The sequence below is a fragment of the Astatotilapia calliptera genome, chromosome 11 (genome assembly GCF_900246225.1).
Source record: "Astatotilapia calliptera chromosome 11, fAstCal1.2, whole genome shotgun sequence".
Classification (NCBI taxonomy): domain Eukaryota; kingdom Metazoa; phylum Chordata; class Actinopteri; order Cichliformes; family Cichlidae; genus Astatotilapia; species Astatotilapia calliptera.
Genome location: NC_039312.1, coordinates 16126981 through 16260863, shown reverse-complemented (window position 1 = coordinate 16260863; position 133883 = coordinate 16126981). Strand labels below are relative to the sequence as shown.

Here is a 133883-nt window from a genome sequence, read left to right as displayed (position 1 = left end):
AGTCTTATTTGATTTCCTTGTTTTAGGTCTCAAACATAGTCCAGCATCGACGAACCATCAGTTTGGAAGGGTTACCGATATTTGTTCGCGACGACGAGACCAAACTCTTCTTAACATGTCTGGTGAGTATGCAAATCTACTCAATCTTCAGTTTTGGTTTTCAGAGACTTATATGTACTGTTGTTTTTTATTTTGCATAGGATACAGATCCAGTTGAGAGGGCAACCCGAGGTGTTACGGTGGGCATCCTCACTGTTCTGGAGGACTATGTGGGACCCAACTTGCAGTCCACAGTGGTCAACACTGCCATTGTTTTGGAAGAGGACATTATTCTTGATGATCTGCCAGACCTTCCCACTGCCTTTGCCTACTTGTTTGGCCTACTTTATGGGCTCAACATGGAGTTTCCCAAAGAACTCAAGTACACATTTGAAGCTGTGCAACACATTTTTATGGAGTTGACATCTACCTGTTCCCAGAGGATAAGAAGCTTCAAAACCAAGCTCTTAACCAAAGTCTAACCTATTTGACAACATGTTCAACTCAAATGCAACTTGTGTAAAACAGAATGGCAATTTGTTTTGATTTACAGTTTTTGGGTTTCATGGCAAGTTGCTCTGAAAAAAGTTAATTTCTGTCTTTAAGAAAACGGTATGGTGCAGAAAGTTCTGAATCAATGTCTTCTGTTCTAACTTTACCTAATGTAGCTTGCATGGCTGATTGCAGATTTCATGTCTAACATGTTATTATAAGATGTTGAAAGGTTTTATTCTAACTTGAGCTGTTTTAAAAAATTTTATAATCTGGTTTTATGTACATTTGTACTAGTTTTATAACCAATGTGATACTGAACTTCACAGGAAATTGGAGTGTTGATACCATTACTATTAAAAGACAAGCGGTGGAAACATTTGTTTGAAAGTTGTTTGCTGTATGGAAACCAGATAGAAGTTGTTCACATCCTGCCATCTGATGTTTTGAATCTGTTTGTTAGTGACTATCTATCAAGATAGGTTTGATATTCTGTCTGACAACACCACCTTTAAAATTGGATGAGTAACATTTGTTACAAAAAATTTTTTGTGTTTTTGGAAGGACTTTATTTGTGGCTGAATGTTGTCAGTATGTTAAAAATGGCTGATCTCAAAAGTCAACATTGTCAGTGGTGCAGTTGTGTTTGAACACAAAGTTATTTGAAAATCAACTGTGTAAACATTCATTGGTACAACAGGGAGCACCTCATGAAAACTATGAAAGATACTTTTTCTAAACTTTAGGAAATTGATTGGCAAAACAAAAAAAATATGTTGTGTAAACTTTAGGAAATACGTTGCCGAAACTAAAACTAATACCTTGTGTAAACTTTAGGAAATACGTTGCCGAAACTAAAACTAATACCTTGTGTAAACTTTAGGAAATACGTTGCAAAAACAATAAAATATGAGTTGAGAAAAAGGACAATTATTAATTTTGTCAACACAAAAACATTAGCTAAAGCAACTTATCTCCTAAACTTGAAATTATAAGTTATCCATCAGAACCTAAAAACGTAAATGCAGTCGGTTGCCTTGAGTTTTTAAGTTTTAGCAACGTTTTTTTTTTTTTTTTTTTTTTTTTTTTTTTTACAGTGAACCTGAAGAGCCAGTTGGGAGCCGAAAGAGCCGGCTCTTTCCAGTGAGCGGAGCCGAAAGAGGTGGTTCTCTAAAAAGAGACGGAATTCCCATCACTATATCCAAGTGTCTTCATCAGTTCACAAAAAGAATGCGTTGAATAAAGTTTGACTTATCTGACTGTTTTGTTTTGCTTAATGCACCTTGTAATCCGTTGTGCCTTATGATATATTGTGGTAATGTGAAGTTCTAGTATTTTTATTAGTTTGTCGTAGTTGAGTGTGGTCTAGTTTATGTTATCATCCATGTCTTCTTGTTTATGAGTCTTTTCTTGTTTGTCATATGTTATGTTAACTCCGGGTCCAATAACAGGCACCACACCCGCAGTAGATGTGCTCGGTCTTGCAGCAAGCTATCAAATACGGTGCATTTCTCGGCTTTTAACAAAATGCTATACGTCGCTAGGTGTTTCATCAGATTCGAGGTGTTACCTCTTTTGCACAGTATCACCCTAAAGCACTTATTGCAGGCTGCTGAGTTCGCATTTTTTGCTGTGAAGTACAGCCAGACTTTTGACCGCTTTGCCTTGGGCATTTTTAATCTGTAGCTCTGCTCTAAAAGAACTACGTTCCTGGCCCCGCCTACTATCCTTGGAAAGGTAAAATGATTGGCTAGAATCCAAAGTGTATGACATCTCAGGAAAAAAAAGCACCGAAATAAAGCACTGAAATGTGCGCTGTTTTTCAGTCTGGTTACTACTGTTATGGATACCGGTACCCATCCCTACTCTGGACATCTTCTGCTTACACATTTTATATGCTAAGTTATCGCTAAGCTAAGCTAAGATTGGCGAGGCCAAGCTAAGTTTTGGCTAAGCCAGTGTGGGCATTCTCAGTCTACGTAGGGTTGCCAACCGTCCCTTAAAAAACGGAATCGTCCCGTATTTCGAAACAAAAGTACACGTCCCGTATTGAGCTAATAAGGGACGCACTTTGTCCCGTAATACAGTGAGAATCAAAAGTAGTCTATAACTTTTAATGGAATTAACGCTTTGTTTGAAAACATAATTCCCAGCCCCTCTCCTGCTTTGTGACCAATGAGCTGACAGCACACTTTGACAATTCGAGTATGACAATTCAGATTACCGCTCATCTCATTGGTCGAGGAAAGGTCGCTTACGGAGAAAATACCGGAAGACAACAGATGACCACAACAAGAAGCATGGCCAACAGGGAAACAAACGCCGACACTGCGGTGCAAGTCTCGGATGACAGTACACCTAAAGCTGGGCAGACACTGTGCGATTTTTTTCAGTCACGTTATTCAGCTCCTGCTCAAACTGCACGATTGACTCGCAGGGGTTAGAAGTTCGTAGGTCACGATGCAGGTCTCACACTATACCGCCCGATGCTCTGATGTGACCTGAGTGCTCACACTGTGCCTCCATAAAATGAAGGTTATTGTCATGTATTGATATGGCTATGTCTTAAGGTGATGACCTTTGAACCGGATGTTGTTGTCCGGAGGAAGCCCCATTAAGTGGCTAGTTGTAAGATGGACAGTGTTCAATAAAGCAACATAAAGACCGTGCTTTATGTCCTGATTCAATTCGGAGTGCTCTGCCTAATTTAGTAATAAGGTGGGCACACAACAATGGCGACGAGGACAACACGGACCTGGATTTGTTTTTGTGAGAAGTGTCAGTTCAACATGGACAGACTCGTGTTCATGGGAATACTGCTGACACAGAAAGGCATTGGCCCGACTGAAGAAAGAGTGAGAGCTGTGGTGGAAGCCCGAGAACCGAAGAATGCTACTGAGGTGAGAAGCTTTCTTGGACTGGTAGGCTTCAGTAGCAGGTTCATACCACAGTTTGCTACACTCTCTGAACCACTAAGATGTTTAACTCGAAAAGAAACTATGTTTACATTCGGGCCAGAACAAAAGCAAGCATTTGAAAGACTAAAGACTGAGTTAGCCAGAGCAGGTACCCTAGCCTATTTTGACAAAGAAGCCCCAACCAGAGTCATAGCAGATGCAAGCCCTGTAGGCTTGGGCGCAGTGCTAATTCAAATACAGAACGGAGAAGAGGTACCAGTGTGCTACGTAAGTCGGAGTTTAACAGACTGTGAGCGAAGATATTCTCAAACAGAAAGAGAAGCCCTAGCACTAGTATGGGCATGTGAGAAACTACATCCATATGTGTATGGCAGGAAGTTTGACCTCATCACAGACCACAAGCCATTGGAGGTCATATACAGCCAGAAATCTAAACCTTGTGCACGCATAGAAAGGTGGGTTCTCAGACTGCAACCATATGACTTTAAAGTAGTGCACATTGCGGGAAAACAGAACATTGCGGATTCACTGTCAAGACTGCTGTCTGACACAAAAGAGATACACAAGCATGAATCTGAAGAATATGTGAGATTTGTTGCAGTTAATGCTACTCCAAAAGCACTCACAACAAGAGAGGTTGAAGAAGCCTCTGCTACAGACTCAGAATTAACAGAAGTGCGAAGAGCTATTGAAAATGGACACTTTGAAAAATGCAAAACATATGCACCCATTGCAAATGAACTGTGTGTCATCGGCTACATAGTTTTGCGGGGAACTCGCATTGTATTGCCAGAAAACCTGAGAGCTCAAGCACTCTCAAAGCTCATGAAGGACATTTAGGAATTGTTGGAACCAAACAGCATCTCAGAACAAAAGTTTGGTGGCCAGGGATGGACAAAGCTGCAGAAAAGTTTTGTAAAGCTTGTCACGGATGTCAAATAGTAGCCAGACCAGATCCACCTGAACCACTGAGAAACACACTTTTACCATGGCGACCATGGACCATGGCGAGATGTGGCGGTAGACTTACTGGGACTGCTACCTTCGAACCACTCAATACTTGTACTGATAGATTACTACAGTCGGTACTATGAGTATGATGTAATGTCATCTACAACTGCTGAAAAAGTCATTGACTCTATTGACTGTATATTTAGCAGACATGGGCTACCAGTTACCATCAAATCTGATAACGGCCCACAGTTCAAATCTGAGCTGTTCAGAGAATATTGTGAAACTAATGGAATCAAACATATAAGAACTACACCAAAATGAGCTCAAGCAAATGGAGAAGTGGAACGTCAGAATGCATCTGTCACGGTCCTGAGTCTGTGGACTCAGTGTTTTTCTGTTTGTATTAGTTATCTTTGTTTTCATGATGTGTTTTGATTCTCTTGGGTTTGATTTCTGTCACTGTATCCCCTAGTTTAGTCCACGTCTGTTCAGTTTCCTGTTTTACTTTGAAAGTCTGTGTACTATGTCAATGTGTTGAGTTTTGCCTCCCCTTGTCTTGTCATGTCTGATGAGTCCCAGCTGTGCTCTCCTCCTGTTTCACATTCCCTAATCACCTCAGTATGTATTTAAGCCCTGTGTTTTTCCCTGCCAGTTGTTGCGTCCTCCACGTTTGTTGTGTGTGTATCCATGGTCGTCTTCCTTCAGCGTCTCCTGTCTAGTTAGTTTAAGTTGTTGTTTATGCATCGTCCAAAGGTGACTCTCCAGCAAATAAAGCCGTCGTTTAAGTTAATGTTTTGTCTCCGAGTCCTGCACGTGGGTCCAGCCACTGACAGCCACACAACTCATCGTGACAGAAGGACGCAACCATAACATGGACCCAGCGGACTCAGCTCACCTCGAGAGAGAGGTGGACCTTGCTCGCATCCTCGGACTGATGACTCGCATTAGCCACGCCTCAGATTTGCAGAAGTTCTCAGTCGGGCTGAATGCAATACAAACCATATTTGACAGAAATCCTCAACTGCGCAAGCTGTCTATTGCCTCGGAGTTCAGCCGTTCGCTGACCCAGGCTAAGGAGGCAGTCAAAGCCCGGGAGCTGGCCCAATTCACCCTCATCTCCTCATCCACACCGCCTCAGTCACAGCGAGCAAGCCTTCTCATGGCGCCGCAGCGGGCGGAGCATTCTAAAGCCCCTCTGCAGCAGCTGAAGTCGCAGCATCGGACTCCTTCCTCCCTCACGTCTGGTTCCGACCACCCCTCACCTGCCTCATGCCTGGCAGGAATGTGGTCGGAGGATGAGGGACCAGTCACTGTTGCTCCGACACTCTCCGTTTTTTCTGTCGCTCCGGTTTCTAAGAGAAAGCGGCGTTCTCGTCGTCGCCGTCCCTCACCGCAACCCGAGTCCAGTTCTGAACTGCTGGACGTGGTGAGTGAACAGAACAGTTGTCACCCGGCTTCTTCCACGCTGGGAATTTCCCGCTCTGAGCCGGCGAATTCGAAGTCGGTTAACTTTTTGACTGTTAACTCAGGGCCTGCAAAGACAGAAACTGATGATCCCAAGGTGGCTGACTCTGAGGCTGTCTTTCGGGACTCTGAGCATTCTAATCTTCCCTCTTTTGTGTCTTCAAAGTTTGAGAATATTCAGGAATCAGATGACCTTATTTCAGAGTCAAAAGAGGTTTTTTGTCCTGTAACTGAGAGTGGTGTTTCTGGGTTTCATTCTGAAAAGACTGGGGTTTCTGTTTTCGCTTCTCAGTCAGGTTATGTTGATTCCGAGCCATCTGTTTTTGGATCAGTTAATAGTGAGTTTCCAGATGTAGATTATATATGTGAATCTGTTATGAAATTTTCTGACTTGGACAATCATGATCTCACTCGGGACATTAAAGATGCAGCTCAAAAGACCATTTCTCTTACCGCTAAACTAAACAGGGACAGTTCAATTTCCCAGCCACATTCCATCTATGCTGTGCAGGCTAGACCTCATGAGGCTGTTGTTGGTGTTGCTTCACCCATGGTTTACGCGGCTCACCAGCCAGTTCATTCTGAGGCTTCCTATGATAAACCTCATGTTTCCATAACCTCCACCGAGTTAAATTTCACAAGCCTAGAGTCTGCTTATTCAAAGACTGTTTGTGTTGCTCATTGTGAACTCTTCCAGACTATACGTCCTGTGACTGTCCAGGTTAAGACCAACCAGGTGTCATCTGCTGTTACCAAGCTGGCAAAAATACTTGGTTTGAACACTGCAGAAGTGGTTGCTCAAGTTAAAGTTTCGGATCCACGATCATGTTTGTATGACTCTGTGCGCCGTGCTTTTCAGCCAGTAGCCCTGGACACTGTGTGTGCAACTTCCCACGCTGCGTTTTGTAAGACTGTGTTTTATGTTGCTTCACACCCAGTTTCTTCAGATACCGCTTGTATAATTCCTCCAGCACCTGTGACTGCCCCTGAACTCGTTTTTTCTAAGACTGCTAACGTCAACCTGGACAACTTAAGAATAGCGGTTTTACCAAGGTCAGCCTGCCGTAAGTCTCGGTTTTCTAGAACCATGTCTGGTGCCATAAACCTGGTTTTCCCAGTGACTGTTACAGCTCCTCTGCTCTGCTCTCCGCATCCGGTTCCAGTTCCCAGGCAGACTATGGCTCCGTTCATCCCTGCACCTGTATCTGCTCCACGGGCGGGGATGGTGGGAGCCCGGTCATTGCCTGTGCCTGTTCTGGTTCCCTGGGTGGGGGCAACTGAGACCCCGCTGACTCCTGCACCCGTTTCAGCTCCTCGGGTGGGAGCAGCGGCGGTCCAGCTAGCTGCTGCACCCACACCGGCCCCCAGGGGTACGGCTGCCAGAACACAGCTCTTCCCTGGCCCTGTATCTGTTCTTCAGGTGGCGGTGGCTGAGGTTCGACCAGGCCCAGTACCCGTCCCTGTTCCCCGGAGAGGAGTTGCTGAGAGTCTGTTACCCGCTCTGTTGCATGTTCAACAACCATCACTACACCCAGCACGACCTTCATTGCGACCACCACTACAACTTCTGTTTCAGTCGACCGTCCAGTCTCACGTCATGTTAGCTGGGGGTTCAGGTGAACCCAACCAGCGTCCTGCCTCGTCTGCTGGGGGTTTAGGAGAACCCAGCCAGCCTCATGCCACGTCTGCTGGAGGGCCCGAGGAGCCCGTCCGGCCTCATGCCACGTCTGCTGGAGGGCCCGAGGAGCCCGTCCGGCCTCATGCCACGTCTGCTGGAGGGTCCGAGGAGCCCACCCAGCCCCACGCCTCGTTAGCTGAGGGTCCTGGAGGACCCAGCCAGCACATCCTCACATCTGCTGGTGGTCCTGGAGGACCCAGCCAGCACATCTCCACATCACCTCCTGCAGCCGTCCCGCTGCCGTCAGGTTCCGCAGCCGTCCCGCTGCCGTCATCTTCGCCTGGTCCGGCCTCCGCACCCTCATCTTCGCCTGGTCCGGCCTCCGCACCCTCATCTTCGCCTGGTCCGGCCTCCGCACCCTCATCTTCGCCTGGTCCGGCCTCCGCATCCTCATCATCTTCAGCTCCGCCTTCGTCTGGTCCTGCCTCGTCTGGTCCTGCCTCGTCATCATCTTCAGCTCCGCCTGGTCCTGCCTCGTCTGGTCCTGCCTCGTCTGGTCCTGTGGTTGCCACGCCGCCGTCGGTGCCAGCTCGACCTGTTCCGCCTCGCCTCTGCCAGCCGTTTTCCAGGCCACTAAGTTGGCGTCATGGCCTTCGGGGACGGCCTCCGGAAGGAGTTCGTCGCCACCGCTGGCATCGCGGCCGCCCTCCGGACCTGCTCAGTGGCCACCACTGCCTTCCGAGTGGTCGGCCTCCAGAACTGTTTGCCCGTCGCCGCCGTTGCTGTGTGCATGGTTGGCCCCCTGAACTGTTTCGGCTCTTGTGTTGTCGACTCCCGGACTTTGCTATGGACTCGTGGATAGTCTTGTTTTGTGTTGACCTGTTTTTGGTTTGTTCTGGTCTCTTGTGCTCCTTGTTGTTTGGTCTCTGTCCCTCCTTCCTGGGCCCCCTCCGCCCACCCTGGCCTGGTGCTTTGTGCCTTTTTTGTTTGGGGCTGTCGGGAGCCAGCCCTTTGAGGGGGGGTACTGTCACGGTCCTGAGTCTGTGGACTCAGTGTTTTTCTGTTTGTATTAGTTATCTTTGTTTTCATGATGTGTTTTGATTCTCTTGGGTTTGATTTCTGTCACTGTATCCCCTAGTTTAGTCCACGTCTGTTCAGTTTCCTGTTTTACTTTGAAAGTCTGTGTACTATGTCAATGTGTTGAGTTTTGCCTCCCCTTGTCTTGTCATGTCTGATGAGTCCCAGCTGTGCTCTCCTCCTGTTTCACATTCTCTAATCACCTCAGTATGTATTTAAGCCCTGTTTTTTGTTTTTTTTTTGTTTTTTTATATCAAACCACTTCTTTAATATCGTTAATTCCTGTGTGATCATTTCCAAAACCTGTGGCAATTCCCCACCTGCACACAGTATATTTGTGTCATCTGCAAATATTACAAACTTTAAAATCTCCGATACTCTGCAGATATCATTTAAGTACATAATAAACATTTTTGGACCCAGTACTGAACCTTGAGGTACTCCACAAGCTATATCCATCAAATTAGATTTATATTCATTTATTTGTACATATTGTTGCCTATTCCCTACATAGCTTTTTAACCATTCCAAAACCACTCCCCTAAACCCGTACTTTTCCAGTTTTTTTAATAGAATTTCATGATTAACAGTATCAAACGCCTTCTTTAGATCTAAGAAAACTCCGAGCGCATACCTCTTATTATCCATACATTCCGTTATCTTTTCCATTAAATCTATCAGTGCCAAGTGCCAATATAATTTATTTTGTGTAATAAACAACTGCAAGGATAGATGATTACAACAAATAGACGACTAATACATAAAAGTAATACATAGATGAATAATGATGATGAGTTATGATGCGTAATCATGGGAACAAGCGGGTTTACAAACAGGAGCAGCTGATTAGCATTAGAAAAGCTGAAATAATATCTCAACTGAAGCCAATTGTACTAAATGCACTATATGTGCACTGTTACAAGAATATTTTTGTTCTATTGCTTTCTATTAATTTATATAATTTTAAGTTAAGCAGGACAGAGTTCTTTTAAAGAAAGATTTACTTATATTCTCGAAGTTAAGCATGACAGGCTTCTGTTTAAGAAAGAGACCTGTTTTACTGTGTTAATGTTGTCATTTTGAGCTAAAAATAAATGGCTAAATGATCATCACACCTGAATCACATGATTAGTTCATTACCAGGCCTCTGGAGAACTTCAGGACATGTTGAGGAGCTAATTTAGCCATTTAAATCAGCTGTGTTGGTTTGAGGACACATCTAAAACCTACAGGGACACCAGCCCTCATGGACTGAGATTGCCCACCCCTGGGCTAGACTAAGCTAAGTTTTAGTTTGAGTTGGTGATTTTTATCATGTTTATTTGCCTCATTTTACTTTATTTAACATCATAAGTAATGGAAAGATGATTACATCTTTCCATTTCCATCCTACTACGAGCAAAGGCCATCAGCGTAGTAATAAGGTCCATAATAGAAGTATGTGGCTGTAATATGTTATGTAGCCTACTAACGTGATTATTGGTGTTTACATTAGATTGTAATCTGTGTTGTTTTCTTCATTCTGTTTTGTAGAACCACACACACATACACTCACACACATTGTCGGCGTGCTGACGCCTCTCCCGATCCTTTGAATCTGACCTGGTGAAAGACCACAACGACTGACTCAACAAACGACTCGAGACAGACTCCTTCAATTCATCAACTTCTTTATTTCAACCCCTGCGCAGGAGGGAATCAGCTCAGCATGAAGCATCTTGCAGATTCGAAGGGCAGTTCTTCGAACCTTATTTACCTCCCACCTTTCCTGTTATTCTGTTATCACGTTCACCTATACGTCATGCACAGTTTCGATCAAAACAACTTCTTCCTCATCTCTCATCTTCTACCTTTTCTTTTAAGGTCTTGCCCTATCTTTAACCCCTTTCTTAATTGCATATCTTAATTGTGCATGTGTGTGTGTGATGTACATGTCTCTGCCTGCAATGTGTGTGTGTTCCTGTCTGTACTGTGGGAGTGTGTGTGGGTCATGTCAGTGTGCGATTCGTAGGTGTCAAGTGTGTGTTGCGCCAGGGGTTTATGCTCTCCTCCTTAGTTCTGCTTTTCTAGTCTATACTTATCCAAGGTGTTAAACTGTTCTTCACACTGCCCTTTTGCCCCCCTCTTGTCTACAACTTTTGTACTATAAGTATCCCGTCTGTGCATCTTGTTCCTGTAATGTTGCTTCAACTATTCTTGCTCCTAAGGTCACACAGAGGCCTGCTTAAACCTATAATGCTGAAAAGTATAATGCTAAAAAGCTATATAATGCTATATAATTCCACAACATACACACACATATGCCCACGTATGCAAGTGTTCCACTAAATCTGACAATTAAAGCAATGGAAGATCATCACCTGGCTTTGTCATTTGCTTTGAGGGTCATACTGGCATTTAACCAGTGTGATCACCACCACAGGAAACTGAGCTCTAGCATCAGAAATCAACATAACGGGATTATTTTCAAAATCAAGTACTTTCTTCTTAAAAATTTATTTTGGAATACTTTTTGAATTAGGGTTTGTAAAACAAATTGAATTAACCAGTATGTATTTTCTGTCTGAAAACTGAATTTTGACAGTGTAAGACTCAACAAATGAAGAAGACATTGAGAGACAGTACACATAGTCACAGAAAAATACCATTCGTGTTTTTTCAAAAAAAAAAGTTGAGAATACCGCCTGCAGAAAAAAACATTATATATCTACATCAGTAAATATCAAAACACTAATGCCATCATTCAAAGTACTATGCAGAGTTGCAGTGCAGCAAACCAAATGATACCAGACCAGCTCAAATGCCCCGCAGCTTTAGATATGATTTAGATAAGATGGGTGCTGCAAAAATGAAGGCTGTTGGTCTGTCTAATAACAGAGCTGCAAGGAAGTATAGAGGAAGTATAAGAGGGCAGAGAGTTGAGGGTTTGCCTCCCTTTTCCATATCCTATCTCTGTGACATACAATTTTGTGCTGTTTATGTCATTGAAGTCTATATCAGTAAAGATATAGACTGAACATTAAATATGATGTGAAAGTGCCAGTATAAAGCTGCAAGCTGTTTAGTTTGTCTCTGATTTTTGAAAGAGCGCTAATGAATCAATCAAGCATGTAAAATGTCAAAAAAAAAGTTTTGGGGAAGTCACAAGTGTTTATTTGGACAACAAAAAAGTTACTGAAAAAATTAATGTTAATCAGTTTGATGTTATTTTAGTGAAGTTAAACCTAGGCTATTTCTGATTCATTGGTGTAGAGGCAAAAGAGAAACTGACTCAGGACACAGCCCTAAAATCTAGTTATAAATAGTTCTAATAATAAGTAGCTATAAAAACTTTTACAAGAATTTTGCCCATGTGTTCGATTTATGTTACTAAGCAGGACATCACAACTGTGGTCTGAAACAGGAAATGGTTTTCAGTTTGCAAAGTAAACAGTACATTTGCATTATGACTGAAACTAGCACTGGCACAAAACAGACATCTCGACACAGTATAGACTCGATTATAAATACACTAAGAGTTTTCTGTGGAGAACAAGCACAACAAACAAAAGGTGAAAACATTGACACTGACAATAAAAAAATTAAAAATTAAAACAGAAAAAAAAAAGAGAGAAACCCAGGACGTCAGAGATATTGTAAACGACACTAAGATGTCAAGATGTTGATACAGAAATTAAACAAAAAGAGGCACAAACAGGAACACTTAGGTGACTATTGCTGGGAATAATAACACCTGACGTAAACCAAAGCAAGAAATATCATAAAAATTAAGATACAACACTAGAATAACGATAAAATAGACACACAGGAATCAAAGGTTACAATCAAAACAAGAATATTAACATTTCAAATGGAAAAACAAAACAACAAAACGCCAATTATGAGGTATAAGCTATCTAAATACAAGCTATATAACGAAGAAGTCAAGACAATCTGAATTGCCCATGGTATCGATTCAAATTGTCCTCTGGCACAGTTATAGGTATTAGTTGCTACTAAAAACAAACAAAGCAGTTGGAAGCAACGGGCTGAACCATTTTTAAATTAAGTGGGGGGGGGGGGGGGGGTATTATGCAATATATTAGAAAGATTATTTTATGACGACACATGCCACCACAGTAGATCCTCCCCTGATTAGTCTGAGTTATATTAACCAGTCAGTTTGATCAATCATTTTTCTGTATTCATCAACAGCCAAACAGGAGCACTTCACCAAAGGTATGCAATCTTGTTATTTTGTACAACCGTAAAATCCATGGTTATTTTCTATTCAGGAAAACACTAATCTTGTAAAATAAGCTAATTAACTAATATTAGGTAAATTAGCTAAACTGCTTGAGAGCACTGATGTGAGGACTTCACTGTTTTTTTCTGTCATAAATACAACTTGTCTAAAAAGCCTCAGACAGTGGCAGTGCGGTATGTACTTGCTGTAAAACTCCAGATATTATCTGTTATGGTGCATTTAAACCAAATTTAGAAAGTGGTTTTAGTTACATACTATGTCTACCTAATGAGGAGAATTTATGCAAAATCGTGGTGAGTGAAATAAATATAAGCGAATGTTTGTATTAAAATAGTTCAGCTTTTGTTAAAAAAAATTGTTTGGGCTGTAACATCAAAAATGTCTGTCTGTTTTTATGTGAATTAAGCGCATACAATGCAAAGGTCCAAAATGACCAAGGTATTGCGCTTCTTCAAAGACTACAATGTACCTCCTCTACCATTTAAGGTGTCTTTATATTTTGAGATTAGGATGTAGTTTTTTGTTTTGTTTTAATTTTTTTAAGTAGTCTGTCAGGCTTCGTTGAAACACAGGTGTGTCAAACGAACTGCAAGCCGGCTATATACAATTACATCTGTAATGATAACAGCAAAGTATCATGTTTTATGTTGTTAATACTCCTAGACTGTAGGGGGAGCTAGAGAGCTAGAGGGAGTTACCTCTGGGCAGAATGTGATGGCAAAGCGTTGTTTTACATTTACAAATACCTTCTCTTCAAGTAATGGTGTCATTCTTGAGAACCCCCAACAACATAAAGAAACAAGACAGCATCCAGCCCATGAGATTATTTCATGTCAATTATTAATGGCCAGTTTGTATGTGGGACTGCTGAAACCATGCAGGCAGGGACGGGTATTTATTTTGATAAGCAAATCATGCAACCATTCACATACAAAGACAGAACAGACTCATACCATTTTGTGAAAAAAGGCAGGAAGGCAGACATTCCAAAGACAAGTGTAGTGTCACAGGCCAGGTAAACAGAGAGAAGGGAATTTTTTTTAAATCCAAGCACATCTGGAAAAAGTGAATATGCAGGACTGTGTGCATGTAGCATAGAGCCATTGCTCAGTGTCTGGGTGTCTGGCTTCTAAAAGGCCTGAATGAGCACTTGAAGCCATTTATAGTATTGACTTGTTTGAATACAGTTTAAAAAAACCCAAAAACAACAACAACAACTGGACAGTATGGGTAATGAGCTACCAGAAAGGTCTGAGCAGCATTTCCTGCTTTTTAAAGTACTGATGATGTCATATTTGACATGAGCAGGTTAAACCAAGAGGAGGGGTTTCTTTTACCATAGGAATGCTTCCTTTTGTTTGTTTCATGATACAAAGGGATTTGTTGAATATTTTTTCTTAGATAGAGCCATTTAGTTTTAGTTTTAGATTCCTCAGCTCAAGCTAGTGGTAGTGGCTACTTGAAGGGAAATTGATAGCCCTATATATAGTCAGTCTCTGATTCAGAGGAGGAAGGAAAGGTAAGCTGTGTCACTGAATCCATGTGCGTTTGATTTTTGTTAATTGAGTTAATTATGAAGGGTTTTAGCAAGTTTCACATGTGATGGAGGTCACTGTAAATATATTGCTCATTCCACTTTCCTTATCACTCGAGTCAGACTATCTTACAGTGACATAGAATTGGGTACTAATAAAGTACTGCATTTCTTTCATAGTTATAACTTGTCTACAAACTCTCAGAGAGTGACAGTGTATGTTTTTCTGCCTAATAGTTGAAAAAATGCAGGTGTACCGTTTAAGGTGTATTCAAACCAAACACAAAGGTCATTACAGTTCATTACAAGAACAGATGGTGATTCATTTGTGTCATGCTGCTTCATGAAAATCCATCATCTATGGATTTTTGTTTATTTACACCACTGATTATTTTCCTGCACCTTTTATTGATAACTTGAGTTAAAAACAAGCATGTCCCAGTCATCCCCATTACTTTTTTTTTGTAAGCCCTGTATCATAATTATAATTTAGTTTGAGATATGCAATCTTATAACAAATTGCTAATAATAAATTAGTTGGTATACCTCTTTTTTTCATGACTGCTCTTAAATTTCTTCAATTACTTCTTGGCTCACCTGAAATCTAGACCTTAATCTGCCTTAACGTTTAAATCTGTAAGTGAATTCATTACTGTTCATGTTGATTTAACTCTAAGGTCTGATATGGACAGTCTTCATTTGTGTCACAACTTCAGCTGTACTAGACTCAAGCAGAAATTTAAAACACACTTGTTCACTTGTTTTGTTTTTGTTCTGTTGCTGCAGGTCTCAAAGCAATGATTGCAATGACCCCAGAAAATTTCAGTCCAAGCAATACAAGTGCCGCACCTGATGTAGATGAGTCTTTGGATAACTTGCGTCAGTCTTTCAACATCATATCTATCGCTGTTTTCTCCCTGGTCTCTCTCCTCGGTCTGCTCGGGAATGGACTGGTTATCTGGGTGACCGGGTTCAGGATGAAGAAAACTGTTAACACAGTTTGGTACCTCAACCTTGCTGTGGCTGACTTCATCTTTGCAGCATTTCTGCCCTTTAGTGTAACATTCCTGGCTTTGCGGTTTCACTGGCCTTTCGGTAATTTCATGTGCAAGCTGGACGCCACTACAATCTCTCTGAACATGTTTGCCAGTGTCTACATTCTGGTGGTGATCAGTGTGGACAGGTGCATGTCTGTGGTGTGTCCTGTCTGGACTCAGAACCACCGAAATGTACGCAACGCATTCTATGTGAGTCTGTGTGTTTGGGTGTTGGCTTTGATTGTCAACATTCAATTTTTTTTTTTCATGCACACAGAGGAAGTGTCTAAAAACACAACTTACTGCTTCAGCAGTGTTGAGGATTTTAAATATGCAACACCATCTGTCTTTCATACCATTTCAATCACCCACTTCCTTTTAGGATTTGCAGTCCCCTTCACTGTCATTGTCGCTTGTTATGCTGTCATCATCCATCGTCTCAGGACAAACCGCAACCTGGCCAGCCAATCAAGTCGCCCCTTTAAAGTTATTGCTTCCATTATCGTCACTTTTTTTCTGTGCTGGGGGCCCTATTACATCATTGATCTAATTCAGCTGGTGGTATTTATTCCACCAAATGAAACATTTCACTATGCCTTCCGAATTGTGTTATATGTCTCCGAGAATTTGGTCATTCTTCACTGCTGCTTGAATCCACTGCTGTATGTCTTCTTGAGACAAGATTTTAAGGCTGAAATACGAAAATCCATCCTGAATGTGCTGGAGAGTGCCTTCCAAGAAGAGGAGACACGCTCTCCCAGTGACATGAAGTCAGTGAACACCAGGCAGAGCAGAGAGAAGTCAGATTTGATTACTGAGGTATAAGGCTGTATATGATGTATTTTGGTTACTGTATTCTGTACTACTTATCCAGCCCTGGAAAAGTGGATGAAGATGGATGGATTATTTTACTTTAACTAACTCACAAAGTCTACCATTCATTTCTAGTTATTAATAATCATTTTGTTTTGTTAATATCTTATTATGAGCTCACCACTGAGTTCTTACCAATATTATGTAAACATTTACATTTTATATTAAATATTTGGCATTCCTACAGTTCACTCTATTCATTATTATTATATGTGAATATTATATAATTATCATGATGTTACTATGCTAAACAGTCTCTCTAATAGTTTCTTTCTGTCTTTCAACTTTTTTAGGAATGTCAATAAATAATGACAGTAGTGATCATTCTTGCTCATATAATCACTGTTCTTGTGTTGTGTTATAAATATACTTTGATATGTGTATCAGTAGTATTAAATGAACACACAAAGCATTGGATAATAATAACAATATTTAATCATATGCAAACAGCTAAAAGACATTACAATTATAATTTGTGATATATTGAGAATAGGAGACACATCAACAACACACCTCTTCCAATTAATGGCTAATTAATATTATGCTGAACACAGTCCAAAAGATTCAATAAGCCACATCTCAGTGGCTACTGTCAGTTTACTGTTTTACTATCATAGCCAAGTGGCTAAAGGTAAACAGAAATTTATCACTATCCCTACTAATGAATATTCTCTTGTTTCAGGATGCATAATAAGTGCCATTATCCAATGACACATCTGCTTAACTCTATCTTTTCCTCGTTTTTCCTCCTCTTCTTTTCTTTTTTTCTAAACTGAGGACCTGCTGGCTTTGACCTTTTCTTGTCCATCTTCCATTTGAATATTATGAATGAAATGTGCTCTATTTGGAAGCAGCCCGCCCCCTCCCCTTTTGGCAGGTTGTGTGTGAGACTTAAGCACAGCAGTAGCAAGAAGGCGCACCGAGGGATCTCACATTTACTTTTCGCGTATATGTGTGTGATAGAATTTAGAAAACACATCGGTGCCAATTATAAGTCTATATCATAATGTCTGTTATTTTTGTATTTGGTGGTTTGTTTTTATTTCCTTTTATTTTGCAAGCTGGTTTTTAGATGCCACTTCGGCCACCCAGAGAATCCCTGGCCGCTTCGCCCCTCTCCTCCCTGCACGGCAAGAGCTCCTCGCAAATGGAGGGAGCTCTTATTAGAAAACCGATCGGTGCCTATGCAATCCCCAAAATGCGCTGGCTTGATGTCAAGGCAGCATGGGTGCGAGCAACTTGTTTTGTTAATGCCCACCATGATGCCACCTTGATCAATAACCCATGTCGCCCATATCAAAAACTGCCACTGCATGAAGTAAGCCATAGTGAAGGGAGCAGTAAACAGTCTAGCGCAACCTAGAAGTGCAAGTGCCTGTTCGATTCTAATGAGAGGGCTAATCAGAAAAAGACCTGAGATGATACACAACAGCTAAAAGTAAGGCCTTTTAGACAAATAACTATAAGACGGTAATCATAGACTGCTAATCCAACTAAAATAAGAGCAGTGGATACACTTCGAAAGGGAAACAAAGACTTATGTTTGAATGAAGGTGTTGAATCTTTCCAGCCAATTGCTTCACCAAAGGGCAGATCACATGAAGCCCGGTTCAACAGCACAGTACTGACACCTGCTGCTCATTCGATTTACAGCAGCCCTGCTCTGATAATACATGTGGACTCGAGTGGATATGTAATGATGTATCACTTGTAGAATACCCATATGTGTATGTTTAATATAAATACACAAACAGACACACACACACACACACACACATCTACCCATCCTCTCTGAGAATGATTAATGTTATTAGTAGGCGATAGCATGTCAAAATGTTCCTTAACTGCTGACATTATCCACCTTTTTGGTTAGAAGTAGAAATAAAAGGAACTAAGCCATGCTAGACACACTAAAAGGATAAAGAGAAGCACTGTTAAAGGACTGAGTGGGCTTATACACACACACACACACACACACACACACTGAAGAATGGTGCACACAATTCAAATAGCAGGTGACAAAGTAAATACCAAACACAGGAGACAACTAACTAGCAAACTAAAACAGGAAATGAATGGCAATAATTAAACAGGGAACTTGGATAAAAAAGTAAACATAACATGAGGAAATGGCATTGAAAGAAACAACAAAACCTTAAAAGTGGGAAAATACAGGGGAGAAAGGATATCACAAAACTCGTGGAATTAGGTACAAAATGAAACTAGACAGCAAAAAGGGACAGAATTTAAAAGAAAACCCATCTATATAAACATGGTGAACCAAACAGGGAATATCAACTAGAAAACAAAACACCATAAACACCAAACAATCAGCAACAATTCAAAACTTAGGCATAAAACCTAGTGCCCATGACAGACTCACTCTCCACCTGCATTTCTGCATTTCAGTTTTCCCCTTTTAAACTGTTGTATAAATGGTGTATAAAAGCACTGCTATTTATACACTGTTAGATGTATAAATAGCTGGGGGGGAAATGGCAGATATGCGTTCAAACGTTCTGTTCAGGCCAAACAGAAGAAAGTTATGAACTGGGAGTCTACTCCAAAAAGGATATTAAGAAAGCAGCAGTAAACGAGCAGAGTAGGTACATTTTATGTTTACATCAGTCACAGAGACCAACTTCAGAAAGGACTATTAGACCTCAGATTCTACAGGGACACATGTGAACACGTGTGAACAGGTAATAACGGAGAGCAGACATTAGTTTATATTGCAGACCCTTTGCGATTACTCAAAATACCAAACAACTCACTGTGTTACAGGGGCCACAGTTCTTTAACTTGATGCCAGTCCACACTCAGGACTTTGAGAGAAAAAGAAAGCGAGAGAGAGAGAGAGAGAGAGAGAGAGAGAGAGAGAGAGAGAGAGAGAGAGAGAGAGATCATGTGACAAATGACTGAGCCTAGCTTGCTGAATTGCGATGTGAGACAAACCCACACACACCGAGCCGGGCTTAATCGCATAAACACACCGTATCTTATGACTGCTGGTAGCAAAGCCTGAACATCAGGCGGGCGGGGAAAGATCCAGATCCAGTGCTGTGCTGATTGACTGGCTGCTGCTGCTGCTGTTACCTGGGGAGACAAGAGGGAAGCATCGATGCCTCCGGGTCAGTACTCGCTCATGAGACTGGACCTGTTCTCGCCATCGGGCCTCCTGCACTGAGATAATGAAAGGATGGATGGACGACGATGCGGCGGGGACAACAGAGGGCTGAAGGATGCTGCTGCAGCGACTCGCCGGGATGAGGAGCAGCATCACAACACGATGAACTCGCCGGAAGAAGCGGGAGCGGATGATCTGTCTCTGGAGGAGATACTGAGGCTTTATAACCAGCCCATCAACGAGGAACAGGCATGGGCGGTGTGCTACCAGTGCTGCAGAACACTGGCGACGGAGCACCGGGGCGCTGCCGCCACCGGAGCATCATCAGCGGCTACACCGAGGAGGATATCCGGACCGGGGGGTGTTAGGATACAGAAGGACGGGTCTGTGAGGGTGGACCACCAGGGCTGTGAAGGTAAAATATTATTGTGCCTAGAGCTACTCAGATCTAGGCCAAACCATCACTGGTCTTTTAAATAATATACGTGTGTTGTTCCAACACGTTCTAGTATAATGTTAACAATAAACCTAAAAGAAAGGGCCCCAGTGAGACTATTATAGAGGTGCGATGCAAAAATATCCTGTAAATAGCTCCGCACATGTTTTTGAGCTCACACGTGAAAGATTCATAAGTGTGTGTGTGTGTGTGTGTGTGTGTGTGTGTGTGTGTGTGTGTGTGTGTGTGTGTGTGTGTGTGTGTGTGTGTGTGTTTCCTGACCAGGTGCTCAGTTTGCATGTCAGGATTAGTCCATAATCTGCATCATGTAGCACCAAAACAACCAGTACTTAAGGCTCCATGACCTGATCTCATCTGCACAAAGACATACCATCACAAACCCCCGCCGCTCTCTCCCTCACATGGCTTCATGCGTCTCCGCTCATTTTCACTGTTTCCTCCTCAGCAAACACACGTGTGTGGGCATCATGTGGTTTCATCTCTTTTATTTATTTATTTTTATGAAGAGCCCGTCAGCCTGTTTTGTCACCTCGTATCAGATCAGTCTGTTCATCCCGCTTCATCTGATTAAAGCATGTGATTACGAGCCGAAATGCGGGCACTGATCAGATCAAGGCGTGGACTGTTGCCCTGCTTGTGCCTGAACAGAACAGGGACCATTAGTGATGCATCACCCTTGTTTTTTTCATTTAGGTCTTGGTTATATTTAGTTGTTACTTCTACCTGTGGGAGCCACATTCATTGGCTACAATTAATGAGAGGCAATAAAACAAAAAGAGCTAGTTAGAGTTAAAGCAGTGTTAGTGCCATGCTGGAAATATAACAGAGTCAGAGAGAGAGTAGTAGCAATGTGCCAACTGAAAAACCGCTGTAATATTCTCAAGCTACCCCTACGGGCCTTTAAAGTGTGTCTATAGTGTTGTAATCCTGATGTTATTGTACTTTATGGTGGGTCATGTGTAACATGAGGCAGAGTTAGTGTTTGTGGATATTTTTTCTAGCACGGTCGAGCTTTTAAATTGAGGGATAAGCCTGGAATCCAACCAAAACAAAACAGGTGACACTGCATGCTATGTGATATTTGTATTGCCTTATTCTGTGGGTGCGTCTGTGAACATTTGCTTAAACTAAGCACCTGATGTTGTTAGACTAAGAGCTGGTGTGTTCATGCTCGTCTATATTTACATTTGCCCAAAGAGTGCAGAGCAGACTGACTTAATGCCTATCCATCTCTGTCTTTGTAATTGACTACCTGAGGGCCTGAGGGAAGTGCTCTCAACTCAGCTCCGACGTACACACACTGTTACACAACCCTGCTGAGTCAGTGTTATGGCCTTTGATTCAATACATTTCAAGTCCTGCTTTGTCTTTGAGCAAATCTGAGAGGCTCAGCTGTGATGCTCATGCTGGTTTTGGCCTGTATGTCTATATGGTTATAGAATGAATGGGTTATTTTTAGGAACATGGATGCAACCACTGGAGAGGGGAGTCATCCTAGCCTTTATTCCTCTGTTGCCTGTGTACTGTGACATCATGCTGCAAATAGTGGCTGCATATCAATATGTTTTTTGGATTTGTTTGTTCTTGTACTATTTTTTAAGTTTGTCAGAGAAAAGTAGAGGGTTATTTTTTTAAATATATACCCCTATGGTTCTTCAGATGATCCCCAGACTGCTTTATTGGCTCCGCCTACATACATAACACACCAAATGCTTTCATATGAACGGATTTTGAACTTATCGAGTGCAATCGCATAAATATTATTATGTAACAGTTGTTAAACGGTTTTAAATGGTTAATGTAGGCTATACAGTATTCAGCATTCTACTTCTACTCAGCTTCTACTGTTTGGAGTCATAGTTGGGATTTTCATTCAGTTATCCATTATATTCTGTAATTTTGAGAATGTGTTTGCATGTTTATTGATTAATAGAGCTAAACTGTTTTACTAAGTGCTGTGCTTTTGTCTTCCTAATGCACAAGCTTAATAATCAAAGCAATTCATGTAAATAATGAGATAAATGTGTGGTAAAGGTTTTAAAGGTTAAGGACTTTTGAAGCTATCATCTGCTAACATGGCTTCAAGTTAAATCCTAACACAGTTTGTTTTAGACTCTGTTGCCGTTTAACCCACATCATGTCTGCTATGTAATACAGCATTTAACCAGGCCACCTGACACTTTTTATTACATCTCAATGACTGTAAATGTTTTTGCTCATGCCTGTTAGAAATAGATGGAATTTCATGCCAGTACTCTCCTTGACTGATTCATCTTGAAGGCACATTTGATTGTCTGCTCATTTTAGATGCAGTTGACACATCTTCACCTCAGCAGCACGGCATTCAAATCTACTGATGCGAGTTAAAGTTGTGGGCTGATGTCAGTGGTGCCATGATGTTGCATTCCTGCGTATTACAATACAAAACAGGGGTTTGTTTAGAGGGTCATCTGTTTACAGGCTGTTTACTCATGATGTAAAAGCTCTGCTGATGTAGCCGGGAGAAATGTTACATTCTTCCTTTTGAAGGGAGCGCATTCATCCAACGCGGGTTCTCGACTGGAGAATTTTGTCGTCACTGGTCATGATACTCAAAGTGATAAATAAGTTACAGCTTAGAGATTTTGTTGAAATTGATTCCAGCTTGCATAATGATGGCAAGAACAAAGAGGGCCAAAATCAGTTTATTGATCAAAATCAAACTTGTTATCACTGATAAATAGGAGGTGCTTGACCACAGAGGAACTGCATATAAGTCCCAAGTGCTACATATTAAAAATCCTGTGATGATACTTTACTCTACTGTAAAATGTGACATCTGAAACAATAACACTGGTGATTATTATGCCCCAAATCTATACAACAAATAAGAGTAAGACAGATGAATTAATATTATTGTCAAGCAGACTAACATCTCATCTCACCTGATGCTTGGACAGTTTGCCAGTCCATCATAGGGATGGAGAAAACTGTAATGCACGTATCTAATCAGTCAATCACTGGTCAGCAATCTAAAGTATTTAGACATGTAGATATGGTCAAGACAGCCTGCTGAAGTTCAAACTAAGCATCAGAATGTGGAAGATCACGGATACAAGCGGCGGAAATGAGCTTCCTCCAAAGGGTGGATGGCCTCTCCCTTAGAGATAGGGTGAGAAGTTCTGCCATCCGGGAAGAGCTCAGAATAGAGCTGCTGCTCCTCCACATCGAAAGGAGCTAGCTGAGGTAGTTTGTGGCATCTGACAAGGATGCCTCCTGGGTGAGGTGTTCCGGACATGTCCCACCGGGAGGAGGCCCTGGGGCAAACCCAGGACACGCTGGAGAGATTATATCTCTCGGCTGGCCTGGGAATGCCTTGGTGTTCCCCCGGATAAGCTAGAGGAGGTAGCTGGGGAGAGGGAGGTCTGGGCTTCTCTGCTTAGGCTGCTGCCCCCGCGACCCGGCCCCGGATAAAGTGGAAGAAGATGGATGGATGGATGGATGGATGGATGGATGGATGGATGGATGGATGGATGATGGATGGATAGATGAATGGATGGATGATGGATGGATGGATGGATGGATGGATGGATGGATGGATGGATGGATAGATGGATGGATGAAGCACTGTGAGATAAGAGCACTAACAACTACACCACTGTACCAGTAATATTATGTTCTCTGAGAATTTCTCATCCTTGATATTAAAGACGTAAATCAGTTTTCGTAGTTGGTTGGAAGTCCTGTCAGTGCTGTTTTATTCCTAGAAAAAGAACTTTTGTAGCTGAACCGGGATTTGTAGCTGAATAATATGCTACCTTTCATTTATGCATCAAAGTTCGAGTACCTCATGCTTCTTTGCTGCTCATGATAACAGTGCTTTCTTTTTTTAATCTGCAGGTAAATACAGCCCTTGCACAACAACAGAGGTGAGTAACTGCACTCTAATACTGCTGTTGTTGTTTTTATTTCATCATCACACACTTGCACATGTTTTGTATGTGGATGTATTTACTTGTTTATAGAGTAGCAGGTGAATAGAATTTGGTATCTATTTTTTTATTTGGTATTTATATATGTTGTGGAATCCGCTTGTTGAGTGGAAATAAATGATAAATAAATTTAATTTCAAACGTGTTTTAAATGAGCGTACTCACACAAAGTGATTACTTTGGGTGGAGTTAGTTTGTGAATATTGTTTGCAGTTGATTAAATCTGAGACTTGAGCAAATGCAGATTTTCTGGAACACAACCAATCATTCAATTAGCGAGTTACTTATGAAGAGAAATATGTGGCTGTACGTACAAATAATGGCTTCTTGTCCACAATAATGACATGATAATCTTTTTAAATATTTACTCTTTGTGAATGGTTTCATTAGCTACTTACAGTAAGCTAGCAGTCAGTCACAACAACAGAGATATCATTCAGATTACAGTGCGGACACCCTGTAGGATTATTTCAAGTGTCAGATAGTGCTATGGTTGAAACTGTCGTAAGCCCTGGGTGTGTGTTAATCCTAATGTTTGCACTGCCACTGCTCTGGCTCCCCTGCCTCTAAAACTAATACCTTTAACAAATGAAACAAGTTCAAAATGTGCTTTCATTTTCTCAGTAAGGAATGGATTTCACTTTAGGCTTTACAAAGACCTGAACAGTCCAACAAAGCAAATACCAGACTGTCTCCAGTCTGAGGTATTTACACATTTTTTGCATGTTCAGCAGCGAAATTGTGGTTAGTGTCCTGATGTCATGACAACCGCTGACAGCTGGGCATTTTTTGATACAGGAATGAGATGTGCTTTTTAATACCTTGAAGTAATTTCAGATTTACAAAACTATTTAAATTTTGAGAAGAATTCATACGGAAAAAAACGCACTGCGAAAAAAATGGAGTCGACATCATGCTATGATGAGCCGGTCCTGATAGAAAAAGGATGAAACTAAGATTCTGGGTTTATCCACTTGTCACGAGCAGGGAGAGTTTCGTGGTTTGTTGTTAGTTTATGAGAAATTAAGGAGAAAACTTCTGTGTTTCATTTGCATTTAATATCTCTGCTTCTAGGTATGTGACTGCAGAATTATTAAGGGTGGTCAAATCATCTTTTTCATTGTTAAAAAATCTATATAAACTTGTGAGGCCCAGTAACGCCATAAGCCCTGAAGGACAACTAAAGACTAAAGTAGATAGAAGAGCAGTGCTCTGTCCTAGAGAGAGAAATCAGATCACCTACCTTAGGGTGCAAACCACAGGTAACACTGAAAAAATAGTAGCCAGGTGGTGAAAACATAAACTAGGGTGTTGATCTTGGCCAGTGATGTTCTCTCCAAGTGTCCTTGTAGCTGATGATGAGACCTCAGCTCGAGGTATCAGGATGAACTCTTAATCGTATAGGTCCTTACTTTCTGTTCTTACTTTCTGTCAGTTGTTGAAAAGGCGTGCTGGACATGACATCACAGTACAGATGGATAATGAGCCTTGATCGCTGGTATTAAGAGGCAAAGTAATGAATTATGAACCAAGCGAACAGTTATCATCAGCTCTGATGTGGAGGAAAAACTGAACATTCCTTTAAATTAACCTTCAAGCAAAAGGAAACTGTAGTATTTCTTTAAACTTTAAAGTAAACTTTGTAGTATTTCTGTAAGGTATTACTCGACAAATGTACCATTACATAAATCTAGGTTTATTACAATGAAATAAAGAAACAAAAGCTAAAATAGCTTGATTTTTAGTCGCTATAGGTAAAGCTTGTGTAGCCTCACTGCTGCCTCAAAAACTCCTGTAATTTTCCAAACTCTGGGGTCTGTGTACAGTTTTTTGTTCTAAATCTGCAGCCGTTAATCCAAAGCCAGGGGTTATTTTCTCAGGAACTGAAAATCTCCTGAAGATCGACAGGACATTTTACAGAACTGTTTTCACAGGCTGAGCAAGACTTACCGTGATGAGTCTTCCAAAGCTGATATGTAAACTGACCGTTTGAAACACAGAGCGGCTGTAGCAGTTATTCTGTTTTGGTTACTTTTACAGTTCATGCCAACAGCAGTTTGACTGTCAAATATGCACACATGATAAATACCTACAAACAAATGCATGTATATATATCATTCCCACTGCACTTAATGTACATGTAAAAAAAATATCTCTGTGACATGTCTTCCAGTGTATCATACTATGTGAAGTCAAATTTGTACACAGTAAAAATTACTATTATATAGTATTTTATTGATTCTGCATTTTTAGCAGTTTGGGGTTTTTATTACTTTATTTTTCTTACTTACTTTTTTATTTTATTATTTTCTAATATATCACTAATTCTCTTTTCCTTTCCTTTCCTTGTGCTGCTGTAATAAATTGAATATGGGATTAATAAAGTCTGTATCTACTGTATGTCTGTCTATTCTACCAACCTATTTCCTCTTTCGGCTGCAGAGTTCCCAGCTGGCTACTCTGATTGACTAGTTAAAATGTCACCCAGCAAGGCCTCCTCCTTTGATGAGCGCTCTGGGAGAATGTTCACCCTTAATTAAATGTCTTTGTAAAACTGACAGTGTGCACTCTCACTGCACTATTATCAGCTGCTCTTAATGATCGTGATAATAGCTTCTGGAAATGTCTTACAGTACGGAGGGGTTGGCGTCTCTGCTATTTAGTTTTAGGAACTGTTTTGTCACTGCAGTTACCACACTTTTTCGTCCCAGTTTATTAGAGATAGCGCGCAGTAGCTTTCAAGGCGTTGAGGACTTGGATTGCCGTGTAATAGAGCTGCAATAACAGATGGACTGTCAGGAAATAACCCGAGCACATACACATGCAGTCCGCTGTAGAAGCAGTGAATGGGAAACTGTATAGACAAATCCCCGCTAAGCAGCTTTGCACCACAAATGAGTTCTCACAATGCAGTGTGTGGCAGAATGGATCAGAAAGCTACTGCAAGTTGGTGGAGCTGCTTGATGCTTGACAGGACTGAAGGCGTTCTGCTATAGCATGCAGTGTGGAATTAGCCCAGAGCTGGCTGAACAAGAGCATATGTGTGATGGGCATTATCTGCACACGGCTTCAAACAGCAGGAACTCTTGCAAATGATCTGGCTGTGAATGTCAGATGATTTGCTTCTCTTCATAGCCAGTGAACTGGATTCACCGACACGGCATAAGGCAGCCTAACGCTGTTTGCCTGATAATCAGAATAGATGAGTTCACTAAAAATGGATCATTTTTTGTTTTGGAGTTGCAGATATTTTGACATAAATATGATGATTATGTGCGCCAGCTTTAGCAAAAAGGCTGTTGTTGACTCCTCAGTGGAGCATCCTAGTCCTGTGACTCTGTGTAACCTCAGGCATTTGTGGATTATGCTTCATCACATTCCCCTCTGCCAAAGTTTAACCGTGCATACCTTGTGCTCTTTCAAGTCCTGAGCTTTAACGCCATGAAAGGGATTAGAGTTTAACATCACATCCAGTGTTTAATGTAAACAGAAAATTCAGTCAGATGTTATGTGTCTTTTCTCTGCGAGTTTAATGTTCATTTGCATTTACTCTCCCATTAAGGCTTGTGCTGCCATGAAAGAAGAGAAACAGACAGCATAAAAGTAGAGGCAAACTACTAAGGGGGAAAGAATGTTGTGTGGTTCAAAGGTTTTCTCTGTTCTATATGTGAACTCACTGGGTTCTACATCTCCAAGAAAACCAAGGTAATTGTTCCCAGTCATATGATAGTCAGAGCCCAGAGCAGCGTGGCCAGGAAACTGGATAAAAATTATGCCTAAGAGGAAAAAGCCTATGCTTCGACATATGACGTTTTGTCATCTGCACTATTTCTTATTACTCAACTTTTATGTAATCATGTGAATTTCACTGAATTCACTTGTTTTAAAATAGGTTCGATGTAGAGAACTGCACTGACATATATTATTATTATTATGTTGGTCAGTATCAGAAGCAAAAAAAAGTTCAGATTTCTGTTGTCAGACTTTGCAGGTGTGGCAGACATGCTGCTGTGGTACAGCTTGGACATGCCACCTACAAACTAACAGTTTTAGTTTTCATCTGATTTCAGCCATGCCAATATATAATGTGTTTTACACATTATATATTTTGTGTTACTTTTTTGAAGTAATCTAGTTTGTTACTTAATTACTCACTGGAGAAAGTAATTTGTTACACTTTGCATCACGTTACTTTTGTGTTTGAATTACCTGAAACAAATTGTTAGTTAACAATATAAACCTTAGACTTCAGTTCCACATGCCAACACAAATCCTTATCCTGATGAGGACACATATATGATCTTTTGCTTTTAAATTTCTGTAATACGTAGATAAAGGTGAAAACAAGCCCAAGGAGACTGAAGTGATCGCCACTGCCACTGCTTTTGTTACCTGCTGAATTTGAGTGATGGCTGCTGCTTAAGTGTCTTACTCAGCTTAATAACAAGCTAGCTTTTTAAAAATCTATTTGCTAAGTGTGCAAATAACTGAAGAATGAATGTAGTACAGTAGTTACATTAGTCTGTTACTGAAAAATGTAAGGTGACCCAACACCGGTCTTGGAAGACCCGCAAGTGGTCTGAAAAGAAATAGAGGGATGTAACATCATTCAGTGAACCACTCATATTAAAACTGAAATACTCGATGACTATTGAAAAGGTTGCCATGGTCTGGCATGTTGATTTCCCTCGTATAATGAAGTATTACTATTTGGTTTCCCTCTGACCTTTTAAAACTAATATTAATAAAATAGATTAGACACATATTTTTCTTTCTGACAGCAGAAAGGATATTCCACTCAGCCCCGACTCTATATCACTAGCATGTCACTGGCATGTTGATGTTAGCAAGTTGCTCAAAATGTAGCCATTAAGAAAGGCGTTGTTGGCATCAAAATCATGATAAGTATATTTTTTCCAAAGAATGAGTAAAACATGTAAGCTTTAACATTTGATGTGCTATCTTAAGGCTTTTTAGGTGACACAGTTCCCTAACTTAGAAGGAAAACAGGACACTACAGCACAAAGCACCTGTTATCTTTGCATTTTGTGCTGTTCAGCAATTGTAATAATTCAGCAGCCAATAATAAAGGTAAACTCCTAAGAAAAAGACCCAAAATAAAGACACTCTCTTTTCCCCAACTTAAATATACAGTCTTCACTTGTGAAGTAGAAGTTGGTGCACATTGTGCATAGCATAACTTTATGAGGGAGTGATTAATGAGAGAAATGTTCGATTAGAAAATGAAATAGTGGACCCTATAGGAGATATGCCAGTAGGATGGGTAGAAGCCTCAGCTGAGGCTGTAGCTAATGTGAGCTAGCCCTGAGATCAGCTGGTGTGACTGTGACTTCCTGGCCTGGAACTAATGCTATACTTGATTTCAGTCATGACGATTATAACCAAAAGGAGACTGTTGTCTTTATTTGCAGTTATTTATTATTGAATGGTTTAGGTCTTTTTTGAAATGTTGTTGCTATTTCGCACTCATATGTGGGCCCTATGTTTGAAACCCTTGCCCTAAGAACACCATACCAGGCAAACCCACGATGGCTTTGTAAAATAAAATGACACCAGGTGGACTGTCACTGATCCTAAATTCCACCTGTCGTTGTCAAAAAGGTATATGAAATAAGCTTTTATGGTACAATTCCTAACACAATATTCTGAAAACACTGAAATCGACCGTAGTGCTAGTAATTAGTTTTTAAAAATAAAGGATTCCCAGTTTACTGCCACAGACATGACCTAATTTCTCTGCTCCCTCTAATTAAGACATGTAAGTATTTAAAATCCCCACATTGTTCCTACAATCCTCCAAATTTCAAAGGCTTTACTAGGTAATTAGACTATGGCCCTTTGCTGAGTGCTTTTGCATATTAGAGAGCAGAGCTCGCACATTTCAGCCGTTGTTCAATTTGTAAAGCTGGAACTGGTGTTTGGCCACCCAAAGCCAAATATCTCAAGCTAGTGTGAGTCACTGTCTCTTACAGCTGTTATTCATTGCCACATTCATAGGCATTGTTACCGCCAGCCTCCTCTCCATCTGTGGTCCTTCCTAGCCTTCCTCAGTCAGACACTGTTGTCTGGAGTTTGTTTTTACCTGAACTGGTTATTCACACATACATGTCTAACTAAATTTGCTACATATTAATAAAATGGATTGAATTGTGTGTATTGATATATGGTGCTGAAAATATTAATTGGCTAAGTGGACTGTTAGTTAACTTTATTTTATCTCCAGATAGGAGATGTATGTTAACAAAAAGGAGTCATATTTCTAACAGAGACACAGATCATAGAAATGTAAGCAACTTTAACAAGTTAAGCTGTGATATACTGGACTCCAGACTGCAGGAACCTTTATGTTAAAACAGTGAAGAAGTGGCAGCAGAAACCTGGTCATATTCACAGACATACATCAATAATGTACTTAATTAGGACAGAGGCTAAATGTTTCATGATCCATGTAAATATAAGGGTCTGTGCTCGCATCATATCCTGCTAGATGTTTGGTGCTTGTATCTGAGGTCAGGTTCTATACAAAGCTGTAGCATTACTCCCCCTGCTTCCTCCTTTCCATCTCATCATTCCGCTTGGTCGCCCGAAAGCCTGGGAACCATTCAGGGAGACTTTAAAGTAGAATGGAGACATGTTTGCTTTAGCCTCACAGTCACAGGGACAGCTCAGGTTTGTCCATTAGTCGCAATTTGTAGTTTATTATTTGTCAAGAACGTGTTAGTCTCCTTTACCTTAAATGATGAGCTCATTTTGAAAGTTTTGTTTTTCAAGTTGCAATTCAAGGAAAAGTTCGAGAGAAATTACATAAATTTATAAACATATTATTTTTAATAAAGAGACGCTAGGATTGTAAAATACTGGAATATCTGTTTGCTCTGTAATGCCAATTTTATGCCAAGGATTGTTTAGATTATTTGTCATAATTCTCTGTAACCAAACTTCATTGCCTGGTTTTCTTACAGCCTATAAAGATGAGCCTTTTGTTCTTTAAATGAGCACCATTCTGGTCCTGATGCTGGTTTAAACTAAACACCCACTCCAGCAAAATACAGAATAATATATCTCAATGTGAGTCCCTCGATGCTCTTAATCTTTGCTGTGAAGAAAAAAGTGTGATTGAATCCGCTGTAGTCCGTCTTGTTCCATTTAATCTCATTTTGCAGATCAAATGCTGTTTCAGACCTTGACTGAATACTTTAAGGCGTGGCTTTTTATGATGGAGGAGGAGGAGATAAGAAACAGGAGCCTAAAAATCCACAAACTGAACACGTACTGTTAAAACATTATTGAGTAAAACATACTATGCATTGATAATTGGTTAAATCGGGGTGTGGGGTGTGTTCATCCTGGGTTGAATATGTCTCATCTGTCAGTGGGTGTGGGCCCAGGTGGAGCTGAGACAAAGAGGTCGCATTCATTTCCCCCTGAGAAAACTCAGCCATTACCCACTGATGGGGGGGGATGTCTCATATGACTCCTCCTTCCATGAGCAATCATTGATTTGCCCTTGATCTTCATGTCTACACACACACACACTTGATCCTTGTGCCTGACCTTTCTACTGCCCCCTTTGACCTCTCAACATATCATTTTCTGTTTTTTTATCTGTTTTTTTCCTCTTTTCCTGTCTCCTGATATTTGACCTCCCCTTATTCCCTCTGATTTCATCCCATGTCTTTCTTGCTGTCTTTTCTCTCAGTGTTTTGCTTTGGTTTTTGCCCCTCTCAGTCTTGTCTAAGTGCTCAGGGCTGCAGAATAATCCTCCCTGTGATTTCTCACTCTTTTATCTTGGCTTTGGCAATGTCTGCTTTATCCACCATGACTCCCCAATTCCAGGAAAACTCAAGCGCACCATCTCCTGACCTACATGCATCAGCCTGAGAAAAAGAAAATAATATATGATTTTTTAAAGTAATTTTCTGTGATTTTTTAAGCTTTTGCTGCTGTTGCCACTGTTGGTCTGACAAAAGCTATTCACCTAGTAAGAATTTTTTGTTTAATTTTGTTTAAACACTCTAATGTTTATCCTTTTTGTCAAGTGTGTATTATTGTTGAATGAGGTAAGGTCACAACAGGCTGATTCTTGCTAAACCTGTTAAATATTAATGTGTGTTTATTGCTTGTGTTTACAACCCAAACATGTGATGAAGCCACAGAAAGTAGTATAGTGTCTTAAAAGTGTTTTGATTGGTTTGCATACAGCTGCATAAAGGTTATTGCTCTCTCATTCACAGAAACGTTCACGTAAATGACCAGCTGAAACTGCTCGAATCATTAATTTTACACTAATATACAATTATTGTACATAAAAGGTGTGACTCTTTATGAAAAAAGACAATTTATTGTTCTCGCTGACGTGGAGTATTTTACAGTCATTTCCAGCTAATAGAGATGGCTGTTTAAAGGAGATGAAGCCACTTTATGCTACACACACAAGACATGGTAAGAGGCAAGCAAGCAGCTAGTTACAGTCTTAGTGACTGATCATATATCATCTGCCTGACAAACATGAGGATACTGCAGGTTAAAATGGGAGGAGCTTAAAAAGTAGCCACACCCTAAATAAAGCCTGCTTTACTGTTCTTTTTCTTTACATGGGACCAGACTGGGACCTGACTGTATGCATATGATATTGATTGTGCATATGATCTTCATGAGGGAGTGTTTGTGTGGTGACAGAGGAAGCTGTCTCTGCAAAGAGCCGTGCAGTCAACACATCACACGTGTTCCGCTCAGGCCTGATACACTAGAGGGGATCATGTTGAATAACAAAGGGACAAATCTATATTTGTTTTTATTATGTGACAAATAGTTAACAGTTATAAAGAGTAAATGTATAATAAAGAGTATCATTTTTATTATGATCTTTATTATCAGATACAACATATTTATAGATGAATTTTATTTTAAATGATCGAGGCATGTTAGATGTACAAATGTTACATTTTATTTATTAATGAAAACAGATGATTCTAATAAACATATAGACATGAGTTAGTAATAGCATATAAACTAGTTGTTTTTGTCTTGCAGGTGATCGAGTCTCTGGGGATCATGATTTACAAGGCTCTGGACTACGGGCTGAAGGAGAATGAGGAAAGGGAGCTGAGTCCTCCTCTAGAGCAGCTCATTGATCTCATGACTAACATGGCTGAGGCTGAGAGGGAAGCATGCCTTGACGAAGGCTACGAGGCCACAGAGGAAGAGGACGAGGTGGAGGACTCTGATAACGTCTCTGGCATTCGTGGCTACAGAGATATTTTCAATGTAAGCAGCTGGTGGACGCTAATATGTATGTTCAGCCACTGATGGCTGGTGGTTAAAAAGGATACTGCCAAGAGATAAAGTAATTTTAGTTAATAAGTGTTAAGTATGTAAAAGTAATCCCCTCAAAAGCAGAGGCTTCCAGCTGCTCTGCATACTGATATACTAACAGTTTCTCTGAGCTGATATCTACTCCTCAAAGGTCATCTCTGCAAGGCACCAAACGGCTAAGAAACACAGGCACACAAGCACTATGTACAGACGTTGGCCAATTAAGAGAAAGCTGTCTTAAAGTGGGCTGATACTGTAAAAGACATGAGCTAAAACAGCTTTTTTAAATAGTGGACAAAGTGGTCACCCATGAAAACATTAATCCTATAGGGCAGAATGGAGGTGCAGTAGTTAGTGCTGGGTAAGAGCTAGAGGGTCCACCAATCAGCTATTATTGTTATTGTATCTTTATTTCACACATACACAGTACAAAACGACATATACAATTACACATACTTGCATTTACATCTACAAATATGAATATATATGTAAATACACACACGTATGTGCTCAGACAAAACAAAAAATGACTAAATGACTCGGGTAAAGTTTGTAGCATGCATGCTTGTTGTTTTTGTCTGCTTCCACTTGTCTTTGCACTAGAAGATGTCGGCGTAAATGTGCAGTCATATTCGTTGTGTTCCCACTAGTGTAAAATAGTAACGCGCATTTTCTTGTTAGTAACTGTAACGGCGTTGTAACGATAGGAATAGTAATTAATTAGATTACTCGTTACTGAAAAAAGTAACGCCGTTATTCCCATCACTGTCAGTCACATATAAAATATTTTTTGATCAAGGATTCCTGCAACAGCTGGGAGAAAACAGAACTTAATGATTCCAGTAATGGAAGACGTAGGCGATGTAATTCCCACTTAGAGCAGGTAATCACTCGTTTGCAAGTGAAAATCCATAATTCCAAATCTAAGGAAAGTGAAATAAAATAGTAATCTCTCCAAACAGACATGAGTGGTGTAAGTGTTTGGAACTATACACACTTATAAAACATTTTCTCTACTATGTGTGAAGCTAAAACAGTTCTCCAGTTCTTGAGGAAAACATCATCTACCAAGGTATTCCAGGAACAGATGCAAACAAAGAGGGCAAGTGTTTAGGAAAAATTAAACTATTAAATATTCAACATATTAAACTCAGCAGTGAAAGCAGAGCTCAGAACCACAGTGCACTCGGGCTGCCAGGCTCATCTTTGCTGGGAGGCATGCATCTCTGTTGTCCAATGGAGCAGAGTCACTGTGTCAGTCCTTGCATGCCTGTGCACTGTTTACGTAATAACTATGTACCCAGTCACACACACAAGTGCACACATGCACACCAACACTGCTCTCCAAGGAGATGCATGGGAGCGGTGTGGCAGTCTGGCCTGTGGCTTTCTAGCTGTCAGTTTGAATTGTTTTCCCCCTGAGACCATTCACCCCCTGTGCTCCTTGGTTTACCTTTTGTCCTACTGTACTAACCCCCGATGACACTATTTTAGATTAGAGCCATATTTATCCACTCAATGGAACTGTTTTGATTTTGTATTTAAAAAATATGAATTTTATGTACACTTAACTGAACCCATTATTTTCTGTTACTCCCACACTTATTGGCAGGTTAAAGTTTCTAAAATGAGACAGTTGTCTGGTGTTTTCCATGTTTAGTGAAATTTTTGCAGTCTGGACAAACGGATGCCAAGAGCATGCAGAGCGTTGGCCAAAGGTACCTTCTGTTCCTCTGAGAGAAACAAGGGCATATTTTGTCATCGCTGTGTGTGTGTTTGTGGAGCAGCAGTGTGGCTGACCTCAGGCAGAGCTGTCTTGTGAATTGTGTTCATCAGTCAATAACAGCTGTTTACAAGTGTCTTTTGGTTGGTATTTTGCTTTTATATAATGCCACTGAGCTCCATTAGCTAAGTGCTAGCTTGATACGACTATCTATACTTCATTTAAAGCCTAAACGCGTGCTGTTGTTGTAGCCGTGAAACCAGCAATCAAAATAGTCAGATTAATTATTGTCATTGTCATGCCAGCTTTTGTTAGATTGCTATACTTTAAATTATCTGATCTAATACAATGCTTTGCAAAATAATAGCTTGTTATTGTCTTAGCACAAAATCAATCAATTAATAAAGTCCTAAATGACCTGAAAACCTGATCAGGCTGTCAAATAAACAAACAAATCACAAAGAAAATCTTGAAACTTAATGAAGTGAATGTAACAGCGTGAAATTTAGAAATGAATTGTGTGTCACCGAAAATGTATTGTTGATTGTTGTTTTTGATTTTCTTTCAGTGCAGCTGTGTGAAGTGTGAACTGAAAATCCTTTTGCTTCCTCTGTTTTAGCTGTGCACAGCTCATCTACCCAGTGTGTCAGATGCGCCCAGTCATTACCAGGCAGTGTGCCGAGCCCTGTACACAGAAACCAGAGAGCTGCGCACTTTCTTGGAGAAGATCAAGAGTGCCAAAGAGGTAGGGTCCTATGATAAAACAGATCAGGCATAACATTATGGCTATCTGCCTAATATTGTGTGAGTCCTTTTGCTGTCAAAACAGCCCTGACCCATCGAGTCTTGCTGTGGTATCTTCACCAAGATGTTAGCAACAGATTCTTTAACTCCTGCAAGTTGCAAGGTGGGACTTGTTTGTCCAGCACATCCCACACATGCTCAATTGGATTGAGATTTTGGAATTTGGAGGCCAAGATTTCAAATATCTCAACATCTCAAACGTGTGGTTGTGTTCCTCAAACCATTTCTGAACCATTACTGCTTTGTGTTACACATTATCCTGCTGAGAGAGGCCACAGCCATAAGGGAGTATTGTTTCCATTAAACAGTGTACATGGTCTGTAACGATGCTTAGGTAGGTGATACGTGTAAAAGTACCATCCACATGGACCCAGAAGAAACACTGCCCAAAGCATCACACTGCCTCTGCCAGCTTCCTTTCTTCCCATTGGTGCCAGGTGTTCCTCAGGTTAGCCACAGCCATGCACCCGGCCAGCCATGTGATGCAAAGGAAAACGTGATTCTTCAGACCAAACCTGTTACGGCCGAGAGGGCCAGGCAGTGGGTGTGGACTCAAATGCAGACACAGAGGGAGGCAAAACGGGCGTGAGCACAGAGTTTATTTACAGAGCTGAGCGAAGTTACAAAACAGAAAACTAAGAATGCTATAACCTATGCATGCTATGAACTGTGAAAGCTATGAGCGGAAAACTGTGAGGCAAAACTGTGAACGAGAAACTCTGAGGGCTGGATTCCACAGAGGGATCCAGGGAATGGAGAAAGGGGGCAGCGGCTTGGAGGGAGGTGTGAAGTCACTATGATGAGAGGAGGAAAGTAGTCAGTGGTAGTCTCAATGAATCACAGCTGGAGGATTAGGCTATGGTGGTTTGGGCTTACGCGTCGCAGATTTGGAGTGTCAATCGAGGAGGGAGTGTCCAGGGGGTTCCGGGTGAGGAGTGTCCAAAGCAGATCCAGAATAGGCTTGGAGTGGGGAGCTGAGCAGGGAGGCAGGCAGATGGGTCCTATGGCGAAAAAGGAAAGAAAACACGGTGAGGAGAAAAAACAGTAATCCAGAGTTCTCGCAAGGGCTTGGCGGCCTAGCACTAACATGTGTTAGCAGAAGATCTGGCAGGGGTCTGTCGTGAACGCTGGTCTTATATGCAGGTGACTTGATTGGAACCAGGTGTGGAAGCTGATTGGAGTCTCCGTCTGAAGGTGGAGCCCAGCAGAGTGGAAACACCCCGTATTCACCCGGACCATGACAAAACCACCTTCTTTGATTGCTCCGTGGTCCAGTTCTGATGCTCTCGCGCCCATTGTTGATGCTTTTGCTGGTGTACAGGGGTCAGCATGGGCACCCTGGCTGTTCTGCAGCTATGTAGCCTCATCTGTTACAGCCTAATTTGATGATGGACTGGCTCACAGATTTCTTCATGCTCGGAAGCTAGCTGTCTGCCTAAGATGACTGATGTCATGACAAATTGTGCTGTGTCCAAATTAAACAAGAATTTCCGTCAGCCAAAAGTCAGAAAGGCAATAAAAGACAAAACGGAGGAAAATCTGCATAACTTAAATTTTTAATGATGGATAATAACGTTATGACTCACAGCTAATTATTTAGCTGACCACTTGGCTAGCCCTGAGAACAACTAACTAACTATTGACAGAGAAGACAATTTTTATGTAACAACCATAAATCTTATCTTAAGTATCAAAGATTCTTATAAACCACCTGAATGGTTTTTAGTTATATCACCATCACTAGGCTTGACTGTAGCTTACAATACACATGAATGTGACTCACAAAGACATGAAGACAGTATGTGTGTGAAAGCCCTGTTTACTGTGTGACAGCGCAGAAGGCAGTCAGCTGATGCAGAAAGGCATCTGTGGGAATGGCTGGGGAAAGAGCGAATGAATTAATATACATGCGTGCTCAACCTACATTACTCATACTGTGATATAACCACAAATGATTCTGACTCACAGCTTTAAAAATGAAGATTTTATTGTCTTCATTTTATGGGCCACTCATTAATTCTAATATACATGAATACATGGAATAGAATGAGAACAGAAATAAAACTACGGATTTCCTTATACAAGAACAAGCTATGAGGTTACAAAGTAGCAACACATTTATGGTGACAGTGATGATTAAGAGCAAAACACTTGCAGTAGCAATTTTGATATAAACTGGTAAGGCAAGGGTGCTGTGTGCGGGTGACATGCCATGTACTGACACCCTCCCAGCTGACAGGTTGAAGTGAGCCACCATGAAAAAAATAGTGACATGTTTGTCGTGCATGTCAGACATAGATGACTAAATCTGCAGACATGCTGACTCTCAGTCTTCCAAGAGCGCTGAGTTCAGGTTCTCATAGCTAGCCTTCAGCCTGGCATGATCATGAAAACAGTCCTATTGTAGTGGCTGGATGGTTTGCACCATAATATTTTAACAAGTTGTTCTCATACCACTGAAGATTAATTCTCTCCACAGCATTTTGTTGGTGTAATGCCTGTTGTAGGCAGGGATCCTGGCAGGTGATTTCTAATAATGTTCCCTAGAGATCGATGATTAGCAGGTTTGCACAGACACAATGCAGATCTTTCTAAATCTTTCTAAAGAAAAGTCTTTGAGAGCAAATGTAATGCCAGTTGACAACGTGATTCTTTTACCAAAGATGTCTTATTGACTCATTTTTTTATTTCAAGTCATGTCTCGTTGCTCTGTTTTTATTTTATTTTTCTACCCAACCATTAAGATCACAGGCAGGAGTCATTGTGGACTTTGTTTTCCTTGGGAGCATTTTGGAGCTCAGCTGTGGGTTGGAACAGTTTCCTTAAGGAGCTGTGTGCATGTGTTTGTACGTCTCACCTCAGGGTTCCTTCCTGCTATGCACTACTGCTGCTGCCCTTTCACTGCGTGTAATGCAGCTGAATGAATACAGGGGAGGATTAGGTCAGTTACGCAACTCTGAGGAAAGGAGAGTTTTATTGCAGAGTGGAACAGGCTAAGACAGTCATTGTCATTTGTTAAAACTCAATAGCATACAGACGTATTTCTTGTAGTCAGTTTTTTTTACGTGCCAAAAGAACTAGAGTCCATTGTATAGCTTTGCGATGGTTCTTGTACCACATAAAATGTTGTACCATTTATACAGAACTCATGTGTGGAACCTATAATGCTAATGCTAATGAATGAGCTTTCCATCAGCCTCAGCTCTACTTTTTGTTTTGTGCTAATTAACAAGTTTAGTAATGCTAACACATATTTAAAATAGTTAAAACTATGAATAATATACCTGTTAAACATCACCTTAGCATTGTCATTGTGACCACCTATGCCATTCTTCTCATGCAATGTCAAAAGACCTTAGCATGCTAAAGTGCTAAAGCAAGATGGTAAACATAACATGCTAAACATCAAAATGTCACCACAAATAAATTAAAAAAGTTAACATGGTAAACAGATTTTATTAACAGTTATTTACCATAAGTAAGATTAACAATTCCAGTAGCAGTTATATTTTCAAACCCCATATATATGTGAGAGGCACTAGCAAGTGAAAATCTGCGAGCCACTTCAAGGTACACTCCTGTCTAATACCCATTATACTGTTTTTTGCTAAGACATTCCTTACTAGCAGTGTTGCCAACTTAGTGACTTTGTCGCTATATTTAGCGAGTTTTCAGACCCCCTTGGGCGACTTTTTTTTCCTAAAAAGCGACTAGCGACAAATCTGGCGACTTCTTCTGGTGTTATTGGAGCCTTATTTATGACTTTTTGACGTGAAAACGCGTATCGCTCTTACTCTCAATAAGCAGCGGGTGCTGCCATGGGCACCTTGCCCATGCCAAAGCGCTCACAGGCGGAGGATAGTCCTCCCCCAGCTGCTATCAGGGCAGGAGACGTTCAAACCTATGCGTCCAAATTGCAAATGAATCGCGCAGGAACGAACAGTAAAAGAACTGACTGCAGTCAGTTCTTTTACTGTTCAGTTGTTTTGTGGACCACAAGGTTTTAAAATATTTATAAACACACACACACACACACACACACACACAAAGTAACTCCACCAGAGTGCCTATTTCGGGTCACTTTTGCCGGTCCAAGCCAGGATAAAGCAGCAGGGTTGGAATTGTGACATTAAAAAACAATAATTACTAAAAGATATAAATTATAAATGGATTTAAGACGTTTTTTACTGACTTTATCTCTCTTTCACGATGTTATTTCTCTCTCCAACAGCGTAGGTTGCAATTACATTAGCATGACCAATTATGCAAATTAGGCGATGATGTCATTTAGCGACTTCTAGCGACTGTTAGGACAGCCAATAGCGATTTTCCTTACTGAGGAGTTGGCAACACTGCTTACTAGTGTCCTTTGAGGCAAGAAAAATAGAATAGGATAGCCAACTGTGCAGGAATACAATCTAGGCTATTCAGCAAATGCAACAGAGGAAGTCAATAAGGGGCAGATTTAATAATGTGTTGCATTAAAAAAAAAAAATACTATCAGTACTTACAAAGAGAGCACAGTGACAAGTTTGCATGTAAAAGCTGGGAACTCACAGATTTTTGTGCTGAAGCTGTTGCAAATGTTTTTTCAGGATTTTCTTTCTTAAGGCAAAAATGATGGATACATTTGCAATATGCACTTTACTGTTTATTGCTCAAACTTTTAGCACCAAAACAAAAGCATGTCTTATTTTGTTTGTGCTTGATGGTGAAATTAACTGTGATTAAGTAAAAATGATGCTATTTTAGCTATTTTGGCCCGTTAAAGAAATTTGGCCCTAAGAATTAATAGTAAGCTGATATAAGAAGCAGCAGCATAAAATGAGCGGCATCTGCCATTTCCCCTAATGACATATAGATTCATCCCTATTTAATCTAAACACATCAATCAGCGTTTAGTCCGTGTACAGACTCGTATACCTGCTACCTAACTGTAGACTCTCAGTAATTATTCTGTAAAGAACCAAATGTGCCTAAATTCCTTTCAAACCCATTGTCCTGTTTGTGTGTTTTGGTGTTCTTTGTTAAACACATTTCAGAAAAGTCCATCTTCATCCAACCACTGCTACCAGACATTGCTGCCAAATATCTTTCCACAGACATGCCTCCTGCTGCTGAACAGCAACTGAATTAGTGGTGATTCACAGACAACTTGTGCTCCTATTTGCTCAGGGTTGCGTGCTTCTTGTCAGCTGTTAAGAGAGAAAATGAATGAATAATATCAACAGAAGGCAGAATTACTAAGGTTTTACATGCAGTTGGCAAATGCCCTGAATATTTTATTTTGTGGCCCCTTTAGCAGAAAAAAGGTTTCGTTCACATTGTGGATTAATTTTCATGATTTAATTAATGCAGAACACGTGGAAGAAGCTGCTCAAGTGGAATGGAAAATATGTTGCTTTGATCTGATCTGGAGTTTTGCTGTCCATCCAAATGAGATAATGGTGTTTTACAGCAGTTGAACTAAGCTGTTGTTATGCTCTTCACTGGCTAGATTATCAGTTATTTATTTTGATGGGCTATCATAAAGCATCAGGGACCATCTTGTTATCTTTTGATTGGAGTACTGTACGCACTGTAGACATATTGACTTGTGATGCACCAAAAAGCCTGTTGCGAGTGATATTATGTAAGCAGTCAGTCAACACAGCTGTGCCCCCGTAGGATGATGGTGAATTCTAATTTCCCCTGTGGCCTGAGGTTTTAACTCGGCAGTCAGCTGGGCAAACTCCCGTGATTGTCTTACCAAACTTTCCCCTCCGGTGACATGATCAGGACAGCATCACTGCAAAGATTAACCAGAGGAAACACATTTTCAGTCTGTCTACTGCTTTTTACAAGCTTGTTATGGTCTCATCCTGTTAATATAAAAGTTAAAGGGGAGCATTAAAGGGGACTTGCTTCCATACTTCATACTTCTTGTCATAATGTCTCAAATTATTAAATTATTAAATTATAATGTCTTAAATTATTATTATTTTCCAATAATAATAATAATAAAGATATGCATTAAGCTTACAGTTCTTACAGCTTGAGTTTCTGTGAAACTTTCCAGTAAGAAAACTATGATTTTACAGAGGGGGATCTTTAAAAGTCTGGAACTAATAGTGAGTGTTTGAAGCCAGAGACTAACATCAGGAGCTGCATAACAGGCAGCATGAGAGAAATAAAGATTTGTGTAGCTGTGAATTCAAAGCTATTTGAGTGAAGCCACTTAACAGCTTACATATGGGAACATGTCTTGTTATTTACCAAAACAGCACTTTTTATATTTGATCTTGTTCTTTTTCACCAGAACCTCCGTAAGATGGAGGAGTCATCAGAGGAGCCTGGCCGAGACCTGAACGAGTTACAGAATGCTGACTGGGTATGCAATGTTCAACCTTTGGCTGTAGCCTAAAATGTTCACGTGAAGATATCTCCATGAATTCATATATCACGGTAAACACACAGTAATCAAAGAACTTCTCAGGAACCATGCTGAGATTGATATGGCCACTGCACATGATGATGGCGCCCTGTTTCCCTGTTCTGTGTGCAAGCAGAGGCTAGCCTCTCTTTTCTACACTGGGTTCCTCTTTCACTAGTTCTTCTCCTCTCAGGCTCGATTCTGGGTTCAGGTGATGAGGGACCTGCGTGAAGGAGTCAAGCTGAAGAAGGTGCAGGAGCGTCAGTACAACCCTCTGCCTATTGAGTACCAGCTCACTCCCTATGAGATGCTCATGGATGACATCAGGTCCAAACGCTACAAACTACGTAAAGTCATGGTCAGTGTCAAAACACGTGTTGCAGCTTTGAAAATATTACTCGAATGCTGCACTCAGTGCTGCACTGTTGTTTTGATCCAGCAGGGAAACGCTTGCTTCATGAAAATCATAAGGTTGCATTGATTATTATTGGATACTGTATAACTGTGACTTTCACTAATGTGATGAAATGATGACTGCATACACTCATAAAATGCTATGTTACATTTAATGGCATCTAGTCAATGGAAATTTCACTTGATTGTTTTAGATTCTTTTTATACCAAACATATTTTCCTTAATGATTTAAATAAATAAACCTTTGATTTTATATATTTCAGCTGCATTTTACTCAAACATGGCTTCATGTTTACGAGGGCAAATAATCACTTTTTTAGTATACTGTTGACTTTTGTTTTTAGTCTTTTAAGGCTTCAGTGTGATACCTGAAGTTGTTGTGTAAGTCCACATCTAGAAAACACACCACCACAGTTCAAATCATTTAATGAAATGCTCCAGAAAACGGTACCATAACGGGTTGCTTTGGTGTAAACTTGCATATGCATGACTTTACTCTTCCATTTGGCATTATTCATAGCAAAACTGAAAACTTCAAATAATATTTTGTAACTATTGTGATCGCTGATTAAAGTCTTTCTATTTAGCAGTGAGGAGTTGCTGCTTTTATATTAGAACCATTATTGAATATTACTAGTTTTTTGACTGTCAGATGACCCAAGCATGATTAAACTTCTTGGGCTCTGAGAACAACGCTGGAAAATTTGACAGCCTTGATGATAATTAAAAATAATCATCAATCTCAGCCTTATGTATGTGGTCTTGGGTTTGGTTGTCTTGCAACAGAAAATTTAAAAATGTCCATATATACTTTTTTTGATATTGTGTTTTTTTTATTATTTGAGTTTGGATTATTTAATTTTTCCATCCATCATGTTCTCCATCTAGTAAATGACCTCCTGAAAGAAGCAGCGTTTGTCTGAGCTAATATAAGCAGACCAATTGTTCCTTTGCTTCAGGTCAATGGAGACATCCCACCAAGATTAAAGAAAAGTGCTCATGAAGTCATCCTGGAGTTCATCAGGTCCAGACCCCCTCTCAATCCTGTGAGTACTAACAAATCTGATTGATTTAAACATTAAAACTGAGATTAAACCCATAATCCCTCTACACATTTGCAAATTAGTAAACACTCTGAAAAAATAAGGATTTTTAACAAAGACATTTCCTGCTTCTAACCTGGTGTTATTTGTGGGAAACACTGTGACTCTCATGTCAGGAGATGGTTTATAGGTTGATTTGCTGTTGCTAAAGCCAAAATCATCCCGATGATTAGACTTGACTATTTCCACTACATGTGATCGACTGTAAATTCAGACTCTGTAAAGCACACGGGTGTTCACGTCTCACTGCAGCCTGAATTTGGAGAAATAATGGATTCTGTGCTGATATCAATCTTGCAGCAGGATTAGCAGGCTGCTTTTTCAGCAGTGCTCTCATCTCTCAGCAATCAGGTGAACAATCAGTCAAAGTAGACCGGAAGAGGCGAAGAGAAGCAGGCCTGCGGGCTACAGCCCTGTACATTTGTGTCAGTGTTGGTATGCTCCCTTTTTCACTCTGTGCCACCCATCATCAACCCACACTACTTAGGTGTCAGCTCGGAAGCTGAAGCCACAGACTCAGCCTCCTCCCACGCTGCACGAGCGGATCCTGGAGGAGATCAAAGCAGAGCGGAAACTTCGCCCGGTCTCTCCTGACGAGGTCCGCAGAGGAAGGCTGGGTAAGGAGGTGTCCCACTTCATTGTCCCTGCTCTTGGTATCTTTTAGTCCCGTTAGTGCACACTCACGTGCACACTCCCATACACATGCAACCATACTTCGCTCTAAAATTTTAAGACGTTTTAAGCTGAAGTATGGATCTGATGCCTGCACCTCAGAATCACATAAGAAGTGTGCACTAGCTTCATTACTTTGAGCTGTTTCTGTTCTTTTATATGTTCCTACTTTGTGCCTATGCTCTGTGCTATTGTAGCTGCTGCTGCCTAACCGTTCATATTTGTGTTGCAACTAATGCCTATTATTGTTTTGTGGCTTATATTGTTTGTAACAGAGTATAAGTCGTATGCCACAATAATGCTAAGTGTCTGCAACTTCTATTAACACACTGAACCCAGTACTGTGTTGTCTGCAGTGTCTCCCCATTGGCTGACCTATTCAAAAATCCTCTTATTGCTCGTCATGAAAGCAATGAAACCTTTGGGATCTGAAATAAGACAATAAGCATGCCATTTCAATTCTTTTCTCACTAAATACCAACTTCTTGTATGTACAGTAGTAAGTCTTGACTTGATGTGCCTCTATCACAAACAATAACTGTCCATGACGTTTCTCGTTGCAGTAATTCGGCCACTTAGCATGTCTTTCAGTTTTGACGCGTCAGGTAAAGTCTCCCTCGCTGCTTACCTGGCTTTTCATCACTTTCTGTTCCCCGCTTTGTTGTGGCTGCTCATCTGTTCTGTCAGCACGAACAAACACACAGACACAGATACACACTTTTAATGCATCAATCTGCATATTGTACACACATTTCATGTTGTGCTTCATCGTTTGGTGATTGCCTCCTTTGGAGGTGAAAAATGGACCCGTGGGACACTGGGCAGTAGGAGGATGCTGATGAGAGCGAGGTGACATGAGTGGCATGCTGAACTACATCCACAGGCCATGCTTTAAACTTGTTAACCTTAAAACCAGGGAAATCAAATGAACGTTCAGACCAATTTTTTGCACGTTGAAACCTGAGGCAAAGCTTGAACATGAAAATCTCGAAAACCTTTAAAGATAAAAACCTCCTGAACCTGTCTGAGTATTGGCTAGTTAAAATATGAGGAAAACAAACAATCGGTCCTGTAAAGTCTCATATTTTAGCACACACTGATCTCAATGTGATCTCAAATATTTAAAAAAAAAGGTCTTCATGTTCAAACTTTGCCTTATATTTCAGTGTGCAAAACAAAAGAAAATTCAAAAAATAATAGAAAATATATGAACAGATCATTTAAAAGAAATCTTGAAAAGTATTTGATGTGACTTTATCCTACAGACCAGCAAAAAATGAGCTTATGTTCAAAACTCACTGCCTTTCATTTGTCATAAAAGGAATCTTTACTTTGTGTAATACATGTCTTCGATTGGAAGAGATTACATCGCCTCACAGCCAGACTGAGATATTTAAAGTGTTTAGAGGTGCTACAAAACAAGAAGAATTTTATTCACAATGTTGCTGTTTTTTTTTTTTTTTTGCATGTAGCGTTCTGAAGGAAGGATGGTAAAATTACATCACTGCTTTCTATACAAACAACATCTTCTTCTTTTTTTAAAAAAAATACTGTTGGCTGTTAAAATGATTGCAGCCTTGAGGAAACAGTTTATTCTAGTCAGTCTTCATGAAATTCCTGTACCTCCTGAAAAATATTCCTGCTGTTGCTTCTTGGGAAAAGTGTCACCTTTTCCAAGCACTTAGTTTCTTAAAGGTTCCTCTATAATGTGAAACTTCAGTAGAAATGAGCTGCCAGCTATCTAATCAAGGGTTGGCAAGGAACAGCCAAAAGCATACGTGACACCGTCAACGTCTCCAAGAATCTATACAAAAGAGTCTTTCGTGTGCAGCAGTGACTTTGCAGAATCGAGCCAGTGCGCAGGTGGACCGGTGCGCAGCCTCATGCTCTGCACAGCATAGTAAAATATATAGTCTAAGATGACGAGCTACAGGCTACCAGCAGTGGAACATGCCCAACACTATCTCCAAATTTGGAGACAGTGTTGTGATTGCGATGAGGGAATAGTGCTCAGGTGGCCAATTTAGAATAATCCTGTGCTCCACTTTCTCTCCTACTGAAGCCAGTGTCTCTCAAAACAGCTCCCTCATTTGTGTTGTCTGTTGACCTGTGTAAAACCTTCCCTGTATAATCACTCATTCCCATATGATGTGACCATATTGATAACTCTGTACTTTGTGGGGATTTTACATTCCCGCTGACAAATTAATGAGTATGGCTAAGGGGAAATAGATTTCATGAGATTAAATGCTGTGATCACAAGTCTCAGTGAGGTATCATGTCGCTGCGCGCAGCGTTGGGCCTTCGTGATAGCTTATTGTTTTAAAGGCAACGTGAGCAGGCGGTGCTGCTTGGTTCTAATTAAATTGTCATTAAAATGTGACATTAAGTATTTTGTTGTAGTTGTGCATTAGTTGAGAAGGTTGATGCCACTCTCTCTGTGCTTCTGTTTAATGCTAGAGTCAGCAGGTGATTAGATTAGCAACAAGGGTGTGACTTGGGTAATTTGATTGGCTCCCTGGGGTCCCCTACAAAAAATTGAAAGGAAAATGTCAACTTAATCGATCCGTAATGGGAGTGATGTTTCAAATTACATAACGCTAGAATAAATTACATAACGCTGGCAAAGACCTGACACAGAGGGTAGCTGTTAAGAAACCATTCTTAAAGAAGGGAAACTGGGAGAAATGGCAGGTAGGTTTGCCAAATTATACAAGGACTGGACTTAAAATCAGTAGAAATAAGTCTGATGAATGAAACTTGAAAATCTGACATTTTCAGGAGGAGGGACGTAAAACCGCGAGTGTTCATAGTTATCTGTAAAACACGTTGGAGGCTCTGTCATGGTTTTGTGCTGCATTCCAGACAGTGTTTTTAAAATCTTGTTAAAATTGATGGAATTACAAAGAAAAACACCACAAATTTTTGATCCACCATCCAATACCAGCTAGAAATTGGCTGACAGCATGACAATGATCCCAAACAAACCAAACTCTCAAATCAGAACTCTTGCATGGTATGCAATGCAAGTGTTTGTTCTATTTACTGCAAAACTACACAGCAGATGTGCTGCCCCTCCCCGAGCCTGGTTCTGCTGGAGGTCACTTCTTGTTAAAAGGAAGGTCTTTTACCCCTCTATCTCTGAGTGCCTGCTAGTAGGGGACCAGTCGATCACTGGAGTTCTCTCTCTCTGGAGCCTATTCCATCTACCATACAGCGAGAGCTGGGCTACACCCTGGTCATGTCGTTGATCTGAAGCATGGCTAAGATGCTTAAACATTAGACATAAAAAAATCAAATGAAACCTTAACTGAACTGAAAGCTGTGGTCTTTATGCTGAACTAAGCTGAACCATCTTGACTTAGCCAGGCAACATGAGAGTGATACTAAACTTCTTCTAACCCACACAAAGACAGATAATATGTTAAAAACCATGTCTATTTTAAATCATTTTATAGACAAAATAAAAACATTTAATATCAGATTTTGCACTAAATACTTTAGAATCAAAATGACTCCTTTGTAGGGTCAGTATTTTAACATTGAGCAGTTATACGTTTCATGATGTAATCCAGACAACAGACCATTTCCCTGTAGCTGTACACGTACACAAAGTATCCCAAAGTATTCTGTCAAACACAAATCTGTTTACTACTTCAGTCACTCCATTTTATTTGGATATAAACGGCAGGTGTACTGAGTGGTCAATTTACTTGTAGCCATCTTATTAAAGGAGGTCTCCCTTTTAGGTTTCGGCAAAACTCGCAGTATGCCGCAGGATTTATTCCGTACTGGAATAGGTAACGTATGAGCAATGCTGTGGTTTGGAAGGCCATGTTTGCATTTTAACCTAATGGTCTTGTCTGTTTTGTCTCCCCCCTGCCCGCCAGCTTTAAACTAATATCTCCTCTTTTTGAATATGTGAATGCTGAGACTTGGGTGAAACAAAGAAAGGGTTTAGAATGATGGCTGAATAGAGAAAAACTGGTGATGTAGGTTCTTAGGAATCTTTGGTCATAAAAAGACTGGGCAGCAGGAACAGAGCTCGTGTTGAGACGATGAGCTCATGTGGATGCTTTTCCCACAAACAAGAGGCTGAAGGGAGAAAGGAGAGTTTCAGGGTTCCCACCAATCCTATCAGCTGTGTTTTTTATCTGTCTCTTGCAGCACTCGCTTGTCTGCTTTTCCCATACTCCCTGCCTCCAAACCCTCTCATCAGGTTGTCTTTTTGCTTTACCCAGAAATTAGTCAGAATCAGGCAGCTTGGTATTGTAGGTGGTTGATTTTAATGTTGTCTTTTCTACTTTTAGACTTTAGCCAGTAAAGAGTGTCTGTTTAGTAAATTGGGAAATTTGGTTTCAAGGACTTAGCTTTCCCTAAAAACGTTCCCTGGGGGTTGATATGGGAGAGAAGCTTTTTTTTTTAGGAGTCCACAGTTTAAATATTTCATGAAGAAGGCATCCATGCTCTGCGTGTAACACCGCCCTGCTCCTATGCTTCCCCTTAGGAAAAACTTAACCTTCGCCAACCTCTTTAACCTTTCGGCGACTCTCAAAACTCAGTCCTCTGTAACATCATTCATTGCATCCTTTCACCTCACCACCCACTGAAACCCACTACAACTTGAAAACTCTGTTCCCCCATATAACAAATGGGATAGTAAAAGAAAGATGCAAAGTATAACCTGTTTGGATGCAAAGAATCCAGAGAGGATGTGTTTTGGGTTTCGTTTCAACTGCTGTGTCTGAATGACACTCTCCTGTGTGGCTCTATGCAGATGAGTTCAGCCCACGTATGGGCAGGAGGACATCCAGCTCTTTGTCTCTCACCAACGGATCTGGATCACCCAGAGTCGAACCCTCTGGATCTCAGTCAGTTCCTCAGAGAAAGCGGCTCCTGAAGGCTCCCAGCCTCGCTGAACTGGACAGCTCTGACTCTGAAGTGCGTTTCTGTGTATTAGAATTTTATTTTTCCTAGATGCATTTACTTTGTGCAGAAAAAGTGACGACTGAAGTGCATGTGTATTCTGTGCATTCAGGATGAGATTGTTGGACGCAAATCAGCGAGCAGCTCCAGCGTGGCGACATCTCTGATGGATGACACTTCCCCAGAATCTGTGCTGGGGAAGAAAAGTGAGTCAGGAAGCCTTTCGACGCCCCCTGCCTCCTTAACTAAGCTATCTGCTGGCAGTGATCGATGGCTTTTAATCTTGCAGCCTTGCCAGTCACGTTTCCCAAAGTCTTTTCATTTGAAAGATTATTTATAATCAGTAGGTCTTGAGCTAAAGATTAACCAATCAATTGCTTCTTTGCAGTTAAACTTGCTCTTTTTTTCTCTCTCTCTCTCTTACGTTCTATCTATGAACACCAGCTCCACCCATGTTCCTGCCCATCTCCTCTACACCTCAACCAGAGAGGCGTAAGACCCCCCAGAGAAGACACTCTATTGAGAAGGAAACGCCCACAAATGTCCGACCGTTTCAGCCGCCCTCCAAGCAGAGCTCCAAGTCCCTGGTGAGTCAGAGCTTCGTGTATCATTTAAAAATAAACATTTGGAAATAGGATTCAGTTCAGTTCAATTCAGTTTTATTTATATAGTGCCAAATCACAACAACAGTCACCTCAGGGCGCTTTATGTTATAAGTTAAATACACTACACGGGCAGCCAACTGTCACGACTGATTGGGGGGTTAGGGGAGAAAGACAAGACAAACGACACACTTTGGAAGAGAGTCACAACTGGACCAGATTGAAATCAAAAACAAATCTACTAATGCGTTAGTTTCAAAGGATATTCCATCGATTGCTGTTTTGACTTGTTCCAGTGGCTGTCAGTGTCCAGTGTGGTCAAATAACTTAATAATCAAAAGAAGCAGAGGGAGAACGAGATAAGTAGGTAGAGCATCAAGATCTGTAGGGAAATGAGGAAGGATTGAAACTAAACACACATGCTGTCATCTCTCTTCTGTTTGCCCCTTTCTCAGGATTTCTTCCCTCCTTCTTTTACCAGAACCATCGAGTCCCTGTATCTCTGTTAAATTGCAGGCTTTCTGTTCTTCCTCCCTCCCACACACACACACCTCCACCTTCTCTTGCTCAGGTTGGAATCGAAATCTCGCATCACTCCTGGATTCCCTTCCTTCTCCACCCTTCTCCCTCTACTCTGTGCCCTTTGTGGAGCTCCAACCCTATCGAGGTGTTTGTGTTGGGGTTGGTGAAGACACTTTTTGCTCTGTGCAGGAAGGTTTACATCCTTCGAAGAGACTCGGCCGAGGTTTGCCCGTCTCCCATCAGTCTGTCCCGTCATAATAACTGTAGCTGCTCATCCTCCTAATTCTTCACTAGATATCATTCACCTAGAGCAGGCTGAGGACATTGCTTTGGATATCTAACACAGTGGCTCAAACGTATAGCAACATAGAACTAACAAAGAACTGTCAGAGCGTTTACAGGAAGTAACAGGAAAGACGAACATAGGATCAAAGATCTCTTTTTTTCATGTTTCTGAACACTAAAAAGTGAATTTGAAGTTTCCTCTCCTCTGTGTTTCTGGTAACAGAGAGAAATGGGAAGAACCACGGTGCGTTAACTTGTCCTTCAGCAGTCAATCAAGGATTCATAATGTGCGACTGTTACAAAGGCCCTGAGGATGCCCTGAGTAGCAGACAGACACACCTTGTGGCTACAAACATATACAGCCTCCCCTTACAATAAAACCACAGTCATCTAGGAGTTCCCCTTATTTAATATTGCTCTCTTTGTTCCTTGAGTTCCATGTAGACATGGTCAAGACCACATTAGGTGCCCCTCCTATGGGCTAAGAACAGGAAACTGAGGGCCCAATTCACACTGGCTCACCAAGATTGCACAATAGAAGAACAGGTTGGAAAAACGGCGCATGGTCTGACGAGTTTCTGTTTCTGCTGCCACAATGTCTGTATAAATACTTAAGCCTGCTGAGGGTGTAATGGTTTGGGGGATATTTTCTTGGCACACATTTTGCCCCTTAGGACCAACTGAGCATTGTTTTAATGCCACAGCCTGCCTGAGTATTGTTGCTGACCATGTCCATCCCTTATGCCCTTATGAGTGTATCATGTTCTGATGGCTGCTTCCAGCTGGATAACAAATATAAAAAGAAATTCTCTTTTTTTAGCCAGTTCTTGAAGACAATCATTGCACGCTTTGTGAACACTATTTCTCGGCACTGCTGCAGGAAAAAAGTGTTCACTGTTTTTCCCACATCACGATTCTACTCTGAGCTGCCGTTTCTTTCACTGAACAATGAGGATATTTTTATGACCCAATTGTAGCCCGGACCCACTCTCAGTGCTCTTAAAGGTGCAGGAGAGTTGTGCATGTGTGTGCTGAATGAAAAACACTGAGTCCTGTGTTTTGAGTCTGCTGGGTCCACTGACTGCTGTGCGTATAATTCTTGTTGTTGCTGCAGGAGGAGTTTTGTTTTCCTGTGGAGTGTCTGTCTCTGACGGTGGAGGAAGTGATGCACATCAGACAGGTGCTGGTGAAGGCAGAGCTGGAGAAGTTCCAGCAGTACAAAGACATCTACAATGCCATGAAGAAGGGGAAGGTAATACATCTTTTTATTGCCTAGGCTAATTCTATTATAAAGAAGTAATCTCTCTTTAATAAACAGGGATTACTTACTCTTTCTAAATGAGCACAGTTAAATTATAACACCATAAGTGGGTTAGGGAAACAGTATAACTTTTATCCTGAGAAAAATGTTTTTTTGGTTCCAAATACCTTCTTTATATTTACTGCGATCTCTATATTTCTGTTGCAGCTTTGCTTCTGTTGTCGAGCCAAAAGGTTTTCCTTCTTCACCTGGTCCTACACCTGCCAGTTCTGCAAAAAGTAAACAATTTCAGATGATTATCTTCATCTTTTTCATTAATACTCTTCTGTTTATAATTATTTAAGGATCTATGGCTGCTTTCGTTTATTCCTTCTCCTGTAACTTCTGTCAATCGTCTCTTTGCAGGCCTGTGTGCGCACAGTGCTGCAAAAAGGTAAGGCACGTGGGATAAATAAGTCCTCTTCTGCAGTATCACATCTTTGTGCTGGTGACAATAAAGTGGACCTCTTTAAAATAAATAAGTAAATAGTGTAAGATACTTCCTAATGTGGCAAATGGTGGTCACTGATCTTTGGCTAATTGCTTCCCAATCAACCAAATTCAAACTGACGACACTCTTCTCTCTTGTTTTGCATCATTACTGTGCTTCCATACGCATTGTGAGGAAGTTTTATCTCTTTCATACATGCCTTCCATCTCTGACAGATGCGGCTGCCATCCAAACCTTATTCCAGCTTGCCCATCTACTCCATTGGCTCCACCAACACTCTCCCCAGGGAGAGAATAAGTGCCATGGCTTCTGTAGGACAAGGACTGTCAGTGGCTGGAGCCCCAGGTCCATCTAAACCAGGAGGGGCTGCTGCATCCCCCGCTTTGAAAGAACCTGCAAAAGGAGCATCTAAAGGTCCCAGAAAAGCTCCTGGGGCAGCGACAACAGCAGCAGCTGCTAAAACTGACAAGTCCTCCAGTAACCCACAGCGCCACAGCATCCAGAAGACTATGTCTAAGTAAGAGCTATGAACAACACTATTCAAACTAGAAATAGCAGTGCAACAATCAAAAGGAGGAGATCATACATCTCGTGTTCGTCATCACAAACTGCACACACAATGCAAAGTAAAGGCCTTGTTCATTGTAGCTACTACTGCTTGGTACAGCGTGTCCTCTTCAGTCAGAAGATTTGTTGGGTGTTGCTGACATCTAGTGGATAAAATTGCAACTACCACATCAGAAACTGCTTGGCTGATTGTCAAACTTTACCAAATTATTCAGCGTCCTTATCAGAAAAGCAGCAAGACAATCATGAAGTTTGGATTTAATTTACCTGTATTATCATGCATGACTGAACTTTTCATTAAGTCTTTTCAGGATGAGTTGTTTCATGTGTTTTTTTGTTTTTAAACACATTTAATTGATATCCCATGGATTAAGTTAGCTATGAATGCACATTTTAGATAATTTGAAACCAAAGCTAATTCACATTGTTAATATATCAAAACAATGTTGTGTTTCGCTCCCGTTCAAGCCGAGCTCCTCTGCTGTTTCTGTCTCTGTAGGTTTTCGAAGCACGGCTCTTTAAAGTCTCATGAAGAACTGGAGCTTCCCCCAGAGCTGACGGAGGACTGGGCTACCATGGAGGTCTGTGTGGACTGCAAGAAGTTCATCTGTGACATAATCGCCTCCAGCAAACACAGTCTGTCACTGGCCACCAAGAGGGCTCGCTTAAAACGCAAGACACAGTCATTCTACATGTCCTCCCCTAAAGATAGGGAGGAGTACCATCCCTCTGAACGAACAATCAGTGAAATCTGAAACTCTGTATCTCTCCTTCTGGCTGCTTCCAGCTCCAATGGCACAACACTGGATATGATCTTACTGTATTAGTGGACGTGAGTCGGAGAAGGCTGCCTGAATGGCTGTAAGAACCTTGGTGGTGGATAGTGAGGTTTCTGGCTGCTGTGTCCTGATCGTGATCAGCTTCTCTAGACAGTACTGTAGATCTGCCAGTCTTTTTTGTGTTTTTTTTTTTTAATAATATCATCAATATATCAGAAATACCTTTAATGTGTGGACACAGGCATTTGACTCAACAGAGACAAAGTGCAAAGGGGACTGACTTCCTTCCTCCATGATGGTGCCACGGTCTGCTCCACCTAAACTCGCGTTCACATAAAAAGCACAAAACAGAAAAGCGATCGTATTGTAAACGAAGAGTGACGGTCATCAAAAAGAAGATAAAACTGTACATTTTGTATGGGCTATAATTTAGTTTTTTACATGTATGTACAGTAAATAATTACTCGATAAAATGTCACCCTCTGTTTTCAGTTCAGACTTTTGCTGATGATGCTCAGGGAGACTCTCACTCCTCTCTGCTATTGACAGCGCTCTTGAAACCATGCTTCCTTGAGGAATTCAAGCTAAATTACCCGTTTTATTTTCCTCCAAAGGTTGCTACACAAAGAGAAATATCACCTGCTTTTATGTTGACTATAGTGCCAAATAATAACTCCTTAAATAAATATGTCACCTGATGTAGTTATTGATTTATGCAGTGGTCTTGCTAATGGAGGAAGACCACCTCAAGCGCTCCAGTCTCTGTTAAAATGAAATATTCATGTGTAATTAGACAATGATCAAAGTTCTTTAAAACACTCCTGTCATGCTTTTTATTTTGCCATCTATAGATTGTTGTAATATATTAAACATTGCCACGCTTCAAATACTGATACCAGCCTATGTCTAAATAATCTCTCGGAGTCAAAAGCTCATGCAAACGTTGTGTTTGTGAGGGGCAGCCAATCAGAATAAAGTTGATCTGGCTCCATCAAGGCCCAGTATATGATAAACAAGGATTTTAACAAAAATATAGAGATTAAAATAAGCCCTCTGAAAAACAAAGAAAAACATTTATCAGTGTTTAATGCTAATAAATATTATAAATGTACTTGATCAGATCTGTGCAGGTGGTTTCGATCAGGAATAATTGACAGCAGTGTGGTGCTCCAGTTATTTAGTTTTGCCTTTCTCAGAAATATCTTATCAAAGGTGCTTTAGGGGGGAAAAAGGTCAAAACACAGCTGAGGCTATGTTATTGAGATTTCTAGTCCCTACCATTAACTGGTAAATGCCTTTTAAAATCTCTTAAACTGCACACCACTTGGTATGCACAGATGTCTCTAAGGTGCTTTTTTTGTTAATTTGTGTGGAATAAATAAAGCTGATTTGAACTTTTTCAAAAGACAAGTTATAACATTAATTAATTCTCCAATCAGTCTAAAATTATGATCTCACCACAATCTATCCCAGCTTACTTTTGTGATGAACCAGTTTTGATCAGTTGTGAAGTTACGCTTGCACCCTGACGAGCTTCTATAGGCAAAAATCTCCAACTATCATTAAATACCGACTTGGAAATGGAAGCATTTGAATGACATCACCTGTTTCTAGGCAGAAGCAAAAGCACAAGCAAAGTATCTTTGATTAAAGGGAATCAAAACATCTAACAAATGTTGAGTTCACCTGCGATCCCCTCACTCCTACTCAGAGGCTGACTGAGGAAAAACACAATTTTAGGACTGTAACAATAATAATAATAATAATAATTTCAGACATTACTATGACCCAGATGGTTCAGATTTGCCTTTAAGTATTTTACCTGAAATATGTCCATTACAGCATCTTTTCAAAACATACCTTAAACTGATGCAACGCTCTTGCTTTCCCATGAATCAAGTTAATGATTTGTTTCTGTATGTTTGCAAAGATGAATCATAATACATAAAATAACAGCACGCTGCCCAGCTTTCAGTCACTCAGAGTTAATGTTAATACAATGCCTTTATGATTTCTTTTTTGTCATTCATAGTCTCATTGGCAGAGAGATATAACTTCCTCATAGCCCGGATGTTTATTTTACACTTCATCACATTCCACGTCTTTTCATATTTTGCCTTAAAAGATGCCTTTTGTTATCGCTCTCATCTGTTGAACAGTCGTCTGCTGTTACTGTACATACATCGTTTCAAAGGGTTTGTTCTAACGTTCAGGTGTGTTGCCTCAAAGATGACAGTGCTGACAATGAGACTGCTGTAGAGCTGAGAGGGAAATTGTCCATGTGTGAAGAACAGGAGGGCTGCGAAGTCTTCAGAAGAAACCTCTCGGTGTGACAGACAGCATCATGCATGTACTACAGTGTAGCTTGTACCTTCAGTCTGTATTACCTTCAAGCTGTAACTCCCTGCAGAGAGTGCAACAAATGACAAGTATAAACAATAAACTGTAATGCAATAGCTGACCACAGCCTCATCATTTATTTATCCTCATCATTTATTTATTCATCTTTTATTTTAAAGTATCCAAAAACATAATGCCTTGTTTTTTCAAGTGTCTCCAAGTGTCTAATAGAGTTGGTAGGAAGTCTTTATTCAGTCCTGGATCATAATTTGATACCCATGAGGGTTACTAACGAAAAGAATTCAATTTCTTTTTAACTATAAAACACCAAATCATAAAACACAACAACAACAATAATAATAATAGTAGTAGTAGTAGTAATGGTGTTGTAAATAGACAATCAGAAGAAGGGAATTGTGTATATTTTGTATAATTTTGTATGTTATAATCTTTTATAATGCCTGATTGACCGGGGAAAAACAAGTTGTTCCTTTAGATTTTATTTATTAATGAATACATCATTTGAAGTTAACAAAAGGAGTGTTAAACAGGTCTGTAAATGTTTTACTCTGTCAATAAAGTTACAAGGGGAAAAAAGTGGCATTGTTACCATAGTAACATAAAGCCTGAACTTTATCTCCGGCTCTGGTTTCGTGTTAGAAATGGTTACTGGTATTCACAAAGCGAGAAAGAGAGAAGTAAGCCACAGTTTTTGCCTGGTACCCCTGCCACGTTCTTTGTCGTGAAGCGGAAATGTTAGCTAGCGCCGAGCCTAACGTTTAGCCTTCAGACACCAGTGCCAATGTCTCCGAGGTTCAAAGAGCTTGTGGTTTATTTCCGCAAGCAAGCTCTTAGACAGCGCCATGCTAAAAATAACCCATCTTTAAGAGTGTAACTTTGAATCTATCTGTTCATCGCTGCCTTCATTTTCTACAGGATGTGTTTATCCAGGATTCAGAGTCTGAGACTGGTAGCAGTACTGGAGGACTGTTCACACCAGCTGGAAATACTGGGACATATTCTCGCAATGCGGATACGCAGGGAAAGACCTGCACAGGTGATTTCACAGTATTACCACGATAACATCTGTCAACAGCTGCCTGCTGCTTTGATCTAGCAGTGTTGTGAAAAACTGTGTTTTGGGCGTTATTACATGACTGTGTGTGTGTGTGTGTGTGTGTGTGTGTGTGTGTGTGTGTGTGTGTGTGTGTGTGTGTGTGTGTGTGTGTGTGTGTGTGTGTGTGTGGTGCAGGAGAAAGCCAAGCTCAGGAAGTTGACAAGGGATTGGTAAGAAGCACAGAACACACTGAAAACAAACAAATAAACAAAGCCATTATTTATTCTCAATAATTCATCTCACTGCAGTGAATACATCTCACAGCTGATGTCCAAGCTACATTTGGAGCTGGAGGAGAAACAGTGTTTTAGCTCTCTGCTGCAGGCTGTGGAGGAAGTCGAGCAGAGGAGAAGGGATACGAACATGAAAAGGTTCTTCTTTGAATGATTTGCCAGTAATCCTGACCTTGGTGGTAAAAAAGAAGGGGGTGTTCTAAATAGAGGACAAGGAGAAAAAACACATGGAGAAATAATCAGCATCTATAATGTAAGTCACTCTCCTTTCAGGGAGGAAATGAAACAAGTGGACAAGAGAAGACAGACTCTTCTGAAACAACAAGAGGAGCTCCAACAGAAAACTCTCAAACTGCAGGTAAGAAACTGACCCATAGGGAACAACTGTGAATGAATAGCTGTAAGGGTCGAAAAAATAAGAGTTCAGTAATCCCACTACTTGGTCTCCATCCGGACCTGTATCTGCAGGTCATACACCATGAAGCAAACAAGAAAGATCATTTGTTAAAGATGAGAAGCAAAGAGAACATTAAGGAGAACGACACTGGGCTGCAGCTCAGGAAGATCCAGAGTGAGACCAGTCAGGCTGAGGCACTGCTGGAAGGGCAGCTGGAGGTAGGTCCAAATATAAGACACGCTCGGCTCTACATTTTAGATTTAAAGTCAAATGTTTAATGACTAAATAATCACCTTCATTGGCTCATCCTGTCTCAGCTGCTGAAGAAACAGTTGAAGGAGGAGGTGAGAGTTCACGAGGAGTCTCAGAAATTCCTGCTGAAGCAGCATGAGGTTGGTGAAGTAATACTATATGCAGCGTTGTGCAGCTGTGTGGCTTAGAGGCTGTACTTCAAAAAGGAGTTTTTCCTTCCCACTTTTGCCAAGTGCGTGCTCATGGGCGGTCATGTAGTTGTTGGGGTTTTCTCTGTATTATTGTGGGGTCTTTACCATACTGTATAAAGCACCTTCAGACAACTGTGTTGGGATTTGGTGCTACATAAATAAAACTAAATTGAAATTAATTAAATTAGCTTTGGAGCAGTTCACTTGAGATCGCTCGCTATTCAAAAGAAGATTTCCATCTGCTGTAATTTTTTCCCTGGTATTTTATCTGTATCCATGGAGAGCACAAGGAAGTCGCTAGCACAGAACAGGGTAGGCATCGATGACAACAAATATGACATTTGTTATAGATAAAGTCAGAAATACTATCACAGAGAGACGCGGCGGCGGAGTTGGGTTGCAAAGCAGCTTTGAGATGAACTGTGTCAAGGCTAAAGCAGCTTGAATAACTTGAATTCGCCATGTGATTGGATTCATAAGCCATCAGGAGATTTAACTAAACCAACACGCGGCCACGTCCAGATGCCTCCCTGACCGCTCCGCTCCGACTATCCACTTCTCTTGTTTTTTACCTATTTTTTGCTCTGGTTTACATCCCAAAATCCTCTAGTCTTATAGTATACGACAGCGGATCACTTGTAAACATCGGTGCCAAGGTTGCACATCTAATCTTGGACACTTTTAATCCTGACCCTTCCTGGCCGCCAGAGATTCTACGCGGCGCGGAGAACAACAAAGGACGGGCCGCTCATCCGAGGCACAGAACAAAGAAGCGCCGGGGAAAACGCGCTGGTATTAGGAACAGACTGAGACAGCAGGCGCATCGCGCACCACTGCCCAGTATCCTACTGGCCAATGTACAATCCATGGAGAACAAGCTCGATGACCTAAGAGCAAGGGTCACCTTCCAACGTGACATGAGGGACTGCAACATTCGACTCTGCATTCACCAACGAGCTGAATCGGTTCTACGGCCGTTTCGAGGTTAGCCAGGCGGCTAATGCTATCTACCGCCTGACTACCGAGGACAGTGACGTCATCAGCGAGAGACCGGTGACCAGCATCGCGGAGCATGACATCCGAGCGGCACTGAGGAGAGTGAACACAAGGAAAGCGGCGGGGCCAGACGGCATCACCGGCCGTCTGCTGCGCTGCTGTGCTGACCAGCTAGCAGGTGTGTTCACTTACATCTTCAACGAGTCCCTGGCGAAGTCTGTGGTCCCCACATGCTTCAAAAGATCCACCATCATCCCTGTGCCCAAGAACAGCAACCCCTCATCCCTGAACGATTACCGGCCAGTTGCACTGACCTCGGTAGTAATGAAGGTGTTTGAGAGGCTGCTGAAGAACATCATCTCCTCCTCCATCCCAGACACCACAGATCCGCTGCAGTTCGCCTACAGATCCAACAGATCCACAGAGGATGCCATCGCCCACGTCCTACACACCACTCTCAGCCACGTGGACAAGAAACAGGGTAACTATGTGCGAATGCTGTTTGTTGATTACAGTTCAGCGTTTAACACAATAGTGCCCTGCAGACTGTTCACAAAGCTGAGGGATCTGGGACTTAACAGCCGTCTGTGTGCATGGGTGTTGGACTTCCTCACTGGCAGAACTCAGGTGGTGAGGGTGGGCAGGTGCTTCTCCAACAGCATCACCATCAACACAGGAGCCCCTCAGGGATGTGTCCTCTCGCCACTGCTCTACTCCCTCTACACTTCAGACTGTGTGGCCACCCATGGCTCCAACACCATTGTGAAGTTTGCTGACGACACAGTGGTGTTGGGTGCCATCTCCAACAACGATGAGGCGGCCTACATGGATGAAGTGAAGAATCTGGCATCGTGGTGCCAGGACAACCACCTCCAGCTGAACGTCAGCAAGACCAAGGAGCTGGTGGTGGACTTCAGAAGGAGTCAGCACAGAGACTACAAGCCCATCATCATCAATGGAGCGCCAGTGGAGAGGGTGCAGTCCTTCAAGTATCTTGGTGTCCACATCTCCTCAGACCTGACATGGACTGCCCACATTCAGGTCCAGACCAAAAAGGCTAGGCAGCGCCTGTATCACCTACGACAACTGAGGAAGTTCAGGGTCTCTCCAAAGATCCTCAGGATTTTCTATACAGGCACTGTGGAGAGCATCCTCACACAGAACATGACATCGTGGTTTGGGAACAGCTGTGTGAAGGACCAAAAAGCTCTCCAGAGAGTGATCCGTACAGCAGAACGCTGCTGCAGGATTGCTCTCCCCCCGCTTCAGGACACCTACACCAGGAGATGCCGGACTAGAGCAGCGCAGATACTGAAGGACCCGTCCCATCCTGGCAGCAAACTGTTCCAACTTCTGCAATCTGGTAGAAGGTTCCGCATCTTCCGGGCAAGGACAGAGAGACTCAAGAGGAGCTTCTATCCCCAAGCCATCCGTGCCCTAAACACACACACCCGCCCTCTCACATCATCTATAATTGACTGAGACAGGACTCTTCCAGACACTAAACCAAGGCACAATGTACATTTCAATTCCTTTAATTTTAAATGTTTATATTGTCTATCCTGTAAAATAGTCAGATGTCTATTCATATTAATGTACAGAATTCACCTGCTTGCTGCTACTACTGCACATTCACCCAGTGTATATACTATATGTATGTACATATATATATATATATATATATATATATATATATATATATATATATATATAATGTTCTTCCTCTACACCCCCCCCCCCCCCCCCAATTTTTGCACATGTCGAGGAGCGTGTCAGGCTACATTTCACTGTGTGTTATACTTGTATAACTATGCATGTGACAAATAAAGAACCTTGAACTTGAACACTGTGCTCAGTTTTGTGTGTGTGTGTGTGTGTGTGTGTGTGTGTGTGTGTGTGTGTGTGTGTGTGTGTGTCCTTTCAGTTTCTCTAAAACTAAAAAGCTCTTTCCTGGTTTGTCGCTTGTATGGATTCATAGTTTCTGTGGTTTGGGCTCATCTTTATCAAGTAGCTGATCTTTTTGTGTTTGTCATTCTCCAGAAGACTGTTTATCTCATTAATTTGATTGCTGATAATATGGTGAACCTAACTTTGCACTGTTGCTGATCAGGAGCTGCAGCAGCTGCTGCATGAGCTGCAGAAGCACACAGAGCAGATGGTGCAGGAGAAGAGCAAGCAGCTCCACAACATGTGCTTCAAAAAGGACCTGAACTTAGACAGGCTGGAGGACATGAAAATGAAGGTTGGCGGCTCACGGTGCTGAACAGATGCAGATGCTAATTAGTTCGTTATTAAGTGAATGTCAATTACTTCCTGATTTCAGTTCAAGGAGATGGAGCAGATGGTGATGGAGGACAGGGAGGAGCAAGAGAAACTGTACCAACAGCAGGCACGGATCAGAGCTGCCACCAAGGTAACAGTATCCAACACAGTTCATGCTCTTTAAGTTCGGTTGTTCTCGTATTCAAGAACAACGCTAAGGAATACGAGGGTATTCAGCAGGCAGAATGAACATGGACTGCGGCATATTCATTCCCAACCACGGCAGACGGCTGCCCCTCTCTGAGTCTGGTTCTGCTGGAGGTTTCTTCCTGTTAAAAGGGAGTTTTCCCTTTCCACTGTTGCCAAAGTGCTTGCTCATAGTGGGTCATATGACTGTTGGTTTTTGCTGTATGTATTATTGTACGGTCTACCTTACGATATAAAGCACCTTGAGGTGACTGTTGTTTTGATTTGCCGCTGTATAAATACAACTGAACTGAATCCCTGTTTCTGTGCAGCTGCAGGCCTGGTGGAGAGGCTGCATCGTACGCCGAGGACTCTGCGGTTTTAAAAAAGCTGAGAAAGGCAAGAAAGGGAACAAGAAGGAAAGAAGGAAAAAGAAGAAATGACTTTTTGATAGTGCTGCCGAATGTCATTGACATGATCATCTGAATAAAAACAAACACTAATGCAGTATGTGAAGTCTTTATTATAAATATAATAGCAGTTACCGTTACAACAGTTAAAACTCATTCATTCATAGTCCTCTTACTCAGTTTTATGTACATAACAAAGTCACAGTTATTTTATATTAAGCAATATCAAATATAGAGACACAGGAAATCAAAATTACCTCTGGTAATAAATACTACTAAATAGTCTACTTTTAATGACCATAGGCCATACATTTTAACCCAAGCCCATATCATGACGTGACAGACATAAGATAACATTTGGTAAATGGCCTGTATTTGTATAGCGCTTTACTAGTCCCTAAGGACCCCAAAGCACTTTACACAACCTGTCATCCACCCATTCACACACTGGTGATGGCAAGCTACATTGTAGCCACAGACACCCTGGGGCGCACTGACAGAAGCGAGGCTGCCGGACACTGGCGCAACCGGGCCCTCTGACCACCACCAGTAGGCAACGAGTGAAGTGTCTTGCTCAAGGACACAACGACCGAGACTGTCCAAGCTGGGGCTTGAACCAGCAACCTTCCGATTACAAGGCGAACTCCCAACTCTTGAGCCATGATTGCCCCCGATTAGAACATTTACATAACAAACAAAAAGCTTTCCCTCATGTCAACTAAAAGAGACCAGAGCGAAAAATCAACAGTCATGATGGTCAAAATGCCCACAAAACAGCTCTTTTTTGTGTTTTATAATAATAAACTGCTTATCTGGCAGAGTTTTTGATTAGCAGAGACATTGTTACCTCTCACCTCCAGACTGAAAATGTTTGCCCTGATACTAAGCTGAAGTTATAATCGTGGCTACAGTGTTTCTTGAGTCTGCATGTGTGTGTACATGTGGCACACTTGTGAATCTTCCGTTTTAGCTGGACGGCTGGCTCATATCAACATGCATGCTGTTGTTGTCTCCAATGATGGTGTAGCTGACGTGGGAGCTGTGGATGCTGACACTCGGATGCTCTTCTGATGGAGGAAGTGGTGGCAAAGCAGCATCCTGTGCTGACTCCTGTTTCCCACCGTAGCAGCTAAACCTCATCTGACCTGTAACACAACTCAAATTAAAAGCTTGCACTTCACATGAGTGCAGTCGGCATAGCGTATTTTAAAGAGATGTTCAGCTGGCCAGGCTTTGCTGTTACACACCTTTCATGTGGCGCTCAGTTTCCTGCATGAGAGGCTGACACTCGGCCACTGTATGGGTGCCGTTTCCAATGACGCAGTCAATCAACGTGGAGTTGCTGATGTTGACGATCAGTATTGTTGACGGCGGACTCTGAAGGGCCATTGCTGTGTGACGGGGAAAGCAGGAGAAAAGGGAAGAGAAAATGAGAAGTTGTTGATCCATAGTGATGTCACAGTTTTAAGTTCCTGAATGTGCGGCGAACGTCAAAAAAAAAACTTCCATCACGCAGTACGCCTCCAGGCTCGTGAAAAATAAGTAATGGAAAACATAAAGATGGGGAAAAGGGGAAGCAAAAGATTTTACCAAAAAAGATTTAAGGAAGCCAACGTTTTATTGAACATATAAAGTTAAAATGTTACCTTGAATGTTTTTATTCTCCTTGGGCTGATGAGTTTTAGCTGTAAAGGCAATAAGAGAGGGAAGGTTACTTTTTTACTAATGACACATTATCTTTCCAGCTTACACAGACAAACTGAAAGTTCATCGTGATTATAACGACAAAACACAAATAAACAGATGTATTCATGCAATTATAGTTATGTAAAGAATAAATGTAAAATCTACCTCCAATAAAGTCATTTTTGTTCGGTTTTGTTTTTGTTTTTTACCTGAGCAACATGTGACTTTTTCACACATCACAGGGTCAAAAGGCAGGCAGAGCAGCTGACAGGCCCTTATGCAGCTCTTCTGCACCGCTCTTTGCACCAATTGGATCACGGTGGCCACGGTGGAGGTTTTAGATGGCATCACCTGGAGGGAGGGGGCACAAAAAATACATTAAAAAAATATGAGTATGGATGACATGACGTCTTTTAAAATGAAAACGTGTTTTTCTGCAGAGGCAACTGAGTCGGCGGTTTTTTCGTCTGCAAACCACATCCCACCCGGACAGGCCACCTGTGTATTATATCTAGGTCACGTGACGTCTTCCCTACAACAAGTCGATGAGAATTTTCTTTCTTCACGAACAAAACACGGAAACCGTGCTACATCCCAAAGAAGTTTTAAACTTAAGCAAAACTACTTTAAAAGTATTTCCCCCACATTACAAATAGTGAAATGAAATACATGGTATTCTACAATAGGACATGATAACTTAGAAGAGAGGCATACTCAGATTTCAGACATGATATCCCGCCCGTTATTGAAGCAGAAAGCTCTAAATAATCTCACCTGATTTAACAAGCTTCCTTCTTTCGTCTTTGCAAAGCTGTTGTTAATAAAAGGAGACAGTGGCAGAGGGTCCATCTTTCGTCAGTTTGTGATACTGTCCTTGTGAGACGCGCTCGTACTCACGCCGACTGATAAACCGTAGTTTGGGAAAAGCCCCTGCGCATGCGCACTTTAACTCGGGGTTTCCATGCAGTTAACTTCAGGTTCAGAGGGGTTTCTCTGTAATGTTTGTATTGCTGTGGACATTATTCTGTTACACTTTTGTGTTTTATGTGATTGTGATGAGACAGTAACATTAGAGATGCTGTTAAACACTAAGTTAAAGATTTCCTTCTTTATTTTCACGCAGATGCGACCTTCACTAAACCTCGGACTTTTTATTTTCCCCTTGAAATCCAAAACATGTCCTAATGATTTATTAACAAAAAAGACACGATCAAATCTAAATTACTTATATTTTGCACTGTAGCATCGAGGCCGATAGCATGAAATGATGCAACTTCGTGCAAGTAGGTTTTGGTTTGTGGTTAGCCTGCTGAGGCTGCTAGCAGGGTAGCCTAACAGAGAAATCTTTTCAATGTGTGAGTGAAATCTTTTTAAATGCGCCCAATAAAGTCAGATATCAACCATTTGTTCTTCTACATTATGGTATTACATGAAATAAGTATAGTTATAGATGTATATAAAGCAGATAAAGACTGTTAACAAGATAAACAATACCCGGTCATTCTCATGAGGTAATGGGGCATCCCCGCACACGCATACTGTTTCAGTGGCGAGGCAAACTGTGGGCATCTACCGTAAGCTAATATGGCACACAGCAACAAAGACCCAGAAATTAGTGTAAAATCACGAATCAACTTTTAAAATGTTTTCTTGTAATGTATTAAAGCTTATTCTAGCCCCCATGTCCGATTATTATATAAGTAGCATTTACCTGTCGAAGCTGGGCGGGTTAGAGCAGATGTTTCACAAGGCATATGTCTGATTTCTAACCCCTTGAGAGTATAAAGCTACTATAAAAAGGAAATCTAATCATCATTGCCTTAAATATAAATCGATGCCTGCTACCCGTCATGTAACCTAACAATGACCACAAACCCCTTGTTTAGCTTTTGTCAGTTAAACATGGCTCGTCATAAACTTGACCACAAAACTCTAAAATTGGTTATTGCATTACAAGTAAGATGATATCTTTCTTACATCTTTCTCCATTTCTGCACACCTGTATACATCCAGGACACAGACGGGCAAGGAAGATTACTGCAGGGGGCTGCAGTCCATCAGGAGGTTGCAATCTATCGGGACCAGAGATGGGCAGTAATGCGTTACAAGTAACGTGTTACTGTAATCTGATTACTTTTTAGAGCAATAGAGCAACAGGACCGCTTAGTCTTTGACTTTATTTATTTTCTGCTGTGTTTTACTTGCATCTATTTGAAAGAGTGAGTGTAAACACAAAAAATATTTTATTTTATGTGCTGGAATGTGTAGAAAATAGGTTTAAATGTTAAACTAATTTATTCAAGTCAGAGAATGTTGCATATAATTAAATTTTTGCTTGATGCATAAAGTTAAAAGATTAAAACTGATAAAACAAGTTAAAAAAAGAGACTTTTCCATTTGATTACATTTTGTATGATGGATTATGTAGAAAAAGTAGAATTGGGCTGAAAGCTCTATCGCTTTATCACCTATTCAGGTTGTAAATCGTGTTTTTAAAAAGTAACTAAGTAAGTAAGTAATTAATTACTTTTGAAAATAAGTAATCAGTAAAGTAACGGGATTACTTTTTTGGGGACGTAATCAGTAATTAGTTACTGATTACTTTTTCAAGTAACTTGACCAACACTGATCGGGACCAGTACCTCAGGGCACTGAGCAGTTGGAGTAACAATCTTAACAAACTAACAGGCCTAATAATAATGTCATAAAGACAAGAAAATGCAAACAAAAATGCGTTTATAACCAAAAATGATATTGTTACTTATTAAGCAAATAACAAGCTGAAATAACAGTCCTTATTCACACATAATAATCGAAGAATATAATATTTCCTATAGCCTCCTTTGGCCTTGACAGCAGCTCGCATTCTTGCTGCCATTATTTTATGTACTTTTCACAAGTTTCTTTGCTTCCTTCTTTTGGATGAAACTTTTTTTGCGATCCATCTTTAAGACCACTAAATTCCATATCTGTTCAATAGGATTTAAGTCCAGACTTTGACGTGCCCAATCCATCAGTTCCAGTACTCCAGATTCCGTTGAAGTATGCTTGGTGTCATTGTCTCGTTGGTGTACGACCCAATCAATTCCCTTATAGAAGGGTTTCCATGTTTCCAGAAACTTTCCAGAAATTTTCTGAACGGTAAATTTAAAAATAACATGGATAACAACAATAATTATATGTTATCATTAAACATATTGTTCTGATTAAAGAGCATCTGCATACAGGTGGATTTTGTATGTATTGAGCACCATAATCTGTTTTTCATTTTTGTACCACTGTTTGCACCACAACGCCAAGGCAACAGAGGCCATTCTGATTTGTTTTATGAGGCTGTGGTTGCTAGGTGAACCAGAACCCTAGAGGAAGTTGTTGCACTGTGAACTAAGTGTTTTTCTGTCTGGGGGGCTAGAAGAGGTAAGGATTTGTAGATATGCTGAATATTTATTCTAAGAGTAATCATTAAAACTGCATTTGTTTTCCTTTGTCTTCCTTTTTTAGCTAGAATTTGTTTCGTAAAGTCACAAGCTATGGCTCAGCTAGCTCGTGCACAAGTAGCTCCGAAAAATGTCCCAAAATGCAAATAGCCCCTTTACTCAAGTAATGCCCACATTTAAGATTGTAAATTCTGATAGCCTGAGCTTGAATTGATGACATTAACTTGGCATAGTTATTTCTACTACAGACAACAACCGTGCCATCAAAAATTTATGCTGCAGGAATATCGTTTATGTCAAGCCTTCTTTTTGTTCCTGCGGGATCATTTCCGACAGTACTTGAAAGCAGCATGAGTTTATTGAAGCAGCCAGCAGGCGCAGTCGAGAGTCCAGATAAGTGGAGAGCAAAGAGCGCTGCTTCCTGGATGGGGACGAGAGGCAGGAGAACCGAAACTCAGACACAAGCAGAGAGCAGGACAGGAGAGAGCAGGAGGGTTAAACATGATTTAGATTTTCTTTAATCCCGCAACGCACTTGGAGGAGGCGGTATCGAGACGGTCGCAGTGGCATTAGGCGTTGACAGCAGGTTATTACAGCACCAGACTGTGTTATAACACATGTGTCTGTACCACAGTAACAAGAGCACTGCGGCTGTGGATCTGGACTCAGACTGCTTCTACGCCCAGTGGTCCACAGGGAAGGTAGGTTCCGCACCATTTGTACCTGTACTGTCCACCCTCAAAGCTGTTCATTAAGGTGGTATCATAGAAAAAAGCGTATGAAAAAAGCGCTCTGTGACCTGTGCTGGTCTACAACCTTGACACAGCTGCAGATGTCTCAGATTTCACGTGTGTGTTTGTGGTTGATCGCAGTGCAGAAAGACCAGATATCAGCAGTCTGGGAATATGCATGCACAAAGGCAGCCTTTAAATCATATCTGTACCGAGCACACTTGTGATTAACTGGTGTGCATTACCATCAAGGCTTACATTTTCCCACACTGTCATTTCCTTCTGCTGTGTTTCAACTTTATGTGCCATTTTATTCTATGCACCACCCCCCCCACACACACACACACAAACACAAACAAAAACCCCAAAAAGACACACACACACATGGTGTGATTGGAAACGTACAAATGATGCCATATAAATTCTACTACCCCAGTGCACACTCTCTGCTGTCTCCTTCCACAGAACAGTGACAGTCTGTGTGAAAGCAGCAGCAGCTTTTTACCAGGCAGATCTGGTTTTTCCGTTTCTGCCTCCCAGGTCAACAATGATGCTTTGATCCCCACCACCTCACCCCACTTCACCCTGCCCTCAATGTCTGGAATGCCATTTAGACCTTGATCCGTGAAGGGTTTTAATCGCTGAATGGCCAGCTTCCACACGGAAAAAGAAAGCAATTGCACACAAAAGCATTCTAATTAAGGAAGTGCTGCAACAGTGGAGATTCGAGGTTGAATGTGAGCTTTTGGATTACAATCAGAAAGGTTTTTTTGTGTGTTTTTTTGAAGGACAGTTCTGAAAGTAAAGGCTTTGGATTAAAGATTCCGGTTGTTAGGACTTTGCATTGATACTTATTTAAATTTAGGTGCAAAGTAATCATTTGTTCCACCTTACACTCGCTGTGTGTGCAGCACTGAAAACATCACAATTACTTTTTATCCATGATCTGAAAGGCAGATGACAATCACAAATGTGATTTATCAAATTTTCTAAGATATGAAGCCTTCCGCCTGATATGTTGACTGAAAGTTACCCAGGTAATCTTAAATTCTAAACTTTGAAGTTGCTTCGGGATGAAGGCTTCACTTTGTTAATAATGCTGGAGTTTCCATGAAGCAAGGCTAGCAGGCACGAAAGCTGTAATTTCCCATGCGAAACCACAGGGGTGGTTATGCTCAGGCAGGACAGGACAGGCTGACGGCATTGTGGGACGATGACTGCAGCCGGCTCAGCACGTCTGCCTGAAAGTAGTGCAGGAGAGCAGACTATGACTGTGCAAAAATAGCAACGTGCACAGAGCTCAGCATGCCCAGCTATCGTGTGTGTTACCAGGGAATGATCATTAACACACTACAAAGGAGGACACCAGTGGCGGAGTTTGCTATATTGATTGAACGGCTCCAAAGTTTCCAGCCAACATTGATAGGCTGCTGAAGCAGAGAACATCATGTACAAGATCATGTGTGATTTCAGCAGCTGCTCAGGCTGCACAGTGTGTTTTTTAACGCCACAGTTTCCTGTGTGAGCCTGTTCTCTGTCCAACCACTGTTGTCCATGCGATTAATCTCAAATCCCAGATTATGGGGTTATTATTTCTCATGCTTTTTGGAACAGGGCTGAACCAAAAGGGATTTTTTGGAGGGTGACTTGAGTTTCCTTTAAGTTCAGACTAGAGTTTTACTCACCTTTGTCTTGCTGTCCTAAAATGAGTCGTCCATAATTATTTTTATTTTTTTCATAAGCAAAGAAGGTTTGCATTGTGGCTTTGTAGATGGTAATATGTTGGTATTGGATGGTTAGCCAGTTCACTAATTTGGTCCAGACTGAAATCACTGGGAATCTCACATGTCATTTAGACTAATAATAATGATGTGATAATACACACACTGAAAGGAATTTCAGAGAATAAAATACATATTTCCTAGTTTTGTTTTGTTTTGTATTGGGTTTTTTTTTTTTGTCTTTCTCTCTTTGTTAGCTCAGAGAAAGCTCTCTCCCATTTGTGGCAGTGGGCGCTACAGAGGGTGTCACCATAAACGCAAAAACAAGGTCACCATGCTGCTCCTACAAAGCCCGATTCAGAGGTTCAGCTTCAACTAAATACTGAAGCAAAGACGACGTGAAGCATCACCATTCTCCATCCATCCCATCCATTCGCTTCCGCTTATCCTTTTTCAGGGTCGCGGGGGGCGCTGGAGCCTATCCCAGCTGTCATAGGGCGAGAGGCAGGCTACACCCTGGACAGGTCGCCAGTCTGTCGCAGGGCTAACACACAAGGACAGACAACCATTCACACTCATTCGCACATTCACACCTAGTGACAATTTGGATTATCCAATCAACCTATCCCCACAAGCGTGTGGGGCATCACCATTCTGTCTCGGCTAATTGCTTTTAATACTTTTTAAACTTAACTACAGTTCAGAGTGTTCAAAACCACCTTTCCCCTGATGTAATTTAGTCTCTTGAGGCATTATGTTCACAAAATCCCAACCTATAATTACACAAGACTTTGCCGTGTTTCTGTAAAGTGGACGTGACAGTCAGTAGCCAGTTCTTCCTGTCAGGATAAATGAAGCGCTGCTCAATAACTGCGGGCTTAGTAAACACACGCCTTGGACTCTGGACTTGAAAATGGCAAGAATATATGGAGACACAACAAAGGATAATGAGGCTGTTTTCATATTACTGTAGCAATAACACATACTGTAACTCAAATTTGCTTCGTACATCACGCAGCTTTAAGCTGTGAGTAATCGTCACTCCTTTAACAAAACAATCACAGGGCATTGCTGCAGGCATAGCTGAAATCATCAGAGTTGCTACATCAGTTATCAGAATGGGATGGCGGTTTTTAGAAAGAGGGTGCAGTGTTGTCTGACAGGGAAGGGAAAGCAAAGAGTTACACCCATACTGAATAGACAAATAGATTAGTGCTGTTTCTGCTTTTTAGGAACATGGAGGCCATGGCCGCTCTCCGTTCCCAGCAGAAAGGCTAAGAGAGGCTTGATTCGTCCTCGTGACTTCTTTTCCTGCCGGCCGGCCTCGCCTCGTCATGGCCAGCGGGAGTCCCACCGTGAGCCGGGAAGCCCGGGAGTCAGCTCCGGAGACGCCCGAGGCTGCCGCCAACCTGCAGGTGTTCTGCAAACTGTGCCTCAGCGAGCAGCCATCGACAGCCACCACAGGACTGCAGAGCTGCAAGTGCATCTACTGCACAGCGGTAGGTACAGATGATGCATTCAGGTTTTTTCAGGAGCTGCTTCTCATCGTGTCCAGGTCTTCATTTGAGTCAGTGACTCAGAGTGCATGTGTCAAGCTATATAAATATATTTATTTCATTTCTCATGCGTTTAATCATTTCCTGCAGGTGCTGAAAATTTCAGGACAGTGATCCAAAACCAGCTTTTTACAATTTGGGCAATTTAGGCAAATGTCCGGCGTTTAAATTACTTGGAATGAGATTTTTTTTTTCTTTTTTTTTTTATTATTACAACACCACTTCCTCCTTTATGACCGTATACAGTAATAGATCCTTTTATAGGCAAATCTATCACACTTCCATTCCAGTAAAATGATGCTGATTTCAACACAGGGCTGTCTGTCTTTCACATTTACCGTCTTTGAATTGTCCATGGAATTTTTTTTTCTCATGTGCTTTATCGCTTCGCTCTTTGTTTTTAAACTCACAAACTTATCCTGAGTTTCAGTTTCACTCCTTCATGTGAGATGATGAGAAGCGCTATCTTTAGATAACAGAGCTGTAATATTTATAACAGGAGTGCAAAGGTCCGCTGCTGCACTGTTCTGGTCTCAAGCGTGCCTGCCTGCATATCAAAACGGAGCCAGATAGTGGCAGGTGTTAATCTCTTTCCAAGCTCGCTGCATTTGTCAGAGCGGCACGCACAAGGTCGCACAGATAAACCTCACGTACATGCGCAGGGTACGACACAGCGAGGGAAATTGATACTGAAACACGTACTTATCTTTAGTATAAAAATGTGAACCATCTCCTTCTGTCTGCTTAAAGAGCACACCGTGTTCCTGGTGTTGTTCCAGCTCTGTTTGTGTGATCAGTGCTTCATGCTGTGTTAGGGCTGTATTCACACAGGAAGCACAGGTTTGTGCTCATGCAAAAGTTTTTCTTCTTTAAAGAATTTTTTTACTTTAATTTTTGAAAACAGCACTGCTTTTATGAACAGTGCTTCCACAGTTTCTCCTGCCTTACTCAATGTCATGGCTTGGGCAACACATGACTTTTGACTCTGTGAGCACTCGTGAGGAAGCTCTCTATCTGTGACATTTCAGCTGCCCGGTTTAACCCAACATCTTCCTTTCATTTCGTCCTGAGTAACATTGTGGCTCTCTGAGCTCCTGCACTTGTTTCAGATAAAATGCTGCTGGCGAGCATATGACAGTTCTCCCTGTCTGATTAAACGTCCAGTCTAATGCCCTATTGTCCTTCTTCCCTCTCCAGTGTTTGCAGCAGTATGTTCAGCTAGCCATAATGGAGGGTGGGGGGGCACCAATCACCTGCCCCGACATGGCGTGCCGAAAGACTGGAGTGCTGCTGGACTCAGAGGTACGGCCTGTGCAACAATGCACATAGCAGAAAAAATGATGAGAGGAGATAAAATGCAAACATGATCAGTGATTTGCGTTTTTGTTGTTGCACATTCCTCGAATGTCCCAGGTTGGTGGTTCAACCGGTTTGGTTTCAGACATAAAGGCCATTGCCGTACTTCTCAAGAAATAGGAAGCTGGACTTTCACGCTTGTCTTTTTACAGTGTGTAAATTGTGTAAATACTGCACATCCACCCTTAATCACAGTTCTGAAGAAACTAGTTTTGGTTTCAGGAGTGAATCGCTATAAATGAAATGACGTCAGATGGAAACATTAAAACAATACATAGTAAACGTTTCAGTGGGGAGGCTGAAAATGCTGACTCAAAACCACATGAAAAGTGCCCCTTCCTTAATCTTCTGCTAATCAGAATACAACTTTATTAAGACTCTTGTGCTAGGAAGTCCATCCTTTAGTAGTGTTTTTCTGGAAAATACTGCAAAGTGTGTCATTTTTAACAGCTTATGAGTTTTAGAAAATAATGCTGCAAATTGCAGATGACTTGAAGTGTCAGATTGTCAACTATGATGGTAAACAACCTCGTTTTTATCTAGAGCACCATGAAAGATTTTGGTTTTGAACATGTTATCACAAGCTTCAGGAAGTCTAGTATCCAAAGTGCTGTTTTTTCCACATCTCTGAAATCTGCATCATAAAATCTGAGTCAGTAAAATAATTGAAGTACCTCTGTGTGATTGCAGATAGCTGCTTTGGCAGCAGCAGGTCAGGTGGAGCTGTATCTGCGTCTCAAGTTTGAGAGAGGTAAGCACTGTTGTGTTTACATGCTATTGTCTGATGACAGGCAGGTCACACAAACAGTCCCAGCCAGTATTTATCTTAACATGCCTGGCATATTGTGAGGCTTTTTTTGTGTTCTGTTTAATTCTGGTACAGTTTTAGCCTAGAGGTTACTTAAATTCTAGCTATCAAACAATAAAGGGGTTACTACTATAAGACACCCATGTTAATAATCTGTTAATCTGAAGAAAAGAGATTCTCAGTGGAGATAAATTGTGTACTACTGGTTAGGTAAATGTTTGTGAAGGCAAACAGCACCTCTGTGGGAAACACTGTTGACATTTATAAGCTGCAAACAAAGGGGTAGTTTGCTGTGCAGCTATATTGACATTTTCTATTTGCACAGCAATAATACACTGCAAATCCAATAACAGTTATTGTTTACTCCGTCCATAAATCATAAAACTCGTGTTATTGTAAGAACAAAAAAGTGCAAAGTGCAGTCGGTCTTACTACAGTTGTCCCTTTTGTTATGATTCATAGTGAAAGCATGTGCTGGGAGTGTAAAGGGTTTGAGTCAGCTCACAGTGATTGCTTTTGTTTTGTCTGCGACACGTCACGCTCATTTTCTTCAGAAAGGGAAAATCTTGACTATGTGCCTCATCCGTTCTTTTCCTCTCCACAGGAGTGAAGCTTGACCCCAGTAAAGCCTGGTGCCCGGTGCTTGAATGTCAGGCTGTGTGTAATGTGGAGCAGAGCACCGAAGGCCACCCCGCCGCTGTGCCCTGCCCGACCTGTCACACCGTCTTCTGCTCCGGCTGCAGAGGGCCCTGGCAGGATGGCCACACTTGCCCCGAGCGGCAGGCCATGATGACGCCTTCTCATCAAAGCAGGTCAGTAAAGCCAGCCTCTTGGTCCGCTGCCCACTGCCTGCAGCCACAGAGCTGCACTTTGGAAATGATACTGGGCTAAAAGCTGGAGGAGGGTATTAGGTCAGGACACTGAGATAGACTTGCTGTAACCAAACTGGTGAGCAATGCATGATTGCACAAATCAGTTGCCATGCATGTGATGAAATGACAGAGGCAGATGAATTTTTCTCTGACATTACGTGGATTACATTTATTTTCAATTGTGGTGTTTTACACCATGAGGAAAATCCCAGACTTTCCTTTGACATAAAAGACCTAACTTTCACCGGTGTAGGATGTTCACAGCACACTGAATGAATCACATAAGTGATGGGTAGCTCCTCATCTCTCTGTAGAAACCCTTTGCTCTATAAAAACATTATTTCAGGATTAATAACTTAGTGTGCCTCAGAAGCGTCCCAGTTGAGCAGGGACATTACTGCGCTGCGCTGAGCTGTGACTCTGCCAGACTGACTGATGTCACTGGGGAGTCACTGAGTTATATCGGAATTCCATTGTCTCTGTGCCAAACAGAGGAGGAGGAGGATGGGCACCGATCCAATTACCTCACTGTACAGCAGTGAAGTGATGATCCCTGCGCTGGGGATGAGAAAGATGAGTTAAAATCCACTTTTGAGTCAAACGTGGCAGCATAATATCTGGGGGGTTTTCAGCCTGCAGAGGCTTTCAGTAGTTTTTACATTTGCATTTTATCTTATATCTTATAGTTTTATTTCCCAAAACAATGCTCAATTTCCTCTTTTAAAACAAGGAACTGGTCTCTGTCTCCTGCTGACTTTGTGTTTTTGAGCAGATTTGTTGTTTGTGTTTTTTGCAGTATTATTTTCTGACATCACATGAGCTGCGATAGCTTCTGCTATCTCGTATTAATCAAAAACAGGGTTTTTTGAGGGCTGCATGACATCTAGAATGAGAGAGATGTTACCTTTAGCGCGTTTAAAGAAACGGCCTTGAGAAATATGTATTTGTAAACTCTTAACCATAACTTCAAGACTCTGCTTCCCACTTTACATTGAATAACAACCCTTCACCTTTGCCTCTAAATAAAGATTGCACGCACTGCCTGGAGGCCCTCGCGGCATTAACGGCATTCCTCGTGTGTGCCTTTGTTCCAATTCACAGGACACGCTCAGACAGTGACTCTGACATGCCCATCAAGCAGTGTCCTATGTGTGGTATCTACATCGAGAGAAACCAAGGCTGTGCACAGATGCTGTGTAAAAGCTGCAAACACACCTTCTGCTGGTACTGTCTGCAGAATCTGGATGTAAGTCTCCCCTGCTAACTAAACAATAGCTGTGATGCATTTTTCTTTTTTTCCAAATTCAAATGGAATATTTCCTTTGCTGCATAGTCACCTGTTCACGTCTTTGCATGCATGTGTATGTTGTGTTTAAATGCAGGGTGATATCTTTTTGAGACATTATGATAAGGGGCCATGCAGAAACAAGCTGGGACACTCCAGGGCCTCGGTTATGTGGAACAGAACGCAGGTGAGCCCAGTTGTAAGGCAGCAGTGCGTGGCATTTTGTGATGTTGTTATTGTCTGAATGGATTAGACCACAGAACCACCTGGTTGTTGTATACAGGGACTGGATTTGAGTCAAATCATACCAGCACATAACCTGGATTTTGGACTTCAACCCAGCTCTCAATCACCATGAGACATGGGACATAATTACTGTCTTTCAGTTTATCAGCTGCTTGGTTTATTACTATATATCACTTTAAGAATATTAAAGCCTCACATAGTTTGCTGTTTACGACTTCTTGTTTTCCCACAGTTCATTGAAGAAATCCTTTAAACTCAGCAAATCCCTAAGCTAATCTCAAATTCCTGGCCCATAACGACACCAACTATGCAACAAAAAGATTACAACTGCCCACCAGACCTACTTTCCTTCTGCTTTCTCCTCCTCTAATGCCATTATCACATGATAAGTTTGCTTGGGATCTCCAGATTGCGTCTCGGTGTGTACAGGTCGCTAAGTATGTGAAGAGCTGAAGTACAGCAGCGAAGTTGTTTCGTGCAAAACAACTCATTATAGAGCTGGTTACACCCTTGCCTAACAGGTCCTCTAAGTATGTTCACCTTAAATTATTTTTCCACCGCTGCATTTAAGTACTTGAGTCTGTTAGATTTAACCTGCGATGTTTTTTGCCGACCCTTAGTGTAACTACATATCCAAAACAATGTTGACATCGGTATATGACATGTATCTGTGGTTATTTAACATGTCACATCCACTACCACAGCTATTACTGTCTGCCCTGCTACGGCAGCATACAGTCATCCAAAGAATTATTGAGGTAAGCTGCTGAGGTTGACTGATAAAGATTGAGTCACAGTTTGGCATTCCTGTTCATCTCAAATGTGCTGTATCTGATTAAGTGGAGGCCATGCCTTTTCACTCCAAAACATGTCTCCACGGACCTCAGCTTGTGCATGGGAGTGTTGTCAAAGGGAAACAGAAAACCAGGAAGTCCACGAAGATATGTAAATATATATGTGTGCCTTATTTGTTTACACATACAGGGATTATTCATATAATGGTATGTGTATCAAGTTTACTGAATGAATGATTTAACAATTTAACATGAATAAAGTCTATCAGGTTTTAACAGTTACAGTAATTTAAAACTACAGACTGTATATAAAAGAGGAACTTTGTTAAAACAACATCATTCGTTTCTTTTAGGCTTCACACTTTGAAACTTCAGCGTTGCATTTTAGCCGCCACCAGGTTGGTTTTATGGGGTCAAAAGTGAACTTAATGTGAATTAACGAGTGTTACGTTATCGGCAAAGTTAGCAAGCTTAGTTAGCAAAATACACTCATAAGCCACACAGCAAGCCCTAGTATTCGAAAAGCGACTGAGTTCTTTAGTCGCTTTTCTTGACAGTTGAAGTCCTGGTTCTGTCTTGCTGGTAAATGTAAGTTCACTTTCATTAATTTCATTTTTTTTAAGTCTCCATAGTTCCCAAAAGTTCAGTTGTGTTTACCAGCTGCCTGTTAATGTTTTCTGAATGTTTATTGCTGGGTAGGTGATGTAAAGAAGGTTTGCACCAGAACTGAATCTAAACAGAAAATGAAGACAGTAAAGTTACAAACTATAAAACCAAAACAGGGAACTGAACAACTTCTGTAGGGAGAGTCAGATGATGAATCTCTGATGCCATTATGACCAAGTCCTTTGACACAGTCATTTGACCCAGTGCTAATAAGAAGAGTAATTACAGTATTTATTGCTGTGTCTCTGCTCAGGTGGTGGGGATCCTGGTGGGAGTCAGTATCATTGTGCTGGTGACGTCACCTCTCCTCCTGCTGGCCTCGCCCTGCATCCTGTGCTGTGTTTGCAAGCCCTGCAAAGGGGACAAGAAGAAGAAGAAGAACAAGAGCAAGAAGGACCTCAGCCAGTCAGACACCTCCACATCATAGCAGCTCCCTGCTTTCATCTGCCCGCACAGGATCACTCTGCTAACCTCATGAATGCCAAGGAAAGTTTAAGCGCTGCATGATGGGAATAAAAAACACTCATGAACTAATGGATTACCTTTTTTTTCTTTTTTTTTTGGAAGCCCTCTAAGTGAGCGGGTTTTCCGGACTTTTACATTATGCCTCAGTGAGAGGGCTGCTCAAAAATCACTCTTGAATCACGAGAGTGCGTACTTTATATGGTGGGTGTGTAAATGTGAGGAGAATGAATGTAAGTCACTTGTCTAGCCAGTTTTCAGAGGCACAACAAGATAATTAGGAGACAGCAATAGGTGTGAATCTCCCTCGACAGGGCTCTCTTTTTCTCACCAACACACCTACACAAACACATACATGCAGTTTAAAGTGCAAAGCCACCCTCATGTGCCAAATGTCATGAAGCCAAACCAGAAGTGTTGGGCGCTCAAGTGCCTCGCTCTACAGTGCCTGGTGCTTGGTTCGATTTGCTTTGCCTTTCATTCTGTCTTATGCAAATAATTTTAGCGTTATGGAAATGGACAACCATCAGGATCCTGCATGGTTATAAACGCCGCAGTGATGCAAAACATTCTAAGGTGTTAGGAGAAGGCATCTGGAACCATACGAAACACGATAAGGCTTCAATGGTGCACAGAGAGAACTCTTCTTCTGCAGATGCTTGTTGTTTCCACCTGGTGTATGTTCCAGACCAAAGGCTCTAAAGAGGACAGTGTGTACTTTTCTAAAGTGTGTTAATATGTATTCATGGGGAATGTGTGTATGGTGTCATTTCTACATTTGTTTTGATGTTTCGGCATCAAATATTTTATAAAAGCGCCATTGTAAATGGAAAATAAACACGATGAACTGAACATGCATTGGACAGTGACTTTGACGTTTATCATTTCTAGCCCAAACAACCCAAGGTTTCCTAGCAGAACACTGCACTGTAAGATGGTTTAAGTTATTCGCTTGTCAGTTTAATGGTATAAGTGTGTACCATAAGAACTTTGACCCATTATCTGGTCTTTTTACATCGTTGATATCTTGTAAATAGCATTATGTGGCTCTGCTCTTCAGCTGCTAAACATGCTGTGCATCTAGAGATGCTCTTCTGCTTCCTTTGGCTGCAACAACAAACGCAGATGCCTGATCAACCAGTCACATGGCAGCAACTTAATCCATGTAGTCATGTAGCCATTATCAAGACAACTTGCTGAATTCGAACTGAGCAACTGCTGGGATTTTCCTGAGAAACCGTTTTCAGGGTTTAGCCAAACTACTATTCTCTTAACAGTAACACAAATAACTACTTCTTACACCCAAGGTATGCTGAAGAGAGCATCTCTGAATAGACAACACATTGAACCTCGATAGGCTACAGCGGCTCACTAAAACTGGACAATAGAAGATTGAAAAAAACATTGCCTGGTCTCACGAGTCTCAATTTCTCCTGAGACATTCAGATGGTGGGGTCAGAATTCATATCACAAAGCGGACTTTTGATTGAACATAAGTAAGAATATCTGTGATTTCAACTTTGTACAATTGTAGTGTCACACACCAAAAGCAATGTCATGCAGTGTCAGGGGTTAAAAGACCACATGACTCGTGCAGTTAGAAACACAGTATATATTTCATATAAATGTAAATTCAAGAGGAAATGGGTCAAAGTTGTAAATTAAGTTACCCACAAAAGCAAAGCTAGGAGCTAGGAGAAACAGCGACTGACTTGGAAGTAGGAGTCACGAATGTTGGAGTGGACAAAACCACTCCAACATCCATGGCACTCAAAATGAAGGTGAGTGTGAAGATCACAGGTCACCCCACTCTAACCTTAGATAGAAGAATTTGCTACAAAGACCCAACTAGAATTAGAAAACAGCACAGGGAGTAATAAAGTGAGTTTAGCGGCGTATAAATGTGCGGGCAGTTCAGGGTCGACCCAAAGACCGAGGTAAATGTAGCAGAGGCTAAACAGGTTACCTTCAAAGGGATTTCAGTGGCACCCTGTGTGTGAACAAGAAACTGCACTCAGTTCAGTCTGAGAAGCTAAGTGGGCATTTCAGGCAGAACATTTCCACGTCACAAGACCAACAAGAGATGTAGAAAGACAGTTTGCTGTTAATGTCATATGATTGGGGGGGTCTGTGGTCAGAGGCGAACCCACAGAGAGGAGTCACTTGATGTTTTTGATTATTAGGCATAAACTGATGGGGAAACAATAGCATGGGGAAGGACATTTTTTTCACAAGATTAAAGCAAAGGCTGAGAAAGAAGAGCTACGGAGGATAGACAAAAGTCTAATGATGTCAAGACAGAGTTGGATCCATTTGATGTGGTGTCAGAGAAACCGAGCAGAAAGAAGGCAAATAATCATTTAAAAAGATTAGACTGCGTATATAAAGGAAATATGTTAGTCAGTCAGAGGCAAACAGTGGATCCTGAGAATAAAATTTATTGTTTAACATGAAAACCTGATTTTTCTCTTTAGTAGACAGATTTTCTTGTAAGTATAAAAACAACTTTTAGGACAGTCTGCAGACTTGATAAATGGATGTCTTTGTACGAAGCAGAGATGCTTTTTTGTTTTTCTATTTTTTGTCTGATTGACAAGTTGAGCGCACAGTAAGGAAAAACAGATGTAGTGTTTCTGGTGTTTATAAGAAGCAGACCGTGGTGGCAGCATAACTTTATTGCTGACTGCAGCACACAGACACATGTGACCATTGCATTGCTTCTCTGCCAATTATTTTTTATTCCTCTAGTGTCCACTAGGTAGTGTAATTTTTCACACAAGACACAACATTCTTGTGAATATAACGACAGATTATATGCCCATAAGATTATACCGACGCACTGACACACTTGCAACGACATTGCTACTTCAGAAACTTCATGGTATTGTGTTGCAGAGTTCATTTCTCTTAATTAATCTTGAAAATTAATTAAACAGGAAAAGCAGCTGCTTGTTATTCCAGTACTTATTTGTGCACATGCAAGCTATAAATAAACACAAAATGCTTTGCCTCAATTATCATCTGTCACAACTGCTGTAAACTGAGACTCATTCTTCTGCACTGCTGCTTTCTTTGTGTGATCATCTAAAGGCGCAAAACAAGCACCACTAGGAGGCAACAGCTCAGCAGGTAGATCGTTTGGTAAATGGTCTGTATTTGTATAGCGCTTTTCTAGTCCCTAAGGGGGCCCAAAGTGCTTTACACAACCAGTCATCCACCCACTCACACACACATTCACACACTGGTGATGGCAACCACCCTGGGGCGCACTGACAGAGGCGAGGCTGCTAGACACTGGCGCCACCGGGCCCTCTGAACACCACCAGTAGGCAACGGGTGACGTGTCTTGCCCAAGGACACAACGACCGAGACTGTCCAAGCTGGGGCTCAAACCAGCAACCTTCTGATTACAAGGCGAACTCCCAACTCTTGAGCCATGATCGCCCCAATTTGTCCCATGATCGGAAGGTCCGGGGTTCAAATCTACCGAATGGCTACCCTGAGGTACCTGAGCAAGGTACTGTCCCTACACACACCGGGCGTTAGATTGGTGGCTGCCCACTCCTTAAATACAAAGAGTAAGTTAATAAACTATACAAAAAAGCACTTGTATTTCTGTCTGCTGCTACCATCAAGCATCACTCAGCAAAAAATAAAACAAATGAAAATCCATCAGGATTCTTCTAATATACTTCACTTTTGCCTTACAGTCAGTAACATTTTCTGCATCAGTTTTAAACAATCCAACTCTCAGATATGTACAGAAAACCCCAGGTGCAAGTCACTAACAAGTGCTTTATTAGCTCTGCCATACATAAGGCTACCAAATTTATACTAGCCCTGCCAGAAGCTAAGGCTACCAAATTTTAAACTATACCTTCACAGACAAAGGTGTCATAGTTTCTGTATCCTGCAGTAAACGGTGTTGTCAGGTACCAACAGGAGTTCCTGTCATTGTCCCACAATGAGCGCCCAAAAGACATCTTGCAGAGTCTTCTGTGAGGACTAAAAGTGGAGTTTAAACGTAAAGTTAAAGGAGCTGACTCGCTATGACTTTCCATTTCCATTCCTATGGAAGCTGATGCCTCATGTGGAGAATGCTGACTCCTAGTAGTTCCTGTCCACATTTCTCCTGGCTGAAGAGCTGAGCCCTGAAGTCGATGGTTAGAGACTTCTCGGGTTGTTCATCAGCTCTCTATATTTTTTCACACCTATTTACCTGCTCAGGACAGATCTCTTCCCTGTTCCTCTTTGTGGTGGTGCTGATGCCTGAGGTTGAGGGAGCAGCCTCTTCTAACCTCTGAGTGACTGAAGGTTCTTGGTGTAGAACATGTTGCCCATTATCCTTTACATGTTACATGTTGCAAGTAGAACAAGTACATGTGGAGCATCGACAAGATGGTCACAGCAATCTCATAACCCTGCCAAAAAATGTCTCATGCTAACTGCTGTATGAGAGAAGACCAAAATTAGATCTCTCATCCTCATTTAGTGAGTAATATCCAGAGTCCTCACTGAGCCAGACATCATAATTTATGACTTCATTGTCCGCATCTCTTTCCATTACGTGATCTTACTCAAAATTGTCATCAAGGAGTGGAAGGATACCCTCAGGTTCAGCTTCGATCTGGACTTTTCCATCCTCAACCTCAGCATCTTACTCGCCACCTGAAGAGATGTCGACTGATCAAGATCAATAATCCTGATGAATTCGATGAGGCTACCTTCTGCAGGATGATGTCGTTTCCTCAACCTGCAAGTAAACACACTCATCTGCTATTATTAGTTCGGGGATTTTCAATCATTGGCAAGTGCTAAAGCATGCCTAAATTTCATCAGAGTAATAGTAGGAATAAAACTACTGTAAACTTGTCTGTACAAACTTGTCTACTGATGACAGTATAGGTTACAACAAAAACAGGTTTAAATGTCCAGTTCTAGATGTTACAGTGCAGGCACACAAAGGTGTTGCATGCTTCAGCAGCGCTGCTCGTCATTAATGTATAAAACTTTTGTAGCTGTCCCTGAAAGAAGACAAAGAGGTAACTTCATGATACATATCTGTGGTGCTGATTTAAAACACATTTTACCTGAAACATTGGCAAGCAAATGTAAAAATTGCTCTGATAATGCGAGGTTATTTATGTGACTTAAAAAGCGTTTGCTTATCCACCTTTGTTCTCTCAACAGCACCAAGAACATAAGCTAATCACTGGAGAATATTAGCTTATTTTAGCTTTTTAGCTAATTCTAGCCACAAGTCAGGTGATACATCACTTGTTGGCAGCCAAGGAGCTGATGTACTTTATTAGTTTCCTATTTTGGTTGAATTCAGCGTCACTGTGTGTTTATAGTACAGCACAGTTCCACTGAGCAACAATGATGTTGGAGGTAAATGTCTATAAATATCTACCTGACTGTCATTATTTCTGTAGGAAATAGGGATGAGTAAAGCTACCATGGTGATAAAAACTAATATTTGACTGAATGGGATTTTAATCCAGTGACTGAGTCCACATCCCTCTGACAGAAATGAACATTAAACTTATTTCTGCAATCTGGTTGTTTTCTTAGCCAGTTTTTGTCTCTGATGCAGATTGTTTGGGGTTTTTTGTTGTTGTTTTGTTATGTTTTTTGAAGAAACTGCTTTTCAGATACATTTTTTTTCTGTGCACTCTGGCATTCTTCCTGCTGCTGCCATTTAATGGCATGCCGTTGGGCAAAAGTGTGCCACTTTCAGCAGCAGTGAGGGCGACCTGTCATGTCATATGTTTAGTCCACCAATGATTTCTCAAGTTTCATAGGATCTTCTCACTCTCCTGTTAGTTCTACGATATTTATGTTTTCTCTGCACTTTCAACACTGGCTGAACTGATGGTTACACACTCACTCATCCTTTATGTATGAGCAATGAACGTGTAAGGAAAGAAAAACAAGATTTGGAAGCACTGTGTTGCTTGGATTATATTTTTATTGTCTATTATTATATTACTATTGGCCTATGAATGTGTAAGCATTTGCGCTATAGTGGGCTTCAAGTAGCAGTGCTAAAAAGATGGACGATGGATACCTTGCAATTCTACCCCTCCGGGAAATGCAGATGTTGTAATGTTTCCAATTTAAGAGAATATGAACGCTTCTTGTTTGTTATTCCCACTCCCTGCCAGTTGGTGGCGGTAAAGCACCATTTCGTTTTAGCCATCAAAAAGAACAAGTGGTTTCTGTAGTTGTTCATGTAAAAAAAAGGGACGGGCGGATATAGTAGAAAGAAAAATGAATGAATTTGTTTCACTAATTCTCTTTACAGGTTATAAAATTTACAACTGCCACTTAAAATGTGCAAACCTTCATCTGCAGCGATGATGCGGTTGTGTTCTGATAATCCATCCTACCTGACAAACCATCCTATCCATTGCTTCTGCGCATGAGCTGCGCATGCGCACAACACAAAACCGGAATTTTCAGGGATAGCGTCCGCCTGTAATTTCATGCTACGTTTTTGATATTTGGAAAATAGGTAAGTATTGATACTTTATTGCCGTGGATACTTGATTTTTTTTAAGCCATTGTGAATGTTTGTTAATTTTAAAGTGAACGTGCTGTCTGCGTTTTCTACAAAATTATCGAATTTGCAGCTTCGGTTAAGTCTAGTTTCAAGTCATGATTTAAGCTTGTACACATATGATGTTATCTAGAAAGTTAGAAAGTTTGCAGTGCATTCTTGCTGAGTGATAAGACCGTTATATTCTGTTAAGTCTACTTAGGTAATGTGGTTATTTAATAGGTTAAATTGTATGCATTGTTTGCTGCACATATTGAAGCTCAAAAGAAAATGTCTGTTTACGTTTGTAGATATGGAGAAGAAATGGGAAGAGATATACTCGTTACTTTCTGCTGGGTCCTACCCTTCAGAATATGACAAGGCTCAGAGGCAAAACCTCAGAAGATATGCCTCAAAATTCAAACTGAATGGTCAGTAATTTTTTGTTAATATTAACAAATCACATATTTGGTTAAATACATTGTAAATAGTTTTTTTTCTGTAGATGGAGAACTCTTTTTTTGGAACCAGAAGAGTAGTTAAAACCATGGACGATGCCAGGAGGATCTTTCATGAGTTTCATTCATGTCCAATAGGAGGACACACTGGCATACAGAAAACGCTAGCAGCAGTGTGTTCCGGATTTTACTGGTTTAGTATGACGGTTGACATTAAAAATTGGGTATGTATTAACTGTTTGTGTTGTAGTTAAATAGTGTTTAAAATCAGCAATTTTTTTATTAGCAACTAAAAGACAAACAGTACATTAGCAAAATAGAAATAAATATGTTTAAGTAATTACATTAATAACCTGTAGACCTGGCAGAGATTTTAAGTACTGTTGCTAGATTGATTGATTTTCAGAGAAAACGCCATTAAGTAATTTTATTACATAAGAATAAAAACTCATACTTTAGAAATATTTTATCTTAAAGATTCTGGAATGGGACCAGTGTCAAAAAGATGGGAACCCACTGGCTGCTGTGCAGCCGTTGCAGTGTATTAAGGTAAATATTATGCCCCTTTTCCACTATAGTACTGTATACTTTATATAGGTAAAAGTTCATAGATGACATTATAAGTCTGTGTGACTAAAATGTGTTAGAACCTAAAGCCAGGTATATAATTGTTCAAGTAACCCTGACATTTGTCAGCATGCAGTCTCAAATGTCTTATTTTGTACAGATGTACAAGTGGCACTTAAAATGCACTCTATATCCAATAGTTGCATCACTTTGTGACCATTATGAAGTTTTTTTGACTCATTAAAGCTAGATCAAACCTTGACCAGTGAATGAAAAATAAATTGATGTCCAAATGAACAGTGCGCCCATTTTGCAGTGTGACTGTGAACAAGCAAAACATGTAGATTCAAATTCAAAGACGATACGGGTCGCCACATTCGGATGTAATTATATATATCACTGTTTTCAAATAATATGCACTGATAATAGTTAAGGTAATTTTGGTATTGCACGAACTTTTGCTGAATCTTGAAAACCTGTACATGTTCAGAGGCCGCGTAGTGGAACCAACGAGGGAAGAAGACAAAAGAAATTAGCGCCTGCTGGCAGGGCTCGTAGTGCGGACCGAAAAATGGCAGCGCAGGAGAAGTTCTTTGCAGGTAAACAGAGATTTTTGAAACGGTAAAGTGTGTGTGAGGGAGGGAGGCCAAAAGGGTTTATAGACCTTAAAGCTTAGTGTCCTGCTGCAGTCTGTGGTCTTTTACCACTCTTATATGATCTTCACTCTGAGTTTAATAACTTGTTTAAAAATGTATTTCTTCCCATCTTCCCAAGATGAATAATAATAATAATGAACTACCAGAACAGAGATCACAAAGTACTTTGGCAAACAGACAAAAGGAATACTCACAGGGAACAATTTAAACAAATAGACGATGCCTGCACACAGATTATTAAAAAAGAAAAAAACAATTAAAAATGTAAATAAATCAATGAAAGGTTAGATGCAGGCAATAAGAAAGGTAACTGAAATATGATAACAAGAAGATAAAAGATAAAATGGAATCATGTAAAAACAAGTCTGTAAAATGTGTTTTACATGTGATTTGATGGCAGTAACTAAATCTGTGAGCCTTTTTATCCTCAGGCTGGTCTTTCCAAAGTTAATATTGAAAGAGCTGTCACTCCTTAGGATGTTTTAAAACAAATATTAAAAAACATGTTGCACAGGAATTCCCAAAATCCAGTATAAACCCGATGCTGGACCTGGTGATGTCATGTGTTTTAAACACTACAGTGCAGAAGAGGTAGGTGAGAGACACACACACACTCACACACACACACAGATATGTCAAGCAGACTCAGGGGTAGAAAACCAAAGTGGGCAAATAATTGGAATTTGATGTAATTATTTCTTGTTTGTTATTAAAGTGCGACATTAATAATGGCTTGCTCCAGGACACACTGTTTCAAAATCCAATTAACTGCACAGTACAACCTAAACTGCTTTATCTATGCAGATGTTTTTAGTCGTCTTAGTTTGATATTGGAAAAAATCATAATGTCAGCTGTACATTTTTGCTCCGGGGCCACTCAGGAGGTTAATACAATAACATGCTGACCTAACTCTGTTTGTGTCATGGTTTTGACTGCACAGTTAGAGTTGTGTAAGGCTGTGTGGAGCTCGGTGTTCCTGTGTGCAGGTGCTGATGGGGAGGACGATGGAGGACTGGTTGAGGTTTTCAGTCTGCTACTGGCACTCTTTCTGTGGACCGGGTAATGTTGCGATTTAGCCAACACTCGTGCAACTCATTAAACAGTCTGAAGGTCGATGGTTACAAATGTGTCCCGCAGGCTTTGACTCATGCACACATACAGTTTTACTTTTCTCAGATCAGCACATCTCCTTTGTAATATTGCCTTGTTTTCTGTTTGGTAGGTGCCGGTCCTTTTGGAGTTCCAACCCACCACCGGCTCTGGAATAAAGGGTCTCCTATGAAATCAGCCAGGAAGCGACTCTGTGCAGCCTTTGAGTTTTTCACCAAGCTTGGAGTGAGGCTTTTAATATCTCAGAGCTGACCAGATCACAGTATAATTCCTCATTGACGTCTGTTTGTTTTCACAGGTAAAATATTACACTTTCCATGACAGGTAAGAAAGCTGAAGTTATCTTGATTTCACCCTGACCTGACAAAGTTCTGGTGGAATGTAGAAGAACATAATGTACCATGTTTATGGGGTGCATGTAGTTATACATTGAATTCATGAAAATAGCCAGTGCAGTCTGGGCTGTAGTTTTCTTCAGATATACTTAGAACTACCAGGATGCTTTGATTAGGCTCAAAATATGGTTGGAACTTCATCCATGTCACAATTATGGACAGACACAAACTCAGCTCTTACATGGCGTGGACATCTGAGTTTGGGAATGCGATAACTTGAGAATGAGGTGAGATAGGATTTTCACATTCATTCCAAAGCTGCATCTACTAACAATCAGAAGAGTTTCAGTCTCGGTGGCCTTGAATTCAAGGTCAGAGGTCAGGTTTTCTCAAAATGACCTAACATTATCTAATTTATACTGTAGGTGCATCTACGATGAGGCTGAGGGGTAGCACTGGCAGCCACCAGTATTTTTGTAGACCTGCTTCTGCACACTACCATCATGATTTTAAAATGAAAAGGTCCTGATGTGACTAAAGTGCAGACTTTCAGTTTTAATTGAAGGGTTTTAACAAAAGTATTGCATTAACTATATGAGGATTACGAACATTTTTATCCACATTCCCTGATTATCTACAGTATAATCACCTCATATGCTTTTATTTCTACATGTTTTCTGCGACAATTTTATGTATAATTGTACGGTCTGGGAGATAAGAGGGTATTTTCACTCAGTGGTAATAGTATCTGTATACTGTATTATTCTGGTGCTCTGAAATTGAGTGCTTAGCCCTGTGCCCCCGACAGAGACATTGCCCCTGAGGGCTCCACGCTGGAGGAGTCCAACCGCAATCTGGATGAAATAACAGACCTGGCTCTCAAGCTACAGAACCAGACTGGAGTGAAGTTGCTGTGGATCACCTGTAACCTCTTTACTCACTTAAGGTTAACACTGTAGTCATACCTTAAACCTCACTTTTTTCTTTTTTTGTTAAACCTGAGTTTCAGGAGCACAGAAAGTTATGAATGGTTCAGTCAGTTATGCAGATTTCTGTCTATAAACATCGTACTACGGGTACATGAATGGTGCAGCCACTAACCCTGACTGCCATGTGCTGGCCTATGCTGGTGCTCAGGTGAAAAAAAGTCTGGAAATCGCCAAGAAGCTGGGTGCAGAAAACTTTGGTATGATGGATTTGATGGTTACGATCTTGTAATGTTGTGACTCTTCTGTGTAAGTGGCGCTTTAATCGGCACATTTTTGGCTTTTTAGTTTTTTGGGGAGGAAGAGGTTTCCACTCCATCCATAACACTGATGTTGCTGTTGAACTCAATCACATGGCCATCTTCTTCAAAATGGCTGTCAGTAAGTGTGCACGTGAACAGCAGACAGGCTTTGAGTTTTGAGTTTGTCAGCTGTGTCTGTTCTGTTTCATGTCTGCGTGTTTGTCTGCAGACTACAAAGAGAAGATTGGGTTGAGTTGTCAGTTTCTGATTGCGCCCCAACAAAAGGAGCCCAGCAAACACCAGTATGATTACGGTGAGGCTTCCAAAGCTCATCATAAAGTAACCTAAGCCAATACGCTTCTTCAGTGTTGCATCTTATGTCTGTTGTTTTCTGTAGATGCAATGAGTCTTATAGGATTCCTAAAGCATTTTGGTTTGGACAGTGACTTTAAGTTAAAAATTGAGCCCAACCACACCACTCTAGGAGGACACGATATTGTCATGGCATCTGCGTGAGTCACTCTCTTGTGAAGTAACCGAAGTCTAACTTTGTAGCATGTTCATGCTTTTTGTTTGTTTTGTTTTTTTAATCATTCTTGCTTGCTGGTGCACAGTTTTGGGATGCTGGGATCGATTGACTCCAACACAGGCTATCCTTACCTGGGGTGGGACACAGATCAGTGCCCCCTGGACATCAGGAACACCACCTTGGTCATGAAAGTAAGCTAACTAAATATATAACGGTTTATTTAAAGTGATGTTAGTCAATATAAGTTAAGTTTGCTATATTTTAGGTGAAATTTACAAGATTTGGTAAACTGCAGCAGTTGGAATGATTAAATAGGTGGTTACACTTTCTTGATGCCTCGCATGTACAACAATATACAACAAATATAAATCCAGCGATCACTCTTCCTTTAGAGGTAGTGTAGGTTGGTTGGGGTCCAGTAAAAATATGTATTACTATTAGCTGAGTCCTCTGTTCACTAGCTAGCTGCTGACTGGAAATTTCTGTCAGGCAGGCACTTTTCTTCCTTCCTCATTAGGAAAGTGTAGAAAAAGTCTTTAGCAGCTAAGTGCTGTGGCATGTTTATTGTTAGCTAGGTAGTTGCTAGCTTTATAATCTGATTTGTGCTTGGGAGATGGCATACAGTAATGCTCATCAAAAGAATTGGTCTGCCTGCCTCTGATAAAATGAAATTCTAAGTAAATGTTGCAGACTGGACAGAAGATGACAGTAATTTGAGAGCTTATTAGGTTGGTTGTTGATTTGGCTACTTGGAGCAGTAGCCAGTGTTTTTTTTTTTTTTTTTTTATCTCTTCCAGTGTTGCCTGGCTACAAGTGAATATCTGATGATTGCGATCCATATTGACCGTTTAGTGTGAAACTAAAGCCTACTCAAAGATGATTGGTCAACAGAACTCTGGTCACTTACAATAGTATATTATTAGAAAATGACCAGAAAGCTTCCAGTACCAGAGATTATCTAGTGCAGTCTGTGTTGAAGCTTGGCATGTGCATTACTGGCAGTGAGCCTTTTTCAGATAACACATTAGTACTGGACAACAAGTAAATACTTAACATTAGCTATGCATTGCTGGGTCCCCACAATATGACATGTACTCTTTATGTCTAAATCTATGTGAGCTCAAAACAATAAAAATTCTAAAACTGCACTTTATGAGTTACTATGGCTAGTTTAGATGAATCAATCATTAATCTAGCATCTGTTAGAATGATGCTAGATTAGATTAAAACAAAGCTTGGCTTGGATGAATTGGATGAAAAAGGATGAATTTTTAGATCAATGGTTTCACTGTTAATAACATTAGATGAGAGATAATCGAACTTCCTCGTTCCTCTGTGTGTCCAGGTGATTGTTGAACAAGGCGGCCTGCATCCAGGAGGATTGAACTTTGTTGCAAAGGCGCACATAGAGTCCACTGACCTCGAGGACCTGTTCATTAGTCACATCAGAGTCATGGACGCCTTTGCAAGAGGACTCAGGAACGCCGTTCACATCATTGAGGATGGGGTTATTGCTAGTATGATGCAGGTATGTGTGCAGCTACTTGAGTGTAAAGTATACGTTAATAATATTAATAGGAAAATGCAAGTTATGTGTAATGTTAAACAGGAGCGGTACTCAAGCTTTAGTCATGGCCTCGGACAGAAGGTGGAGAATGGTACTGCCACCTTAGAGGAGATGGAGGTAAGACTCAGCTTGAGCTTATATTTAAACTGGAGTTTATATTTGTAGCAACTCTACATGATGTGTCTTTTTGTTATTTCAGGATTTCATCAAGCAGAACGGTGAGCCAGAAGTAACATCAGGGAAGCAAGAAAAGTATGACTCCGTCTTTAACCACTACATATGATCAAAACACCTCTGCATATGCAGCATTGGCCGTCAGGTGATGCCTTACTTGTAGGAAAGCCCACTCATTTTCAACACTGTACTTTATTTAGTCCTGTCATGCATTTGTAGTCACGCAAACTTTTGAAGTGACACTTAAATTCAATAAAAATGTTGTCAATATGTGTTTGAGGAGTTGTTGGCATGTGTTATTATTGTCATACACTGTTATTTCATGGTTTCTATAGCACAGTGTGTACCTGGTGAATTTACATTGCTCAGATATATTAATCATTGACTAACAATTTAGTCATTTTATAGATTCAACACTAGTGGAAGTAATATTCAGAGCGTTTAATCACACAAAAATACTAAAATCACACAACAAAAGTATTCATAAGTCTATAAAAACAAAGGCCCCTTCCAGAGCTGAAGCTAACAGCATAAATACCTCTTACCTGTTATGTGTTGGTGTAGTTTATGGACTGATCGAGTAGTTAGTTTCTTGATTAGTTTGAAATATTTAAGAAAAAAGGAGTGAAATAGACACTATTATTAGTCCCAAGTAACACCTTCAGACAGTTACAAGGACATGTTTTAATTAGCAGTGTTTAAAAAAACACTTCTAGTGAGAAATGCAGCAAATGATTTAGAGGCTGGAGTTATAAAATACTGCGCATTTCTGCATGAAAACAGACTTCAATAAAGATCTAATCTAACATATGCAGGCTGACTTAGGTGTTTACATGTGAGATGAAGGCATTTTAACTCAGACTGTGTCGTATGTATTAGAACATCACACTTTGTAACTCTTCATATATTTTTTCTATATAATTTGAACTCTTACAGACTGCAGCAGCTTTTTAATCCTACCCAAACAAACACGACTCATTATCACAGCTTCTCCAGCTGTGTGATATCGTCGATTTGATTGATCGATTGATTGGATGTGTATTACGTAAACAGCGCTGACAGCGCTGTCTTCAGTAAGAGCTCTCACTCTGCACCTTTTCCCGGATAACAGGGCGTGTGATTCAGGGTTTAAACCTGGACTGTGAAGTACCGCTTTGACGTGAAGACGGTCGACGTTAAAACTCTCACTATGGTGTGTTTTAGTCCAGGCTAGTTATATTTGTGATTTACTCCGTACTGGCGGCTTTTCTTATCTGCTCGGGTCAGAGCGCGTGGGCAGCGGTTATGAGTGACGCGGAGCAGGACTCCTGTCCCACATGAACACTCTTTGCTCCCACTCAGCCTCTGAACTGTAGAAAAGAAAGAAAGCGCACCTTTTCCACTGACATCAAATCATACTACCATCCTACTGGACCGCCGTCCAATCAGCAGGCCAGAAGAGGCCCGGTGCCGGCGTGATCAACCAATCAGCTCGTAGCGTGAGCTCTGCTCACCATCACGTCTGTCCTGATTGGAGGGCTGAGCAATGGGAGCGGCGGAATGTGAAAGCAGCCAATCGAAAGTGGTCCGTGTTTGTCATTGTCATAAAATATTCAGCAGCATCACTCCGGCTGTCTGTGACCCGGTGACCATGACTTACAAAGATACCTGCTGGTTCCGGGCTCACTAATTTACTCCAGAGGAACCTAAAAAAAATATACAATACAACAATTATTATTTGAACCTTTTTGTCAGCCTAAAACTTTTTTTTCTTCTTCCTACTTTTGAACTTTAGCCTTAATTTACTTTTTTGTAAATCAAAAAAAAAGAAAAAAGATGTGGACTTTCCTGGGAATAGCAAGCTTTACGTACCTTTATAAGAAGTCCAACATGGTGTTGAGTTTTGCTCAGAGAGACCTTGCGATGGTTGCAGCCTTATTCTTCACAGCCGGCCTGCTGCTCTCGTATATCGCCTATTTTCACGGCCAGAAGCTCCGAGTCTCTCGGGTGCTTAATTTCTTCCTGAGCAGCCTGTCTTTGTTACCTGTTATCAACCACTTAATCCCCCAAACTGCAACGCCGAGGAGCGAGAAAACAGAGAAGAGCTGCAAGAAGGTAAGACACCTCAGCTGGACTCCTCCAGGTTTAATTATGGGAACAAAGGGACACACGGGGTGATAACAGTCAGAAAACTAGATTCATTTTCTATTCAGGTCAACTTGTGTTTTATAGAGAGAGTAAAAAAAAAAAAATCACAGAGATTTAACACAAAGTCGGTTAAACTTGCTTTGGTACTCATGAAGAAGATCAGCAGGTGCCGGATAGGGAATAATCCACCCCACCCAAAATAGAAGAGTTTAAAGGTGGTGGCCCAAACCACTTCTCTTCTTCCTCTCCAGACTTGTTTGTTGCTAGTGTAATTGTCACTGCTGGCGGAATAATAGTGGGGTTGCACAGGTAGCCCAGAACCTTCAGGATGGCAAATTCATACGTGCCTCTACAAAAAGGTTCGCTGTGTCCCCCAGAACAGCCTCAAGAATGTGGATGAGGTACCAAGAGACAGCCGCTGTTGGGAGACTTTTGGCCTGAGTTTGAATCCAGCCCCCACTGTCGTGTCATTTTGTTCTCAACAGATTACACGGTGTGAAGATTTTCAGCCTGTTCACCAAGAGCTGGTGTTTAATTTAAGTGTCCCCCTCCTTCTTTTTTTTTGCCTCTTTTTTTGCCTCTTTTTTTGTTTTTTTGAGCAGCTGTATTGAACTCTTCTCCCCCCCCTCTCTCTCTCTCTCTCTCTCTCGCTCTCCCGAAAGCCTGGAAGTTTTGAAGTGTGTCCGGTCAGAGCTTATATGACTGTTTTACACCTACATTGAAAGTGCGGTTGTTCTTAGGGCCGGAGAACAAGGAACAGAGTGGAAACGGGCTCCTCTGCCTCACTCGGTGCCTCAGCATCTGGCTCACCTGGGGAGCGGGACCCGGATGTGGTGATAGTTGGGGCAGGGGTTTTGGGCTCGGCGATGGCGGCCGTCCTGGCCCGGGATGGCAGGAGTGTTACGGTGGTGGAGAGGGACCTGAAGGAGCCGGACAGGATAGTGGGGGAGCTGCTGCAGCCTGGAGGATATAAAGCACTCAGAGAGCTCGGACTGGAAGGTCTGTTACTTCACAAGCACTCACCTGTATGACAGTTTAAGCCTTTCGCCTCGGAAACTATTTTTCAAAAGCAATGAGGTCAAAAGCCGATTATTATTTCTTTCTTTGTGGCTTTAAAATATTTATCATGCCCGTCATATATTTTTGCTTTGCTGTGTTCCCTGAGTGGGCCTCACTGAAAGGTGATATCGCGTATTTCCATACACCTATCAGAATTAAGCAGTAAATTTAAGGTAGGGTTAAGGTAAGTTAAGTGAAGATAAAGTTTCACGTTATCATAAAATGTTTCATTTCTTAACCTCCTAAGACCGAACTCTTCCATGGCATGCATTTTTAATTTCTCTTTGATATTTGGGCTGATTGGGACCTGATGAATGTAAAAACAAAGAATTATCAGATTTTTTTAAACTTAATTTTTGTTTCTAAGATAAATGAGAGCCACATATGAGGATATTTGTTTAAAACTTCGATAGAACAGTAGTATAATGTCCTTGTAAGTGGATATCAGGCCCTTGTAAACAAAAATTGAGCATTTTTGAACCAAAATTGAGTATAAATAACACAAAATGTGATGTCCTCATAGGGTCCTAGGAGGTTAAAGAAAAGAAAAACAAAGCATAACATGGTTCCAACACCAATACTAGCGCTGATACTAGCGATATTTGGCTCGATCCTCCCACCTTTTAGAGAATAACTGTTAAAGACAGAAGAAGATAAAGATAAAAAACTTTTCATATTTCCCATTTGATCTTCATTTAGTCGTTTTTTCAGCACTCAGCATGATGTTGGCTGGTTACTTTTTGCTGGGGGTCCGTCTAACGTTGTGTTTGGGGCTCCATCTTGCTGTAAATGATACTGTTAGAAACTTAAAGCTGCGGCAGATATTTAGAAAAAGCTGCTGCTTTCCCCTCTCTGTTCTAAACGCACTAGTGTAGAGTATGCATACATGATATGAACTTTTATTAATAAATATAATCCAGCAGCTCCCTCAAAGCTTTATGAAATTATACTTGGAGCAATACTTCTAGATCTCGATGTCACTCTTTAAGGACATCAAATGTATCCTGTCAGTAACTTTGGACTTTCAGTGCGCACCAGTCATTTCAACCTGATCCTGTGTTATTTGACCCACCGTAGCCACTTTTAACCTTTGCGCCGAGACATCTGTGGACTAAATAAATAGCGAATATGCGATGTGTAATAGTTATCTGTTTCTGTGTTCGGCTTCAGGTTCAGTGGAGGGTCTGGATGCTCATCTGGTGCACGGCTATGTGATCCACGACATAGACAGTGGCGCCGAGGTGGAGATCCCCTACCCAGAGCAGGAGAAAAACATCCACTGTGGCCGAGCTTTTCATCACGGCCGATTCATCATGGGCCTGAGGAGAGCCGCCATGGCCGAGCCAAAGTAAGCAGAGTCACGAATAAGAAATATTTTAGGTGCCAAGTGGCTGATATGAACAGAAGAATATAGGTCCTGCTCTTCTGTCCTACATGATTGCTCTGAGTAATAATAAGAATCTTGGTTTACTCACTGTATGTCTTTATACACAATGACAGACTTTCAGTTAGAGAGATTTAACATTCAGCTAAATCAGAGACACATATTGCGCTTAAGGAGTCAGTCTTTACTTTTCTATGATCTCTCTGCTCTGTGGGCAGGAAAGTCCAGACGTTTCTAACTGTCTAATTGCGCCCCCTAGTGTCACATTCATAGAAGGCACCGTGACCAGTTTGCAGGAAGAGGACGGCTGCGTAACTGGAGTCCAGTACAAGGATAAAGAAACTGGAGACATCAAGGTGAGAAGAGGGAGCTCAGTGGTACCAGCAGAACTGTTAGACACCGCCTCGTGTTTCCCTCTTGCCTGCTGAAAGAAATACCGTATTTACATCAGAGGGTGTGTGATGACTGTGTGTCCCGCAGGAGGTCCACGCGGCTTTGACTGTGGTGGCCGACGGCTGCTTCTCCAAATTCAGAAAGAGCTTGGTGTCCGGGAAGGCTCGCATCTCCTCTCACTTTGTTGGATGCCTGATGAAGGTACGTGGAGCTCAGGCTGAAAGAGTGACGCGCTGAAATGTGTTCTGTTACTGATGAATCCTATTCATTTTTTTCCCCAAGAGTATATTTTTCAATTTTAAAACAAGAATTACAAATCACACAAAGGTGCACAAAACTAGAAGAAGATGAAAAGCAGTCTGCAACCAGCTGTAAGAAACTGTTGTGACTGCCTTTCCATTAGAGCTCCCACAGAAAACTGAAAACAACGTCCCAGAACTGTAAAACTCATAACCAAAACTTTTAGGGGTGTAGGGTGGGGTCATGTTGGCAATCCATGAAAATATGGCATACATCCTCCCAAGGTCTTCAAGGTCAGCCCAATGATTTATTGGTTGAAAATCAATGCAAAGCCTTATTACTTCAAACCTTTTACATTTCATACCTGCCTTTCTTTCAAGTTCACCACAAAATATGTTATATTTTTAAAGACTGTATAGTAAAGAGAAATACCTAGTTAGTTAGCATTAATATGTAGTATAATAATAATATATGATAAACAATAATAATAATGAATCCACCACTTTTCTCTGCAGGACTGTCCGCAGTTTAAGTCAAACCACGCTGAGCTGGTCCTGGCCAATCCCAGCCCAGTGCTCATCTACCAGATCTCCTCCTCTCAAACCAGAGTTCTCGTGGATATCAGGGGGGAGATGCCTCGTAACCTGCCAGAGTACATGGCTGAGAAAATCTACCCACAGCTGCCAGGTGAATGATAAAGAATTTATTTATTCTTGAAGGGTTGTGTCTTTGTGTGACAATCCCTGATAAGCAGAGAGAGAAGAGAGAAAAAAACACTGCTGAGTGACAAATGAAGGTTATGTGGAGATCAGAACAGTCAGACCGTGGTGCCAGAAGCAGGAAACCATTCAGAGTGCTGCTGGTGAGGAGAAGGTGCGCACCTCCCAGGAAGCTGCAGTCGACAGAACTGACATTCACGGTGTGCTCTGCTATTCAGCTGAAATATCAAAGCCACAGTATTAAAGCAGCCACCCCAGTAACCTTGACACAGGTCCAGCTGGAATGCTGGAGTCAGGCTCACTGATGAATTGATAAATGTACATTCAGAAACCAAAAAAAAGCTTTTTCTTTTTTTTCCCCTGTGCATGTGCGCAGCGTGCACCTTTGGGCTTTCATCCACAGAGCTGGCTCACTGACCGACCTCCTGCATTCTCCCTTTCTCTCCTTCCTTCAGAGCATCTAAAGGAGCCTTTCATGATGGCGCTACAGAACGATCGACTCAGGTCCATGCCTGCCAGCTTCCTACCGCCCTCCCCTGTCAACAAGCCAGGTACTGAAGTCTTATTGACTGACTGATTTCTGCTGGAAGTGGCCCGAGGTGTGTTTGTGATTTTGTGATTATGTATGTTTCCGTGTAAGGTGAAAGAAACAAAAGAAAAGAGCTCTTTGGACTAATTAACAGTTCATTTGTATTTGAGGTAAATAAGGATTTTATTGACCTTTTAGGAAACAAGTAGAATCCGGGGTAAGAAAGGCTTAACTTAGAGAAACCATTTTTTTGGAATGCGTCAAAGAGAGACAAGTATAACTCTTAAAGATGTGCTTCGCTTCCAGCTGAGATGTTTGCTAAAGTGCCGAAAATTAAAAAGACCATCTGGAGATAAGATTCGAGACAAACAGCTGTCTGTTGTTCGCAGGCGTGCTCCTCCTGGGTGATGCTTACAACATGAGGCACCCTCTGACGGGAGGAGGGATGAGTGTTGCTCTTAATGACGTTCGTATCTGGAGGAGTCTGCTGAAGAGCATTACCGATCTATATGACGACAGGGCCGTGCTGCAGGTGAGCACACATTTGCTTGCTGTAACTAGAACACCTTTCCCCAAATTCAAAGGATTATTAAAAACAAAACAAAACTGTGTAGTGTAAAAATAACAGAAAGCACATTCATTGATTTGTTTTTTCTAAGTCACATTTTGTGTGACTGCAAGCCACAGCTATATTTATGCTGTCAGATTTTCTGTGTCCTTTTATTTCCTCTGCTGTTGGTAAGAAGCTGCAGCCCAATGTGTGCAATATCACACTTTTTTTCCCCCCCTCCTCTTCTCAACAGGCAAAGAAAAAATTCGACTGGGAACGCAAGTCATCACATTCTTTTGTGGTGAATGTGTTGGCCCAGGCGCTGTATGAGTTGTTTGCAGCCACTGACAGTGAGTGTCTGCCTGCCTCCGTCTAATGGCACATGAAAAGCACTGATGGAAGATAATAAATGTTGGCTTTTAGTACTAAATTCAAAATCTGCATTAATTGTACTTTGGATTCTCATCCATGTTTTTCCTGTTATTCAGATTCTCTTCATGAGCTGAGAAAGGCCTGCTTCCAGTACTTTAAGCTCGGTGGAGAGTGCGTTGCTGGGCCTATTGGACTCCTCTCAGTGTAAGTGCTAAACACTTTCCTCCACAGCAAACCAAACTGAACAGAAGAGTTTGACATTTGCGGAAGTTTACCTGGTTGCCTTCACTATCCCTATTCAGTATAGGAATAGTGAGACTTGTGACATGTGACATTACAACAGGTACACTGCTAGCTTAGCCTAGCATAAAAGCTTGTTTCTGCTGTCAGATCCTCCAGAGCTCACACTGCATCTCTTTCAACTGCTGCTGGGAGGTACTTAATGTCTGATCACATAAAGAGTTTCTCATGTAACACCCAGCAAGTGTTTACATATACTACACATTTATCAGTGAGCTTTAGAGGAATCTGTGTTCAGAGAGCCATGCTGGCTTTTTCCTCACTGCTTCAATTTTGTTTGTCTTTGATAATTTTCAAAATCTAAAAGCACTTTTAGATATACGATTTAGGGGGTTGTAAGTTTGACTTTTTTCTTTTTTTGGACAGATTGTCGCCCAAACCCCTGACCCTTATTGGACACTTCTTTGCCGTGGCGCTGTATGCAATCTACTTCAACTTCAAGTCTGAATCCTGGAGCACCAAACCCCGAGCTTTATTTAAGAGCACAGCCATCCTGTACCGAGCCTGCACAGTCATGTTTCCTCTCATCTACTCTGAAGTCAAGTACCTGGTGTACTAGAAATAAACTGCGGGAACACTTAATGGGCTCAACTGGAAGAAAAAAAGTTGACTTCCTGCTGAAAATGGCACTTTTAGCCAGAATTGTTCTCTTGATGATTTTCTACAATATTCTTCTGCCTTACTGAAGATGGTTCTACATAATGCCTTTTTCAGCTCTGCGGTAGCTTCGTTTTGTGCTCACCCACAGTCTGCCCTGTCTCCCAAGAGGACCGGGGACTACATTAGTGACAGTTATTCCTGCCAAACCTGAATTTGATGAAAATACATTGCCTCTTTTTTTTTTGATGATGCGGTGTTTGGGTAATTTGGACAGTATTTAACGTGAGAATCATTCTGCTTCACTTGAGATCTACTGCACTGATGATGACAGTGTCCTACAGAGGATGTTGTGGAAATTGCCTGTAAATTGCACTTTAAGTGAATCTAGTGTTGTGCCTGTTTTCGTGGAGGAAAAAGTCTAAAGACTGTCAAACTTTGTCTTCTACTGTTTCCCCTTTAAACAAGACTGTTGCTTTAACCTTATTGTTGTAATGCGGGACGTTTTATAAGACATTTGTTTCTTTACTCTGACTGTGCAGCTATTTGCCAGAAGATTATAATTTCAGAACCCAATAATGATCCCCAAACTGTTTTACTCGTGCTGGATGTCCATAAAGACCTGACACAGCACGAATGAATGCCTCGGGGGACATTTGGATTGTGTGGGACCTGAAACATCAGGAACAAGTATTAAGCATGAAGCTCAGGCATTTGTTTCCTCTGAGCTGACGGACAAGGAACTCGAGAAGATTCAGCACTGCTGTTTACCCGTGTTTACCCGTTTTGTTGAAATAAATCAGGACACAATTTTGTCAGTGTATCATTTTTACTGCAACTTAATTTGTTTGTCATTTTTTTTAATACTAAGATGTCTAATAACAAAAAGAGTGACTATACCAAGGACACAAATGGACACTATTAACTGTGATCAGTAGGTGAGGCTCACTCACAGCTGCAGGATCCATCGTAGCAGCACAGCACTTAATATCCATTAGAATATGATGAGGTTTTCAAAATTAAAATGGTGTCACATTTTATTTTATATATAAACGATGTATAAATATACAACTGTAGGGAGACCAAACCAAGTTTTGTTTATTAAACCAGATCGGAGGAGAGTCCCCTGTGATTTAAAAATACTTGATATGTAAAATTAAAAACTCAAAAACACAGAAATGAATATTGGATTGACTGAATTGGTCAGTCTAGTTGCATAACTTAGCTTTAAAAGTATTTCTCCCCGAGTAGCTGCACCAGGTAACACTGAAACACGATCATGACAAGACAAAGTTTATGATTTTGCATTCAACACGTAGCAACTAATAATCTGAAACTGCATGAGTGTCATTACCACAGTGGCACACTCCAGACAGCAAACACCTGCAACCTTATCCTTATCAATCGGTGCAGCCTTAACCACACGAAAGACAAAAAATTAAAACAGAAAACAAGGTTAGAACAATTACTTCAGCTTTATTGGTATTTATACATCACTGGTACATCATAGTCTGGTGAAAGAATTGGAAGAATTATCCATATTATTCTTTGTGACTTTCCACGAGGACACGAATACTGGCGTGGAAGACCAGAAAGGGGGCGGGAGAAAGCGTCACGGCAAGGGGAGGGTCATGTAATGTACACGTTCCTTCACCCGCCATCATCTGTCTGCATACCTACCTGTAGCTACTGGGACTCACCTGGCGGCCAAACGTGAGGAGCAAAACCGAAGCCTGCTAACACATTTAACCACATTCAACCCTTCTTCCTTCTTCCATTGTGTCATTTTTCCTTTTAGACACAGTAAAAGGGCTTACCCCTGTTGATGTAGGTAGCAGCAAGCTTTCTATTAACAGTTAACATCTTAATGATCTATTTAATAATAATAAAAAAAACAAAAGGTACTGTACAACTACTGCTAAGAAAACCTAAGAACCTGGCCTTATCGCTTTTACACCAGATTAAAGTGCTAGAAGCAACCCATCAATCCACACTTTATTTTATATATATATATATATATATATTTATAGCAGTATGTATTTATAGATATCTATCTATATATATATATATATATTAGGAACAAATCTACTATTTTAACATTAATTTACAGGGTAATATACATTATATAGTAACAGCTGAAATATCAGCACAAATATAATCACTGTCACACTCAACAGCAAAATATATATATATGATTATATAAACATATATAATCATATATACCAATATATAATTGTCATATATGCATGTAAAACAGTTAAACACGTCTCAGGCTCTTCAAACGATACCCAGAAAAAGCAAGTGTGTATCAAGACGTAAAAGCTTTACAAGTCTTCTCTCTTGAAAGAGCGACAGGCGGCGAAGAAATTGCCACGACCTGCGGGTTATTTGAGGTCACAGGACAGTTATTTTGCATATTCCACAAATCTATTGCAACACGTTACTGTCTACAAACAGTACAGCCAGCATCCTGCGAGAGGAGCCGGTGTTAGCTGGACTCACACATACACCCACTGAACAGAACATTACGACGATGGGTGATCTGATTATAGCTATGTGCTTTCAGATGGTGTGCTATGACAGTGAACAACAGGAGGACTACAATACACGATACTCTATAAGTTTAGCCTCAGAGGACAACCAAAAACTGTACTGTACTGTGAAAACACTACCCCGCCCCAAAAAACTACACACACACAGCAAATATTCTCCCTTCTCTGAGTCGAGTGTCATCGTATCCTGCTGCTGATGTGTTTTGTATGCGCGTGTTTACCACAAATCACCACTTGTACTGTTGACAGTCCGCCATCGCCAAGAGGAATGGAATGTGTTCAGGTTGCGTCTCTCCTAACTTTGTCTCCCTTTGTCAAAACTGAGAGCACAGTGAGTAACGTCCTACCGAACCAAGGAGATTTTCGGGGGTCTGATAGGGTGCAGGGGGGTGGGGGACTCCTTGAGGTTCCGTAAAGGTCTAATGCACAATGTGGGGCACCTCTCTCTTCTTGCAGCAGTCCCAAACCTTAGCCACCATCATCTTCACCACCTCTGAATGGAGAGGAGCTCCGACGGTCCTCTTCAGTCATCCCCGCCCCGATTCCCTCCCGTCATTCCTCACATACAGCCTCATATTAGCGACACTTTATTCACTTCCCCCTACTCTGCAAAGATGCTGCACAAGGCTGTAACAAGATACACACAAAGGTCATTTTTCACAAAGAAAAAACAAAAAGAAAAAGAAAGAAGAGAAAAAGCTCTGTAATAACTGCAGTAGTAACGCACAACAAGCATCCAATAGCTGGCTTCCAGCCTGGGGAGCCCTGGTGATGTGCAGTTAGGTTTGGGACGTTGCCATTGTTCTATAGGACTCCTACTCACTTTTTTTTTTTTTTGCCCTGTTCCAGGACTTGTTTTTCCCCCCTGTGTTGCACGGTTTGATTATTCAAAAGCCCAAATCTCTATGTCCTGTACATAAAAATCCTCTTTTTTTGAGAGCATAGGGTTCCCAAATGTTTTACAGGAGTGGCTCCTGCCGTGGTAAAGGTCTCCGTCCAGCCACAGGCCAAACTCCCCACTACAGAAGAAAGAAGAAAATACATTAGACAACTTCAAGCCATTTCAGGATCAGCAGTAAAAAGCCTGCGTTTTATCTCAATTTATGCTTTTAACTTGCAGGTGTAAGTGTACTGGGCAAAGTACCAACTACTCAGTGTGATAGCTAACAAATGGCACATACATATACAAATACAACTTATATTACTGATCGTCACCATGACATCAATTATTTTAATCAAAACAAAAGAACGTTTTATATCTGCATGTGATCTTATGAGCTCCGCAAAAGTGCAAATATCTTAATAACACCATTCTTCTAATGCAGTCCACATTTCTGGACATCAGCAGGCTTGTGTCTACTTTATGTCAATCTGAATTTAAATTTGACATGCTGTCATATTTAATTATGACAAATATGTTGCACCAGTGGTCTGTAGATTTCTGGCTCACCTTCCTCCACCAAAAGCTAAGGAGTCCATATCCCCTTTGATAAAGAACATGTTGTCACCGGTCCACTTGTACACCTGCCCATGATACAACAGAGCACATATTAGAAGATACTGTATGACATATTCAGTGATGATATAAGAGAGAAAGAGAAAATGTAAACTAAAAAACACTTATACAGCATATACATCATATTTAATTCTGTGTCTGCTGCTGATGTATGAAATAATTTGTCTCACAAAGCTTTAAACACAACACAAAAGCATATAAAGGTTAAATACCCACCGTGCTAAGTCTCCTATATACACAGCAGGCAAACATGCCTGAGCAGTCCTTTGGAGTGGTTTTTACAGCCACTTCCCATATATAACACAACCATTCTCCTTCTAGGTCTTTGCCAACTCATGAGGGAAATATTTGGCTCCTTAGCTGCTAAATGCTTCTTTCTGTTCACCAACTACTTGCTGACTGACTGGTGCTGAACAGGGAGTGTACACTGGGTTTTAACAGGGCTTTTGCACCAAAAACAGCTGCCTGCTAAAACTGGGAGTGAAGTTACAGAGAACCAAAGCAGTAAAGCTGGTGGCCAGAGAGCTAAAACAAGCTGCTGAAAGCTCTGCAGAGGTGGGGAGAACTGCAGGGTGTGTCGCTATGAGCAAATGCAAACATTAGTTCTCCTCACTCCTCCATTATTGGAGAAGAATATTCATTCAGAAGTGCAAAAAAGTTACAAAATCTAACAGTGACAAAATGTTATACCTCAAACTCTGGATTAAAGGTGAAGAGGAAGGTCTCTCCGGTGCCATAAAAGCCATCGCTGACCTTAAAGGGCTCGGATGCCAGCGCACCAAACACCTGAAGTTATTAAAAAAAACAAAATGACAACAACAAAAAGGTGATCAGTACCATAACAATGTGCCACTGTGGTTAGCTTCTTAAATTTGGGCGCGTACCTGGCCGTCGCTGTCTTTAATGACCAGGAGCACCGGGGTGTCCTGGGCCTGCATGGATCTGTACAGCGTCTTAATGCTCATGCCGTGCTTTGCAGTGCCAAAGACCAGCGTCCATGGGTACCCGATGGTCCGCGGAGGGAGATTCCTGGCAAGCTGTGTGCGGGGAAAATAAATTTAAAAATACAGAGATGAAAAAGGAAGGGAAAAAAATGAAAGAAAGAAAATGAAACACAGAAAGGCCACAGCCACCAACGCTCAATTACATCTGCGGTGACCTTTTAACACTCTCTGGCGTTTAAGGAGGAGTAACAGGGCTGAAAACAGTGAGAGCAGTCTCAAGAGAAAGAGAGGCCCAGCAGACCCTGAGAGAGCACGCTGCCCTGCTGCTGACTGACTCGAGGATTAACGGCGGCTGTGGTGTATGGGGAGATAATGCCGACAAGGCGCCGGAGGAGCGGTACAACTTATGTCTCATTTTAATGGACAGATAAAACAGACACTGACTAAAACATGGAATTAAAGTGACAACTTTTTACTGCTATACAGAACAAGGACCTTTAAATGTTCTGTTCACGCTCAAACAATTCCTCAGTCCCTTTTGGCATTTTTCTTGTTGGATCAGCACTTGCTCCAGTGGTGGAGCTGCAGCAGTCATATAATCAGCAGGCTGGGAATGAAGCCACGATTAGGCGAGGCCTGACTCAGCTCACCTCTGCACTGCTTTGAGCCAGGCCTGAGCCCCGAGCTCTGTCCGCAGGGTGATTAAAGAAAGCTTGCATATTGGCACTCTATTGGTTAATAAGCCAAGTGGGACTAATTTGGAGCTCTGGGTGTGTGTTAACTTGCAGTGCCTGCAAGGCACACAGTACACCTAACAACAACATGAAAGGTTGGTGACTTGGATGTCTGTTTCATGCATTTCTCTTTCATCTTTGTCACCGCTTATTTCTAACTCTTTGCGTTGGCAGGATTAACAAACCAAATCTACCTGAAATCATCCGGAACACAATAAATAAAAGAGAACATGTTGATTCCTGCTTTGAATGAGCAAACTATCCAGTTCATGTTTCAGCGCCTAATGTAAAGCGTCCTGATTTTCAAGTGGCTGTCGTCCTGAGATCACAATTTGTAAGTTAGACCGCCATGAAACTTTACACACGTACTTTACAGCTTAATCAATACTATGATACTGATAACATTTATTAAATCAGCGTTTTTCATGGAAGGAATGTAACATTAACCTGAGGAATGGCCAGGTTATAACCAGTCAAAACTAATGAGATTTCACTGCTAAATCCTCACAATAACTTTTATGTTAAAATTCTTATCACCTGCACTAGGAGTCTGGACCTGTACTGACAATATATATTAAAGCCAGTCACCAGCTGGTCACCTGCTCATTTTTACTGGTTACCTAAATTTTAGCTTTAGCATTTTAGCTAGAGTTAAGAAAACATCATCTACTGTGGATCCAACAATTATTTTTTAGATTCTCATCTCTATATGATATTTAGAGAAACAACAATTGCAAGTTTATGTTACTAATGTCCAGGGTGGAAAGAAAGCTAATCTACAAAAGAAGTCAAAGCAGCAGTAGCTGACACCCAAAGGTATATTTTAAGGCTTTCGTGTTAGTGTTTAGTTTTCCACTAACTGACAAAGCTTTGAATGGACAGCAGTACTCTCTGTGATGACATCATAAACATTGTAACAGGGATATCGTACAAATGTTGGTCACTGAAAATAAGCACTTGACAAAAATCAGGCGATTTGTTTGTCGGTGCTGTTGCTTCTGCTCAGTGTATCCACCTACCCACCTAACAAATGCTACTAAACTTATTCAAGCAGTGAATGAATCCTTTTCCCCAAACACACAGTTGGAAATCAAGACTGCAAGGTAGCTCTATGAACTGATGACTTAATTTGTTTGGGTGCTACGACATTTTGAAAGTAAAACAAATCCTCAGTTTTTTACATGTCAGATTTCCAGCCTGACACAACACACAGGCGTCTCACAGAGATTTAAAGACTAAGATGAAGAAAAAAAACAAACAAAAACATTTAATGCTAATCATTATCAAATCATAAGAAATTTCTAAATATTCTGTGGTTTCCATTTTGTATCTGTAAAAACAAAAACTAAAAAGCTTACTGCCAAGCCTACTGGGTTATAATGAAAACAGGGAATCTATTATATTCACTTTCAACATACACTAGACAGTGGGACTATTTTCATCAGTTGACACGCCTGTGTATTTACAGTAACAATTGCACAGGTAACACTAACATGGAATAAAAGACAGCATCAATGTTCATTATAACAAAGGAACAGGCTACCCGGATAACAAAAGAGGAACAGGCATGTGCTCTTAGTTTTGGATTGTTGTTGGAAAAATATTAAGTTTAGAATACCGTCAAGTTGCATGAGATGAGATTTTCTGCAGCAGCACTTACTTTCTCTATCTGGTCGGCCTCCAGGAGTTCGCTGGGTTCTCTGAGGTTGGGTTTGAACGTGTCGGGCTCCAGCTCAGTTTTGACCGCGCCATGTTTAGAGTTCACCTCTTCCTTGGTGGTAATCTACAAGCACAAATACTTGTTAGAGATGCACTGACAAGACGAGCTGCACTTCCAAAGAGCTCTGATACTGGATGCGTTCAAAATAGCTACGGTCTTCCAGTTGCTACTTTTCGTAAAAGGGCAATGACATGACCGGCTTTACTAGTCAGGCTGTCTACTAACTTCCAACAGACATCTGTGATCTGCTGAGGCTACAAAAAAATTGGACAGGAAAGTATTAAAAAAAGACAACAACGTAGAACTAGATAACCAACTCCACAAAGCATAACAAGTTCAGCTAAACAGGCTGGGCGATAGAGGAAAGATGGGGAAAAATAGCTTCTTAACTATAACTCAATCTCACTAACAAAATGTACATTTTTCCTCCATTTGGGGGCTTTTCATTGTAGCCGTTGTCCTGCCAAAATTACAAATGCAGTGTTTGCTAGCAACACACTGATAATCCAACAATGTGATGATGACAGCTGAATATCTTCCTGCCACTCTCTGATGCCAGATGACTAGGATCAGTTTGGCACAAGTGGGAGAAGCATTGCAGAGACACTGTCTGGGAGAAGAGAATGCTAAGTGAATAGGAAATCGACCCAATGAATAATTTGCACTCCTATGTTTGACATTTTCTCTGACCAGCCGACTGTTTGGGTTATTTATCTTTCTCAATAACAGAGGCTGATTGTGGAGCACTTCGCCACTGATGACTGGGATGCTATCATGTTTCGGTCCCCATTCAAATGAGGCCTGCCTGCATTGTCCTCAGAGAACATCATTCATCCTGTCAGGGGAGTCTTACTTCAACCCTCTTTCCAATTCGCCATCTCTTTGTTCTGCAGTCCTTCAATGTCTCTCGATTAGTCCTAAGGCAGGCTGCGCTCTTTACATTCAGCTCATTTGAGTAGTACAGGCAATTTGTATTTTCGAAAAAAGTTCTACAATAAAACCCCATCTGTGTGTTTCCTGTATACAATCTACATATCCATATAGAGCTAGCGACACTGATCTACCAGACTGATCTAGTGGAATGAAGACTAAAAATGTTCACCGAGTCTAAAAAGAAGCCTGACGCATGAAGATAAGGCTGCTGTGACGTGAAAACCTCATCGCTACGAACAACCTGTCTGTAATGGAATGATAAAAACTATTTTCAGTCGACTGCTCAACAAGTTATTGCCAATGTTTGGCGTCTAACAAGCTTTGAAGAGAATATGTGAGCTGAAAGTACTACATTTATGTTTACTTAAAGCAACAGGGGCATCAGGAACAGGAATAGCAGCAGCAGCAGCAGCAGCAGCAGCAAGTAAAGCTTCAGTGGGGAGTCTAAAATAGACCGTGTTGGTGCAGCAGATTTGGGCAGAGTGAAGAAAGAGGGGGCAGACGGGGTTTGGTCAGGGCACCTGGAGTCGTTTGCAGAGCGAGCGCAGATCTTCGCTGTTTAGCGCATCGATCCGACGGTGGTACTCCGTCAAAGACACTACCTGGTAGTACAAAAACAGGAACAGGTGGAACATAAAACTCTGCCACTTCTAATGCTGACCATGGGGAGAAAAAAAGTTGAGTTTTGGAAGTCAGTGTGCGCTCAATGTACACTCCTCTGTTCCAAGAAGGTTTGTGTTTGAGCTTTGAATAAACAAACTTAACAAAATGTTTACTTTGGGTAAAAGAGAAGGGGTTGGAGTCTTTCAGAGCACTCAGTCGTTTTGCATGTTTGTGTAACGTAATCAATAAAACTTTCCTACTAGATTGATTTGGTTATATTAAGTATTAACTTGAACCAAACATCGCTACACTGGAAAGGAAAGCACAAGCAAGAGAGAGACTGAGACAGAGCAGGAGTGAGAGGGCTCCTTAGAAGTTACACTAGATTTTGGATGTGTGAACATACAGTGATAACAACAGAAACAGCTGTGGTCTGACTGCTGCAACACGGTTTGCTGGAAATCACAATCCACCAAACTACAACTCAGACAGACCAACACAACACAGTGACCTACTAAGCATGGCTTCATTCCAACAAAGTTCCACCCAACAGACAGCTGCAGCCTCCAATAATCCACTATGTCTCAGCAGAGGGAAGAGACTCGTGTGTGAGATCACAAACAAACAGTCATCTAAACACTCTCAGAGATCTCTCTTACAATCATGAACACCGTGAGAGCCTCTTTTCATTAATTTTTCACACAGCTTAGATAATCTTCTAGTCACCTCGTTGCTACAAGTGTAAATAACTTTTTAGTAAGAGGCTACCTTTATACAAGTCTCAATAATGCAGCAGGAGTGGTAAAAGACAGCCCTCATAAAAAATGCATCTCTGCTAACCTTCACCTGCAGCTAAGGGCACTTTGGTAAGACTGAACCTGAAAACGGGCAAGCTAGTAGCACGTTAGCTTGGAGGGGCTGCGGCAGACTCAGACGTGACTGAAATGATGACCTGGAGCGATCAATGTCAGAGGAAACAATAATTTAAAAAAAAAAAAAAAAAGACAGGTCAGTGATTGAATTTTACCAGTGTGATAAAACAAGTGGCTAAATGAAAGGCAGAAGTACGGTTTATGAAACTGAGGGAAAAAGTCAAATAGCGTAACTTTAAATAAACAGGGGTATGACTACAGAGCTGGATCCTCCATATGTCACCTGGGTCTGGAAACTTTCGCACCCCGTACAGAGCAGCGCACATCCTCGCTGGCCAAAAGAGACAGACAACGGATATGAGCTCTGTCCTGACTGCCAAACAGTGGTCACATAGTAGCCACTTTGTTAAACACCAGTCACTAAACTGCACCGGGTCAAGCTAAAGGGCTAGCAGGCTAGTTAGCCTTGCTAGCGACTTAGCGGCATGCTAATAATAATAACAACAATAACAGAAAGCAGGGATATACAATGGTGTAGACAGAAAACATGAAGTAAGCGACATACACAGGTGTACTTAGGGGTCAGCTGTTTCTCTTGCTCCTTCACCCTCCTAGAAAACATTTCCTGTCGAACTGGGCGAGGTTAAAGCTGGAAAGTCATATTAGTGATCCCTTAAGTTTTCCCAGTGTAGCCCCGAGTTGGTATTGAGCCTGACAGCCCGCTTGACTAAAATAGAAACACTTTTCCCCCCAAAGGGGTCTCTACTCCGTGTGAGTTGTGTGACACTGCTAACATCCAATAACAACACGGGTTGGGAGGAGACCCGGTTTCCTATTGGATAAAAAACGATGATGCCATCCCCTAACTGACAAAATTTAAAGATACAGTACAGCAATATTTCAGGAGGTATACACTTGTATATTTTAAAGATTTCTGAGTGATAACAAAAAGAAAACATTAAAGTGTATTACATATATTATAAAGTTAAAAAAAATATATTTAACTAAAACAAATACAATTAAATGTAAAGCTGCTTTAAAAGTCTGTTTTGTCAGTCTTGCATTAAAAACAAACACAAAACTACTAGTTGAATATCCATAACATCGCGCTGTGAAAAAGACATTGCTCAGGTTCCTATTTACTGATTCTGTAATGGATCGTGTAGCCTCTGTTTGCCAGAAGCCCAGGGAGAAACAAATCAGTCCACTTTGTTTCCTACATCATTTATTTACATTCAAAGTTAAATGTACCCCCATGTATCAAATTCTTCACACAATGAATTCATCCTTTCATTATCCACAGGGCTGTCTGAAGTCTCATTTGACCAAATCTCATTCACTCTGCAGAGGCTAACAGCCCTCTCCTCTGCACTTTCTACTATCACTTCTGTAAATCTAGACTAAAGACACTATGAATAGCAAGTTTTGCAAAGAAGGAAGGACTAACATCTGTGCCACTTTTTTTTTTGATTGGGGGGGACTTTTAACAACTCAAACAGCACGAGCAACTCATAATGGTGTTTTTGCCATTCAGCAAAAGACATTGTGAAAGGCTGACAAACAGGAGTGACAGTCACACAACATGTGGTGAAGCTACAATACAGCGACTGAGAAGAATCAACAATTACACAAACATGCAAAACACTTTGGTTGGAAGTTCAGAGAAGCACAATTCCAAGCAAAGCAAGTGTTCACACGTCTTGAAGAATTTACACGTGATAGAAAACAGACACAAAAAAATTTACAGTTAAACCAAGAAATGTGCAGTGGTACCCAGAGGTGCAAAATATAGAAGCAGAATACAAAACTGAGGCTCAACAAGTACACATCTCAAATGGTAGCACACATTACGTTTACACTATGCATTGCATAATGAAAGCAAATTAATGTTATTTAACATTTAATTTAACATATATAACAATAAAGAGCAATTTTAACACATACGATCGTTTGCTTCACAGGATATGGATTAAAGCACAGTGGAGAACTCACTTAATCCATGTCCGCTTGGCTCATGACAACACAACATGTGCACTTTTAGTAAAGTGAAGAAACTGTTTTAGCTGTGTTGACCTTACCTCCCACTCCTTGACGTTGAGATCGGTGATGGGCTCATGCTCATTTGTTTCCTTCACCTCATTCTTCTTGACAACCCTAAAGCCAGGCTCCTGTCCCATCCCTCCGACCCCCTCACCGTACATGTCTGGGCTCCACTGCATGAAGAATACATACAGGTGGTCTGACCTGCAAGAGACAGTCAACACAACATTCACATATTATTATCCTATATGGCAAATGTGTTTGCTAACAGCTACTTACTTTCATATTATGGGAACCGTGCTACACTAGAACTTATCTGACGTCCTTTTTTTTTTTTTAAGTGGCCACCATCTCTTGGAGAAGACGACTGGATTCTTAGCTGCTAAGAATCCGGTTAGTTGGTGTCTTTGCCATTCTACCATGTAGGGCAGGTAGTATGGAGCAGATTTATCGGAGTGGGTGGGGTGCTTTTTTAAGAGATCAATGTAAGCCATATGATTGAACCAAAAGACTAAAGTTACACGTGCCAAAATAAAGGAAAGCAAAACAAATCAAAAAGATAAGAGAACCTGCAGAAGTTGCAAAGTTTTTCATCTTTCACTTTACATGCAGTGACACTCGTCCACTCTACATAGACAGAGCAGCTTTAAGTAGAGACATCAGTGGTCAGTCTCTCAACAATGTGGCAACCATTGTGCCCCCTCCCCTCTCATGTTGGAGACAGAAGAGGAAATCGCTCGATGTCAACCATGCAAACAACTGAAAATATCAAATAACACATGAAGAAGTTGCAAACAAAAACAGGACACAGCCTTTGTTGTGCACTGCTCGGGTTGGTATAGAGAAAGAGCTGTGACAGAGACACGCTGTTGGGCTCTATTCAGTGCTATAGTTGTGTATGGTTCATTCAGTACCCTCCTTTTCTACCAACAGCTATGCAAAAACACTTAAAGACACATCATCCAGGTCGCAGCACATCTGGGTCAAACTACAAAGAGACTAGCAGCGTATAATGAAAAGCACAGTTGGCAGCTATTGTTGTTAATGAAGAACACAGCAACACCTTAGCCTGGTTTCAAAAATTAGTAAGTGGCATGTATTTTAATACTAGCTTTGAATCTGCCATATCCCTGGGCGATTAATCATGAAAGTAACGAGCATCACAGCAAACTTGTTGCTATCAGGTGGGGAATAGTGTAGCTAAGCATTAAAAAAACAAAACAAAACAGGGCTTTAACGGGCAAGATTTTACAAGTTCAGAACGAACAATGATGGCAGGGAAGTTTCTGCACTCAAGACACTCAACACATTGCATGATGAGGCCATGATTATGGTACCATGACTAAATAAAAGAGACAGGCCTGTTTATCTGACTCAAATGTGATTAGCAGCCTGGATGAGTGCCACGATGCTGCAGTAAAACTATAGAAAAATACTAAGAGCAGAAGTAGCTCTGTGCAGCATTTTTGTCTCCTTACTTTTAAAAGGAGTCCTAAAGTATCCACAAACCAGCGACTCTGCAGTCCAGTCTGTCAAAAAAATGACCCTTTTTTTTACATTTTAAAGAAAATTGACTTATTAAATGAAACTATTAGTTCAATTGGGATTAACACGCCAAATAAACCAATTACAAGGAATTGGACTGGAAGCACACAGTTTCTTGTGATATGTCGCCTTTCAGTGTGAACCGCTCTAATGTAATTACGACTACTGCTGACTTGGCAGGAACTGTACATCCACACTGATCTTGGAAAAACTCATCAACAAGCCGAGGCTATTTTCAGCTGACGTGAAACATTACAGATTTCGGGTCAGGAAAAGTTCATGAACACATTCATGGGTATTCTGAGAACACAAATCATGGGCTTTTGGAAAGAAATAAGACAATCAGTCGCGTGTGTGCCCCTGCGTTTCCCTGCAGAGTGAATAAATAATAAATCATCTTGCTGTCTAGCACAGGCGGCAAAGGGAAACGGGCACAAGCCACAGTGGGAGTTGGATCTGACACTGAAAGCATGTTTGATTGGTTTCAAATATTAAAGGCAGTGGAGGTTAGGTGGCTGAGCTATTGTTGTTTGTTAGGGATATAAAAGGATCATAAAGGCTCACTTTACATTGTTTCTATCTCAGATACTTCAGTATTAGCTGTACGGTTTTAAAACCTGTTATTTTGACTACTATAAACCTCATAAACTTGCACTGAAACACACTGTGCTAAGCAGTAGCAGGAGGTGTAGCAGAGATACTGACCTTTCCTGCGGCACAGCGAACCAGTACTCATGCTTCTTTCCCAGCTGGGCGTACTGCTGCATGGAAGCGCTGGCGTTGGAAACAAATGTCTTCTTCATAGGCTTCCCCACTCGCAGACACAAGAACTTGTGAGAACGATGCTTCCGCCTCTCAGCCGACCCTGTACCTGGACAAGGGATTGATCACATGGTCATAGCATACATATCTTAGCGTGGCTAAATGACTGTTTATTCTACCCTAGCTCTCATTCTTTACTTGAGTTTTAAATGGATCAAGCTGAAAAGAAATGTGTTAGCAAGAGTTAGAGTCAGGTCAGTTAGGCTTAGTTAAATATTCTGTATCCAATGACATCTTACAACAAAATACAGCTGCCTAACAAAGTCGCACACTCTTTTTATTAATGGCCTTATTTATGTGACCTAGTTTTCTGTCTTTTATTTACTGGTTACTTCAGCTGGCATTAGTGATTTTGTGGCAGAAACATAGCAGATGACAGAAATAAATAGAGTGGCACACTATAATTGATAGTGACACTGGGCTTCTGCTCATGGTGCATTATCATTGGCCTATTATGAGGCCACAGCCCTGCTAGCCCAATGAAAAGGGCCAGTGTAATATCACCACGGCAGTCATATGGTACGTGCTCCCGATCGGACAGTATGTAACTGGGAAATGATGACAGAAAATAAAGATACATTTTTCAAATGCATTAATTTGATTTGAATCTGCTTGTTTTGGTAGCCGCTGCTGTCACTTGTGTGGGCTGTGCTAATGCACACAGAATAAAAGGGCAGCCCTGCTGAGATGCCCGGGAATTAGAACTGCTTCTGCAGCTCAGCTCTGTGTGCGACAATAATTGCCAGGGAGAAAATGGTAAATCTTTCTCCCACTGTCTCGTCCGCCTTCCTCTCGGGGAGAGAAATCTGCTCGGAATCACAAGTACGTGTTCAGCCAGAGTGGGTTATGTGGACACATGTGAGTCAGTGATAGAGACAGACTCGAGGCCACTGTCGGATAACGAGGCTGCTGCTGCAGTTTTTCAACTGATAATTGTCTACATTTTACAATCCATTTTCCAAATCACAGATGATTTTTTCCGAGGATCTCTTGAGCGCTTAATGTATTTCCCGACTGACATATTGCTGCAGCAAGGTAATCCATCACAGTGAACCCTCAGCTTCCTTTATAAAAAGTTACAGAAAGTCGAGCACTACATTTGCAAGCTGTCTCAAAATTGAACTCGAAAGCGAAAGCATAAGCCAGCGCAGACGCTTTAAAAACAATGATGTGTAGTCGTGAGTTGTTGCATTACAGTGGCTCCTGTTGAGCTGCCCGCACTCTAGACAATAACGTTAAATAAAAGCAACATTTTGTTTGCTTTTGAAGGCGAGGATACCATAATGAAACAAATGGAAAGCAGCGGCTGCCTGGAAGGTCATGCAGCATTGGAAAAACTAAGTGGGTAGGAATGTTACGTATTTCACTTCTTCAAGGCTGTTTTGTGTTGCACTTTATTATTTCTCTGGCATTTGTGGCCACAGAAAGAGATATTTTGTTTGGTGTGGGGAGACTTGAATGTAGGGAACAATGGCCCTGGAATTTTAGCTCAGTTATGGCACTAGCTACTTACAAAATATGAAAACCTAAACTTAAGAAAATGTATAAAATTGCAAGTATCATTAAAGCTTTTTTTTTTTCTTTTTGACAGATGCTTTTTATAAGTTACCAAAAGGTATTTTTGATGTTTGACATTGTCAGAACATTAGTAACCTATTGTATTATGCTTTTATCATGCCACTGAACACAATCATATTGATTCCTCCTTGTGGAGTTTGTCTAAATGAATGTGAAAGAAAAACTAGAGAAGGAGGTGAAAATGAATAACGCCTCTGTGAATGCCATCTCAGAAGGTGTTTTGATGTTGGGGTTTAATCGTCACTGTGTTTCCCCTTTGAGGGGGCAGGTGTGTTTGTGGCATTGTGCCGTTTGATAGGCTTTAGCTTATCGCCAAGGAGGAGTGGCCCGGACCACCAAAGCCAGAGATCAAAGAGCTGAATAAAGCCCCATAAAGCCTGGAAAGCTCCACCAAGCTGATACCAGCAGAGACGATGCCATTTCCCTTCGTCTTTATATTCCAATTACTAGCAGTGAGGCAGAGCAGAAACGGAAAGGTTATCAGGAACTAACACGAGAGAAGCGATTCAGAGGCAGGTATTGAGCAGACAAACTCACTTTGATAGTGTTAAAAAAACGTGGATGCAGAGGTGCAGCTAAAAGACAACATGAGGCCAGATTCATGGTCTGAAATGTCTTGCAGCTGCAGCCTCATGTAGAAATGATTCGTTTCCTGACTGTAAGTCAGCATGTGTGTTTACCCTCTGCAGAGTTCTGCACACCGTCCCTTTGCGTCTGTTCTGCATCCTCCTTCTCTTCCTTGCCTTGTTGCATAGTGTCTGTTTGGGAGGCATCTGCACCCTGGTTGGCATCCACCTGTGGACTGGCTGAGACAGAGGTGGTTTCTGTGGCACCAGTGGTGGCTGAGCTTTGGGACCCTGGGCGAGAGTTGCTGCTGCTGGGACCCTGGGCCTGGCTAGTGGTGCTGCTGGTGGTGGTGTTATTGGTGGTAGTGGGTGTGCTTGGTGGCTTCTCTACGCTGTGTTGCTTGGATCCCATTGGGGACTGGTTATCGTTCTCTGTGGCAGTTTCTGATGGATTGTTCTCTGCTTTCGACACAGTAGGTTCTTCCGGCTGGCTGGCCGAGCCACGGGCACTGCCTGCGGTCTGGGAGCTGGCAGCCTCCACCTGGGTGATGGTTTGCACAGACTCTGTGGAAGCGCCAGACGATTTGTCTAAGCGCAGATCCTCACTGGATGCCTGCTCCTCCTCCCGAATGGGGGACAGCTCTGTCTCGGTGAAGACGTCTTCGGAGAACGAGCCCTCTGTGCTGCGTGGGGCTGTGCTGCCGCTGTCATTGGTCCCGGGCTCCTTCAGGCGCTGGTCTGGTTCCTTCTGCTGTGACGGATGTCTCTCTGCAGGCAGGGGCTCCAGGTCACTAGAAACATTAAGCAGAACATCACAAAGTTCAGCATGCAATCCACAGAGGGATCAAATCTTTACACAAATCCTGTTTGACAGACTGGGGCCATTACGTTTGAAATACGGGTGGGATTTCAAGTGTTTTGGAGACCCAGGCTAAGGAATGTCAACTTCTGCTGCGTCTTTTTGGTCAGTGTTTCTAAAGTTTGTGTCCTTTAGCCACTTCTTGATCAACGATTACTTAAAGTGAATCTACAATTTGATGTGTTTCCCAAATAAAATCTCACTGAAATCTAATATTCACACACCATATTAGTAAATTCAGCAACAGGTTTCCTATAACTGCTCTTGTTGTTATAGGTTGTAATGTACTAATGAATGAGATTGAACTCAACTGGATAGTAAATTATGATGCGATCTCCCATCATTAAACTGATTTTGTTCACCATATTTGTGTCATGAAAATTCCCAAAGAGACCCTTGGTTAATCATTAGCCATATCCTGAATAAATAAATTGGTACAAATAAAAAAAAAGTTCTGTGTCTCCTTTTTGGAGAGGTCAAGCGCAAACAAGAAACACTTGTGTGCAGCGTAACCAGCACAGTGTGCAGAAACCCATCCTGCAGGCACTTGTTGCTCAGCTGTGTAGTAGAGAGGGGCAGAGGGAGAGGAGACAGAGGCGACAGGCCACAGCTGAGAAACAGCTGGGTCTGGCAGAAAAACCAGCCATTTGCCAGCATTATAACTGCTCCACGGGCAACAATCAACCAACTAAATACAGCTTTGCCCGGACCCTGCTACCACCAGAGGAAGCGTGGTGTTCAGGGTGGGAGAATAGCTCATCAGGGCTCATAACGCTGCAAAATATTTATCACTTAACTTCAGCAACACTAAACAACCAAAGTAAAGAAAAAAACCCAAAACAGATTAATCTGTGGGAGGAAACACAAGTGAATCGTTTGAAGTGGCTGCTTCCTCCCTGCACTGAGAGGTGAGCAATCACAATGTAGGAGGGCAAAGGCACACTTCATTAACCCCGCTGTAATTGCCGTTTCCTTTTTATTTTGGCGTGTAGGGGAAAGGAATTAAACTGTCGGTTGGCTGCTGATGCAATCTGACTATGGGTGCAGCAGAGGAAAAAACATTGATTACAGCGAGGCTGCTGCATTTCTGTCAGGGTGAAAGTAAGAGACGGACGCGTGGAAGATATTAACTCAGAGTAAATGAACAGGGATTTATGTAGGAGGAAATCAGAGTTAGAGGCATTTATGGCTGCATATGCTTTAAATAATGACATCTGTAGTCCACAAGTCAGCTTCTAGTACAGCACAGCCTGCGCATACTGTACGTCTGTGTTTTCTCTTACTCAGGGACGGTCTCTCTGATCTTGGGGTCAGTGATCTCCTTGCAGATGGCAGCAGACTGCACCTCCTCCAGGGGACACATGATGCCGTACTCCTCGCACCCGTGGGCCTGTACCAGGGGGTCCATGCGGTGAGGGTCGAACATAATGTTGTTGGGCGTCACCAGCAACACCCCACTAACTGCGCCCTGAAAGCAACACAGAAAATAAAGGGAAAAAAGAGGGGTGGGTGAGGAGATCCATCACACCCTTTTTTTTATACATCAAAGGAAGCACTTAGCATGTTATCCAGCATGAAAGATAATCAAAAAGCACTCTGCAATACAAACAACCAGAGGCCGAATCCATTTTAGACCACAAATGTCCTAAATCAAGTAGAATTATTGACTGCCAGCGCTGACCACTTCAGTGCTTTCATTTGGTACCTGGGAGTGAATCAGCTGCAGTTCGATACAATGGATCTGTGTGTGTGTGACAGGCTGTGTGTATTTCATACTACTGACCAGGGGGTGTGGGTGTTCTTAAAGGTGAAATTTTTCTTCCCTGCTGTTCAGTTGTTTTTATTCACACTAATATCACAGCTCAATTTAGTCAGAAGAACTGCAAACACTAATTAAATTTGCCTCCATCACATTTAGAGCAGGGGCCTGGAATGTGAGGCAGGATTTGGGCTTTAGTAACGTTACTTCTAGATGTGCCACGGTGCTGCATACCTGCATACCCAATCACGTTTTACAAAGGTACCACCTGCTGACCAATCATCACCTGACCTGGAAGACCCCTCTATAGTTTCTAGAGACTGTCAACAAGTTTTATGCTTTTCCCTGATGCAATGTTAAAGCGTTTTTGCCCTATAAGCCTTCATACAGTGATATAAACCTAAAAGAGAACAGCTAAACCTTGATCATGTTGAATGCACTTTTTTTTTTTACACATTTTAAAACCACCAGAGATGCAGGTGAATACCGAAAGGCTGTCTTACACAGTATAAAACACAATAATTGACAGAATAGTCAGTTGTAATCATAGTCAGATCTTCAGTGTTGTCAGCTTTTCTTCCTAGCTTTAAATAGCCTTAAATAGTGGCTTGCACTTTTCCACTCAAATGTCTCTTAAGCATTTAGCCTGTGTCGTGTGTTTAACCTCTTTATATTTTTCTAATGTTGCAGTTTTCTCTCTTGATAACAACCTTGCATGTGGCTGCTTAGCCTGATTGCTGATGTTAGGGGTAAGTGAGCACAGATAATGAAAAGATATTCTGGGTATGTGGAACTTGCTTCGTAATCCCGGCCCCAGAAGACAAAGAAGACATAAACACACTATTTAACCGTACTGGAGACCTTTTAAGAGCTTGAATTTAGAGAACACAGTTTACAGCCCTTCAAGGAGCCGCAAACTCCCTGCTTATAGACCTTCTGAGCAACATTAGCCATTATCAGCTGAATTAAACTACAGTGAGCAGGAGAGACACTTGGCCTAATGTGCTGCTCCACAGGGTTATTCATATCTGCCCACACATGTGCCCACATCATCAGTATTTTCTATACTTTTTTATGTGCTTTTATTACAATTCATCTGTTTTTTTATGTTGGAAATAATAACAATAATAATAATAATCATAATGGAAACAACCAGGGAAAATGTAAGTAAATGCAAACACATTTTGGTGTAATGACTCTGATGTTGCTGAGGTTGTTAAGAAGGGCACAGCAAAAGCAACTAGAAGAGCAAAAGAATATTAAAATGGACACAATGACTCACAGACAGAATTGCACATTTATTTGATTCTGGTATGTTCAAGGGAAGGATTTGATATTTTCTTTGCTTAGTTCTTGTATAATTCTCAATTGTTGGCTTGAACTCTTAAAAAAAGCACTTGACCCTTGCACTGAGTAACTATACAATGGTGGTGATTAACAACAACTTCACTGAACATCATTTTCTTTAAACTCGTCTGATACTTTTGACATCTTCTGCTATTTTCTTTCTGAAGTACTGACCTCCTGCATCTGGCAGCTTGCAAATTTAACTTCTCGCCAGCACACCCACTTCAGACCTCTCGCTTCCTACTTATACTTTTGCTGTCAGCAATTGTGAAGTTGTGAACACTTTTAAATGGATGCACTGCTCTTTATATTCATAGCTCACCTTGCCATCAGTGATGTACTTGCAGTTGATCTTGAGGAACTTCTCTGTGAGGGCTTCTTCCTCCTCAGACGTGGATGACACCACTCTGGACTGGCGCAGGGCTGAAAACACTGGAGGGTGAATGGCTTCTGGTTTGGGAGGGCCATCAGAGTCCTAAAGGAAAGATGGGTGGTGGCACAGAGGGGAAATATCATGTGTTAGACTGCTTCTCTGATTATAATGTGACCTTAAAGCAGAACTCTTCGGGCTTAGCGCAAAGACCTGGGACCAGATTAGCAAAAAAAGGTGTTGTCCTCTATTGATTGTTTTCCACTTTATAAGCAGAGTTGTATCTGTTTAAAATGTGCTAAGACTTAAAAATAGGGGTGTGGCCTCTTCAGTTGGTAGATGTGCCAATACAAGGTGCTGTAGCTGACTGCTGTCTGCTAGCCTTCACCTCAGCTAATCTGCTTAACTGGACCTCTTGACTCTTTGCTGCCTTTTGAAGACTATTAGTGAAATGATCTGCTGTGTGGTACAGACTATGAAATTGGTGGTTTTTATGAGTTACTAAGCACTACATAGCAGACATGCATGCCCCTGTGTGGCACAAGTTAGTCGATAAATTAACACTCCACTCTCTTGTCCATATACGGTCACTTTTGATTCCAGCCTAAAAAAAACCAAAACCAAAACCTGGTGATGGCCAAAATGACAACGCTGAGGCTTAAAAATCCAGATATTTGTAGTTGACATCATGGTGGCTTCGCCAATCTTTTATATAAAGCTTGGACTGGTATACATGAATACGGTCTCTTTCATCAGGACTGTAATCATGTTGTCCAAATCTCTAAATAGGTTTCAACCAAGGAGACCATAAATGAAGAACAAGCATAGCTCGCTTCACTTGGAAATACATGGTGTAACTAATCTGTGCTTCGTTTCATCAAACTAATGTGTTTGAGTCCCTAAATGTATTATCTATATATAAACGGATATTTTCTGCACAGCGGGACAATCAGGTTAAAAGAAACCCAGCGATGAGTCAAATGAAAGCACCTCCTGTGTGCCTTCACATCACACGGGGTAATTATTTAAAAAACATCAATACGAGACTAGAGCTTTAATTACACACAACCTGATGTTTAGTTAGTGTAATTTTTATTAAAGACTAACATGCCCTTGAGTTAAGAGTGATGGTTACTTTTGTACAGTGGGGCGCAGTTTTAAAGAGAGCAAAGAGAGGCTCTTATTTTATTTATAAATAGATGGCAAAAACTTAAAAATACCCTTCACATGAAATAAAATCAGCATTCAGCTCTTAATATTGTACAGTCATGAAGTGATTATCAGACAGTAGGCCTTTCACCTTTACTAGAAAGGAGCAGCTGTGTTTTGAGCTTCTTGACAATTTAGCATTTCTAGGCTGTCTCTTTGTGCCTGTTTGCAGTGATCTTTGAGCGCTCTGTCATCTTTCTCATTCCTGTGTGTAGTACTTTTGCACATCTTTATCTCTCATAAGTAGTTTTGTATCCATTCAGAGTGATTCTATGTATCTCAGCATCCTTTGATTCATTCATTCATTTCATTAAAGTAAAATGTAAAAAGCTAAATGTCAGCCAATACAGAAGTTTAGTCCAGGGCTGTGTGCAGGCTGTGCACAGTAGTCTTGTTTAGTAATCCATAAATGACTCCAATACCCATCACCTTCTCCACAGCAGCTTCTTTACTCGTGCAATTAAGCCGAGGCAGTTCATGTGTAAAAGAGTCTACGAGAAGTAGAAAGTGGTTGTCTGTGGAGTGGAAAGTAAACTGAAGTTACCAAGTCTCAGAAAAACAAGACACCAAGCATGTATTTCAACATATACCCGCCTCCTGCATCCAGCCCCAACTGTAATAAAAAGGGATAAAATGTATAAAGGTAAAGACAGGGCTTTAATGCTAACCAGCAGACACGCGGAGCAATACATTAATGAAGCATTTGCAGACGTGCGGACGTAATTAAATAAATATATTTTCCTCATAACCGCACATTATTCTGGAGCCTGCCAGATGGCACGCAACCAAGAAGGAATTTCAGTTATGTCTCAGCTACATTGGTCCTTTATGTAGTACAACGACATATACATTCTAAGGCAATTTTATTAGTGTTCTTTATTTACACCATGGTTAATGCAAACCACCACAGATGGCGTGTGTGTTCGGCCGGAAACACGAGGTGAGGTGGGATTGGTGAGTCTACCAGCTGCCTGTTGCCATGCAATGACCGAGCCATGGGGAGAGAGTAACCGGCGTGAGTCCACAGGGACAACTGTTAGTCTGATTAACCCCATATCATTGTCTGCAGGAAGGACTGTCTGAGCTGGGCAGAAAACAGCAGCAGAAGCAGTGGACACAGTAGCTGCTGTGGAGAAATAAAAAGGCGAGGAGGTAAAGAATGCTGAAGGCAATGAGGGGCGCGATTGGAGTGAGGACGAACAAAAAAAGAAGAGCTGGACGTAAGAGGAGTGTGTGGGCGTTATCATCAAGGGCGGATTTTGACCACGAGGGGAGGGCGTTTAGAGCCGGTGGCGAAGTGAAGAGCGATGAAGAGCTACAGTAGCAGCGAAGTGAAGAGCTTAGAAGAAGAGAGAACCCGGGCCTGGAACAACTGTCTGCTGTCCTCCTGACATCCACCCCCACACCTCTCCGTCTCCCAGTGCAGTCGACAAACAGCCTGCAGCTACTGACCCACACCAACACAAGCAGCCCAGACACTGGCAGCCAGGGGACGGCTGAGGGGGCCGGCCAATCTGTTACAGCCAAAACAAGCATCTCTGAAAGAGGAGAGGATGAGAGGGACTGAAAAATTTTAAAAGAGACATAAACAGTAGAGGTCGGAGCTGAAAATGAAAAAACGACATCAAAACAGCAAATAAATCGGATTCTCCGATCTGCGGGAGCTTCTGTTGTGGAATTTAAGATCTGAAGCGCAGCTGTTGAAATGAAGGAAACGTGTGGGAATTTAACCAGCTTGTCATCCACTTCAACTCAACACACCTACACCTACACAACTGCACTTCATCGCTCCACTTTCCAGGCAAGTCACTTCCTAGTGACTCATTCAATCTGGCCTTCCTGTTTCAAGGTTAAATATGAAAAGAGTAGGAGGCATTTCCACTAAAATAGACCAACTAGAACACACCTGAGCGTACATGTGGTGCACACCTGGGCTAAAATGAGCAGATGCAGATGTCAAAACATGTCCTCCTGCACAGAAATGCTTAAAACAAACAGTCTCGCATAGCCCGTCATTAACTCTGGCATGTCTCAAAAAGGGGTGTTATGTGTCGGTAACAAAATTAACACCCATCGCACATCCCACACAGTCCACATGAGACTGAGGAATGAGAAGGCATGCTCGCTGTCCAACAGCTGAGACCAGTTGCTCACCAGGCAATATGAGGACAGATAATTAAGCTTTTGTGCTAATTTGAGAAATGTTTACTCATTTGAGGTGAACAACAAGCAAGCAAATACATATAAATATCATAAATGCAATAAAACAGTAAATAGTTGCTTGCTGTTGCTGGTGTGAGGATGTGTCCTTAAAAGTAAGCAGGACTTTTTTTCTCTCCTTTCCTACAAGTCTGTACAGTGATTAAACATCGGGAAACGATCATGTGATCCAAGCATCCAATCATGTTTGATCACATCTAACCAAACTGCCAACTTCTCCTTTCTTCCCTGTGGTTCCTCCACGACTACCTGCACTGCTCATTCCTTCCTGCAGCATGCTGCTACTGGCTGCATGTTCCGCCTTCTCGCTCCAACACCCCACCTCCAGCTGTCTGCTTCCTTATAAACAAAACTTGTGATAGCACCTCTTAATTTGTAAAATGCACTCGTTCATGACATAATTGTAACCACCACAGATACTGTATTTACAGTGAAATTCAACCCGATAACTAGTCATATAATATTATTTGCAGTTATTGGGGAAAAACAGTGTATTAAAAAATAAATACACACACAGGAAATAAGAGGATACCACCTGGGGGCTGCTTATTAAATCTACTTAACTGATCATCAGGAAGTGCATGCACCTCTATAAAAGCAGATGTTTTAGCAGTTTGCTGGTCAGGAGCATTTAGGTATGTGTTAACACAATACCAAGGAGGAAAGAGAGCAAGAGAGCAATGCCCATTTCCAAGGAAATTTAAAGTTCATCATTTTACAGAAAAAAAGATTTTCACAAGTGGAAAAAAATTCAAGACAGCTGCCAATCTTTGCAGGAGTGTTCCCAGTGAAATTCACCTCATTGTCAGACCGTGCAGGGAGCTACATGAGAGCTACACGTGAGACTCTACAAGCCTCAGTTAGCGTTAAATGTTAAAACTCATGACAGTACAATTAGAAAATGACTGAATAAGTAACGAAGGGTTGCGAGAACGTTTCTTTTCTTTAAAAAAAGAACATGGCAGCACAACTTACAAAGTTAGATCTGAACAATCCACAAGATTTTAGGACAAAGTTGATGCTTTGTTGGTGCTTGGTCCAAATGCACAGCACAACATTTGGCATAAACCAAACACAGCATATCAGTACAAACACCTCACACCAGGAGGGGTGAAGACTTGGGCGTTTTGCATCCACAGGACCTGGGAACCTTGCAGTCAGTGAAATGACCATTAACTTCTCTGTATACCAAATTTTAGAGTCAAATATGGGGCCATCTGTCTGACAAATAACGATTGGCAAAAATTAGATCATGCAGCAGGATACCAAGCACACCAGGAAACAGAGACACTGAAAGTACTAAGGTGTTGAAATCGTCCAGTCAAAATTGAGATCTCAACATAAATGAAATGTTGTGCTGAGAAAATTAGCAAACAATTTCATCAGTTTATCAATTAAATTTAGCTTTTAAACAATTTGCCTCATATTTATAGCTAACTATTTCAACTGTTTCCAGATATATGGCTGTTTCAAGCACTTTCAAGCACTACTTCAGGCTAAATATGGGTATCATTTCATTTAAACAGATTACTATTCTGTTCCTAGTAAATGTTCAGATGTTACAGTTTAATATGTGGATATATATTTTAAAACGATCCATCACTTTTTTCTTTTAGGCAAGTTCAAGTTGCATTTTCAGGTTACTCATTTCAAATAAACACTGAGGTAGAAGCTGATTAAACTTGCTAAGAAGTGCAGCTGACAGATCAGTACACTTTTACCTCACATAACTGTAGTCAATATTGCTTTTCTGCTTTCTATTCTCTAATATATGACCAGGATATATTTTTCACTGGCCTCTAAGGCATCCAATATTTTTTAGCAGGTGAGGGGATACTAACCTCACCTGCCTCCTTATTGCAGCCCATATTAACCGTCGGCTTTTTACCAGAACAGTACGGCAAGGCAACAGACAGCAAGGGAGAAAAGGGGAGAAAAAGGGAGAACTCAGACAACCTCAGCGAGGAAGCCTAGTAAGAAGACAAACAGACTTTATTTGACTGTATTTGGTGTGCTGGTGTCCTGAAGTGACCAGATTCTTAGACTGTGAGTAACATCTGAGGGCAGCGGAAAGGCAAAACAGGGAGGAGTGTTGAACTGAATATACAGGAAAGAAAAGGAGAAAGTGTTGCTAAAGAAGGCCTGATGTTGCTACCAAGAGCTCATCTGAGGGTTTCAGGGAGGTGGACGGAGGGTGGTAAATCTCCTCTGCAGGAAGGTGACAGCGATGCTGGGGACAGGAGATGAATGTAGCTGTGTTAGATGACAGGTGTGGTGGGTTCACAAATCAATATCCTTTTAGTCTCAAACCAGTATTTCTCTTTTTGCCCACAAATAGAAAAAACAACAACAAGAGGCTGTGGCTGTCATAGAAATGGTCTCAACACAGGCCACTGTGAGACAACAAAGACAGAGGCTGTATTGATGAACACTCATCCACATGCAGAGGAAGGAAGCCTGCAGGTGCCACACGGCTATGACCTTGACAGTGACACATGGTGCAAGCAAAAGAAAATCATTCCACAGCTCCACCGTGTGGGCATGGGTGGGTTCTGCAAGAGAGAGCACACAATAGTTGCCTGAAACCAGAAATCCTCAAGTACAATGTGTACTGTTGTTTGTACTATCTAGTACTACAGTCCTTGCTGAGCTGATATAATGAATCTACCAGCATAAGATCCTTTTTTTAAAGTTAATCTTAAGATTGGTGCTAAAATACAGCAGGTGTAGACGGTGCTGGGTTTTCAGAGATTGAAAGACTAATTTTAGATCACGTCAAAGTACAAGAGAGGAAGGAAGGAAGGCGGGAGGTAAAACTGTTGCCAAAAGAGGAAGACACAGAGAAGGTCACAGTAGTAGCTCCACCACCAGGGTGAATAAGTGTGTGCGTGTGTCAGTATGAGCACGAGGAAGGTCTGGAAAGGATAAAGAAAGCACGCCTGCCCACACAGATGACCAGAGAGCAACTATGCCAATGAACCGTTGGCTGCCAAATAATCCATCGACAGTAAGACCGCCAGTCAGAAAGTCAGCCAGCTAACCGTGCACACATGCAAGCTTGCATACACATGCATGCACACGAACACACCCAGTCAGACAGCCAGCCAACGATCCATGCCTGCAAGATGTGTTACTTTCTGTTGCCAGTACCAGCAGGCCAGCAGGCAAACCAAGAGCATGAAGACTCTTCAGTGCTGACTGATCTGGCCTTTAGCTCCGTCAGAGAAACACTAAACAATCTAACTGCATGGTAAAAACTTTTAGCTCGCTCACTGAAGCATGGGCGCTGTTGTTAAACAAGTCCATTAAAGCGTATGACTGATTCACATTTCGCTGCAGATACTCTATAGACTTTTGATGTGACACCTGCTATAAATAGCCACTCTTTTCTCCTCTGCTTTCCTATAATGGAAAATGAAGAGTATTCGCTTCAGTATCAGACAGGACAAAACTAGGAACACTAAGCAGTCTAGATATCCGAGTACTGTACTTTTATCTCACCCTCTGTGGGGGAATTTAAAACATAGACGAGCACCATCACAGCACACCACCAGCTAACTTAAACTAATAATAATCAATAATCCCCAATAATCCCCAATAATCATTGGGTTGGGAATCGCATCTGTAACCGGAAGGTCGCCGGTTCGATCCCTGGGCTCTCTGTCCTGGTCGTTGTGTCCTTGGGCAAGACACTTTACCCTACCGCCTACTGGTGTTGGGGGCCGATGGCGCGATATGGCAGCCTCGCTTCTGTCAGTCTGCCCCAGGGCAGCTGTGGCTACAACTGTAGCTGCCTCCACCAGTGTGTGAATGTGAGAGTGAATGAATAGTGGTATTGTAAAGCACTTTGGGTGCCTTGAAAAGCGCTATATAAATCCAATCCATTATTAATAACGTGTTGGGGTTCCACCTAGCAATTTTAACAACCTTAAAGATGATAACGTCACAGCCACGATGTCAGACAGCACCGGTGAAGCTCAAAAGCCTCATAGAGTTTGAGACTTAGCACGCAGAAGCTAGTTTGATATCACGTTAAGCACCAACATCTACATGTTCTGGCTTATCGCTGCGTGTGATTTTGAGGGCTTATGTAAACTCAGCATTCCCAAAATATACATAACTTCAATATGAATGCATAACACTCTGCAGGCAAAGAACTTTAACAGGGCCTTAATATTTTGAGGCTATTTTGAACATCTAATTGGCTTTTTAAACATCTCGTGCCATATCTGACTCCTTTTCATATCATGATCTCAAAGAGAAAAATCGGAAAGTAGTTTCTCTGCAGGGCACTCATCTTCATCAGGGTTATACCAGCTATTTGCTGCTCGCACTGCCATTACTATAAACCTCCCACAACCATTCATTTAGATAATATCCTCATTGAGACACGCGTGCCGAGCACCAAAATAGGCTCGTAATTAAAAGATGCTGGGGATTTAGAAGCGGAGGGAGGGGTGGGGGGTTATTAAGGTCCTTCCTTCCAAACGGCACCTGGATGCCACATCCTTCTATATAACTACCAACTAACCCACCCACAGACACACAGTAGTACACACACACACGCAGGAAGTGGAAGGCATTGGAGGATCCAGACAGGCAGATACAGAGCTGACAGATACAAACACGTACTTTTGCTCACAGACAGACAAACACACGCACTGAGTTGACACTTTGAGTGAGGTAACGTTTCCTCCCTTCTGCCTTCCAAGCACACTTCCTCTGCCTGGAGTAATTGCTGCCTAGCACTTGTCTGGGAGAGAGCGAGCTGCTCCGTTCATTAGTTACTCTAAATATCACGCCATCACTTTTAAAGGCTTAATTTCTCTGCAGTCACAGCCCATGTCTCTGATCCTTCCCCCATCGAGAGCCGCAGAATATGCTCCCGTTCTCACTGGCAATGACCTACAAAGATAAGTGGTAAATGGTTGGTTGGAGGGTGGTGGTGTTCTTTTGGCAACTATGGAGAAATTAACGGACAACAGGAGGAAAGAGCAGACCAAAGGGAGAGCGTTTGTGGTGGGAGGGCATCAAAACTCAAGTGGAGTGCCAGTGAACGCGTTGGTGACAGAGACCTGCAGTATCCACGCTCTTACAAAAACGGCAAAACAAGACCGACGTTTCCATGGAGACCGGCAAACAGTAATATTTCTTAAGGGACCGCTGAGCGTTCAGTGGTGCTTAACGATTGGCTCATTCAGATGCTGCAGACACAGTACCCGAGGGAGATGGCTCACACTGCTGGCCTTGAGAGCTGCGAGGCCGGCATGTGTACGGCTGACTGGACCAGACCTGAAGTCACATCAGACGCAAACCCACCTCCAGCTTTTCTACATGCTTTATGCTCAGCTAGTGAAGACGAGAAGCAAGAAGGAAGAAGCAAGAGAGACGATAGCATGCAGATATGGTTTTATGTTAGAAATAATCCCTACTGCTGGAATTAAAGGGGTATTGCAGAGATATCTTTTGCTCTAGTAACTAGCTTAGTTAGCCACATTAATGTCATGTATCTTGATCCCCGTGCGATGCAATTACAGTAGAGAAGCAAACCAAAAGTGCTGTCAGCTTGGATACTAATTACCAGCTCAGAGACCATTTTTCTAATAGCCTCTTTCATACATACACTTTCCTGCGTAAATGCTTGGCCCATTTCACATTTCTGCCTCATGCTTAAAAAAAAAGACCACAAGCTGCACGAGGTCAAACATGAATAGAAATAGAACCATATTCGTACAGCACACACGCACCATTCTGATGTTCTTGAAAGAAATCTGAATATACACACACACTTTGATACTAATCAGCCAATCACATGGCACCAACTCAATGCATTTAGGCATGCAGACATGGTCAAGACGACCTGCTGAGGTTCAAACTGAGCATCAGAATGAGTAAGAAATGTGATTCAAATGACTCTGAACGTGATGTGGGTGTTGGTATTCCAGAGTATTTCAGAGACTGCTGATCTAGACTAGCGCACTTGGTGAAAATGTCTTGTTGATCAAGTAGATAATGGCCAGACTACTTCGAGGTGATAAGAAGGCAACAGGAATACCCACTTGTTACAACCAAGCTGTACAAAAGAGCTGAGAGAACTAACAAAATGATGGATTAAAACACAGTTGGAAAAATGTTTCCTGGTCTGATGAGTCATTTGAATGGTAGGGCCAGAACTTTGCTTAAACAAAACAAAAGCATAGACACGCCTTCCTACCTTGTAACAACCCCTCCAGCTGGTAAGGGAGGTTGGGATATTTTCTTGACACACCCTGGGCCCCTTAGGTCCGACTAAGCATCATTTAGCAGTTGCTGTATTGTCTCAGACTTTCTCCATCTCTTTATGACCACAGTGTACCCATCTCCTGACAATTGCTTCCAGCAGGATCGCATACCAGCTAAAAAAAACCCTCAAATCATCTCATACTCCCCATTAGTAATAAAACTACAGCTGACATACTTTCAGGAACATGTTGTGAGGGCTAATTATGCACCTGTGATAGAAGAAATCAATGACTCAGTTGATGGATGAATGATTCAGCCTTTTCAGTAGCTGGTAGAATTAATATTTTAAAGATGAATGTGCTCCTAATGTTATCTTTAGCTAAAACATTCTCCTGTCACCTCCAAAAAACCCCAACTAGCTGTGAGATTCATATATTAATTAAAAAACACAGAAATTTGTTTGCCTCTGTTATACTTGCCTTGTGATTGTAAGGGGGCAGAAATGTCCAAGCTTACTGTTGTATCATTATGCAGCACAGCTGAGGTCCATTATGTTTTATTTATAAACAGATGATATTCCTCACTGGGCACACGTGGAACCTTATGGTCTAAAACTAGCGCTTCCAGTGTACTTACTCTCAGATACAATGAAAAAGCTGCAAAAGCAAACTGGTCATCTTTTAATTAAAATTCTGACATAAAATTTGGTGTGATGTAAGAATAAAAAAGACCTTTACAATATAGCCCAATATGTGGTAACCACAGGAAGTGCAGGTGCTAGATTTAAAATTTGGCTTCAATTCAAAAGCTCCATCGCTCAAACTTTGATGTCAGCGCGTCCTTTGAAAAACTTCAGAACAATGGGGAAAAAAAACTCCTGCAGTTAATAGTTTTGTAAAAACCCCATCAACATAATTCCCTTACTAGCCCTCTACAAATACTTTTTGAGATAATGAGGACCGTTTAAGAGCCAAATATAAGAGAATTTTAGGCTTTCCTTCCAGTTCGCATTACAGGCTAATGCGAATATATGTAACACATGTCAACTTCAGTGCTTAGAATGATAAAATACCACACATACGCAGCAGAGGCACAGAGGCTAACACTGTTTCACTGTGTTTGCCAGCACAGAAAGAGTGAACTCTTCACTTTGGGAGGCGATCAGAGTGACACGTGACAAGACTAGTTACCCGTACAGGAAAATGTTCCTAGCATGTGATATTGTGCGTCATAGGTGTGGTCTACATACCGTCACCTTCTCTAAATCAGCTTCTGAGGAGGTGGGAGACAAGGGGCTGACGGGACTGAGGGAAGGGGAGCTTCCGACACTGGAGACGTACTCGGGGTCAGGAACGTACAGAACCTGCAAACACAATCCACGTCTGTATTTACACAAGCACTACATTTGTGCACCTCGCACCAAAGACAAACACATGCACGCACACACACACAGACAACAGGTAGAGAATCTCTCACACAGCTCAACAAATGTGACATGGCAAATAACATGAAATCAAGTGAACAGTTTCATGATAATAACACAATTAACACATGGAGGGAAAGTGACAGTCATGAAGGTAAGTCAGTGTTTCGCAATCAGAGACAGATGTAATGTGTGTTTGGTTTCATGTTTAAAAGATACATATTGTAAATGAAGTCCATGCTGATAGATTGTATTTATTCTATTCCGCCCAGTTATTTTAAATTTGTGTATGTCGTATTAGAGAATACAGAAAGGAGACTGATAATAATAATAAGCAGCTACTAGTGATGAGATGCTACCTGGGGTTACTTGGTGAGGTTGGACACATAGTATCGTTTGCAGGTGTTCACAGGGAAATTTTGCAACTTTTGGATTAAGGCCAGCCAATCATGTTAAGGCAAGCTAATTGTGTCTTAGCTTTAGCTCCATATTTAGGTGCAGATTTCTATCATCATGCAAACTATTTTTTTTTAGGAAAAATCAATCCCGGCAGGCAGACTTTCTTCTAATGAAGTGCTGAAGTGCTACCTCTGCAGTGACATCTGCACTATGCACTGCAATAAAAACGGTTAGTTTTTTGTGTTAAACATTTTGCACTAAGGTTTTTATTTAGTCGTAAGTCTATATAAGGTTCTTCCAATGTTTGGTCTCAACAAGGGAGGGATTTTGAGCTGAAATCTAGACAAAGCTTCAGGGTAAAAATCATGGAGCTGCTTTTGCTGTGGTATAGCGTCTGTCTCAGCAGTAGACGTAGAGACGAAGGTTCAGTAAGTGCTGTCAGCACCCTACTGTTTGGACGCAGATCAACTCTGCATTGTTTGCCGAGAGCAGAGAGACAGAGACAGAGAAAGGGTGGGATGCCAGCGGGATTGGCGTATGTGGCTCATCTCCATTCGACCGGATTTGATTTTCAAGCCAGGAAATACAGAGACAAAATATCATTTTGGATGTTTGTCACTTTCCCCGTTTAAAAAAAAAAAAAACAATTTCAAATTTGGCTCTATTGCTGTGGAAGGAAACATCAAAGACGTGGAAACTGGCAGCGTGTTTAGCAGGCTAAAGATGGGTAGTTTGTGTCATGTTGTCGGAACTACAGCGTCACTGGGAGACGTATCATTATTCCTTTATAGAAACAAAATAGGTCTTTTGCAATGAACTACATCCTAATGGGACAAGTGATGCTGTAATTAGCAGGCAATTAAGGAGGGATACAGAGAATAGGGATGTGGTTAGTGAGTCAGGGAGGGAGAAAGTAGAGGGCTAAACACATGCAGCATGTAATGCTCCCTAAAATCTCCAGTTTTTCCAGCTACATTCAGAAAATGTTTACAGCTCTGCGAATGCATTATGAAATGTCAAAAACAGTCATTATGAGATCAGACAGTCAGTGGGTGGCTGTGGATGGATGTGAGGCTGCTGTAGGACAGTGATGAAGTGATGCAGCTGAATATATCAGTGAAGGCGTGCACGGCGGGTCACACCTGGCCAGGCACCACTGCTCTGGAGAACAGCTTGTTCAGCTGAACCAGCTCGTTGGGTGTGGTGTCAAACTTGAGCGCAATGCTGTTCAACGTGTCCCGCGATTCCACCTGGACCACAAAACAAGAGAGAGGACAGAAAAATCACACTGCTGCTCCGGCTCAGGGCATTTCTTTACAGCTGCACACGTCAGACATGAAGGCATAAATGGGCTCTCATACAGCACTCCTTGCTTTTTATACATATCTCATTCACCCGTTCCCATACGTACACACTGACACACGGAGCACAATACATGATGACAGACGGATAAAGAATATCTGAAGAGAAGAGCTGTGAAATGATTTCTTTAAAGGGCTTAATGTGGCTTGTGTTTTGCATGTTAGATTTTGGGATGTTATGCAGATTAAAGCTGTCAGCTGTTGACCAGAAATAGATTCCCATGGGATGTAGTGTTGCGAGCAGAAATGTGAACTGACACGAATGTCAGCAGCAGTCTTGTGTTACCCTGTGAACCACTCGTGTAGCAAGTTTTCTTCATTTAAAAACAAGAAGCAGTTTTATTTGTTAGCACAGACAAAGACTACAACAATGAATAAAAACAATTATTGTATCTTTTTTTTCCATTTTCTCCATCACTTAACTTAATAGATACTCGAAAACTCGATGCCAACGGTAGGTTTTCTAATCTAATGTTCACTAAACCCCTTCCTGAAAACACTATAATCACAGCTTATCATCTAAGATCTGCTCATTCAAATGTCCCCACAAGGTTAAGAGTGGTAACCTACTGTTTAAAAAATGCTGCCTTTTTTTCCCAAGAATTAAAAATAAAACAGCTAAAGCATTATTAACATGGTAAACAGGCTCAAGACTGTGTTTGTCCTAGTCCACTATACTGGAAAAAATATGTAGACTACTCAACTAAGCTCAAAGTAAGAAAGTTAATCGCTGCATTATCACACAAATACAGCAGTCTTACTGGCGTTTGGTTACCAAAATCACTCTGAAGATACCCCTGACTGCGAGTGGGTGCAGACCTGGCCCCCATCTTTAAAGCAACCTTTTTGAAGTTTATTGCACATGGTTGCATTAATGTTGGTAGTGCCACGGTCTCTAACCACTGTCTTCCTTAGTGTGACTGCAGCATTACTGTGTCAGTAGTCGACAAGACTTCAAAACTGCTAGCTTAATTTCAAAGATACATAGCATAATTTATTAATAGATTTATATATTCATAAATCTGTATCAGAGAAACAATTAATACCTAAAGCTTTAAAATAAGTATAGTAGTGAAACTGCTGTGCTGCTACATGCCACAGGAATTGCTACTCGAGAGAGAGACGGGGTGGTTAATGTCAGCCTG

The 133883-nt window shown here is 41.4% G+C and overlaps 7 protein-coding genes across 19 annotated transcripts in view; 6 read left to right on the top strand and 1 right to left on the bottom strand.

The window, feature by feature from the left end:
- The first annotated feature begins 15139 nt into the window (after positions 1-15139).
- On the top strand, positions 15140-16204 carry LOC113032650 (chemokine-like receptor 1). Its single transcript, XM_026185662.1, has one exon. It carries the CDS (start codon positions 15140-15142, stop codon positions 16202-16204), a length of 1065 nt encoding a protein of 354 aa, XP_026041447.1.
- Positions 16205-19165: 2961 nt separating this feature from the next.
- On the top strand, positions 19166-56165 carry LOC113032036 (protein spire homolog 1-like). Of its 6 annotated transcripts, none has more exons than XM_026184677.1 (18): positions 19166-19794; positions 23716-23744; positions 32862-33095; positions 35486-35611; positions 41969-42040; positions 42276-42440; positions 43457-43543; positions 44088-44217; positions 48022-48072; positions 49050-49213; positions 49311-49404; positions 49643-49785; positions 50372-50545; positions 51722-51859; positions 52076-52146; positions 52274-52301; positions 52574-52875; positions 53425-56165. In XM_026184677.1, the coding sequence occupies exons 1-18, from the start codon at positions 19452-19454 to the stop codon at positions 53678-53680; spliced, it is 2607 nt and encodes an 868-aa protein (XP_026040462.1). In that variant the 5' UTR covers positions 19166-19451; the 3' UTR covers positions 53681-56165. The 6 variants fall into 6 exon arrangements, with proteins under 6 accessions (XP_026040462.1, XP_026040463.1, XP_026040464.1 ...); XM_026184678.1 differs by lacking the exon at positions 48022-48072 and adding an exon at positions 44836-44877; XM_026184679.1 differs by lacking the exon at positions 48022-48072.
- Positions 56166-56654: 489 nt separating this feature from the next.
- On the top strand, positions 56655-62185 carry drc9 (dynein regulatory complex subunit 9). The gene is made up of 10 exons (XM_026185097.1): positions 56655-56742; positions 56981-57101; positions 57297-57331; positions 57410-57532; positions 57668-57752; positions 57863-58009; positions 58109-58183; positions 61341-61472; positions 61554-61643; positions 62011-62185. The coding sequence occupies exons 2-10, from the start codon at positions 56982-56984 to the stop codon at positions 62119-62121; spliced, it is 918 nt and encodes a 305-aa protein (XP_026040882.1). The 5' UTR covers positions 56655-56742; position 56981; the 3' UTR covers positions 62122-62185.
- A 4910-nt stretch (positions 62186-67095) lies between these two features.
- Positions 67096-78571, top strand: rnf144b (ring finger protein 144B). The gene is made up of 9 exons (XM_026185346.1): positions 67096-67191; positions 67846-67912; positions 70896-71162; positions 72417-72521; positions 73266-73326; positions 73988-74195; positions 75357-75501; positions 75638-75727; positions 77500-78571. Exons 3-9 carry the CDS (start codon positions 70998-71000, stop codon positions 77671-77673), a joined length of 948 nt encoding a protein of 315 aa, XP_026041131.1. The 5' UTR covers positions 67096-67191; positions 67846-67912; positions 70896-70997; the 3' UTR covers positions 77674-78571.
- Positions 78572-84141: 5570 nt separating this feature from the next.
- LOC113032491 (xylose isomerase-like) lies at positions 84142-91153 on the top strand. Its single transcript, XM_026185434.1, is given in 19 exon segments — positions 84142-84225; positions 84561-84680; positions 84755-84765; positions 84767-84931; positions 85185-85256; positions 85765-85873; positions 86445-86521; positions 86918-86990; positions 87154-87266; positions 87340-87365; positions 88185-88321; positions 88452-88562; positions 88651-88743; positions 88834-88917; positions 89002-89116; positions 89219-89324; positions 90479-90661; positions 90743-90817; positions 90900-91153. Coding segments are annotated over 18 exon segments (1752 nt in total). The 5' UTR covers positions 84142-84225; positions 84561-84562; the 3' UTR covers positions 90984-91153.
- Positions 91154-91944: 791 nt separating this feature from the next.
- On the top strand, positions 91945-99957 carry sqlea (squalene epoxidase a). Its single transcript, XM_026184163.1, has 11 exons — positions 91945-92968; positions 93742-94000; positions 95231-95408; positions 95704-95800; positions 95925-96038; positions 96593-96764; positions 97252-97347; positions 97715-97857; positions 98129-98225; positions 98364-98451; positions 98914-99957. Exons 1-11 carry the CDS (start codon positions 92690-92692, stop codon positions 99104-99106), a joined length of 1716 nt encoding a protein of 571 aa, XP_026039948.1. The 5' UTR covers positions 91945-92689; the 3' UTR covers positions 99107-99957.
- A 2313-nt stretch (positions 99958-102270) lies between these two features.
- oxr1a (oxidation resistance 1a) overlaps positions 102271-133883 on the bottom strand; it is a 175809-nt gene continuing 144196 nt past the window's right edge. For 5 of the 8 annotated variants that reach the window (XM_026184158.1, XM_026184156.1, XM_026184157.1 and 2 more), the window contains 13 exons: positions 132520-132627; positions 130805-130918; positions 119857-120009; positions 117712-117896; positions 115684-116360; positions 113309-113474; positions 111097-111262; positions 108065-108145; positions 106551-106673; positions 104097-104249; positions 103903-103998; positions 103147-103220; positions 102271-102715 (listed from right to left, as the gene is read on the bottom strand). In XM_026184158.1, coding sequence (XP_026039943.1) covers positions 102580-102715; positions 103147-103220; positions 103903-103998; positions 104097-104249; positions 106551-106673; positions 108065-108145; positions 111097-111262; positions 113309-113474; positions 115684-116360; positions 117712-117896; positions 119857-120009; positions 130805-130918; positions 132520-132627 — 2232 coding nt within the window. In that variant the 3' untranslated portion in view covers positions 102271-102579. The remainder of the gene's footprint in view (positions 102716-103146; positions 103221-103902; positions 103999-104096; positions 104250-106550; positions 106674-108064; positions 108146-111096; positions 111263-113308; positions 113475-115683; positions 116361-117711; positions 117897-119856; positions 120010-130804; positions 130919-132519; positions 132628-133883) is intronic. The other 3 variants (XM_026184160.1, XM_026184161.1, XM_026184162.1) reach the window with 3 other exon arrangements.

Bases quoted from the DNA above. Each gene is read 5' to 3' on its own strand.
- LOC113032650 (XM_026185662.1), top strand. From the start codon at position 15,140: ATGATTGCAATGACCCCAGAAAATTTCAGTCCAAGCAATACAAGTGCC.
- drc9 (XM_026185097.1), top strand. From the start codon at position 56,982: ATGTGTTTATCCAGGATTCAGAGTCTGAGACTGGTAGCAGTACTGGAG. The intron at 58,010-58,108 runs GTAGGTCCAAAT...ATCCTGTCTCAG, and splicing joins TGCTGGAAGGGCAGCTGGAG to CTGCTGAAGAAACAGTTGAA. The intron at 61,473-61,553 runs GTTGGCGGCTCA...TCCTGATTTCAG, and splicing joins TGGAGGACATGAAAATGAAG to TTCAAGGAGATGGAGCAGAT.
- sqlea (XM_026184163.1), top strand. From the start codon at position 92,690: ATGTGGACTTTCCTGGGAATAGCAAGCTTTACGTACCTTTATAAGAAG. The intron at 95,801-95,924 runs GTGAGAAGAGGG...TGTGTCCCGCAG, and splicing joins AAGAAACTGGAGACATCAAG to GAGGTCCACGCGGCTTTGAC. The intron at 97,858-98,128 runs GTGAGCACACAT...TCTTCTCAACAG, and splicing joins ACGACAGGGCCGTGCTGCAG to GCAAAGAAAAAATTCGACTG.
- rnf144b (XM_026185346.1), top strand. From the start codon at position 70,998: ATGGCCAGCGGGAGTCCCACCGTGAGCCGGGAAGCCCGGGAGTCAGCT. The intron at 72,522-73,265 runs GTACGGCCTGTG...GTGTGATTGCAG, and splicing joins GAGTGCTGCTGGACTCAGAG to ATAGCTGCTTTGGCAGCAGC. The intron at 73,327-73,987 runs GTAAGCACTGTT...TCCTCTCCACAG, and splicing joins GCGTCTCAAGTTTGAGAGAG to GAGTGAAGCTTGACCCCAGT.
- LOC113032036 (XM_026184677.1), top strand. From the start codon at position 19,452: ATGGATGGACGACGATGCGGCGGGGACAACAGAGGGCTGAAGGATGCT. The intron at 35,612-41,968 runs GTAGGGTCCTAT...CTTTTTCACCAG, and splicing joins AGATCAAGAGTGCCAAAGAG to AACCTCCGTAAGATGGAGGA. The intron at 51,860-52,075 runs GTAATACATCTT...TTTCTGTTGCAG, and splicing joins ATGCCATGAAGAAGGGGAAG to CTTTGCTTCTGTTGTCGAGC.